Genomic DNA, 144,179 nt, shown 5'->3' with positions numbered 1-144,179 from the left:
CTCTGTACATCCCTTAACCCATGAAGATGTCCCTGGACATCAAAATGGATTAAGGGGTCAAAGAAATCTGTTGGGATAGTATTAGAGGAGCAAATGAACATTAAAGGGCGTGAATACTTTCCTTAAAAATGTTTACATCACCAACCACAGAAGGGTGAGGACTCTTACTGAATGTCTGTGCTCATTTTCAGGATCTAACACTGGAAAATGGCTTTGTCCCATGATCTCTGTTACTCCATTGCGGATATACATCTTATACTGGAATACCGTGACTCTTACTCATCTGTCCTTCGATACTTCAATTTTGTGATGTCCATCGTGATCTGCCTGGTGGGATTGGTGGGAAACGCAGTTGTCATCTGGTTTTTCGGTTTTATCATGAAGAAACACAAGTCTAGATACTGGTTTCTGAATTTGGCCATTGCTGACTTCTTGTCTCTCTTGATCTTACCCTTTCATGCCATCTCAGATCTTAAAGGCACCTGGACATTTGGGCCGCACACATGTTATCTTTATCTCTTCTCTTTTTGTGTTAGTATGTTCACTAGTATTTATATGCTTATCGCCTTAAATATTGCTAGAGTATTGTCTGTAGCAGCACCAATGTTTCACCTCAAATTCATCTCCCAACGTGTTTCTCTTTGGATCTGTTCTTTAATCTGGTTCGTTACTATACTGTTATGCCTCCCAGTGATCTACTATGGTGGTGAAATGAAAATTGGAGAAAACATACAATGCACCTTTGAAGACACTAATACCTTTGGCATTATACTCAACAAACAGTATAATGTCAGTAGTGGGAACGCTACAGGAGACATCTTATTCTTTGATATCTACACCAAGTTGAGCCCCTTTATTGAACACTGCTCAAATGATACATGTTGTGGTGGGGAGCGGGCTCGGGATTATTGGAACCACTGGATGTATACAACAAAGCAGCATGCGATACCTTTTCTTATCATTGGATATTTTATTCCTCTTGGCATAGTAATCATTTGCAATTTAACTATAGTTGTGAATGTGAGAAAATCGAGGACCATTAATACCCACAGGCTGTATAGACTCGTACTTATCATCATCATTATCTATTTTATAACATGGACTCCAGGAGTCATAATAGAGATTGTGTTCTTCATTGCTATTCTCAATATGAACCTCATAACCGCGTCCCATGTCCTTATATTTGTTCCGCTGCTGTTTAACATCGCCTATACAAACAGCTGCCTGAACCCGCTTATCTATATATTGAGCGGGGGCCAGATGAGAACAAAACTTTCCGATTTTATAAGTAACATCAAAAGTAGCTACAAATAAGTCGAGATTTTGTCATCTGAACCCACTATACTCCTATAGAATGACCCCCAATTATATGTGACTACATCAATATCAACTGTTCTGTATTATACTTGTGTTGTATCCATCTTTTAAATGGTCAACCTAATACACGAAGCCATCAAGTCTAGTTATAACCATGTATTTGACTTGTGTTGTATCCATCATTGTTTTGCTATGTGAAGCTTCATACTGTACTGTATCTCTTCATAGGAATAAATATGGCCATCACCATAGCTGAGGCAAGTCGTGAATGGTGCATATTCTATAGACATGTAGATGAAATAATAAAAAATACCAAATAAACCTGTCAAAGATAGCTCATATATTTTATAATGACTTGTTTCATGGATTTAAAGGGTTTCTGAAGACGTGTAATGGCTGTCACATTGATGAGCATCACACCATTGGAAAATATGTGAGAGTATTTCACATGCAAGGCCATGACACCATTGATATTAATGGGGTACAGAAATTATCAGTTTGCCTGTTTTTATTCCCCCTACCATATAGGGGTTTTACCATTTGGTTTACTATCTATACTTTTTCATTAAAGGGGTACTCCACTAAAAAAAAACATTTACCCATATTTCTTTCCCTTCCCCCAACATATACATTACTCACATAGGGATGTTTCATCTGTTCTGCTGTTTTCAGCTACTTTTCTGCTCTCAGCTGCTGTCCAGAAGTTCTGTAGTTTCTATTTTTTCTATTACTGCCACCATTTTGTGTTAGCCTGTCAGTGTGCAGCCATTTTGTGTCAGCCTGTCAGTGTGCAGCCATTTTGTGTCAGCCTGTCAGTGTGCAGTCACTGCTCTGGGCCGGGGATTCTCTGTCCTGACTTGTAAACCATCCCCTTCCTCATGGCTAATTTGCATCAGCAGTCCTGTCACTTCTGATTTGCCTGTTAGTCACATGGTGCTTGCTGACCAATCACCAGGCAGGCTGGGATACTGATCACATGATCAGTAGCGGTCTTTTGCACCAAGCACCCCAAGCAATCGCTTGGGGCCCCCAACATCCAGGGGGGCCCCCACGCACCGCTCTTTTCTTGCTGCTGTGATCTGAACTGTAACTATGAGCACTCGTAATGAGCGCTCACAGTTACATGTAGCAGCAGCACTGACAGGGCGGGAGCCATTGGCTCCCTTCCTGTCAGTCACTTTTGTGGCCGCAGGAAGTGTTTTCCCTGTGGTCACAAGTGGCCGCTCTGTCCTTGTGGTGCCAGTGCTCCAGTGACATCACTGGAGTATTGGCGCCAATACAAGGGGAGCACGGCCTCTTGTGACCGCAGGGAAAACCCTTGCGGCCACAAGAGTGAAGAGAAGAGGAGACACCCGGACCCAGGTGAGTATAAGTGTTTGTTTTATTGTGTTATATACTATATGGGAGGGGGAGCACACAGGGGCCTGTGTAACTGGGGGTGCACACAGCGGGGGTCTATATAAATGGGGGGAGCATACAGTGGGGCTATATAATGGTGAAGACACAGGGGGGCTATATATAACTGGGGGAGCACACAGGGGGGCTATAGGCTACTGGGGCTTTACAGAGGGGTCTATATACTACTTGGGTTAGCACACAGGGGATCTATATACTACTTGGGGCAGCAGAATGGGGTCTATATACAACTGGGGGAGCACACAGGAGGTCTATATCCAAGTGGGGGAGCACACAGGGGGGCTATATACTACTGGGGGAACACACAGGGGGGCTATATACTACTGGGGTAGCACACAGGGGGTCTATATACTACTGGGGTAGCACACAGGGGTCTATATACTACTGGTGGGGCACACAGGGGGTCTATATACTACTGGGGGAACATACAGGGGTCTATATACTACTGGTGGGGCACATAGGGGGTCTATATACTGCTGAGGCAGCACACAGGAGGTCTATATATAACGGGGGCATACAGAGGTCTATATACTACTGTAGCAGCACACAGGGGGTCTATATACTGCTGGAGGAGCACACAGTGGTCTATATACTAATGAGGGAGCACACAGGGATCTATATAATACTGGTGGAGCACACAGGGGGTCTTTATACTACTGGGGGAACCACACAGGGGGTTTATATACTACTGGAGGAGCACACAGGGGTCTATATCCAAGTGGGGGAGCACACAGGAGGTCTATATCCAAGTGGGGAGCACATGGGGGGGCTATATACCACTGAGGGAGCACACAGGGGAGCTATATACAAGTGGGGGAGCACACAGGGGTCTATATACTAGTGGGGGAGCACACAGGGGGTATATGCAACTGGGGGCAGCACACAGGGGGTTTATATACAACTGGGACAGCACACAGGGGGTCTATATACTTTTGGGGGAGCACACGGGGGGCTATATATAACTAGGGGAACACACAGGCGTCTATACACTACTGGGGGAAGCACACAAGGGGTATATACTACTGAGGGGAAGCACACAAGGGGTATTTACTAGTGGTGGCTGCGCACAAGGGGTATATACTACTGGGGGCAGCACACAGCGGTCTATTGTTGTGGAGTGCGTGTCGAGAGGGGGGCCCCCAGACATAACTTCGCTTGAAGCCCCAGAAATGCCAAGACCACCCCTGCACATGATCATGTTGTACTAAGGTAATCTCTCATATATGGATCTCAATAATGGCTGTGCACCTTCCCAGCCACAATATATGGCTGTTTCCTCACACAGGCAGCTCCTCTACTTTCCTATGAGACTATGGAATTCCCTAACATATATCTGTCTGTCTATATCTGACTATTGTTTGCACAATAATATATATATATATATATATATATATATATTATGTAAATTATCTCCCATGAGAACGTCTGTATGTTCCCAACAAGAACAGCCTACAAGGGGAGAAGCGTGTGCATGTGTACAGAGACCATAGGGGAGATTTATCATGCTGTCTTACAGTAAGAATGATCTGTGTTGCCCATAGCAACAAATCACAGCTCCGGAGGGAACCAATCACGGATCTGCTTTCATTTTACCAGAGCAATGTAAGAAATAAAAGCTGAGCTGTGATAAGTTGCTATGGGCAACAAAGATCAAATTTAAGACAGCGAAATAAATCTCCCCCTATGTAAGTGAAAGGATGACATGCACAATAGTACACCCTATTGTATAGAGACATTGGGGGAGATTTATTAAAGGGTGTAAAATATACACTTGTGTTAACTGCCCACAGGAACCAATCACAGCTCAGCTTTCAGCTCAGGTAAAATGAAAGCTGAGCTGTGATTGGTTGCTGTGGGCAGTTTAAACCAGTGTATATTTTTCACCCTTTGATAAATCTGGGTCATTGTGTCATTTCATTTCAGGTAATTGGAGGTCAGAGTCCGTTTTGAAGTCCTTTTTTTCCTTTAGGTTACAAACCCACTTGCCGGATCTGCAGCGAGTCTCCTTGCTGCGTTTTTGCAGGGAGACTCGCTGCAGATCCTGGGCCTATACTTTCAATAGCAGAGAAACTCGCAGCAGGGATGTACATCCCTGCTGCGATTTTGTCTGCAGCCCGCCCCATTAACCCCCCGGCCGCCGGACATTATACATTACCCGGTCCCCGACCCTGCTCGCTTCGGGGCTCCCGGTGTCTTCACGGCCCGCCCGGCCAATCAGTGCTCTGCGGCAGGGCAGCGCACTGATTGGCCAGGCGGAACGTGCCGGGAGCCGCTGAAGCAAGCAGGAGCCGGGATCAGGTAATGTATATCGCCCCCAGCCCCCGGCCGCACGATTGCCCCCAGCCCTGCAGCCCCCGGCCGCATGATCGCCCCCAGCCCCGCAGCCCCCGGCCGCACGATCGCCCCCAGCCCCGCAGCCCCCGGCCGCACGATCGCCCCCAGCCCCCGGCCGCACGATCGCCCGCAGCCCCCGGCCGCACGATCGCCCCCAGCCCCGCAGCCCCCGGCCGCACGATCGCCCCGCAGCCCCCGGCCGCACGATCGCCTGCAGCCCTGCAGCCCCCAACCGCACGATCGCCCCCAGCGGGCGATCGTGCAGCTGGGGGCTGCGGGCGATCATGCGGCCGGGGGCTGGGGGCGATCGTGCGGCCGGGGGCTGCGGGGCTGGGGGGCTGGGGGCGATCGTGCGGCCGGGGGCTGCGGGGCTGGGGGCGATCGTGCGGCCGGGGGCTGGGGGCGATCGTGCGGCCGGGGGCTGCGGGGCTGGGGGGCGATCGTGCGGCCGGGGGCGATCGGGGCTGCAGGGGGGCGGGCAGGATATACATTACCTGATCCCGGCTCCTGCTTGCTTCAGCAGCTCCCGATTGGCCGGGCGGGCCGTGAAGACACCGGGAGCCCCGAAGCAAGCAGGAACGGGGACCGGGTAATGTATAATGTCCGGCGGCCGGGGGGTTAATGGGGCGGGCTGCAGACAAAATCGCAGCAGGGATGTATATCCCTGCTGCGAGTTTCTCTGCGATTAAAAGTATAGGGCCGGGATCTGCAGCGAGTCTCCCTGCAAAAACGCAGCAAGGAGACTCGCTGCAGATCCGGCAAGTGGGTTTGTAACCTTAGGGAATGTTAATTTGGTCCTTATTGCTTTATATTTAGCTTGTGTGAAGCACTATTAGGCCATGTTCACACATGGTATAACACCGGGCGTTCTGTGACCCGCCGATTCACAGAACGGCCGGTGTTACTGAAGATCATCCCGGCTAGTACAGCAGTACTGGCCAGATGATCTTTATTCCTGGTGAATTCGGATGCGGGCGAACCCGTGTGCACCCGCATCCCAACTCACCGCGGCACACAATGGATCATGCAGCTGCCGCAGAAAACTAACACGGGATGGATTCCCAGCCGGAGCGTATACTATGTGTATATGCTCTGGACGAGATTCCTTTTATTCCAATACAACGTATGTTTAGCATAAATCACAGGCATTGTTGCAAATTGCAACCTGCAGTGTGAACAGAGGCATAGAGGTGCTGCCAATTTTTTCCTTTTTTTTTCTCTGTTGAATATGGGGTGTGTGGCTACTTCCTTTTGGCCTGCACTCCACCCATGTACCAAGGGTGCTATAAAAAGAGATCATTTAGATCCTTTCTGCCCAGTTGTAGGCTTGTTCAGCCCAGGTGAGGCCATTGCTAGTGTGAAAATGCTAGAGTAGGGACCGTGTCTCTGAGGACACCTTAACGTGGTGACATAGTACACTCTGTTTGATTAAATAGTTTGCTAAGATCCCTATTTTTCAACATCTACAGAGCAGGTTTTTATCGTCTGTACACTGGGAGGAGTATATACGGTAAGATCTTGCACCTGGGGGTTGCTGTTGCACTTTGTGTATTTTTGTCCTTACTATGCATTACCTGGCTCATAGTGTGTAATATGTAATATCAATGTAACCTGGGTCACTGCTAACCCTCTGAGCCGCTTCCTTTTCCTCCATGTGACCGTCTTATAGTTTGTTGGTGTAATAGCTGTGATAACTAGATACACAGGAATGGTTGGTGTGGACAGAGCGATTACTGCACATGTGGACATTATATATCTCCAGGTGTCCATCATGCATAACTATTCATCTGATACTCAACATGCATGCTACATGATCTATAGCATATATATTCCCTTCCAAATGTTGCAAAACTACAATTCCTATGATGCCTGGACAGCTGAAACTTTAGTAGGCTGTCCAGGCATGATGGGAATTATAGTTTCCATAGATCTGTATCTGCATTGAATAATAATATTAGATGAAGAAATAATAATACCAAATGCATTAGTCATAGAAAATTATATCCAGTCGTCATGACTTTCTGGGTCGGATTGATAAAATGGGAAACGAGAATATCTGTGATGAGAAAAGTCATTAGATGAGTGACTAGATGTAATTGTTGTGTATTCTACCTGGAAGGACATCTGATCAATGCAATTGTCTTCTGTATGGCTTGCAGTGAGATGCCATAGTCTGCACATCTCTTATATAGGTGATCTGACCTCTATATAGTCATTGTACAGCCATGTTCATCCATATGCACCCGCATCCCAATTCCCCACTGCACACAATAGAGCGTGCGGCCAGAGCCGCATGCTCCATTATGTGAACTGACATATTCTCTGCGGCTGCTATTCATGAATAGCTGCCGCAGAAAACTGACTTGTCAGTTTTTCCTGCGGCCGGTTGGAATCCCGTCCGGAGAGTATACTATGTGCATACGCTCCGGCCGGGATTCCATTCATTTCCATACAACGTTGCAAATTGCAACAACGACCGTAATTTGTACAAACCCTACGTTGTGTGAACATGGCCTACAGCTGTATTATTGGTTACACTGGTGTTTGTATAATGGTTTCATACCCTTACCAATGTCTGTTCTTACTGTGTGATTAGATATAAATTAACTGAAAGTGACTTTGTACCCACAATCTGACCCCCCCAAACCACTTGTACCTTCGGATAGCTGCTTTTAATCCAAGATCTGTCCTGGGGTCCGTTCGGCAGGTGATGCAGTTATTGTCCTAAAAAACTACTTTTAAACTTCATCATTAAGAATGCCACTGGAACATTTTCTCCTGTCTGAACAGTGCACAGGTGCCTTAACGATCCAGCCCATGTGCCTTGCTGACACAGGTGGGGAATAGGAGGCGATCTGCCTGGAGCATTGCCAATGATGAAGGGGGCGGGGAGGAGGGACAGAGAGGTTGTGCCAGCCTAATGCATACACAATCTACGCCCCTGCCGTTGGGCACGGGCCTGCCAGTTTAAAAGTTGTTTGTTAGAACAATAACTGCATCCCCTGCCGAACAGACCCCAGGACAGATCTTGGATTAAAAGCAGCTATCCGAAAGTACAAGTGGTTTGTGGGGGGGGGGGTCAGATTGTGGGTACAGAGTTGCTTGAAGGCGGGAAGACGGAATTTGCCAAGGGCACCAAAATATCTTTTTTTGGCCTTGGTCCCAAAAGTCCAACAGAAGAAAACTTCATTAGGAGCCTGCTCTCTGCTCTGTACAGGTAGAGGATGGACCCTCAGAATAATTTCCTCTAAAGGGCAAAAGAATCTTCTGTAGTTTTTCTCCTTAGTGTCCTGCCTTCCACTAAGCAATCTATAGAAGGCAAAGCTACGACTCTAAGATCTTTATCGATATCCCATCCTTTCGTTAGGTACAAAAGAGGCCTCAAACTTGGTCCTCCCCACTAAGCGTTCAAGGCTATTGTTGGGCACCAGCTGAGTGCACAATTGCGTGATATGAAAGGCGACGTGACACGTTACGGCGTCAGTTCCACTTCTATGTCCACTTGGGGAAAATAATAATATGCAGTAAAGTATGGTTTATCAATGTGGACACTACGCAGCAAGATTGTAAAGCAATGGTAGCGATTCCCTTTAGGTTCCCTTTAATGCTGAATTAGTCCTTATTGGTTTAAAGTGAGCTTGTGTGCAGCACGTTTACCATGCATTACCTGGTTCATGGCGTGTAATATGTAATATCATCCTCCTACTTTATCCATTACTGTAACCTGAGCTGCTTCCATTTCCTCCATGTGACTGGCTTATAGTTTGTTGGTGCACTAGCTGTAAATACTAGATACACAGGAATGGTTGGTGTGGACAGAGCCATTACTGCACATGTGGACATTATATATCTCCAAATGTCCATCATAACTATTCATCAGATACTCAGACTGCATGCCGCATGATCTATAGATACACATATGTTCTTGCTAAGTTTGACGTCCTACTGTTTCCGAAGTAAAACCACGATCGATAGATCTTCAGATGATAGATGACTTTAACCTGCTTATATGTCCCTATTGCGCACAGGGCGCTGAGGATGAAGGTAAGTCTTTTCAGTGCTCTGGGGGTGGTAGCCCTGCCCCTGTGCGCAATAGGGAGCAATCAGAAGGTTAGATTCATCTGACTTGCTGATAGTTTCCCTTTAAGCAACCATACCCATTTTGTTTTATAAAGGGACATATCATAATTCTGTCAGTCTCACTGGGACCATGGCATTCTTTGTTAACGCAGTGTATTTGTCTTAATAAATCTGAAGTTACAGATAACGAAGGAACAAGCAAACATTAAAGGGTGTGAATACTTTTCTCACAAATGTTTACATCACCAAAGACAGAAGGTGACGGGCCGTTACTGAATGTCTGTGCTCATTTTCAGGATCTAACACTGGAAACATGGCTTTGTCCCACGATCTCTGTTATTCTGTTATGGATCTACGTCTTCTCCTTGAATACCATGAGTTTTTTTCATCTTTCCTTCGATACTTCAACTTTGTGATGTCCATTGTGATCTGCCTGGTGGGATTGGTGGGAAATGCAGTTGTCATCTGGTTTCTCGGATTCATCATGAAGAATTACAAGGCTAAATACTGGTTTCTGAATTTGGCCATTGCTGATTTCTTACTTCTCCTGACTTTACCCTTTCACACCATCTCACATCTTAAAGGCACCTGGACATTCGGACGGCACATGTGTAAACTTTATTTCTTCTCTTTCTGTACTAATATGTACGCTGGTGTTTATATGCTTATCGCCTTAAATATTGCCAGAGTATTGTCTGTGGCAAAACCAATGTTTCACCGTAAATTCATGTCTAAACGTCTTTCTATTTGGATCTGCACTTTAATCTGGCTTGTTACAATAATGGTATGCATCCCAGTGCACTACTATACTGGTGAACTAAAAATGGGAGAAGCCACACTATGCACCTTTATAGATAGCAATGCCTTTGGTACTGAAGTCAACAAACAGTATAATGTGAGTAGCAGGAACGCTACAAGAGATGTCTTATTCTTTGATATCTACACCAAGTTGAGCCCCTTCATTGACCACTGCACATCTGGCACATGTTGTGGTGGGGAGTGGGCTCGGGATTATTGGAACCACTGGATACTGATAACAAAGCGGCATGTGATACCCTTTCTTGTCATTGGATATTTTATTCCCCTTGTCATTGTAATCATTTGCAATATCACTATAGTTGTGAATGTGAGAAAATCCAAGACCATTAATACCCACAGGATCTATCGACTCGTGCTCATAATCATCATGGTGTATTTTATAACATGGACTCCGATAGTCATAGCGCAGACTGTGTTATTCATTGCTAATCTCAATATGAACCTCATAACCATGTTCAATGTCCTTACATTCATACCGCTCCTAATTAGCATTGCTTATGTGAACAGCTGCCTGAACCCCCTAATCTATATGTTGAGCGGTGGCCAGATGAGAACAAGACTTTCTGATTTTATAAATGACATCAGAAATAGAGACAAATAAATGTACGTTGTGTCATGTGGATCTACTATACTCCCACAGAATGACCCCCCAAATATATATGACCAAATTAATATAAACTGTTGTGTATTTTGCCTGTGTTGTACCTGTTAAACTGTACTGTACCTTTAAATATGCATGGTAATAAACATGGCCATCGCCATAGCTCAGCCAAATGGTGCATATTCTTTATACATAACATGAGTAGACAGAAAAATAATAACACTAAATACACAGGTCATTAAAATACTCAAAAGCTTAAATTTTTATAGTGATCTTTTTCATGGACTTAGGGTAGCTTCACACGTACCGACTCGCAGCTGAACGGCTGAACGACCGCTGCGTGTATGTAATTCTGCCGGACGCCTAACCCCTTCAGCTGCCGCCCGGCTCCCGCTCTGTATACATTACCTGTCCTTGCTGCATGGGGTCCCGGCGTACTGCTCTCCCGCCCGGACAATCAGTGGCTGCGGCAGGGCAACACACTGATTGGCCGGGCGGGAGAGCAGTACGCCGGGACCCTGTGCAGCAAGGACAGGTAATGTATACAGAGTGGAAGCCGGGCGGCAGCTGAAGGGGTTAAGCGGCCGGAAGAATTACATACACGCAGCGGTCGTTCAGACCGATGCGTGTGTGTAGTGAAAGTGATCTGCCAGGACATAGCAGACTTGCAGCGTTATTAACGCTGCGAGTTATTAACGCTGCGAGTCGGTACGTGTGAAGCTACCCTTAAAGGGTTTTTTTGGAAAAACAACTGTCATAACCGTTACATAAATTGGCATCCTACTGTTAGAGCATATGGGAGATTACCAAATATACATGGCGACTTGACCACCCAGTAATGATTGAGACATAAATACATGAAAGCACTAATGGGTTTTTTAAGGGGTTGTTAAAAACTATCAATAAAATACATCAGTAATATTTACTTTGGACCAATTTATCAAAATACTAAGAAAATGAACCACGGCACTCTTGAATAAGTCAAGTGAAAAGAATTTTTTATTGCAAAGTGAATAATTCCTTTGTTTCAATCAGACTGAGAAATCGTATGAGTGTCAGGGCGGGAGGTAGAGACAAGACAAGACAGTGGGCCCTAAGACTTAACCCACCCACTGTCCCTACCTACTTGCCTCAGTCAGGCCCTAGGCGGCTGCGGACAACCATGAAGGCGTGCCCTACACTTAATAAGTGTAACACTGAACAAGACAGACAGACAAACACAACATAGAAGAGTCAACAAGCCAGGTCAGACCCAAACGGACAACGCAGTACAGAGTCAGGGATCAAATGGATAAACAAAAGGTCTAGCGGAAGGTCAGGTAACGAGTCAAGCAAACAGAGGGGTTAGGAACGGGGATCGCAGGAGTAGACACGTGGAGCTGGAATCAGGGTATGAAGCCTAATTGCCAGCGATCAGGAACTGACTGCTGGCACTTTAAATACAGGACCAGGAGCTCGGACCAGAACACAATTGGTCCGGACTCCTGAGTCCTGACCACAAACGCCTGTAACGCTACACGCTGAGTAGCAAACGGAGTCCCTGGTTACCAGGGATGGCGTCGGATATCTGTGACATCACCCTGGAGAAAGCCGGAAGGTGGCGCCACGCTCCGGGAGCTGACAGTGGCGCTGGTTCCCGGTCAGGTAAGTTCTTGACAATAAGACCATAAATCATATTTGGCAATGTTTGGTCCTTTCCTTTTTAAGTAACAAAAGATCCTTTGGTGGATCTGGGCTCTCATATAAGGGATCCAAATAGTGTTGAGTGAGCACTTGAATGCTCAAGGACTCATTACTCGAGTAACAAACTCCATTGAAATCAATGAGAGACTTGACCATTCAACCAGGTGCCCCCTAATCAGCAGAGCGCAGGGTGCTAGGTTAACCTATTACATTTTATTTTTTTGCTCATATTTTTGTGTATTCAGAGCTTTGAAGGTATGAAATATACAGAAATTAGAACAGAAAATGTAATAGGTTTCTACAAGACACATTAGAACTCCGACGGTATGCCGACAGTAGCTGGAATCCTGCTAACCCTAGTAATCGATCAAGCACTATGCTCAATTAAGCATGCTCGTTCAACACTAGCTCCAAATGTCTGATAACTACAATCAAAGCGAAGTCCTAACTGTAATTGAAGGTTGACCATCCTTCCTTCAAAAGAAACCTCAAGTGTCCTGCCTCTCAATAAACTAGACTTTGAGTTTGATGTTAGTGTTATAAGAGACAAAAGCTACAAACCTAAACTTTTTGTCTTGTTCCCCATTTTTATTATTACTAGCGGAATCCCTGACCTCCTCTGACCTTTCTCTATAACGACACAACACACTACAAATCCTGTACCCCAAAAATCCTCCAAAATTTATGTATGACTCTGGCTTAAAGTGACACTGTCACCCCCTTTTTGCATAACAACTTTACTACACAGATGTAAAGGGTAAATTTTGCAGTTTTCATATTTTATTTTATATCATACATCATGGCGCTTGTTCCACTAAAAACTGATCTTTTATAATCTGCGGATTGTGCTACCTGGGCGGGGCTTCACGGTAGCAACGCCACTTAGCCTTGCCCACAATGCCACCATAGGCTACACCCTCTGTTACGTCATCTGTGCATAGGCCCCGCCCCTCATCAGCCATTAGTGTGGGCTCTAGACCTTCAGGTAGGCCCATTCCAATGCCTGTTGAGGGGCAGGGCCTATACGGTGATGATGTCATGAGGGGTGGGGTCTATGACACTTCAGTCAAGAAGCCCCACCCAGGTGACACATGATGAAAGACCCATTTTTACTGGAAAAAGCACCATGATGTATAATATAAAATAAGGTATGAAAAGTTTTTTCATATGCCATGACTTAAATGGTCACTGTCATTTCAAACAATTTCCCTCCACATGAAAGCCCATGTGATTCCTAACATATTTGGAAATCACTTAATTTACCAAAAATGACCCTTTATCCCGGACTTTTTGCAGTCTGCTGTTTACTGCCTGTTGTCAGGGAAAATCTGTCTTTAGTAACCTAAATCAGGACAAATTATAGCAAGCTGGGGCAAGGATCATTACTAGAGATGAGCGAACCTCGAGCATGCTCGAGTCGAGCCAAACCCGAACTTTCGGCATTTCATTAGCAGTGGCTGCTGAACTTGGATAATCATGTGGAAATCATGGATATAGTCATTGGCTGTATCCATGTTTTCCAGACAGCCTTAGAGCTTTATCCAAGTTCAGCAGCCACCGCTAATCAAATACCGAATGTTCGGGTTCGGATCGACTCAAACCCGAACCCGGTTCGCTCATCTCTAATCATTATGTGCAGGAGAGAGGCTGGGAAAGTCTTAACTGTGTATCTGCAAGCTGAGCCAGTCTGCCTCCTGAAGATGGTGCACACTGTTCCTGAAAGGTAAATCAAGGCTTCCCTCATATCACTCACCCCCAAAAATGGTCATAGCAGCTGTCTCTTATGCGTATGTATAGAACCTACTGCTGTATGTTTACAGTGTTGAAATATAAGGGTGGGTTCATACTAAGGAATTCTCGCGGATAATGTCCGCGGAATTCCGCTGTCTGTCCGTGCGCATGGCCGCGCTCCGTTCTGCTGGCTCCATAGACAACATTCTATGAGCCGGCGTATTCCGCTATCCGCCGAAAGAACTGACATGCAGAATTCTGACAGTATCCGCGAGAATTCATCAGTATGAACCCAACCTTAGACGGTAATGTAACGAAGAGTCAGTTTTAATTGACAGCCAGGTGTGGTGGTATTATGGTACTTGGCCAGTGATAATGGTTGTTGTGAGGCCAGAGCTCATCCAGCACATACTGTAGGTGTGATGTTGGTACCTGCTTTGTTTATGGCCCGTTCGTAATGTTTCCCAAATGGTCAGTGACCAGGGTTGTGATGGGTTCCTTGGGCTTTTGTCATGGTAGTCCTGAGTGACAATTGACCCACTCAGACTATGAGTAAAACCAACCACAAAGGGTGAAAATTAATTCAAGGTGTGCGGTGCTGTTATATAGGTGCTGAGGAAAGTCCCAGTGATACTTTTGCAGAAGCAGATAAATCTTTGTACACGTTTTAGTACTTAAACTCAGTTGTGCTGAGAAGATGCTTGAAGGAGTAGAACATAGTAGAGGTAGTTGTAGTGGTGCTTAGAGAGTTTAGAGTAGAGCAGAGCAGCCTAGAGGAGTTTGAAAAGGGAGTCCCAACCCAATGTACTACTGTGCTATGCCGGAACTTGAGAAAAATACTTAAGAGTGAAAGAGATACTTGTACCCGTGTTTAGACATCTTCTGCCCTACAGTGTCGAGGTACTTGTCTTAATAGGGTGATACAAGCCCCAGCCTTGGTTAATAGGGTGAAGCTAAGTGTCCCAGGGTGTCCCGGTTAACTTGCACTGCAAGATAGAATACGTAGACCTTCTGGGAGCTTTGTACTATCCAGGTTTGTGTGGTAGGCTACCTTGCGTGGTATGATACTGCTCTGCACTTTGTAGAGTGGTTCTCGACATGGGCTTAGATTATCCCCAACCTTTCTCCCTCGGGTAGTGTCTAGCAGTGTATAGTAGGTATAATATAAGTACTGAAAAAACATGTGTCTTCACCAACTCACTCAACACACTAAACTAAACTGAACTTGTCCCGGAGAAGGGTCCTGGCAGGGCCAGGCCCTGGCTTGGCTACAACAGGGACATTTGCTCTGTGTATCCTTCTCCCACGAGAATCTAAGTAGAAATAACACTACACTTCCTCCCACTAAGTGACTTCCTACAGGAGATGTGTTATCTACCCTGTGAGTGGTGGAGAAGAATGTATACAAAGAAGAGAAGAAAAGTGATAGGTCAGAAAGAAAGAGCATCCCTTTGTTAGCTTCAGCTGTGCAATACATAAGAGCATACATATAAAATACTGACATCTTGTGGCAAAACTATAAAATACCTTCATCACCACTTAACCTAGAAAAAAAAGGTGTGTGAGAGGAAAACACCCATGGTGGGACACCACACAAGAAGAGACATGCACTGCCACACACTCTCTCTAGCTCTATCTCAGGATTGCAGCAGATCTCAGAAATGAGACCTGGTGAAATCAGTAACTTCTGACATGTCTGAGAAAGAAAGAAACACTTGAAAAAGATTAAAAGCACTTAAAAAACAGAACAAGGAACCATATACCGTATAGAGACACTGTGCCAGTACATAAAGAAAAGATGGAAAATAAAAGATGGAAATATAAATACCCCTACCAAACAAGTAACATATCCCCTGATATAAATGAAAACCAATGTACTTGGCAGTCAGATGTAAACACAGGGAAAATGTGACAAGGGTGGACAGTACAAAACCAAAAAAAATTAATACAGCACCTAAATGGAACAAAACACATGCAACCAGGAGACAGATGGTCAAGGACAGAGGGGGAGAGGCAAGTAACCAATAACTACGGCCCAATAGCGTCCCACGCGTTCCGTCCTGATCACAGGACTTCCTCAGGGATCTGTCTGTTGTCTGTCTGTCTGTCCCTGTATTCCATCCAGCTCCCGGGTTCCCTTACAGGACGCACATGATCCTCCATCTTTAAAACAAGGATAAGGGTTGCTTCATGTCCCATGTAAAACTGTTTTTTCTTCACAATTTCTTGTTGCGGATGCTCTTGCTCAACGCTGAAATCTGCAATATTATTATCACTTCCTATCTTGTCCATCAATGTAACCAGGATCATTTCTAATCCTCTAAGCTGCTTCCATTTCCTGACTTCCTGCATGTGACGGGCTTATTGATTGTTAGTACAAGAGCTGCGATAGCTGGATACACAGTAATGGTATAGACATAGTAGTTAGTACAAATGAGACAATTATTCCTTTCCACATATCATAATGTCATGTCATCATAATTACTCATCAGATACTGGGCCTGCATGCCACATGACCTATAGAAACAGATATGTGCTTGCTATGTCTGACATTGTGTCTCCAGCGTGAGGGTGCCGTTTTGCTCTGCTTTTGTGATGCAGTTTTGAAGCCAGAATCAGGTAGGGATCACAATGAACAAATGCCATTTCAACCTTTTTTTTTTTTTTAATTCATTTAGTTCTTATTGGTATGAAATTAATTGTATTTTGTTGATAATTGTAGCATTCATTGAATCATCTGTTAGCTGTACTGTCATAATGTTAAAGGGGTTATCCACCTCTTCCCGTGACAGTGGCGAGCAGCAGGACAGCACTCGGGACTTTCCCCCGAGTTGATGGACTGGCCACTTAGCCAATCAGTGACTAGAGTGGCATCCCGCCCCAGTCAATGACTTGCTGATTGGTCAGTCCATCACTCGGGTCGTAGTGTGTCAGAACTGGGGGTCCCGAGGGGGTCGGTCCTGCTGACTACTGCGGCCATGGGAAGAAGTACATTCATGCTCCTGATCAAATTCCCCCCTGCTGGCTGCCAGATTTGAAAAATGGCCGGACTTCTCCTTTAAGTATTTATCTTTGTTCTGGTTACCCTATTGCTTATTGTGATGGCTGAACGTATCCAACGCATGGGCGTATAGGGAGTCAGAGATGAGAGGTGGCATAGTGAGAGAAGGGTGGTTAGGAGGTGTGGGACGGACTCAAAATAATTTTTTTTATTTAAAAAAAATCTCTGTCTTTTTATAGTAATTTAAAGGAATGAGGTGGATTGGATGAAAGGAGGATGGATAGGAGGCCGGTTAATAGAAGAAGTTTAAGGAGATTAAGGAGATTAAGTTATAATAAGACAGTTGTAATATAATCTTCAAATATAAAAGAAAGGACCCCCTCACAATTCTTGTTGTTACTGGTAGGGGATATACCCAGAGGATTTCTTCTGCTTGTTTTCAGTGTACTCCTTTTCCAGCAGCTTCTCATCTCTGCTTAGCAGGCTTTGTGAGGGACTGGGCTCCCTCTAATGGCAGCCACATGCCTGTTAACCTGTATTTAAAGACAGCACATAAATTTTAGTAAATTCTAGGCTGATCACCTGAGCGTATTTTTAGCCATCACCTCCAGACCTCTGTGCAGAAAATTTGTGTTGTTCCAGTCAACAAACCATGTCTGTGCTTTCTGGCTTTCTGCCATTTCTCTTGCTTCCTAGAGACATTTTCCTATCTTTTTCTATCCCTGGTTTTTCGGTCTAGTCGACATCAGCTCATAGTACATTGAAGTTTGTCGGTAATTGTGGCTCATCCAGTCCCGGGCTCCAGTACTCCTTCATTCTCTTCAGTCAGCTGGTCACCAGGGACCTTTTCTGAGGGTTGTGACCTGGGAGTTTTCCGCAGCGAAGCCTATCCTGCCGTGGTTAAAAACGGGCGCTCCATAGACTCTGATGCTTGGAGAGGGTATGTCAGCAGTGATTTAAGCGATCCACTTCCTCATACCTGGACCTTCCATTACAATACAAACGAGCCATGCATCCCACAAACGCCACTCACCCTGAGTCGCCTGACATAGCCACAGACGTCACCCATCAAGGTGTTCTCCTGGAACAATTGTTCTAGATGATCCTGAACATTGCAGCCCGCCTTCCGCTAACTGCTCCAGTTGCAGCTCCACTGCCAGCTGTTCCAGGCAGTTCATTCCTTCATCTGCCTCTGCCTCCTCTTTTTAGTGGAGACCTCAAGTTTTGCCACGGATTTTTAAATCAGTGTACGATTTACTTTGCAATCTTGGCTAATCTTGGCCTTAGCCTGGCTTACTGCTCTCTGGTAGTGAGGAGATCCTCTACAAACCAGCCTGCCAGACTTTTTGGCTGCATTCAACAAGGTCTTTGAGCTACCTGGAAGCGCATCTCTTCCATTAGGGTGGTTCCACCGTAGGCCAGTATGCAATTAAATTCCAGACGCTAGCCTCTGAGTTAGCCTGAAATAATGAAGGGTTAGTGGCCGCATTCTGGGGGTGGGGGAGGGCATTAAAAATTAACTTGCCGGATGTGATTTGCCCACCAGCTTGGATAACCCCATTACACTTAGCCCTCATATTGACTTCCGCTTCACTGAACAGCAGCAGATCTATTGGCAGCGACCCTGGTGCCAAGATATTCTCTACACTGGATGTTCTACCTCATCTGTATTTATGAGGGTGATAAATGGAAGACTTCCTTCAACACCTGGAATGGACACTTCTAATATCTGGTGATGCTCTTCGGACTTTTTAATACCTCAGCAGTCTTTCAGGAGTTTGTCAACAATATAGTTCGGGACATGTTATACAAGTGCGCACTAATTTATCTGAATGACATCTTAGTTTTCTCAGCCTCTGAGCCATCCAACATTTTATCATAATCCAAGTAATCAATTGTCCTGACACTAAGAAACCATTCTATCTGGAGGTCAATGCCTCTGCAGTTGGGCTGGAGCAGTTCTGTTCCAGAAAGACAACCAGGGCAATTCTGTTACTTGCAGATTATTCTCTAAGACTGAGGCAGAGAGCTATTAGCTATCAAGCTGGCCTTGGAATATTGAAGACATCTTTTAGAATTGGCTCTCCATTTAGTAACAATCTATACAGATCACAAAAATCTTGTGGAGGGATCAACGTCTGAACCCCCCATCAGGCCCACTTGGTCCCTCTTCGTCTTTTGTTTTAATTTCAGTCTCCATTTCCAACCAACGACCAAGAGCATCATGGCTGACGCACTCTAGAATCAAACTGGATTCCCTATCTTCGCCACTTTGTCTCAACCCGTCAACATCATTGGGTTCCTCTGTTGCCATGGGCCAAGTTCACTTATAATAACCACTCTAGCCAGACTAACCTCTCTGCTGCCTCCCATACACTATACATGCAGTGTCCCAACTACCTCTGACTACCTTTTGTGTTTAAGTCCTGCACCGCACATGAGGCACTCTGAAGCTAGAGCGCGCGGGACCTGTGGAGAAGCGGACCGCAGAAGCAGCCCTGGAACGTGGATAGGTAATGTATGTAGTTTAAACAAGGGCTGCAAGGACATCGGTAATGATCACCTTGCAGCCCTTGTTAAACGATTATCGGGCCGTGTAATAGGCCCAGTAAACGAGCGACGATCTAGCAGATCGCTGCTCGTTTACTGGTATTATCGGACCCCCATCGGCCCGTGTAATAACACCCTTAGCCCCCTGACAAGTGCTGCAGCCTTATCGCAACATCCTAGCTCCTACTAATAACACAGCCCCCGGGGTTACCACATGAAACAGTAAAAACCTCATGCTATCCTACCTCATTGTAGAAAACCTTCAGAAGTTCCCAGGCCAGCACTAAGCAGTCTAACAGATGAATCCAGCTTTCATGGACAGTGCACACACCCATCTTCACTCTGCATCTCTCTGCTCTAGATGGCTTTCCCTTGACAATAAACAGATAAGAATTGAAGGGGGGGGGGGGGCTTGTGAATACAGAAGGAAGCTCCGTTGCTTAATAAAATCTATTACAGACTTTGTTATATTTGTTTCTACTATTGATTTCTGCAAAGTTATTTGAAATGAAATTACACAGCCATATGCTGACGCAACTGGAACAGGCTATCAGCGCCTACCAGGCACTCCAGCCACTGCTGTGATATGCTGCGTTTATTGAGGCCAGACGCACACTGTACCGGGCTTCGGTTCAGTGTTATATCCGGGATCTATCATCCTCCACTGACGAGCCCTCTGTGGATGAAACGCATCGTAGGGAACTGCATGAGGGTAAGCGTAGGGTCTGGGAGTAGGGATAGCATGGGGCAGGAGCCGCCCTTGTAAGAACGTGCACTCCGATGGTTCCCTGAGCGAGCAGGGGTAGATTGCTGCACCATGCGCAGGGCTGTACATCTCATCCTGTTTAGACCTACTTGTTATTTGTTTATTATGCATCTACTATTTCACATTGTTTGCACCTACTATGTTGCATGAGTGATGCATGATGATACTGTGGCTCATCTATATATAGTTTTTGTGGTTTGGTTTTGCTGTGAAGGTGAACACAGGCGTTGTTTTACACATCTGACTATTATTTTATCTATATTTATTAAAAGTTATATTTTAAGGGATACCAATCTGTGAATAATACGTTTACCCCTGGTATACTACAAGCCGCGGTCGGCTACTTTTTGTCTGTATATACAGTATGAGTTACACATTAAAAAATACCTGTCATTGTATCTCCTGATCAAAGCCAGCTTTAGCAATGAGACCAACTGTGATCAATAACTTTCGACGTACCTGACGATATGTCAAAAGTTATTTTTATAGGTACTCTTTAAGGACAATACAGAAAATACATCTGGTTTTGACAGGACACTCTTAAGTCTATGAAGGTTTCTTGATTCTTTTCCAAAAGATGATGTCAGGGGAAAAAAAAGATTGGGTTTGTTGAATTTTAGGTCCAAAATGGTTTGTCTTTCGTGGAGATCAGCTGCTATCAGAGGGGTCTGACTATGGATTTCTCTTTTTTCCCTAATGAAGACGCACTCACGCTTCACTGAAGTCCACGGTAAATAATTTATGAGATCCTGAGAAACAAGTGAATAGGTGTGGATACTTTTTTTTTTGCAAATGTTTTCATCATCACTCTTACTGAATGTCTGTGTTCATTTTCAGGATCTAACACAGGAATAATGGCTTTTCCCCATCACCTCTGTTACTCCATTGCGGATCTACATCTTCTCATTGAAAACCATGACTCTTACTCATCTGTCCTCCAATACTTCGGTTTTGTGATGTCCATTGTGATCTGCTTGTTCGGATTGGTGGGAAACGCAGTTGTCATCTGGTTTCTCGGATTTATCATAAAGAAACACGAGTCTAAATACTGGTTTCTGAATTTGGCCATTGCTGATTTCTTGTCTCTCCTGACTTTACCCTTTCACGCCATCTCAACTCTTAAAGGCGCCTGGACATTCGGGCCGCACATGTGTAAACTTTATTTCTTCTCTTTATTTGCTAATATGTATTCTAGTGTTTACATTCTTATCGCCTTAAATATTGCCAGAGTATTGTCTATAGCAACACCAATGTTTCACCGCCAATATATCTCCCAACGTGTTTCTGTTGTGATCTGCATATTAATCTGGTTTATTATAACATTCCTTAGCCTCCCGATGTTCTTTTTTAGTGGTGAACTGAAAATTGGAGAAACCATACTATGCAACCACTTAGGTGGTAGCACCTTTGACATTGTAGTTGTCAACAATACATATAATGCGACCAATGGGAATGTCACAAAAGACATCTTAGTCTCCGACATCTACACCAGGTTGAGCCCCTATATTGAACACTGCACATATGACACATGTTGCGGTGGTCAGGAGACACTAAAATTGTGGAACCAGTTGATCTTTCAGTCACAATGGATGATGATACCTTTCTTTTTCGTTGGATATTTTATTCCTCTTGGCATTGGAATAATTTGCAATATAACTATACTTGTGCATGTGAGAAAATCCAAGACCATTAATACCCACAGGCTGTGTCGACTCATACTCATCATCTTTATGGTGCATTTTATAACATGGACTCCTGTAATCATAGCAGAATTTGTCTTATTTATCGCTGTTCTCCATATGAACTTCATAGTCATGTACAACGTCCTTACATTTATGCCGCTCTTGTTCAGTATTGCTTATGCCCACAGCTGCCTAAATCCAATTCTGTATGTGTTGACTGGTGGGCGAATGCGAACAGAACTTTATGAACTCATCAATAGTATTAGAAACTGCTACAAATGACTGGAGAATATTATATTGTATCATCTAGATCCACCATGCTCCCATACAAAGGCCACCAACCATATATTACCAAATCAAAGCAAACTGTTATGTGTTGTAATAACCACTGCTTTGACTATCCATGGAAATAACTAGTCTATTTTCCAGCGTATGAGATGACTGGGCATATAAGACGACTCCTGACTTTTAAGAGGATTTTCAGGGGTTTGTCTTATACGCCGGAAAATGTTAACCCCTGCCTGACCACAGCAGGGTTAACCAGCTGGAGCCCTACTGTGGTCAGGCAGAGGTTAACTGAAGCGGGAGGCAGAAACCCCCCCCCCCCCCCCCCACTGCCTGAACCCACTGAAACAAAAAAAAAAGAAATGAGCTCACCTGTCACCCATTCCCAGTAGCTCCTCCCGGCACCCGCGCGTCTCCACTCATGTTCCCTGCACAGGCAACGTGATGCAGAGACACTTCCTGAGCCGAAGGTTCCTGAAGCTCTACCGGGTAGCCGAGCGTCTCATCAAAAAAGCTCGGAGAGCTTCGGGAGAATGGCAGATGCCCCAGAAGCCTATGCCGTTCTCCTGAAGCTCTCCCAGCAGCCACGCGTTTCTGAGCTTCTCCGATGAGACCTTCGGCTGCCCGGGAGAGCTTTAGGAACTTCCAGTGCAGGCAGTGTCTCTGCATCACGTTGCCTGCGCCGGGAATATTAGGGGAGACGCATGGTTGCCAGGAACGGGTGACAGGTGAGTTGAATTGTATTCTTTATAGCGGTTGCTGCATACGGTGGGGATGCTCTTCCACCATATTCTTCCATATACCTTTCCCAGCGTATAAGATGGCCCCCAACTTCTGGGCAGATTTTTGGAAATTACAGTATATGCATTTACATATTCAGCAAGGGTCCAGTGGAAGGCAAGTCCATTCAGGCCTTATTTCTGTTTGGAGTAAATGGACCCTCACAGTCACTAAGCAAAATAAACCTAAGTCCGACCCTTCTACAGTCTTCTCTGTGCATTGTCCATGACCAGTATATAACATATACAAGATAAATCTACAAATCTGAATGCTTTATTTTTTATCTTTTTTGTTATTGTGATCTCCGTCCTTCTCTAGTAATTCTATTGTCATTAATATACATCTATACACCCAATAAAAAGAACACTGAACAATTTCCCTGTCAATTGTTTTAATTCACTGTAGACATCAGTCTGACATTGAAATGCGTTGTTCAGTATTGTACAGTTTTGGCATCAGACTGTCGTCTTCTTCGGGTGCTCCTTCACTTGGGCCACTGTTATGTTACTCTGCATCCTGTGCCGAGGTGATGGGTTGGTTGTTTTGGCCCTGAATCTTATCAGCTGTATCTATAAAAAATTTTCTCTAATAAAAACTTCTGATGAGAACTTCCAGCATACAGTATGTCCACATCAAGAATAAGTTGTAATAGATGTGTCTAATAAGTGTACACTTATTAATAAATTAAGTTATTGTATTTTTTTTGTTGTGGTTTTTCATGCTTTCTTTCTTTTAATGAAAACTGTCTGCTTGGTTGTCTTTGGTTGCCCCACCTCCTGTCTAGTGTACATGCTGTAGCATATTTTCTCATCCTAATTTACACACTAGCTTTGAATTCAGCCAAAAAGAGTTTGCTGAAATCCCAGCTATACTAGACAACAGGAACAGGAAGTCTAGTACAGGATGTACACTAGACAGGAAATGGAGCAATAAATACAACAAAGCAGACAGTTTACATCAGAAGGAAACCAAAAAGACTTTGTAAAAAAGCTCAGAGCAGGTGTAGATTTTTGCCTGGTTTATGCTTGTTTCCAGGCGTGGAAGAAGGCCATGCCTCGCCATGCCCAACCATCTGGAGAGTGGGGAATATGGCTGATGTACACCATGAAGAAGAGATGAATCTGCCCCTTTTTTGTGGCGTACGCCAGGGGTGCATGTTAGTAAATCCCCTTTTTTGTATTAAAAATTCTAATTATTTATGCATTTCAAAGAAACAAGTCAACCTTAAAGGGTGTGAGTACTTTTTGTTGTAACTGTTTAAATTATCAAGGGCAGAAGGTGGTGACGGACTCTTACTGAATGTCTGTGTTCATTTTCAGGTCCTAACACTGGGAAATGGCTTTGTCCCATAAGCTCTGTTACTCCATTGCGGATATACGTTTTCTGCTGGAATACCTTGACTCTTACTCATCTGTCCTCCCATACTTCAGTTTTGTGATGTCCATTGTGATCTTCCTGGTGGGATTGGTGGGAAACGCAGTTGTCATCTGGTTTCTTGGATTTATCATGAAGAAACACAAGTCTAGATACTGGTTTCTGAATTTGGCCATTGCTGATCTCTTGGTTCTCCTGACTTTACCCTTTCATGCCATCTCAACTTTTAAAGGCACTTGGACATTTGGGTCGTACATGTGTAAATTTTATCTCATCTCTTTATGTGCTAATGTGTACGCTGGTGTTTATATTCTTATCGCCTTAACTTTTGCCAGAGTATTGTCTGTAGCAAAACCAATGTTTCACCGAAAATTCATCTCCCAACGTGTTTCTATTTGGGTCTGTTCTTTGATCTGGTTAAGTACAGGTCTCTACAGCCTCCCAACACTCTACTATAGCGGTGAAGTGACAATTGGAGAAGTCACACTATGCACCCACTTAGGTAGTAACACTTTTAGTTCGGTTGTAGTCAGCAATGGGTACAATGTGAGTAGTGGGAACACTACAAGAGACATCTCTGACATCTACACCAAGTTGAGCCCCTTTTTTGAACACTGCTCACCAGACACATGTTGTGGTGGTCAGGAAACTCTTAATTTTTGGAATGATTTGGCATATACATCAAAGCGATTTACGATATCTTTTCTTACCATTGGATACTTTATTCCCCTTGCCATTGTAATATCGTCCAATATTACTATAGTTGTTTATGTGAGGAAATCCAAGACTGTTAACCCTCACAGACTTTATCGAACCGTCCTCATAATCATAATGGTGTATTTTATAACATGGACTCCGTTAGTCATAGGAGAGTTTGTGGCATTGATCGCTGTTCTCAATATGAACCCTATAGCCATGCTCAATATCCTCACATTCTTGCCACTTTTTATAACCATTGCATATACAAACACCTTCTTGAACCCTATTGTGTATGTGATGACTGGTGGACGGATGCGAGAAGAGCTTTCTGAGTTTATAAGTAGCAAGAGAAATAACTACATATAAATTGACATTATTACCCTTTATCATCTGCCCCCACTGGGCTCCCATTGGATGACCACCAACCATGTGTGTCCAAGTCAAACTCAACTATTTTGTATTTAGCTTGTGTTGTAATAACTATTGCTTTGCTTTTGCATAAACTAATATGTGAAATGTAATACATTTGCTTAAACGTAGAAATACACCTAGTCATCTACATATCTAAGCCAAGTCCAGAACAGGTACGGCAGGAGATAACCCTAACCATTGTTATAGAGAGAGAGAGTACACCTTTAAAGTCATTTCTTCCTATAGAAGAAGAAAACTCAGTCTAATGGTCCGTTTACACGGAGCGATAATTCGCTTAATCGATCGTTTATCGATTTTAAACCAACAATTAGATTTTTATAACAATCAGCGTTTAGACGAAGTGAAAAATCATTGGAAAAATAATTATTGTAATCGTTTTGAGATCGCTTAAGCCCATCTCACACATAGGGTGAATCTGTGAAAGACTGTTTAGACAAAGCGATCTGCAAATTTTCAGTGAATGACCAACGACGATTTGAGAACATGTTGAAAGATCACAATGAACAATTTCTCGCTCGTCGCTTGATTGTTCGCTGTGTTTACACAAACCGATTATCAAATGCCATTGTTATCGCGAAAATTCAAATGATAATCCTTCCTTGTAAACGCATCATAACACTTCGCAGTTTATTTGCATTGTCCATAACTATTCTTCTCTGACAGTCCATGACTATCCTACATAACTATCCTACTCTGACAGTCCATGACTATCCTACATAACTATCCTACTCTGAGGGTACTATTACACGGAACGATAATCGGCCGAATTGGCCCGATTCGGCCGATTATCGCTCCGTGTAATAAATGCAACGATCAGCCGATGACAACGATCATCGGCTGATCGTTGATATACTGTAGGTTAGACCCTATTTTTGTCGGGCGCCGACCGCGCACCGCTGCGTGTAATAGCGGTGTGTGGCCAGCGACTAACGATATACATTACCCATCCACGTTCCAGGGCTGCTCCTGCCGTCCGCTTCTCCCGGGGTCCCGCGCGCGCTCTAGCTTCACAGCGGCCTGTCAGCTGATAGGCCACTCAGCCAATCACAGGCCGCGGCGGTCCCGGCCTCTGATTGGCTGAGCGGCCTACCAGCTGACAGGCCGCTGTGAAGCTAGAGAGCGCGCGGGACCCCGGGAGAAGCGGACGGCAGGAGCAGCCCTGGAACGTGGATGGGTAATGTATGCCAGTTTAGCAAGGGCTGCAAGGACATCGGTAACGATGTCCTTTCAGCTCTTGTCAAACGATTATCGGGCCGTGTAATAGGCCCAGTAAACCAGCAACGATCTAGCAGATCGCTGCTCGTTTACAGGTATTATCGGGCCCTGCTCGGCCCGTGTAATACCACCCTGACAGTCCATGACTATCCTACATAACTATCCTACTCTGACAAAACTTCAAACTGAACTCGGTGCAAAACATTTTCATTGCTTTTCATTGTTATAGTATTGTATTCGCTATTGTCATCCATTGTGACCCCTGTCCTTTTCATTCGTTAGTGACTAATATACTGACTTCATAAAGTTATGTATACTTCATGTGCTGCACCCAATAAAAACCTCCTGAATATGTGTATGACTCTTTTAAGGTATTTCTGATACTGACACAACAATTTCTATCTGTCATTCGCTTGAACTCACTATAAGCACAGCGTCAACTAAAGAAATTATTCCATATAAATGATTATCCATTGGGAAAAGTCATGTAGTTGTGTCAAGTGTTCATACACATGTGCTGAATGATAATGCTTGCAATTTAACACTGACTATAAATAATTTTTGGGTCCCCATTGACATTGGTTAATGTGGTATTGGTTCTTATTGGTTTACAGCGAATTGTGTAGAACCATATTATTATGTATTACCTGGCTTAAGGTGTGTAATATCGTCACCTCTTATACCATACATCAATGTAACCTGGGTCACTTCTCACTCTCTAAGGTGCTTCTATTTCTAGTTTTAGTTATATTTTGACTTCTATATCAGTTATAGTTTGACTTCTAGACCTAATTTCAACTGATAGGCCACACAGAATATCACAAGTAGAGATGGGGTCACCTAGGCAATAGTGATCAAAACTAGTGTTGAGCAAGCGTGGTCATCTGAGCATAGTGCTCGATTGAGCATTGAGGTGATCAACCAACCACGTCATGCTGCTCAGTATACAAAAAGCTTGTTAAAAGGCTGCTGAGCAGCCAATCTTACTTAACTCCCTGGGGGCCAGACTGTTACTTTGTAAGACTTTAGGTTACCCAGACTCTGCCAAGCTTGGGGCACCTGGTTAGATGTTCAATAGAGATGACAAGTAGTGAAATATTCAACTTTCAAGAATTTGAATTGAATAGGCACCGAGATTCGACTATTCTAACAAATATTCGATCCCATTATAGTCTATGGGAAAAAAATGTGCGGCACTTGGAAATCAAAATTCGACCACTTGGAGGTCACCAAGTCCCCCAGTCCTGTTATTCACGCGTATCTCGTATCATGCTGTACGAACGTTACTGGAATAGTATGTATGACGTGCCTTTTTCTGGGCTACTGGAACATAATGTATCACGTGCCCTTTACTGGGCTACTGGAACAGTATGTATGACGTGCCTTTTTCTGGGCTACTGGAACAATATGTATATCGTGTCTTTTACTGGGCTACTGGAAAAGTATATATCAGGTGCCCTAAGTGGGCTAAACCAGGGACACTATAAGTCACGTGTACACACAGGGTACTGGAATGAATACACCTGTTGATGCTGCTGCTGTAACATCATCTATTTCTTAGCACTGAGAAGTGCTTTGGATTCAGAGATGACTTTTTCGCTTGATTTTAGCCCTGAAAAGGACTTTTGGGTTCTGTAGTAATCCTGCCTAACCAAAACGCTACTAAAACCTATCTCTCCCTGCTGCAAGATCTTTCCCTGGCTAGGTTGAAAGCGCATCTGTGGTCGAGAGGCGGGAGCCAAGTATTTAAGATTCGAGGTCATGTGGTTCAGCCATCCAATGAGGGTAGACGCCGTTTTCGCAATGTGTGCGTACTCCCAGGGTCCCTCACGGCCTCCCTGCATGGTGATTGGATTAAAAAAAGCACCAACTGCGATGGGACGGCTTTCGAATGTTTCCTGCGTATTCACCACACTACTCGATTGAATTTGAATCTTTCGAATACTGCAATATTCGATCGAATACCTACTCGATCGAATCGTATTCACTCATCTCTAATGTTCAAGTCTGCCATTGTTTTCAATGGGGCACCCAGAACTAATCACATTATAAGTTTTTAATTATCTTTTTATATGATGTACGGGGGCTACAGGGGCCCTAAACTTCAGGGAAGCCACTTTTTAAAACAAAGAGTAGACCTAAGTGGCAAAAATTAGGACAGTTGGCCCAAAACTAAGTATACAATTGAATGGTATATTTTAGAAGCACATTAAAAAGATTCTGTGAACAATATATACTTTATGAGAGTAATTAGAGACAGGAGAAAACCAGTGTGGCTAACTACTGTAAATCTGTACAGGCTGTGTTTTTTTTTATTAAGCAAGCTATTAAACTACTGAAACAAGAAGGTGGGTGGAGGCATTTAAAATTATAAAGAGAAAAATAAATTGTGTAAAAGACAAAAAAAACACACATAAAAACAGAGACAAAATGATTGCCACAAAAAGTAAAAAGAACCTTGAAATACTAAACTTTGATCCCCTCAGAAATAATCTTGGTTTAATGATGGAAGAGGATGAGAAAAAGGCCAATCTATAAAAAAAAAAAAAAAATCCTAGGATAAAACTACTACTAGACTGACACATCTCTACTCCCATTCACTTCAACGTAAGCCAAACTGGAGTATCATATCACGGCCATTACCTGATGTACATAACTGCCTGCTCCAAATCTTTTCTCTGTACATGTAGGTACCATAACTACAGAAGCATTTGGGGAAACTACTAGTTTAGTGGTGGCAAATATAGGTAAATCCTGTCAAAGCTAATGAAATCATGTGATGGAACAAAAGAGGCATAAATGTTCAAGACAACATTATAGTTTCGCCTCTACACAAATCACGAGCTAGACCACATATTGAAGATTGTGTACAGCGTTGTGCCCCTGTATATAAGAAGTATATGTATGAAGGGCAATGAGCGGAGAGTGAGCGAGGCATAAAAAAGGGTTATTTGGAGTTTCGCGATATTAAGAGGAAGGAATTTTTCCCCTCATAAGAGCTTTTTGCCATATGGCCATATTAGACGGAGCGATAATTAGGACCTATCAGGTCCTCGTTCCCCACTCCCTGTCAGTGTTATTAACTGCACCGACAGCAGGTGGGGGGTTCATGGAGAGCTACGTGTGGGGCTGCCCGGACAATCTTTAGAATGTCCCGTTGGCCCATAGAGGAGAGTGGCGGTTAGCCATTAACCCCTTCGGGACCAGGCTAATTTTCGTTTTTGCGTTTTCGTTTTTTCCTCCTTGTGCTTAAAAGGCCATAGCACTTGCATTTTTCCACCTAGAGACCCACATGAGCCCTTATTTTTTGCGTCACTATTTGTACTTTACAATGACAGGCAGAATTTTTGCATAAAGTACACTGCGAAACCAGAAAAAAATTAAAAGTGTGGTGAAATTGAAAAAAAAACGCATTTCTTTTATTTGGGGGAAATGTGTTTTTACGCCATTCGCCCTGGGGTAAAACTGACTTTTTATGCATGTTCCTCAAGTCGTTACAATTAAAACGATATATAACATGTATAACTTATACTGTAAAAAAAATTCAAACCATTGTTAACAAATATACGTTCCTTAAAATCGCTCCATTCCCAGGCTTCCCAGATCAGGAATGTGATAAATTAATAGTTCGGGCGATTACGCACGCGGCGATAGCAAACATGTTTATTTATTTATTTACTTTTATTTATAACCTGGGAAAAGGGGGGTGATTCTGACTTTTATTAGGGGAGGGGGCTTTTTATTGACAACAACACTTTTTTTTAAACTTTTACACTTATACTAGAAGCCGCCCTGGGGTTAGGGTTATTCCCCCCCTGGGGTTAGGGTTATTCCCCCTAGGGGACTTCTAGTATAAGCATAGATATGCTGCAGAGATCCATAAGATAGGCACTCGTTTACTTCCGGCTGCTGCAGCCGGAAGTAAACGAGTGCCGACCCGGGGAGGGCGCCATCTTGGAGCGGTTCCCGGCCGGCAGCACACACGGAGATCGCTCCTCCGGGATAACGTCCCGGGGGAGAGATCTCCGCCACTAGACACCAGGGATAAGCTGAATCCGGTAATTGGATGCAGCTGTCATGTTTGACAGCTGCATCTGATTACTGTATTAGCGGGCACGGCGATCGGACCGTGCCCGCTAATACCGGCAGTCCCGGGCTACAAGCGGCACCCGGGACCACCGCGGTTCAGAGCGGGGTCGCCGCGCGAGGACCTACAGTGACGTCCTCGTGCGGGAAAGGGTTAATTAGGTAACTGTTATTTGTGGGGGAACCAACTCCAAACTGACTAGGAGTCTCCTCCAACCTTGCTAAGGCTATAATATTCACAGCACAGCTTATCTCTGGTACTTTGGTTGCATGCTATCTATAGTTACCTACATTAATTATGTAGCAGGCTGGACTGAGGGGATCTCAGGGAGGATGGAGGAAATATCCTGTCACAGGCCGAGTGGTAATAACTCTCTCCCTCTTCCTGAGGTAAATACTGCCACAGGGGTTATAGAAGGGACTGCACCTAGGTATTTGGTGATGATGGTATTTGTAGTTCCCCCTGGGGCAACAGGGAGTCGGGGCAGTGAGATGCAACAGTGACTGTTACTTGCGTAAGAAATAAATAACTTGAACAGTTTCTTTATGCTTAATATCTCTCTATATGGCCGACTGACAGAGATGGGTCACTAATGTTACAATGGAGATTGTTTGTGTATGTGGAGTCGTCCTTTAGTGAAACACAACCCAGTGGAATGGGAGTCCTTTAAGGGTATCTGGGTCGGGCCGTAAGCCATAATGTTTCAGATCCCAGAAATAACTAAGGGTATGTTGAGAAGTTGCCCTTCAGTGTGAATACCTTGATAAGTAAGTATATCATGCTCACTGTCTTGGTAATTTCATCAATAAAATAAGCTCCTTGGCTTAACAACTCCCATATATCACAGTATCTTCTTTAGTTGTGGAGCTGACTTCAATAACTCTCCTCACAGAAATCTCACAGACTGTAGTCCCCTCAGTGGATATTACTCAACTACTCCATGAATCCCTGTGTCAACTGCCTCTTGAGGGGAGCTCATTAGAATAGCTCCGCCCTCTTTCCGGATCTTTCTCCTAGCTAGTGTGGTACACTTAGGAGGCTGTTGCTGTTGCTATGGTAACTCCCTGAGAGTGGTGTGTGGATGTATAGCTATAATGACCCTTCTCCAGCATAAATCCTCTCTATAATATAATAAAGAATAACCAATATATTAATAAATCTATGTCAATATGATACAGGGTCCATTCTCTGACCAACCTTAGGAAACACCCAACTCCTGCACACTTCAATTTCATACAGAAATATTAGAAATTTATATGAAAATGTGAAAACATAAATGAACAGCCAGACCCATTGACATGCAGTTTTAGGGGAGGCATATCTATGGGGTCGTTCTGTATTTCTCAATAGGGCATTAAAGTTCTCATAAAACCCGTGTTGTTGATCTTTGGGTAACAATTTGTCCCCATGAATAATAGTGGGTGTGAATTCTTTTTCCTGTAAATGTTTACAGTGACAACAATTGACGGCCTCTTACTGAATGTCTGTGCTCATTTTCAGGATCTAACACTGGAATAATGGCTTTGGCCAATGATCTCTGTTATTCCACTGCGGATATACGTCTTCTCCTGGAATACATTGATTATTACTCATCTGTCCTTCGATACTTCAACTTTGTGATGTTCATTGTGATCTTCCTGGTGGGATTGGTGGGAAACGCAGTTGTCATCTGGTTTCTCGGATTTATCATGAAGAAACACAAGTCTAGATACTGGTTTCTGAATTTGGCCATTGCTGATTTCTTGGCTCTCCTGACTTTACCCTTTCATGCCATCTCAATTTTTAAAGGCACCTGGACATTCGGACCGCAAATGTGTAAACTTTTCCTCTTCTCTTTATGTGCTAATACGTATTCTAGTGTTTATATCCTTGTTGCCTTAACTCTTGCCAGAGTATTGTCCGTAGCACAACCAATGTTTCACCGCAAATTCATCTCCCAACGTGTTTCTATTTGGGTCTGTTCTTTGATCTGGTTAAGTACAGGTCTCTACAGTCTTCCGACACTCTACTATAGCGGTGAAGTGACAATTGGAGAAGTCACACAATGCAGCTTCTTAGGTAGTAACACTTTTAGTTCTGTAGATGTCAAGAATTGGTATAATGCGAGTAGTGGGAACACTACAAGAGACATCTCATTCTCTGACATCTACACCAAGTTGAGCCCCTTCATTGATCACTGCTCACCTGACACATGTTGCGGTGGTCAGGAGACTCTTACATTTTGGAACGATTTGACATATACATTAAAGCTATTTACAATACCATTCCTTATCACTGGATATTTTATTCCTCTTGCCATTGTAATATCGTCCAATTTTACTATTGTTTTTCATGTGAGAAAATCCAAGACTATTAACACTCACAGACTTTATCGAACCGTCCTCATAATCATCATGGTGTATTTTATAACATGGACTCCGTTAGTCATAGGACAGTTTGCATTATTCATCGCTATTCTCAACATGAACCTCATAGCCACATTCAATATCCTCACATTCTTGCCACTTTTGATCACCATTGCGTATACAAACACCTGCTTGAACCCTATTGTGTATGTGATGACTGGCGGGCAGATGCGAGAAGGACTTTCTGAGTTTATAAGTAGCATCAGAAATAATTACATATAAATTGACAATATTACCCTATATTATGTGAGCCCACTAGACCACCAACCATGTGTATTCAAGTCAAAGTCAACTATTCTGTATTTAGTTTGAGTTGTAATAACCATTCCTTTGCTTTTGTATAAACCAACTAGTATGTGAAATGTAGAGAAGAGTGCAACTCCAGTATGCCCAAGTTCGATGGTTTGGGATTTGAATACTGGTGGCTGAAGAAGTTGGATGCAGCTCTATAGAGCCCAGGAAAACATGGATACAGCCATAGGCCACAGTCTGTATCCATGTTTCCCTGACAGCCCTAAGGCTGCATCCAACTTCTTCTGCCACTAGGAGTCAAATGACAAGCGCTCAGGTTCGGCCGCACCCGAATGTTCAGCAACTTTGCTCAACACTATTCGTTAGTGACTAATATACTGACTTGTATAAAGATATGTGTACTGCATGTGCTTCACCCAATAAAAACCTCCTGAATATGTGTGTGACTCCCGTAATGTATTTCTGATGTATACACAACTTTTCCTATATGTCATTTGCTAGAACTCATTATAAGCACACCGTCAACTGTATGTAAAAAAAATTATTCCATATAAATAATTATCCATAATTTTCCTTCCACCAAGGTAAAAGTCGTTTAGTTGTATGAAAAATTCATATACATGTACCTGAAAGCATGACATGTTCATAACAGAATAAATTAGGGGGGGAAAAAACCCGAACTATTAACCAACATAAATAATAGAAAATGTAGGTCCCCTCAGAAGTAATCTGGGTTTAATGATTGAGGGAGGATGAGATGAAGGCCAATCTATAAAAAAAATTCCTAGGCTAAAAATACTACTAAACTCATACATGACAACTCCCATTTACTTCAACGTGAGCCAAACTGCAGTAAACTATCATAGCCATTACCTGACGCAATTGGGTTTTAGCGTAGTTTCCAATTTTTAGGTCTCTACGTGTTACATTTTTTCAATCTTATAAACTACTTTTCTCCAGTTGCAGAGATTACCCTCCTATCTAGCTAGCTCCGATGACTTTTGTCAATTCATACTTACACACTGGTCCCACTATACCGACAGTAACATATCCCACATAGATGACTATGCCCTATTCAGGGCAACTTCTAAGGCAGTCATGGGGGTCATATTACCTTCTACCTTATCCACAGACGCAAAGGGGGGCATTTATTAAGTCGAGAGTTTTTAGCGCCGGGCTTAAAAATGTTCCTTTAGCGCCAATGGTTGGCTGATTTATGCAAAGGCGCACGCAGGCTCAGAGATGGTGTAGGTTTCGTTGTCATTTTCCAGTAAGAAAAAATATAAATTCAATTGGCCCAGAGTCCATGTCCCCTGAAGCAGGGAACAGGGAAACAGTCGCCCATAGCAACCAGTCAGATTCTAGGTTTCATTTTTAGAGGCCTTTTTTAAAAATGAAAAAAAGCAGTCTGATTGGTTGCTATGGGCGACTGCTCCCCTGTTCCTCCCATGCTGTCATAATTCTCCCCCTATATTGTTATTATTGTACAGTGTTAGGGCAGTGCTGCTGCTGTGTGTAATATGGAGAGGAGAGAGGAGACGTCACCTCATGTCAGTCACCATTCTATCTATTGCTGAGGTAAATTGTAACAGAATCCTGGCTCATTGAATCCCCACCCACCTGTAGGACGGCTACTGTAGTGTAAATGTAATCCAGGACTACAACTCCTAACATGTACATGTGTGCTGGGGTTTCTAGTCCCACAACGGAAAAAATATTTTGAAAAACTTGTATATTTGGTAATATAAGTAATTGGCAGACACTGAGCCACCGTGCTGCTCAAAAGACACTAGTAGGAAGACATTTCATTGTCAATGGGTAGAGTGGGTGGAGCTAGATTCAGAGCCGAGGGGGTGGAGCTACAGACTTGCAGCGCTGTGATGTCTTTGCTGATCCCCTTTGCTGATCCCCTTTGCTGATCCCCTGACCCCTGTGATCTTTATGTGAACAAACACAAATCACAGAGGCAAAAAAAGGTTAGAGAAATCAACTAAGGGAGTAGGACAGATTATTCCCTTTTCCAATAAGAAAAAAATGTCGGACAACTTCTTTAATAACCTTTTCTGCAGATATATCTGGAAAAACCGTAGACCAAGAATAGGCATCCACATCCTACAACAACATAAATCAAATGGAGGAATCAACTTCCCCAATATACGTAGCCTTGCAAGGGTATTTGCACACTATGGAATTTGGGCGTAAATTTCAAGTGGAGTCTGCCAGAGGTCTCCGCTGGAAGTTCCACCTGTCCCATTGACTCAATGATCTTTTAAAGCTCAGTCCGCCCATGTCAATTCTTTGGGTGGACGGCAGATTGAGCTTCAGAATATGGAACAGGTGGAACCTCAACCGGAGACCGCCGGCCTGACTCCGCTTGAAATTTCCACCCAAATTCTGTAGTGTTCACATACCCCAAGACAGCTGTGGGTGGTGGGTGACAGGATAATCTACTCTTCAGTATACACAGACACAACCCTAGACCAACAGATTACACCAAACTTATCTCTAATTAACCTCTTACATCTCCACCACTCTAAAATACTTCTGGAGGTCAGCCACAACCCCCTCTTACACACCACCTGGAGAATATATTTTTAGGGGTCTGCTATCCGGCAGAGAGGAAGGTGTCTGGCGCACCTGGACACCTCTGTTTTCAACCTTTAGATAGTAGTGTGTATACTATTGTCAGCATAAAACTGTCGCACTAAGACACTGGTTAGACTGTATAATATTGGTACTATACTGTATAGCAGATGATTTTGGGGGGTTTGTTTTCCAGAAAGGGATAACACTATTCAGAAAAACAATTGTTTTCAACTTTTGGTTAGTATGCATATACTTCTGTCAGCAAAAAAATGTAGCACAGTATCCAGCGGTGTATACTCATTCACCAACACTAGACAGTCGCACTACGACACTGGTTAGACTGTATAATACTAGTATTATACTATATGGCAGACACTTCCCCTGTCACACTAATCAGTGTGTCCCGGTGTCCCTCGCTAGTCACTCAGCCAGGTTGTGACATAGCTGCAGAAGAGATCTGCAGATTGTCAGTGAGGTCCAGGAGCGGGTTGTGGCGCTGCCCAGGCACTGGGACAAGTAAATATAACTTCTTTATTATGTTCCCCCCATCCCCAGACAAATGATTTTTTACCCCCACCCCCCTTGTCTGACTTCTTCTTTAAATATTGCCAGAGTATTGTCTATAACACAACCTATGTTTCACCGCAAATTTATCTCCCAACGTGTTTCTGTTGTGATCTGTACATTAATCTGGTTTATTATAACATTACTTAGCCTCCCGGTGTTCTTCCATAGTGGTGAACTGAAAACTAGAGAAACCATACTGTGCAGCCATTTGGGTAGTAAGGCCCTTGACACTGTAGCTGTAAACAATAAGTATAATATGAGTGCTGAGAATGTTACAAGAGACATCTTAGTCTACAACATCTACACCGGGTTGAGCCCCTACATTGAACACTGCACATCATAGACCTGTTGTGGTGGTGCGGAGACACTGAAACTATGGAACAAGTTGATCAGTCGCATTGGATGATGATTATCTTTATCATTGGATGGATTTCTTTATCATTGGATATTTTATTCCTCTTGGCATTGGAATAATTTGCAACATAACTATAGTTGTGCATGTGATAAAGACCAAGACTATAATACCCAAAGGATCTATTATACTCATCATGTTCATGGTGTATTTTATAACATGGACTCCTGTAATCATAGCAGAGTTTGTCTTATTTATCGCTGTTCTCCATATGAACATCATAGTCATGTACAACGTCCTTACATTCATGCGGTTCAGTATTGCCTAGGCCCACAGCTGCCGGAATCCATTTCTGTATGTTTACTTGTGGGCGAACAGAACTTTATGAACTCATCAATAGCATTAGAAACCGATACAAATGACTGAATAATATTACATTTTATCATGTAGATCCACTATCCTCCCATAGAATGGCCACCAACCAAATCAAAGTCAGTTGTTCTTTATTAGACTTGTGTCGTAACAACCATTGCTTTGGACCAACTCTGACTATTCATGGAAATAACCATAGCCATACATCGGCCGTGACTAACAGAATGTCAAAAAAAGAAAAAATAGAAAAAGATACAGCTCACCAATGAATCTAGAAGCAGCAGCGACAGGTAGGGTGCAGGGTTGGGTGCTCGAACTCCAGGGCGTTGGCCAGGCGCCGTAGGCTTGGTTTTCAGCAATAGGAGAAGGGGGAGTTTTGAAGTCGGCACTCCTGGACGTAGCAGATTAAAATATAACTTTTATTCGTGCATTAAAATCCCATGGTGGGCATAACAGGACCTACGCGTTTCGCGCTACTGCGCTTAATCATGGTCTGACAGAATGTCATACAGCGTGTAAACCCGGCTATAAAGGGTTTGAGTACTGTGTGTTCTAACTGCTTACATTACGGCATGTGACGGCCTCTTACTGAATGTTTGTGCTCATTTTCAGGATCTAACACTGGGAAATGGCTTTGTCCAATGATCTCTGTTATACCACTGCGGATATACGTCTTCTCCTTGAATACCTTGACTCTTACTCATCTGTCCTTCAGTACTTCAATTTTGTGATGTCCATTGTGATCTTCCTGGTGGGATTGGTGGGAAACGCAGTTGTCATCTGGTTTCTTGGATTTATTATGAAGAAACACAAGTCTAGATACTGGTTTCTGAATTTGGCCATTGCTGATTTCTTGGCTCTCCTGACTTTACCCTTTCACGCCATCTCAACTCTTAAAGGCACCTGGACATTCGGACCGCACATGTGTAAACTTTATCTCTTCTCCTTAGGTACTAATATGTACGCTAGCATTTATATGCTTATCGTTTTAACTATTGCCAGAGTATTGTCCGTAGCAAAACCAATGTTTCACCGTAAATTCATCTCCCAACGTGTTTCTATTTGGGTCTGTTCTTTGATCTGGTTAATTACAGGTCTCTACAGTCTCCCAACATTTTACTACAGCGGTGAAGTGACAATTGGAGAAGTCACACTATGCAGCTACTTAGGTAGTTACACTTTTAGTTCTGTGGATGTCAAGAATGGGTATAACGTGAGTAGTGGGAACACTACAAGAGACATGTCCTTCTCTGACATCTACACCAAGTTGAACCCTTTCTTTGAACACTGCACATCTGATACATGTTGCGGTGGTCAGGGGGCTGTCAATATTTGGAACCATTTGACATATACATCAAAGCTGTTTGCGATACCTTTCCTTATCGTCGCATACTTCATACCCCTTGGCATTGTAATATTGTCCAATTTTACTATAGTTGTTCATGTGAGAAAATCCAAGACTATTAACACTCACAGGCTGTATCGAACCGTCCTCATAATCATCATGGTGTATTTTATAACATGGACTCCAATAGTCATAGGACAGTTTGCATTATTCATCGCTATTTTCAATATGAACCTTATCATCACATTCAATATCCTCACATTTTTGCCACTTTTGATCACCATTGCGTACACAAACACCTGCTTGAACCCTATTGTGTATGTGACGACTGGCGGGCAGATGCGAGAAGGACTTTCTGAGTTTATAAGTAGCATCAGAAATAATTACATATAAATTGACAATATTACCCTATATTATGTGACCCCACTAGGCTCCCATAGGGTGACCACCAACCGTGTGTGTCCAAAACAAAGTCAACTGTTCTGTATTTAGCTTGTGTTGTAATAACCATTGCTTTGCTTTTGCATAAACTAATATGTGCAATGTAATACCTTTAACTAAACATACCCCATCCAGGGTTATAGAGGGAGGGTAGGCCTTTACAGTCATTGCATCCATTGGAGGAAGAAAACTCAGTCCAACACTTCACAGTTTATTTGCATTGTCCGTACCTATTCTACTCTGACAGTCCATGACTATCCTACATAACTATCCTACTCTGACAAGAAAAAAAAAAAAACTTGATACTGAGCTTGGTGCAAAATATAAGGGGAGACAAAGCTTTTCATTGTTATAGTATTGTATTCGCTATTGTCATTGTGACCCCTGTCCTTTCCACTTCTATAAAGTTATGTGTACTGCATGTGCTGCACCCAATAAAAACCTCCTGAATATGTTTGTGACTTTCGTAATGTATTTCTGATGCAGACACAACTATTCCTATCTGCCAATAGAGCTCCATATACATTAATTATTCATAGGTAGTTGTGTCGAACGTTGATATACATGTACTGAAAGTAAAAAGAACCCAAAAATATTAATCAACATGATAGTAAACTTAAAGCGGCACTATCAGCAGGTTCGGGCCTGTGAACCTGCTGATATGCGCCAGCCGCTAATTGCCATAGGACCTCAGTGTCGGTCTTCATACTCCTGTGGCGTCCGGTACTGGCCAGATTTTTGATCATTTCTAATATGCTAATTAGCGGTTTCCAAGCATTTGGGGCGTTCCCCGTCTGCCTGGAGCAGCAGCTCGGCCCGCTTAGCCTGCCCTCCCGGCCCACTCACTAGGCATATTCATATATGCATAGTTAGGCTGCTTTTTTACAGGCTGCTCCCTGCACATGCGCAGTAACAAGCGGCCTAACTATGCATATATGAATATGTATAATGGGCGGGCCGGGACGGCAGGCTAGGCAGGCCGAGCAGGTGCTCCGGGCAGACAGGGAACGCCCCAAATGATCGGAAACCGCTACTTAGCATATTGGGAATATTCAAAACTCTGCCCAGTACAGGACCCCACAGGAGTATGAAGAGCGACACTGAGGTCCTACCGTAATTAGCGGCTGGTGCATATCAGCAGGTTCACTGGCCTGAACAGTCCTGTACGGTCTGCACTATGGAGGAGGAATACTTAAGCTACTGGTATGTGGAAAAGGGACAGGAAGGACAATCAGTGGAGAGAGGGATGGAGGGTGACCACTCTGGAGTAGGGGCATGAGAATACAGGGTGTCCAGTCTGGGATATGGGGAAAGGGGGATACAGGGTGACCAGTCTGGGGTGGGGGCAGGAGGATACAGGGTGACCAGTCTGGGTGGGGGCAGGAGGATACAGGGTGAATAGTCTGGGGTGGGGGCAGGAGAATACATGGTGACCAGTAGGGGTGGGGGCAGGGTGATACAGGGTGACCAGTCTGGAGGGGGGGGGGCAGGAGGATACAGGGTGACCAGTCTGGAGGGGGGGGGGCAGGAGGATACAGGGTGACCAGTAGGGGTGGGGGCAGGGTGATACAGGGTGACCAGTCTGGGGTGGGGGTAGAGACACAAGAGAACAGGGTCATGGGAGCAGTGTGTGTGAGAAAGGGGGGTATTTTAGTGTAATTTAGGGTCTGATTTAATTTTGGGGTCCAGTGTCTGTAGGGGTGTGGTTGAAGTCTGAAATAATGTTGTGAATTGGATTGGGAGGGAGGGGGTAGTACATTATTTTATACTTTAACCCCTTGAGAGATGGATCAGAAAGCTCGTTATTAGAAAATGAAAAGTAAGCACAGTCACAGCACAGCGCAGCACAGCACACTGTCTTATTTACAGTGGGGTGGGGGGTACTGGCTGGGCCTATGGTACAGTTAATCCACCCCTGGGCTAACGCATCTCAACTCCCATTCACTTCAACGTGAGCCCAACTGCAGTATCCCATCATGGCCATTATACGATGTATGAAGTGTCGGCTCCAACTCTTTACTCTGTATATGCAAGTGACATGGCTACAGAGGGATTTGGGGAACCTTCAAGCCTAGTAATGGCAAATGAAGTTTAACATAAATAAAAGTAAGGTTGTGCAGTTAGAAAGTAAAAAAAAAAATACAATCAGGCAGTGTATATTAAAACAATGCAGTTTGAAGTAAAACAATGCATTGAATTAGTTTATACTGTGACTCGGGAGGAGACCAACCAGCCTTTCCGACAATGAGAATCCTCCATAAAATTCATTGCACAATTTATTTGCATGTTATCTCCAGTCACTTATAATAGTCAAATATAGAAGCATTAGGAATGTATCAGAAAATGGAAAACCAGACCTATTGGCATGTATTTTTAGGGGAGTCATATCTATGGGGTAGTTCTGTATCTCTCATTGGAACATTCCAGTTCCTGTTTCTGACCTCACAAATTGTTGTTTGTTGATCTGTGATCGGTAATAAATCCAATGTTAACAGATGAAATATTTCTGAGCAACATGTGAACATTATGGGTATGAATACTTTTTCCTGTAAATGTTTACAGTGACAAGACATGACGGACTCTTACTGAATGTCTGTGCTCATTTTCAGGATCTGACAACGGAAAAAATGGCTTTGTCCCATGATCTCTGTTATTCCACTGCGGATATACGTGTTCTCCTGGAATACCTTGACTCTTACTCATCTGTCCTTCAGTACTTCAATTTTGTGATGTCCATTGTGATCTGCCTGGTGGGATTGGCGGGAAATGCAGTTGTCATCTATTTTCTTGGATTCGCGATGAAGAAATATAAGTCTAGATACTGGTTTCTGAATTTGGCCATTGCTGATTTCTCCTTTCTCCTGACTTTACCCTTTCATGCCATCTCAGAACTTAAAGGCACCTGGACATTTGGGCCGCACATGTGTAAAGTGTTTATCTTCTCTTTAATTACTAATATGTATTCTAGTATTTACATTCTTATCGCCTTAAATATTGCCAGAGTTTTGTCCGTAGCAAAACCAATGTTCCACCTCAAATTCATGTCCCAACGGGTTTCTCTTCGGATTTGTTCTTTAATCTGGTCTATTACAATACTTTTAACTGCCCCGGTCTTCTACTATAGCGGTGAACTGAACATTGGAGAAGTCAGACTATGCAGCTACTTAAGTAATAAGGCCTTTGGTAGTACAGAACTGAACAATGGGTATAATGTGAGTGGTGTGAACGCAACAAGTGACATCTTTTTCTCGGACAGCTACACCAAGTTAAACCCCTTTATTAAACAGTGTGCACGTAACTCGTGTTGTGGTGGTGAGGGGGCACATCATTTGTTAGACGAATTTCTCTTTATTTCAAAGTGGTTTGTGATACCTCTACTTGTTATTGGATATTTTATTCCCCTTGGCATTGTAATAATTTGCAATATAACTATAGCTCTTCATGTCAGAAAATCCAAGACTGTTAATCCCCACCGACTGTATCGAGTCATTCTCAGGGTCATCTTGGTGTACTTCATAGCATGGACTCCATTAGTCATAGCAGAGTTTATATTATTCATAGCCAGTCTCAGTCGGAACCTCGTAGTCATGTTCAAGGTTCTTACGTTCAAGACGCTCGTTTTGAACATGGCTTTTATAAACAGCTGCCTGAACCCTATTGTGTATGTGTTGAGTGGTGGAGAGATGCGAACAAGACTTCATAGGAAGCTTCACTTCATAAGAAGCAGAAATATCGACAACTGAATGGAAAATTTTACATTGCCATAAAATGATCGCCAATCGTGTGTGACCAAGTACTGTTTTTGCTTTCCTTTTGCCCACCATTGCTTTGCTTCTAAATGAAAGACCTAATACTATATGTAAAGCTTTACGCCTTTGACTATGCATAGAAATAAACACTGCTATAACTGTTTGCCTTCTCTGTTCTTAGGAAAGAGGTCAAACAAGGGACTATAGAGTAATGGAGAACACAGAGTATATATATTTAATCCCTATTAAGGCCTACCCCACCTGCATTAGTGTCTGAATGTAATGAGTTGCGCTCCGCCGCTCTCCGCTCAAAGAATTGATATGTCCATTTTTTAAGTTGCCTCTCTAGTTGCAACATTCACACACAGAAATCTACTTAAATATATACATAAAGTATAAATAAAATAAACAACCGTACCCATGGACATGTATTCTTTAATACTGTTAGTTCAAGTGTGGAAGTTATGTAGCCTTCAGGGGGTCACCATAGGTCAATTCTATTCGACTTCACAGAATACTTTTTGTTGATTACCAGTTAAGACCAACAAAGTTATAAATTTGTGATGAACAAATAAAAATTACGATAGACTTGTTTGTTACTGTTTATGTACCAATGATGGGACATAATGGACTCTTACTGAATGTCTGTGCTCAATTTCAGGATCTGACACTGGGAAAAATGGCTTTGTCCAATGACCACTGTTATTCCATTGCGGATATACATCTTCTCCTTGAATACTATGCCTCTTACTCATCTGTCATTTGGTACTCCGGTTGCGTGTTGTCCATTGTGACCTTCCTGGTGGGATTGGTGGGAAACGCAGTTGTCATCTGGTTTTTTGGATTCGTCATGAAGAAACACAAGGCTAAATACTGGTTTCTGAATTTGGCCATTGCTGATTTCTTGGCTCTCCTGAACCTACCACTTCACGCCATCTCAACTCTTAAAGGCACCTGGATATTTGGGCCGCACATGTGCAAGCTTTTTATCCTTTGTTTATGTGCTAATATGTATTCGAGTATTTATATTCTTATTGCCCTTAATATTGCCAGAGTATTGTCTGTAGCAAAACCAATGTTTCACCGTAAATTCATCTCCCAGCGTGTTTCTGTTTGGATTTGTTCTGTTATCTGGTTTATTGTGATATTGTTAACCCTCCCGATGCTCTACTACATTGATGAATTGAAAATTGGAGACCTTACACTATGCAGCATTTTAGGTAGTCAGACCTTTAGCTCCATACTAGTAAAACCTGAATATAATGTGAGTAGTGAGAACGCTACACGGGGCATGTCAGTCTCGGACATCTACACCAACTTGAGGCCTTTCATCGGACACTGCTTATCTGACCCATGTTGTGGTGATCAGGAGACTCTTGATCTTTGGAACGATTTGATGTTTATTACAAAGCGTTTTGTGCCATCTTTCCTTATCACTGGATATTTTATTCCTCTTGTCACTGTAATAATTTGCAATTTGAGTATAGTTGTGCATGTGAGAAAATCCAAGACCATTAATACCCACAGGCTGTTTCGAACCCTACTCACAATCATCGTGGTGTATTTCATAACCTGGACTCCACTAGTCATAGCACAGATTATGATACTTATTGCTGTTCACAATATGAACTTCATCGTCTTGGTCAAGGTCACTACATTTATGCCGCTCTTGACCAATGCTGCTTATGCAAACAGCTGCCTGAACCCTATTGTGTATGTGATCAGCAGCAGGCGGATGCGAGCAGGACTTTCTGATTTTATAAGTAGGATCAGAAAAATCTAGACATAAATGATTCATTTTACACTGTGTCATCTAGATCCATTAGGCTCCCATAGGATGACCACCAATCATATGTGTCCAAATTAAAGATAACTGTCTTGTATTTTTCCTATGTTGTGTCTGTTATAAGGACAACTTAAAGTGCCTCTGTCATTATAACTTTCAAAATCTAAATCAACAGGAGATGTAAAATAAAGCAAGTTTTCAATTTACATTCATTATTTTTTTTAATTTATTTTTATACTTACTTGTATACAGGTCCAGTATTCAGACGGCAGCTATATAACAGGTATATTTACCTGTATCCAGGTCCAGTCTCCTGAAGCTTTTTAATCTTGTGCTAGTTGAAAAAAAAAGAGACATGAAGTTTTGCCAGTACAGAGAGTCACAGCTCAATGTGTCCATAAAATCATATCACACTGCCTTCTATCTGTGAGTGCTCAGATGACACTGGGCAACACTGGACTTCCTCTGTTTAGACTCTTTGAAAAAAAAAATTAGTCAGAACACAGGAAGTGCCGTGTTTTCCATGATAACTAAAAAAAAACAAAAAAAAAACAATGAATGTAAATTGCAAACTTGCTTTATATCGCATGTGCCGTTGGTTTAGATTTTAAAAGTTATAATGACAGGGACACTTTAAGCCTCTTAACTTTTGACTCCAGTATGCATAAGAATAAAGATACATATTCACATTACTGTTTGATACATATTCTTTGGACATGACATCACATGTAATTATTTTATGCGTAGAGATTATTTTATGCGTAGCAGGTTTAGGGTCCTATTACATGGAGCGATTTTTAACAATTAACGACTAAAGATAAAGGATCGCAAACGAGATTGTTTATCGTTAACCTGAAATTGTTCACCATTTTACACAGATCGATAATTGTTAGTTACAATCGTTACTATGATCGTTTATTGTTATTATTACATTTATCCTGTGTAATATAGAGGAGGAGGAGAAGACAAGTAGTGTAGCAGTAACCTCTGTCCTCGGTGTGGTGTTATCACTGTGTGTGACCCCTCTCTATATCACTATGTGTGACCCCTCTCTATATCACTATGTGTGACCCCTCTCTATATCACTAAGTGTGACCCCCTCTATATCAATATGGCTGACCTCTATATTACAGGTATCTGGCATTGTTAGCAGTGTTTCTTTAAGTATGGTGAATATTTAGTTAGAAACATAGAAGATTGTCAGCAGTAAAAGACCATCTGCTCCATCTAGTCTAGTTGTGAGTAGTTCAGGACATGGAGGCTGGAGACTGGCTGCATCCACTGCACACACAGGAGAATCCGCTTTATATGTTTCCTTATTCCCTCAGAAGTCGCCCCAGGATCATGTAGGACATTAGGGAGAAGCTGCTGAGCCAGTGTGATAAATAACTCCCCTGGTATATGACCGGCCATTTATGAAGGAGCAGGAGTCGGAGTTGGTCCTGATAAAATTCAGGAGTCGGAGTCGGAGTCGGAGTTGAAGTCGGAGCTGGGGCTTACCGACTCCACAGCCCTGGTTTAAATTCGAGCGATATAATGATTTTTCACACGCTAATCGTCCCGTGTAATAGGGCCCTTAATCAGAACCTCATATTCATGTTCAAGGTCCTTACATTTAAGACACTAGTTTTCAACACTGCTTTTATAAAAAGCTGCCTGAACCCTAAAAAAAGTCCAAAATAACTACAATTGAATGGACAATTTTACATTGTATCATTTGGGTCCACTATTCTCTCAAAGATTGATCCCCAACCATGTGTGACCAAATCAATTCAACTGTATTGTTATTTACTTTTTTTCCCGCCCACCATTGCTTTGCTTCTGAATGGAAAACCCATTGGCTCTACCAAATTTTACTCATAATCATCGTTGTGTATTTCATAACCTGGATACTACTAGTCATAGCACAGATTGTGATACTAGATGCTGTTCACAATATAACCTTCATAGTCTTGGTCAAGGTCACTACATTTATGCCGCTCTTGACCAATGCTGCTTACGCGAACAGCTGCCTGAACCCTATTGTGTATGTGATCTGCAGCAGGCAGATGCGAGCAGGACTTTCTGTTTTTTTGAGTAGGATCACAAAAATTTAGACATGAATGAATCATGTGTCATCTAGATCCACTAGGCTCCCATAGGATGACCTCCAATCATGTGTCCAAATTACAGTTACCTGTCTTGTATTTTCCCTACGTCGTGTCTGTTATTTGGACAACTTAGACTTCTCACCTTTTGACTACCATATGCATGGGAATAAGGATGGATGGTCACGCACTGAACAAAGTGATTAATGCTAGATACATATTCTTTGCACATGACGAGTAGATAGAGCAGGGGCGGATTAACTTTACCATAGGCCCCGGGCTGTTCACCAAGCCTGGCCCCCCCCACCCCACTGTAACTATGGCGGCACTAGCCTGGCGTTCATAGTACAGGACAGATAATGTCATGATGTCCTGATTTGTGCAAAATTGCCATTAAAAAAACTGTGATTTTTTTGCAAATCATGGCGGAAGTGTAGCCAGGAGACAGTACACCACTGAAAGTATAAGTCTTTTTGGGTGGTCATGGGCCCCCCAGGAGCTCAGGGCCCCGGGCTGCCGCCCGAAACGCCCCTATTATAATCCACTACTGAGATAGAGCAATGATACCAACTAACTCAGCTGCATTTAAAATGCCATATTAAAGGGATCTAGACTACAAGTACAAGAAATTAACATAAGTAAAAGAAAGCAAAGGCCAGTATAGGTTACAAGAGATGTAAGGACTTGAGTGGTGGAAAAATGCGAACAAGACTAAATATCGACAACTGAATTGAAAATTTTGCATTGTATCTTTTCTGCCATAAAATGATCGCCAATCATGTGTCACCAAGTACTGTTATTTGCTTTTCCTTTTCGCGCCATTGCTTTGCTCCTAAATGAAAGACCTAATACTATATGTAAAGCTTTACGCCTTTGACTATGCATGGAAATAAACACTGCCATAACTGTTTCGCCTTCTCTGTTCTTAAGAAAGAGGTTAAAAAAAAGAGACTATGGGGTAATGGAGATGACAGAGTATATATTTTAATCCCTATTAAGGGGAGTAAAACAGGCGGAAATTCCAAGGGGAACCCCCCCGTCATGCACTCAAAATCCCACCTGCCTCAGTGTCACAATGTAATGAGTTGCACGCCTCCGCTCTCGGCTTAAAGAATTGACATGTCAATTCTTTGAGCGGAGAGTAGTGGAGAGCAGAGACGCGCAACACATTACATTGAGACACTAAGGCAGGTGGGATTCCAAACGGTTTTACTCAACATACCCTGAGGGTAACTGTTATTAGAATAGGAACTCTAGGAAACCTTCTGCCCCAAAGCACTCACTAAGGCCTCATTCCCATTTTTTTTAAAGAGGGTGATTTTGTCTGCTCGGTGCAAAACACTGAACGTCTGTATTGCATCCATTTGGATGCGCTGAGTTGGAAGCGGGGGAGATGGGAGCTGGTGACAGGAGCGGGGATATGGGAGCCAGGAATGGGGGAGATGGGAGCTGGGAATGGGTGACAGGAGCAGGAGATGGGAGCCAGGAATGGGGGAGATGGGAGCTGGGAATGGGTGACAGGAGCAGGAGATGGGAGATGGGAGCCAGGAGCGGGTGACAGGAGCAGGGGAGAAGGAAGCCGGCAGTGGGGTGACAGGAGTGGGGGAGATGGGAGCTGGGAGCGGGTAACAGGAGTAGGGGTCATGAGAGCCGGTAGTAGTGACAGGAGCAGGGATTATGGGAGGCAGAAGGGGGTGAAAGGAGCGGGGGAGATGGGAGCTGGTAGCAGGTGACAGGAGTGGGGAGAGGCATCCATGCCGCCATCCACACTATGACCTGTCCTATTTTTTTGCAGCAAGGATCACGGCACAGATGACGGCACGGATGGTGTGAATGCACACATAGGATTTCATGGGCCCTAAAATTGTCCGTGGTCACAGATCAGTGGACAATTTTACAGGACATGTGAATAAGGCCTAACCTTGCTTCAGACATGAAATTCATACCACAACGCCTGTAGCTTCTTGCCTCTAATTGCCTCTCACAGTCACACACAGAAATCTACCTAAATATATACATAAAGTATAAAAAAATAAACAACTGTACCCATGGACAAGTATTCTTAAATACTGTTTTTTCAAGTGTAAAGCTACGTAGCCTTCAGGGAGTCACCATAGGTCATGTTTATTTGACCTCGCAGAATACTGTGAATCACCAACAAGGTTATAAATTCCTAATAAACAAATAAAAACTTACGATAGACTTGTTTGTAAATGTTTATGTACCAATGACGGAACATAACGGACTCTTACTGAATGTCTGTGCTCAATTTCAGGATCTGACACTGGGAAAATGGCTTTGTCCAATGACCACTGTTATTCCATTGCGGATATACATCTTCTCAACGAATACTTTGCCTCGTACTCATCTGTCATTTGGTACTCCGGTTTCGTGTTGTCTATCGTGACCTTCCTGGTGGGATTGGTGGGAAACGCAGTTGTCATCTGGTTTTTTGGATTCATCATGAAGAAACACAAGGCTAAATACTGGTTTCTGAATTTGGCCATTGCTGATTTCTTGGCTCTCCTGAAACTACCATTTCACGCCATCTCAATTCTTAAAGGCACCTGGATATTTGGGCCACACATGTGCAAGCTTTTTATCCTCAGTTTATGTGCTAATATGTATTCTAGTATTTACATTCTTATTGCCCTTAATATTGCTAGAGTATTGTCTGTAGCAAAACCAATGTTTCACCAAAAATTCATCTCCCAACGTGTTTCTGTTTGGATTTGTACTTTTATCTGGGTTACTGTTATATTGTTAACCCTCCCGATGCTCTACTACATCGATAATTTGAAAATTGGAGACCTCACACTATGCAGCATTTTAAGTAGGCAGACCTTTAGCTCCATACTAGTAAAACCTGAATATAATGTGAGTAGTGAGAACGCTACACGGGGCATGTCAGTCTCGGACATCTATACCAAGTTGAACCCTTTCATCGGACACTGCTTATCTGACCCATGTTGTGGTGGTAAGGAGACTCTTGATCTCTGGAAGGATTTAATGTTTATTACAAAGCGTTTTGTGCCATCTTTTCTTATCACTGGATATTTTATTCCTCTTGTCATTGTAATAATTTGCAATTTGAGTATAGGAGTGCATGTGCGAAAATCTAAGTCGATTAATACCCACAGGCTGTATAGAACCCTACTCATAATCATCGTGGTGTATTTCATAACCTGGGCGCCTCTAGTCATAGCACAGATTATGATACTTATTGCTGTTCACAATATGAACTTCATCGTCTTGGTCAAGGTCACTACATTTATGCCGCTCTTCACCAATGCTGCTTATGCAAACAGCTGCCTGAACCCTATTGTGTATGTGATCAGCAGCAGGCGGATGCGAGCAGGACTTATAAGTAGGATCAGAAAAATCTAGACATGAATGATTCATTTTACACTGTGTCATCTAGATTGATTAGGTTCCCATAGGATGACCACTAGAGATGAGCAAACCTGGAGCATGCTGGAGTCCATCCGAACCCGAACTTTCGGCATTTGATTAGCGGTGGCTGCTGAACTTGGATAAAGCGCTAAGGCTATGTGGAATACATGGATATAGTCATTGGCTGTATCCTTGTTTTCCAGACAACCTTAGAGCTTTATCCAAGTTTAGCAGCCTCTGCTAATCAAATATCGAACGTTCGGGTTCGAATCGACTCGAACCCGAACCCGGTTCGCTCATCTCTAATGACCACCAATCATATGTGTCCAAATTAAAGATAACTGTCTTGTATTTTCCCTATGTTGTGTCTGTTATATGGACAACTTAAAGTGTCTCTGTCATTATAACTTGCAAAATCTAAATCAACAGGGGATGTAAAATAAAGCAAGTTTTCAATTTTTTTTCATATATATAGTAATCATGCTTTAAAACAAAGCTTTACTTTCATGTATTCTATACTTACTTGTATCCAGGTCCAGTCTTCACACAGCAACTATATAACAGCTGTACTTACCTGTATCCAGGTCCAGTCTTCTGCTATTTAATAGCTATACTTACCTGTGTTCAAGTCTAGTCCCCTGAAGCTTTTTAGTCTTGTGCTGGTTGAAAAAAGAGACCAAACACATGAAGTTTGGCCAGTACAGTGTGTCACGGCTCAATGTGTCCATCAATCACATGACTGCCTTCTCTGTGAGTGCTCAGATGACCTGGGAAACATGGGACTTCCTGTGTTTAGACTCTTTGAAGGAAAAAATGAGTCAAAGAGTGCTGTGTTTTCCATGATAACTAAAAAAAAGAACATGAATGTAAATTGCAAACTTGCTTTATATCACTTCTGCTGTTGGTTTAGATTTTGAAAGTTATAATGAGAGGTACACTAAAGCTTCTTAACTTTTGACTACCGTATGCATGAGAATAAAGATATTCACATATGTGAGCAAAGTGATTACTGTTCGATACATATTTTTTGGACACAACATATGTACTTCATAACATGGAATCCATTAGCCATAGTAGAGATTGTGTTATGCATCGCCAGTCTTAATCAGAACCTCAGTCATGTTCATGTTCATGAATGAATCATGTGTCATCTAGATCCACTAAGCTCCTGTACGATAACCTCCAATCATATGTCCAAATTACAGTTACCTGTCCTGTATTTTGTGTTGTGTCTGGTATTTGGACAACTTAGACTTCTCACCTTTCGACTACCATATGCATGGGAATAAAGATGGATGTTCACATATCTGAGCAAGGTGATTAATGTTAGAAACATATTCTTTGCACATGAGGAGTAGCTAGAGCAATTATACCAACAACTAATGGTGCGTTTACACAGAAAGATTTATCTTGAAGCCAAAGCCAGGAATGAATTTGAAAAGAGGAGAAATCTACTATGAAGCTGTATTCAAAACAAAGGAGCCAGGGGCCGATCTGGAGATTGCCAAGGAGCACGTAGGTGGGACCTTTGCAATCTCTTTCTTGTCCCCTATCCTGTGGATAGGGGACAAGTAATTTTTAACTGGAGAACCCCTTTAAGGAGGGGAATAAAACCTTCTTCATAGGGGACAGGTAAGTTTTAATTGGAGAACCCCTTTAAGGAGGGGAATAAAACCTTTTTCAAAGGGGACAGGTACGTTTTAATTGGAGAACCCCTTTAAGGAGGGGAATAAAACCTTCTTCAAAGGGGACAGGTAAGTTTTAATTGGAGAACCCCTTTAAGGAGGAGAATAAAACCTTCTTCAAATACATTGGTGACAGGAAAAAGAAGAAAAACTTCAGAATTACAAATATAAGAAGAATATCTATAGAATACCTATTGATGGAGGTAAGGAGGTCGCTGACCATCTGAATAGCAACTTCTGCTTAGGTTGGTTGGACATAGCATGCAGATCATGTAGGACTAATCTAATCAATTTCATTAAAGTGTACCTGTCATGATGTCGACCACATCTGAAATACTCTGTCCAGTTCTGGAGACCTCACCTACAAAAAAATATTATTAAACTAGAATGGGTGCAGAGACAATGAAAAAAATGGTGGAAAAACGTAAGGTTCTAAATCCGTATATGAGGTAAGTGTTTTGAATAAGGAACTGACATAAGAGGATCAATGTTGAGGATTCAAGCCGGCCCACCTAAAAAACGGAAGAGCCCATCTGGGCCCAGGTTTTTATACAATGATAGTTTCCAAACGCCCAGCAAAATAAATGCACTCATTGCCAAATGTTCAGGAAAAAATGATGACTGTAGTTCCTAGAATGATTTTAAAACGGTACCAATAACGAGTACAACTTTTCCTGCAAAAAAAATGAGCCTTCATATGGCTATGTCGATGGACATAGAGGTCCAGATTGCAATGGCGGAGGAAGGGGTTAAGAGGTAAAAGGGGCAGGGGGAAAGAGACAGGGTGATCATTATATGGTACATACCTGCTGATCCTTCCTGTTTCTACCTTCCTGACATGTCTGCAGCCAAATGAAGTGTAGTAAAGGGGCCTGCTCCTGTCTCATTATTCAGTGAGGCAATATTAAAAGGGTTGTCCAGCGAAATCAACTGGTGTCAGAAAGTCATATGGATTTGTAATTTACTTCTATTTCAAAATCTCAAGTCTTCCCATACTTATAAGCTGCTGTATGTCCTACAGGAAGTGCTGTTTTATTTGCATTCAGACACAGTGCTCTCTGCTGACATCCCTGGCCGAGACAGGAACTGTCCTGAGCAGGAGAGGTTTTCTATGGGGATTTGCTACTGCTCTGGACAGTTCCTGACATGGACAGAGATGTCAGCAGAGAATGCTGTTTCTGAATGTAAATAAAACAACACTTCCTGCAGGACATACAGCAGCTTATAAGTATGGGAAGACTTGAGATTTTTTAAATAGAAGTAAATTACAAATCTATAAACCTTTTTGACACTAGTTAATTGGAAAGAAAACGCTCACTTTTCCCTCTGGCCGGACAGACCAGAAAGTGATTTCCATGGCAAGAGTAAAAAAAATCATTAAAATGAAAACATATATATATACACTACAGTTCAAAAGTTTGGAGTCACAAACAATTTTGTGTTTTCCATGAAAAGTCACACTTCTTCACCACCATACATTGTGAAATGAATAGAAAATAGAGCCAAGACATTGACAAGGTTAGAAATAATGATTTGTATATGAAATAACATTGTTCTTACATCACACTTTGCTTTCGTCACAGAATCCTACTGTTGCAGCAATTCCAGCATTGCACACCTTTGGCATTCTAGCTATTAATCTGTTGGGGTAAGCTGGAGAAATTGCCCCCCAAGCTTCTAGATGCAGCTCCCACAAGTTGGATTAGTTGGATGGGCACTTCTGGCGTACCATACGGTCAAGCTGCTCCCACAACAGCTCAATGAGGTTCAGATCTGGTGACTGCACTGGCCACTCCATTACCGATGATAGAATACCAGCTGCTGCTTCTGCTGTAAATAGTTCTTGCACAATTTGGAGGTGTGTTTAGGGTCATTGTCCTGTTGTAGGATGAAATTGGCTCCAAACAAGCGCTGTCCACTGGGTATGGCATGGCGGTGCAGAGTGATAGCCTTCCTTATTCAGAATCCCTTTTACCCTGTACAAATCTCCCACCTTACCAGCACCAACCCCAGACCATCACATTACCTCCACCTTAACAGATGGCGTCAGGCATTCTTCCAGCATCTTTTCATTTGTTCTGCGTCTCACAAACGTTCTTCTTTGTGATCCAAACATCTCAAACTTAGATTCATCCGTCCACAACACTTTTTTCCAGTCTTCTTCTGTCCAATGTCTTTGTTCTTTTGCCCATCTTAATCTTTTTCTTTTATTGGCCAGTCTCAGATATGGCTTTTTCTTTGCCACTCTGCCCTGAAGCCCAAAATCCCGCAGCCGCCTCTTCACTGTAGATGTTGACACTGGTGTTTTGCGGGTACTATTTAATGAAGATGCCAGTTGGGGACCTGTGAGGCGTCTGTTTCTCAAACTAGAGACTCTAATGTGCTTATCTTCTTGCTTAGTTGTGCAACGCGGCACTTCTTTTTCTACTCTGGTTAGAGCCTGTTTGTGCTGTCCTCTAAAGGGAGTAGTACACACTGTTGTAGGAAATCTTCAATTTCTTAGCAATTTCTCGCATGGAATAGCCTTCATTTCTAAGAACAAGAATAGACTGTCGAGTTTCAGATGAAAGTTCTCTTTTTCTGGCCATTTTGAGCGTTTAATTGACCCCACAAATGTGATGCTCCAGAAACACAATCTGCTTAAAGGAACGCTGTAACGAGCTAGACTGTTTTCAGATGTGTGAACATGATTGCACAAGGGTTTTCTAATCATCAATTAGCCTTCTGAGCCAATGTACAGATTGTACCATTAGAACACTGGAGTGATAGTTGCTGGAAATGGGCCTCTATACACCTATGTAGATATTGCACCAAAAACCAGACATTTGCAGCTAGAATAGTCATTTACCACATTAGCAATGTATAGAGTGTATTTGTTTAAAGTTAGGACTAGTTTAAAGTTATCTTCATTGAAAAGTACAGTGCTTTTTCTTCAAAAATAAAAACATTTCAATGTGACCCCAAACTTTTGAACGGTAGTGTATATATGTATGTATATATATATATATATATATATATATATATAACAACCCCTAATGGAGCTTCCAGTGTAATGAGGGGGGTTTCAGTTTGTTTCACCCTCTAAGTGCAGTACCTTGACAAGAGCTTGCGTGGTATGCATGAGGTCTTCATTTTTCTGCCAGGGGCTGACTCAGGAAACCCCCACCTAGCTCGGTACACACTCAATACACTATAAGTGATCTACTCACAGAGAAAAGTAACATGGAACCATGAACCAATTTACTGCTTGGTAAAAATCAACACTGGGTCAATATGCTTGACAATAGGGTATGAAGAAACAAGTATTAGATATGGCATAAACATAAATGTGGCAACACAGAACTCTCCCCCAGAAAGTGGAACACTTCAGCAGTCATGTGAACAGAACAGATTCCAACAAGGTCTAAGCTGTAATTCTTTATTTGTCACTGTCCAGCCACAGCTTAACCAGCCAGGATACAAGGGGTTACTCACTCCTTTGCTGCTGACCTACACCCCAGGCTTAGTCCAGGTCTCCTCTCCTCAGACCATGCTGCCCCCCTTGCTCTGTCTCTCTCTGGCTTTCTTCCGCTTTCTCCCAGTGCAGCATCACTTCCTGTTTGCCTCAGCTCACTGTCCCAGGGAGAGATGGGAGATGTAGTTTGGATGCCTCATGTCTCATAACCTGTACCTACTGTTCTCCCTAAATCCTCTCCAGGGGTTACATATATAATCACAAATCGCTTCCTCATATGTTAAAAATAAAAATTTGATTATAGTGTCCCTTAAAGAACAGGTACATGGGTATATTTTATCATGTTTCCAGTCCCTATGTAAGGCTCACAAGTCATCTCTTCATTCTAGGCTACAACCTACAATAATTCTGCTCCACAATGTGACTGGCTGCACTTTACAGTCTGTCACTCCCCTTACCTCATAGATTGTAAGCCCCGGCGGGCAGGGTCCTCTCTCCCCATGTACCAGTCTGCCATTTATCTTATTCATGTAATGCTACAATTCACCTAACACCAATTTGGATACCTATACAGACAATTTATAAAGCTGAGTGTGCCTGACACACCATACAGACTTGGGACCCACTACAGTGAGATACAGGGCCCAGGACACAGAAAACATCAGTATATCCACACTACTCCGTGATGAACCCTTGCACACTACCTGGAAAAAACATGTTAAAATAAACTATCCTCTATACACAGGATAGGGAATAAGTGGCAGACTGCAGGGGGTCCAACCATTGGGATCGCCAAGTAAGTCACAGTTGTGTTTGGCCACTAAATTTATTCTGTATGGGAGCTGCAGAACATAGATGAGTGATGCTGAACAAAGGAGCGGTGCTGCTTCTTTCTTAACAAACACATGGGGCTTCATTCTGAAAATCCGTCCGACCCTTTGGGATCTGACATTTATCCTCCATCCTTAGTTGTATCAAGTTGAAACACCCTTTGAGGGTGCCTTCACAAACCGGATCTGCAGCGGATTTCACCATGTGAATTCGCCTCAAAATCCGCTGTGGATCCAGTGCCAATCATCCGTATGAGAATACATACGTTACATACGAATACATAGTTAACCTCCCGGCGGCCAGAGCATACATCACCACCTTCCTGCTCAGGCTTGCTTCAGGGGTTCCCGGCATCTGCTCGCCCCACTCAGCCAATTAGTGCGTTGCCCCACCGCAGTCACTGATTGGCTGAGCGAGACGTCCAGTTAAGAACCCCCAAAGCAAGCCGGAGCGGGGAACAGGTGATGTATGGCGCCGGGGGGACAACTTACATACTCGCAGAGGGATGTCAATCCCTCTGTGAGTATGTATTCTCATACGGATGAATGGCACTGGATCCGCAGCGTATTTTGCTGCGAATTCGCAGCGTGAAATCCGCTGCGGATCCGGTTTGTGTGAAGGCACCCTTAAGGTATGAGTTTTTATAAAGACCGGACACATTGAAGATTCTGTTCTTTTCTCAATTTATTTAGGTTATGTATAGCCTTTTTTAGACCATAATAAGTAACAGAAAAATATACCACTAAAGAGATTTCCCATTTAAAAAATGGGAAAAAATAAAGTTAGGGTAATGTGAAAAATAAAAAATAATAATAAAATAAAGCATACCCAACTACCCACTGCTGCTGTTCTGATGGTGTCTGGACCCTTTAGCACTCTACCTTCTCTGACCAGTGGCTTTGGCTGTGGTGGATTTCCTCTCCAGTCACTGATAGGCTGAGCAGGAATTTCCTGTGTGTCGGCAATGTCAAAGGAAGTGGTAAGTTGGGACTTAGAATCAGGCAGACGTTATTTTACAATTCTTTTTCTCTAATGGGAAAACCCAATAAATTATTGATATGTACAATAAGAGGTACCATGAGTTGATCCAGAAACAGATCCTTTCTTGTGTATGTGAGAAATGTAATTGACCACATCACATAACTAGACGTCATGATGAGTTCACTCAAGTTTTTCTCCTGCTATTGGTGTAACAGAAAAATTTTGATTGCTCTTTATACATTTTTTTTGTGATATATAATTTAATAAAATCAGCAATCCTGTAGCATTTTTTTTTGTTTTCGTTTACACCGTTCACCGTGCGGAAACAATAATTCTGCACGCTACGATATGTAATATTTTTATTTATTTATTTATATTTTTTATATTGGGCAAGGGGGGATTTTAAACTTTTATTGGGAGGGGGGTTATAAGGGGTTTTTTAATACTTTTAAAAACTTTTTTATTACACTTTTTTTAACACTTTTATTTACTGTAAAACATGCAATCATTAGATTGCATATACTGATCTATGCTATGCCATAGCATAGCATAGATCAGTGTTATCAGCGATATATGTATAGAGCCTGCCTGAGAGCAGACTCTACACATAGATTACGGATCTGACAGGGCAGAGGTAAGAAGCTTACGGGACGATCGGGACGATCATGCGATCACTCAGTGACAGATGCTTGATCTGTCACTGAGCACCTTAAATGCAGCGATCGCTGTAGATCGCAGCTTTAAAGAGGTTAATGAGAGTCGGCTGCGGGATCACAGCTGACTCTCATTACCTGCGGCCCCGGAGACTGATGTGAGCGGGATCGCACTCTCTGCAGCGGTCCCGCTCACATCAATAACCCCATCAGTACAGGAAACGTATATATACATTCCTACTGCACGGGGTATGTGCAGTAGGAACGTATATATATATATACACATATTACTGACACAAAGGGGTTAAGTAGAGCAAAACAAAGCAATTTGCCACAGTGACTTCTCTAAAAACATACACAATAATCCTCAAGAAAATGTGTGAATGTGTGAAAATATATAGAATCTATATATGAATGGAGTGACACACTGTATCCATAGAAGTCATTCCCTATAATTAATTTTCCATGAGAACGTCCAGCACAAGTTCCCAACAAGAAAAGTTGTAAGGATCTCCTGCTACCCCTTTAAAAATTGCTGTTTATTTTCTAGCAGCCCACCTTGGTGCATACTGTAAGTCGTGGTGGTCCTACCTCTTGGTTGACTTCCTCTCTTCTGTATGAGGCTACAAACAGTTGAGGTATAAAGCATTCAGGACATACCATTGTGGCCTGCGTCTGTGTTTTTACTTTTATAAAAACACCCTTTTTCAGCCTCTGAAAAATGTCCAGGGGGCGGGGCCTAGGGTTCCCTTGGCCATAGCACTGCTATGCTTCATTGTGCTGTATTCCCATCCTTTTGCATAATCGGTGATGCAAAGGTCTTAAGTGACATCAGACAACAGGAACAAAGCTGTGACCTGAATGCCTTTGTTGATATCTATCCAGTAGTACAACCAGCAGGTAGATGATCAAGAAGTGACAGTCAGTGGCTGGGACCATTAGTGTACCAACCCTATGAATATTTATCCGTCACAGCCAGAGTAACATCACTGCGGAGCCAGATGAATATTCATGCAGAGTGGGCAGGGCAGACTGGTTCACCAAGCGCTTTAGGACGGCCCCCAGTGCACCAAACTGCCACTTTAGGACAGCCCCCAGTGCACTAAACTACCTAATTAACATATTAATAAAACAGGCGTTGAGGCTGAAGGTAAGAAAATGACTTTCTTCCTCTGCGCTCACGGCCCTCTGGGAAAATAACAGGAGGTTAGAGTCTTATAACCTGCTGTTAGTTTCCCTGGCAATTGTTTTTAACATGAACCTATAGATAATATTTATGGTTATTTGTAGAAAAACATTCTATGTTAAACTCATTATCGGAAGGTTCTTTGAATTGAATATAAGGAACTCTCCCCCAATCATGCATGGGATATATGGCAACCAGAATACCTATACATTTACGCCATGCTATAATTTTCTAAAATATTGGGAAATTTCATTCCTTACTTGTTTTCCCACCAGCACATACACCACAGGATTTAAGAATGTGTTAGTGGCGGCTATGCTAGATAAAAAAGGCAAAAATACAATAACTTCATACATGAGATGGAACTGCCGAGTATAAGGAGCCACCAAGTAAATAATCTGGGCTAAAACTAATGGCACCCTGGTACAGAAGAAGACCAGGATTGCGGCTATCACCACTTTGTACAGTCTAGATGATTCCGTCTTCTCTGAATTTGTCACATGAACAGCAATGGCGATATTGGAGGCCAGGATAACACACAAAGGAATAATGCAACCAATGACCGCAAGGGGAATGACAAGAGCCATTGTGGTGGATAGAACATCTGCCCATTCTGTAAACTCTCCGAAACCTTCATAGCTTCGATTGCAGTCCTCGCGTGATAATTCCCTCCATTCCCGACTTGCGTTTTGATCAATGTTTGAATAGGCAAGACCAGAGAGATCATTAGAAAAGAGGAAGCATTGAGGTACATCGCTGTAATAATAGAGGTTGCTGTAGACGGCGGCTGGAATGCTACATATGATCGATAACGCCCAGATAAAGGCACATATACTTAGACCGAGTTTCCGAGAAATGAACTTCAGGTGCCATATTGGTTTAGCTACAGACAAGGCCCGATCAATATTTAGCGCTGTGAGGATGTAGATGCCGGCGTACATATTAACAAAGGTGTAGAAGTTGTAGAGTTTGCATGTAACGACCCCATATGGCCATCTTGCCATTAACACGGACACAGCGTGAAAGGGGAGAAGCAGAAGAAAGATGAAATCTGCTACGGCCAGATTCAGGAACCAGACATGAGATTTGTTCTTCTTCTTTAAGAATCCGGTGATGAAGATGACGATAATGTTGCCGATGTATCCGATGATACAAGTCAATATGGACAGCACGAAGCTGGAGTACTGGATGGCCGAGGGGTGCGTTGTGCTCGGAGATAAGGCCAGTAGTTCCGGGGCGTTGTGGATGTCCCAGAACAAATAACATAATTTTTTATTTACTTCATTGTCGGCGTGCGCTTCATCCTTCATAGTTATAATCTACAGGACAGAGACAAAGCACAGACACTATCATCACGGAGTGATCATAAAATGACCTCATACCATGACGCATGACGCAGTTGGTGAAATCAGATGTGGACCATATACATATATGTACAAGAGTATAAATGTATAGTAACTTACATCTCTGTACTGTTTATCTCCAAGCAAAAAAGCAAATGATCCAGCACTCGGACAACACCAACGTGCAGCTCCACTCCCCAGCATCTAGACACGTTTTGGTGCATGCTCACCCTTTGTCACAGATGCTTCACCTTTCACCATCACTTCTTTAAAGTGTAACTGTCTTGTATGTCATTATGTAACCATACTCTGTTTGTATGGGTGTCAATAAAACAGGAATATACATAAGGTGTAACTGTCAATTAAATGTCATCAGGAATCAACAAATATCAATAGTACAAGCGATAAGAAACCCTGTAATAGGTTTTATTAGGCAAAAGAGTTTCCTTCTGTACTCAAAAAGCCATTTTCATACCTTCCCTCTCACTTCAGAAGAAGCAGGATTTCTGTGTATGTTTTGCTCTATGGGGAGGGGAGGGGTCAAGGGGGGTGAGCACAGAGAGGGGAAAAGCAGGGCTGTACAAAGCATCATCCTGCAATCTTCTCTCACCAAGCTCCCAGAAAAGTACTGACCTTTCTGACCTGTGAATCCAGTGTTTTATGTGTCCAGACAGTCTCCAAACTGTACAGCTGCTTGTCTCCTCTTCCTGCTCACTCATCCCCCTCGGCCCCTCCCCCCTCCATAGGTTATAAGGACTCAGCAAACTCGTCTTCACGTTGTTTCTCAGTAATGAAGATGGCTTTGCCTGATAATACACAGAAAAGAAGTGGGAGTGGGAGTGGGGGGGCTGGGAAACAGCTTTTTGAGAACAGAAAGAGGCTTTCTCACCTAATAAAACCTAATACAGAGTTTCTTAAAATCGCTTGTACTATTGATTGATTTCAATTCTATTGATTTCTGCAAAAATATTTTAAATGACAATTACACTTTAAATAGATCAGATCACAGGTGTGTAATATATGTCACAAATCACAAACATTTGCGCTATGCACTGGAGGTGGGCTCCATACTGCTAGACCGGACTGTAAGCAGCTCATTGCAGGATAGGTAAGTGACAGATTCCCTTTATGTTTTGTTACAGCCTTTTCAGATAGGAGGTAAAGGGGACACTTGTATTTCTCCATAGTCAGAATCTGGATACAAAATGTGCAGGGAGGGGATATGAAATGTGTCCACCAAGGGATTAATACTACTCTCTACTGTTCTCTACAAATGCTTAATGTATACTCTTGTTTTATCAGTTACTATGTACTATATAAAAAGCAGTATTATAAAGAGGATTATAAAGAAGATATCATTTATATGGTTAAAGTAAAATCCCCCCATATACTTAGTTCTTCACTTACCTGGGATATCACGTTCTTTAGTAATAAATCTGTGCAGATCTTCAGTCTTCAGTGCAGATTTCCCTATAACAAAGACCAACGATATCATCATAATAATAATGGTAATAATAGTAATCAAACCCAGCATGTAAATATGGGCAGCGGATCACACTAACCATTCATGCTGCACCACAAACAGCTCCATATGGTGTCACTTAGATAACACTCTGTCCCAGAGTATACTGGGATCAAAGAGCATTCAGCATCTAAGGAAAACTGCATACATACAGTATATACATCCCTTCTTACAGTCACTATTCAGTATTAGGTTTCTGTTCTCACAGCAGGATTTTATTAGGAAACAGCGGCCATCTCTGGATAATGACGGCTGCAAATAACTATAATGGTTATTATAAATAGACGGACGCCTTTTCCCAATAAAACCCTGTTGTGGGAACATAAGCCAAACAGATGTCACTCTACAACCAGTAGCTCAGGTCACAACACTGCATGTCTATCTATCTATTATCTATCTATCCATCTATCTATCTATCTATCTATCTCCTATCTATCTATCTATCTATCTATCTATCTATCTATTATCTATCTCCTATCTATCTATCTATCTATCTATCTATCTATCTATCTATCTATCTATCTATCTCCTATCTATCTCCTATCTATCTATCTATCTATTATCTATCTATCTATCTATCTATCTATTATCTATCTATCTATCTATTATCTATCTATCTATCTATCTAATCTCCTACTCTATCTATCTATCTATCTCCTATCTATCTATCTATCTCCTATCTATCTCCTATCTATCTATCTATCTATCTATTATCTATCTATCTATCTATCTATCTATCTATTATCTATCTATCTATCTATCTATCTATTATCTATCTATCTATCTATCTATCTAATCTCCTACTCTATCTATCTATCTATCTCCTATCTATCTATCTATCTATCTATCTATCTATCTATCTATCTATCTAATCTCCTATCTATCTATCTCCTATCTATCTCCTATCTATCTATCTATCTATCTATCTCCTATCTATCTATCTATCTATCTATCTATCTCCTATCTACCTATCTATCTATCTCCTATCTATCTATCTATCTATCTATCTATCTATCTATCTATCTATCTCCTATCTATCTAGAGCAACAAGAGTCCGCAGGATACAACCATCTATCTATCTATCTATCTATCTATCTATCTATCTATCTATCTATCTATCTATCTATCTATCTATCTATCTATCTCCTATCTCCTATCTATCTCCTATCTATCTATCTATCTATCTATCTATCTCCTATCTATATCCTATCTATCTATCTATCTATCTATCTATCTCCTATCTATCTATCTATCTATCTATCTATCTATCTATCTATCTATCTCTTGTCTATCTATCTTCTATCTATCTCATATCTATGTATCAATTGCATATCTATCTACAGTATATACTATATCTTGTGCATATTTATCTATGTATCTAATACTTAGCTTTTATTTTCCTATATATATCATGCTGCATGTCCTTAAATGCCTAAAAGGGGTATGCATGGTATTTATATATATCTATGTATACATCATATTACAGGTCTACACAGCTCTAAAGAAATACACACAGAGATATGACGTCTGTACAGCGGCAGCACTGGTGGGCACTGGTTCCCTTCAACCTCCAAGTCTAAGTCATTGGTGGTTCTTCTCCGGACTCTCTGAGATATCTTGGCACATAGAGCTGGCTGGGTCCAAAGTGGAATGCGAGACTGAAGAGTGAGAATTCCCTATATTTCATGCATTTCCCGTCCTCTCACTACAAGTCCCTCCCCAGAGTCTTTTCACCCTCTCCTATGAATACACAGATACATATAAAAATTGCAATTACTGATGTTGGGCGTCCTACAAATGTGAGATACATTAGACACAAATGTGTATTAGACACTTTTTTAGCCTGTTTTGTGCCTTGCTCGATAAAGGGATGCGGCAGATCATAAAGTGAGTTTGGCTTTGTTAAATTGGACAATGCTTAGATGAGAAGCTGTGCGCCAAAAGTGCACTATATTTTGTGGACAACAATAGCATATTAGAGGTTTCGATAAAAATTTCACGTCTAAACTTTTGGTTGTCTTTGAGCTGAGCTGTGAAGGAGGCGGGATCCGAGCGGACTTCAAACGGATCCCGCCTCCTTCACTGAGTGGCTGAGCGGACCTGAGACATCACATCTCGGGCCCGCATCAGACACACGGAAGCAGCCGGGAACCGGGCACCGGAGCGCAGTGATGCGGGACCCGCCGCTGGAACCGGGGAGGTAAGTGGACGTTTTTTATTTCAGCCACCTCCTCCCCGGTCCCCCCAAAAAAGTGCCCCCACGCTGGAGCACCCCTTTAAAGGGGTATTCCCATCTCAACTAACATAGTTAGGGCCCTACTACACAGAGCCATAATCAGCCGAATCGGCCGCTCCATGTAATAGAGACAACGATCAGCTGATAACAATAATCATCGGCTAATTGTTGGTTTAGGTTTGAGCCTAGAATCGTCAGGAGCCAACAGCGCATGACTACGTGGAATTGCGATGCACCTCTCTCCGTTCCTGGTCTTCTCTCCTGTGCTCTGCAGCTTCCTGGTGGCTGCAGCATCTGTGCAGCCTGTAAGATGACTTCATCATCTCTCAAAGAGAGATTATCTCTCTTTTCTTCTTCTAATGCACTCTTCACCCACTCACAGCGCACCTTAGATACGTTGGAGATAGGAAGTCACATGGGTAGAGGAAGTGTATGAGTCTTTTGTGTTGGACGTTGTAGGGCAAGGACGCAAGCTAGAAAGCTCCCTACAGTGATCCTTTTGGGCCCTGGCCCTCTGCCAGGTCCCCATACCCTAAAGAGTCAGTCTTAGTCAGGGTCCTGAACTGATCCGGATAGAGCAAAGTTGCTAAGAGCCTAGGAACTCTATCTCGCAGCGTGGTTGTTAGCAGGCAAACCTCAGCATTCCGCTCATCCCAGGTAACAAGGTCTGGTGCTTTGTGTCACTTTCTAGGACGGGTCCCCCAACACTGGTAGGGCATTAGGTGGTGCGAAGACCCAAAGGTCAAAACACGGGCACAAGTATTCTCTTCTTCCAAGTATTCTTCTACCTCATCCTCCAACATCCTGGCAGAGCACAGTACTACTTGGGTTGGGACTTTCACGACATCCTCCTCTCTGCTCTTTTGATTCTTTGTGTCTCTCAGCACGCAACTCAGTCAGCACGACTGTACTCTGCACTGTATCCGTATCACAGACCTGGTTGCTGTATTGTCAAGTGTATTATCAAGTGTTTTATCAAGAGATCTATCAAGTGTATTACTGTACTCTGTCAAAGGAAAGCACACAAGTACTTTCAAAGTAAAACAAGATTATTTAAAAGAAAGAGACTCTGTGATTGTTCACCCCACACCAACACTGTGTATACCACATCCTTGGCACATTTCCCCTTTCTGTGGGTGGCAGTGCCAATAGTCCGGGAGGGTCACTAAACCACTCTGGCCCACCATTATATCAACCCAAGGGACCCTGTAGCAGCCCGGCAGGACACTGTCCACAGGGGAAAAAGGTATAACCGGCCCTTTAAACTAAAAGCAGGTGTGCCACCATACCTGTGTGCCCAACAGGCACTGGCGTCACGGCATAACTTCACTGGGCCCGGCTGTATCTTAGCCAACCACCATAGAACTGGTGTCACGCTTTACCATCTGGCAAGTGACCAGCCGTACCTCCACATCGGGGTCACCGCAGTATTACTCATCAAGTTAAATATTTTTGCAAACTTGCCTCCTACTTCTGATATGCCTCTTTTTCCTCCCATGGTTGACAGCTCATTGTCTAGGTTATCGACCACCACTCTGCTCTAAAAGCAGTAATTTGCCTGTTGTGTATATATAGCTTGTAACATCACCAGATGATACTCACCAGCAGCTGCGATGTCCAGGTTCTGCACCTGCTCACCACTGACGTCCTGTCTGCTCCACTCCTGTCCTCCATGCCCTTCCTACTCGTGTCTTTCGCCATCTTTCTTCTGCTGCAATGACACCTCTGGTCACTAGGGTATGCATGCGGCAGCCTCCTCTAGATTTATAGGGGCAGCTTGTCTTCACCCGCTACTGCTGTCTGCCAATCCAGAGCCACTGCACCTATTTAAACTAGCTCCACCTGCTCCACCATGCCTAAGTGTTGTTGGATTCCAGTACACATAGCAAAGGTGTCTGTTTGCTGTTTCTGCTGAATTCCTATGTATCCTGACCTATGCCTGTTCTTCGGATTACGATTTCTGCCTGACCCCTGTCTATACCATGTGCCTGTCCTGTTGCTGGCTTGATTTGCCTGACCCCTAGCGGTGGTGGCTGCCGGTGGACACGTTACTCCACTATTACCTTGGTAATATACCTTTATTATTCTGATTTGCCACATTGATATTTATCACTGTGACTCAATATACAGGTGTATTTGTCTTTCTGATTTCAGTAGATAGGGTATTGTTTTCACCTCCATTTACATTACACCTTCCGTGGTCCACCTGCATTACCCCCTGCTTGTATGTTTGTTATCGTTGTTGTTGTTTCTTTTGATATCTTCTCCAGTAGTGGTTCATTGCTTTTTTCCTGCTCCTTGTGTCTATACGTGTATTTTTAAGCAATAAAGATTTTTCATGTTGATACAAGCTTGAGGTTCAGTTGCTTTTTTGTCGGTTTGTATAGCTATATGTACACCAGCTGGACCACTGCTTTTAGAGCAGAGTGGTGGGTGGTAACTTTGCCAGTGAGCTGTGAACACGAGGAGGTAAAGAGCAGCCATATCAAAAGTAGGATTTGTCAAATGAATCTATATCTAAAAATATTTAACCTGAATAGCTCTACAAAGTATAACTAAAGTATTAGTTGAGATGGGAATACCCCTTTAAAGTGAACCCATCACCATAGAAATTCTACCTCAGCTATCAGCATCTAATTATAGAGCAGGAAGAACTGAGCTGATTGATATATATTTTTATGGGAAAAGATTCAGTATCACTTGTAATTTATTGATTGAAATCTCTGATGTTTTCATGCTAAAGAGTCCAGCCCATTGAGTGACTCCGCCCACTGGACTCCTTATCACAAAATGATCAGGGTTTTCAATCAACATGATACAAGTTATACTAAAATGAAGTACCTGACACATTTTACTGCCATATACAGAAGTATGAGCATACAGCATAGACTATAAGACAGAACAGCAAGAAGCCGCCTCCATTATTACAGACATAAACAGCAATGAGATACTTAACAGTCCGTCACACAGGAGAACTCATGTCAGGAGAAACTACTGGTAAGAAGGACATAACAGCAGATAGAAGCAGTAAGTGTGGGATATACTCACATCGCACAGACAGGGAGTTATGAATGCAGGGGAACGCTACATGGGAAGTATGGATTATAAAGTCTCATCTTGTGGTTAACCATTTCCCAGAAAACAAACTAAATTATGCAATTATTGTGCAACTCGGAGAATCTTTCCATTTAGTAACTCGGCTATAAAAGGTATTGTGCAGTATCCTTGTCTACCTGCTGCAGGCTGTAATGCGGCAGCGGAGTCACCTCTGTTAGTATAATCCTGAGTGGGAGCTACGACCGACAACTAGAAATCCAGGGTTACCGTTAACAACTTATATTTATTGCAAAAAGCATTAAAAATGATCAAAAAGTTACATATATAGAAAAGTAATCACAGCCCACCACTCCAGTCGGGAACCACCTGTGCTCATGCCCGCTGCTTGGCCAGGGCAGCCCTGAACAACATTAAAGGGGTTGTCCAGTTAAAATCTTTTTTTTTCAAATCAACTGATATCAGAAAGTTATATAGATTTGTAATTTACTTCTATTAAAAAATTTCAAGTCTTCCCATACTTATCATCTGCTGTATGTTCGGCAGGAAATATTGTTTTATTTTCAGTTGGACACAGTGCTCTCTGCTGACATCTCTGGCCGAGACAGGAACTCTATGAATCCCCATAGAAAACCTTTCCTGTTCAGGACAGTTCCTGTCTTAGCCATAGATGTCAGCAGAGAGCAGTGTTTCAGACTGAAAATAAAACATTTCCTGCAGGACATATAGTAGCTAGTAAGTACTGGAAGACTTTAGAATTTTTGATAGAAGTTAATTACAAATCTATATAACTTTCTGACACCAGTTAATTTAAAAGAAAAAGATTTCCGCTGGACATCTCTTTTAAGAAGATAAAGATGTCCACCATCTTGGGCGTATTCCAATCAAGCACGTCTTTATTGGTAAGTAAAAACACACCCCTTATAGGCCCAAGTTAATCCAACGCGTTTTAGGCACACAGGCCCTTAATCATGGCAAGGGCCTGAAACACGTTGGCTTAACTTGCAGACTATGGAGTGTGTTTATATATACCAAAAGAGACGTGTTTGAGGTGGAATACCACCAAGATGGTGGACATTTTTCTCAACCGCCTTATGTATCAGAAAAAAGACTGGAAGGTGGTGCAATTTTGGGGTTCACCAAGCCCTTAATCATTACACCATGTAGGAGAGCTGGATGTTTTTTCTCTGCTACTGCAGTGGGTGCTATTAACCCAAACATGGACTGTTTTACTTTATACTGCTTAAAGGGGTACTCCAGCAAAAAAAAAAAATATTTTCAAATCAACTGGTGTCAGAAAGTTGCAAATTACTTTTATTTAAAAATCTAAAGTCTTCCGGAACTTATCAGCTGCTGTATGTCCTGCAGGAAGTGGTGTATTCTTTCCAGTCTGACACAGCGCTCTCTGCTGCCACCCCATGTCAGAAACTGTCCAGAGCAGTAGCAAACCTTATAGAAAACCTCTCCCCCTCTCTGGGGTGGAGCGCTAGGGAGCGTAGCAGCGCTGAAAGGCCAGTGGCATGATGAGACGATCGCTGGCTGAACGAAGTGCTTTGCTTTGTTTAGATGAATGATTCGTTCATCTCTAGTTGGTAACCCCCAACTTATCATACTGATTAATTCACCATACCATGTGTTATTATTTATGACATTATCCTCTTTGGACCTTATATTATCTGTGACCCTCCCCTTCCTTTATGTATCCCTCCCCCCTCATGACTTAAATTTCAATATAGACAATGTTTAAAAAAAATGTATGTTGTATAAGTATTGTACACTTACTGCTCCATATTCATGCTGTAATGGCTCCGTATTCACGTCATAAAAGCTCCATCTAGTGGCCATTTGCATACACTGAAGTCTGCATGAAAACCCCTGTTTGTCCCACCTCAGCTCCCTTATCTGTACCCTATGACCCTGATGACATCATCAGCAGCCATTAATCTCAGAATGAACTGTAGAGCCAGCTTCATCCTCAGTCATCCTCCTCATCTAAGCTTACCATAGCATTGCTGGCACCTCCATGCTATTATCCAGCGTTGTATAGCTGCAGCTTAGTGTATATTGATGTGTTTTTCATGTTTCCTGCTGTTATTTTACAGTCTATAGGTATTAGGTAGAGACCATGCTTGTTAGATGGCTGGTATAGCATGGTATCTGTGTATATCCCTGATGTCTGTCACATGGCCGGTATAACATGGTATCTGTGTATATCCCTGTCTGTCTGTCACATGGCTGGTATAGCATGGTATCTGTGTATATCCCTGATGTCTGTCACATGGCTGGTACAGCATGGTATCTGTGTATATCCCTGATGTCTGTCACATGGCTGGTATAGCATGGTATCTGTGTATATCCCTGATGCCTGTCACATGGCTGATATAGCATGGTATCTGTGTATATCCCTGATGCTTGTCACATGGCTAGTATAGCATGGTATCTGTGTATATCCCTGATGCTTGACACATGGCTGGTATAGCATGGTATCTGTGTATATCCCTGATGCCTATCACATGGCTGGTACAGCATGGTATCTGTGTATATCCCTGATGTCTGTCACATGGCTGATATAGCATGGTATCTGTGTATATCCCTGATGTCTGTCACATGGCTGGTATAGCATGGTATCTGTGTATATGCCTGATGTCTGTCACATGGCTGGTATAGCATGGTATCTGTGTATATCCCTGATGCTTGTCACATGGCTGGTATAGCATGGTATCTGTGTATATCCCTGATGCCATGGCTGGTATAGCATGGTATCTGTGTATATCCCTGATGACTGTCACATGGTTGGTATATCATGGTATCTGTGTAAATCCCTCATGCCTGTCACATGGCTGGTATAGCATGGTATCTGTGTACATTAGACATTAGTGCAGCTCTACATCTGGGGTGGAAGGCGAAGGGCCTCTTGAAGCCTTGCCTGCATATTAAAGTGATGGCTGAGGAAGGGAACATCGGGGTGGGCAGCAGGTGATGGTCTACATGTCCTGCATGCAGCTGCTCTGCAATGGACAGTGAATGTAAAAGACAACGGCAGCGAGGTACAGAAAATGACATGTGCATGCCCTGGTGTTCTGTTTGGCCGGCATGCTTCCAAACAAAAAATTTTCTAGGTCGTATTTCTGGGGGAGGCCTTATATTTAGCAAGTCCGCAAAACCTCTACTAGGTCTTATTTTCAGAGGAAGTCTTATTTATATATCTAATGACGTGTCAATAGTTTCTTTTTATAATGACAGGTACACTTGAACCCCTTCGTGTTGCAGCTAGTTTAGGCCTTAACCCCTTAGCGACCCATGACATATCTGATACGTCATGGTGCCGCGGGGGGTGTTCAGAGCGGCGCTGATCCCGGCTGACATGTGCAGCCGGGCAGTGCCTCTATTAGCCGACATGGGTCCCATTGCCGCGCCGGCTAATTAAACCTCTAAGTGCAGCTGTCAAACCTGACAGCTGCACTTAGAGGCTTCAGACCTCACGTCCCTGGTGTCTAGTAGGACGGATCTCCGGAGATCCGTTCTTCTGCCCGTGCCGGGCCTTAGCGTCGGAATGACGCTGATCCCGGCTCGGCAATAGATTGCTATGGCCTGCAGCACGCCATAGCAATCTATGACCGATCTCATCGATCTTTGCTGTGTATATACACAGCATTGATCTCTATGAGAGTTCAGTGCGGTCTATATACAAGTCCCCCAGGGGGACTATCAGTTACAGTAAAAATAAAAGTAAAAATGTTACTTTTTTATTAAAAGTCCAAATCACCCCCCTTTTCCCATTTTAGAAATAAATAAATAAACATGTTTGGTATCGCCGCTCACGTAATCGCCCAAACTATTAATTAATCACATTCCTGATCTCGCACGGTAAACTGCGTCAGCGCAAAAAAATTCCAAAGTGCAAAATTGCGCATTTTTGGTCGCAAATCCAGAAAAAATTTTATAAAAAGTGATCAAAAAGTCATATATACGCAATCAAGGTACCGATAGAAAGAACATGTCATGGCGCAAAAAATGACACCTCAAACAGCCCCATAGACCAAAGGATAAAAGCGCTATAAGCCTGGGAATGGAGCGATTTTAAGGAATATATATTTGTTAACAATGGTTTGAATTTTTTACAGGCCATCAGATAATATAAAAGTTATACATGTTATATATCGTTGTAATCGTACCGACTTGAGGAACATATATAACAAGTCAGTTTTACCATAGGGCGAACGGCGTCAATGCAAAACTCCCCGAAATCAAAACAAATTCCTTTTTTTTTTTCAGTATGACAGCGCCAATGATTTTGTTCCCGGTTTCGCAGCATATGTTATGGAAAAATAATGCCCGTCATTGCAAAGTACAATTCGCAAAAAATAAGCGCTCGTATATGTCTCTAGGTGAAAAAATGCAAGCGCTATGGCCTTTTAAACATAAAGTGGAAAAAGCAAAAGTGCAAAAACGAAAATTAAAGACCAAGCTAATTTTTCAAAATCTGACCCATCTCATTTTATGCGGTTGTAGCTCTGCAATGCATTAATGTATGCTAGAGATCCTGAGTGTTTTTTCATGACATTGTTAGTGGCAAAATTCGTTCACTATCTTTTGTGAAAAACCTCAAAATTTGAAAAAAATAATTTATTCTTTTTTTAATTACACTATTCAGCACATGGTAAAAATAATATAACCTTATTGTCTGGGTCACTACCATTACAGCGATACCAAATATGTGTATGTTTTTTAAACTATTACCACTTTGGCGCAATAGAAACTATCTTCCAGAAAAAACTTTGAAACCAGTCACCACATTGCAAGATCCATAGCATTCTTATCTTTTGTGTGATGGAGTTGGCTTTGGGCTCATCTTTTGAGGGAAGATGTATCGTTTTTATTGATACCAAGTTTTACATATGGCTTTTTGATCTCTTTTACAATGTTTTTTTCTGAGGCGGATTGACATTATACAGCAATTCTGGTGCTGTTTTTTTTTTCATTTCTTTACAGCGTGCATCTTGCAGTATAAATAATGATATCATTTTATAACTTGGGTCCTTACGGAAGTGGCGATACCAAACGTATAGTTTTTTTATGTAACCATTTATTTTGTATGGGGAATGCAATATAATTTTATTATTTGGGGGTATTTTATTATGTTTTATTGCACACTTTTTTCTTTTACGCTAATGTACATTAGCCAGGCATGATGGATAATTGTAGTTTTGCAACAGCTGGCGGGCCAAAGATTCCCCATCCCTGGTCTAAAGCCTGAGCCAGATTCTCTTTCTGGGACTGGCCTAAGAATGGGTCACCAATTTTAATAAGAATTTATTTGAATCACGGGAACATTAGATGGAGTATTGTTGACATTGGTGATTTAACACAGCAGAGCTGGTTTGAGACTTCCAGTTCCTCCATGGACAGAATATCATCCACCGATAGGCAGAACTTTCCCCCTTTTCTCTCTTGACCCATCCCCCTTCTCCTGTGAAACTGGTTGACTTTTCATTATCTTAATGAAATCTCAGACCTGAAAATATAATGCTGGATGCAGATGGCCACATCTGTATTATTGACATTGGGCTGTCCCAAGACAGGGTCACTGATTCCAATAAGATCAATAGAATCAATGGAACATTCTACTACATGGCCCCAAAGGTTCTTCTCAGGAAAGACTATGACACAGCAGAGGATAGGTGGAGCCTGGGCATTGTGATGTCCCGATGGTATCAGAAAGCACCCCCTTCTACAATGGCCCCGTCAGGCAAATGGGATACAAAGCAATGGCCACTGAGAAGCCCAAATTTCCACGTAGGCCTGATGCTGATGTGAAACTGTTGCATGAGGATCATGAGAGGCACCTGGATGTGTGCAGGAACACCAAAGAGCATCCTCCTCTGGGTTTAACTCCAATCAGATGGAGTCACTATTCTTGTCCTCTATCTTTGCCAATGACTATGTCTCTGCTTCTCTTTAGGTGGAATAAATAGATCGAGAGTATCAAGACTGTGTCGGAATCCACTATCATATGGTGGGTAGCCTCTAGTTTTGCCAGGTTTTATCAAATTCAGGTAAGGTAAGGTTCAGGTAAGTATTTAAAAAAGGCTACAAATTAGGATACAACACAATTTTATTTGAAATAGTATAATAGTAAAAAACAATCTGATTATAAGACCTGTTGTAACATTAGTAAAATAAATTATAGGTAATAGGCTATGTTCACACAACATTTTTTTGGCTATTTCGGTTTCATTTTGGCACCAAAAAGTGGGCCGTATTGTGCAAATGATAGAAGGTCATGAAACAAAATGGATTCCATTGTATAGACTTTAAATAGTCAAAAATTTGTCCTAACATTACACCTCTACACACAACACCCATCATCATGTCTGTGCATTATATGTGATGTTACATTGCTGAATGCTTCTCTATATGTTTCTGACAGGTCTTCCTCTTCTGACCTGCAGAATGAGCATGTGTCTACTGCCCAGAACCTCTAGCCTCTTTACCCTTACCATATGTCTCTGCTGCCCAGGGACATCATCTCTCTTTGCCATCAAAAGGCCACACTTTGCCAACATGGTACTGCCCCAGAACATTGGCATCCTCCAATACCGGGCTGGCATCGGACATCACTGCAGCTCGAAGACCCTCTATGCCCCCAGGAGTGGCCTGTGCTGAGTTTCTATTTGGTTTAATAGCGGCATGTTGTATCTCCGGGGAGCTAAGTACATTAAATGCGCTGGAGCGGCCATTATGCCTGAACTCACTGCAGCAAAAGCCAGGTAAGTACTGCACACACACACTACATGATAGGTATAGATACTTACACATAGTATAGGGGACATGGATCTCGGTTCAATCCAGGGATTAATTCTGATCGCTATATTTGGGGTCGGGAACAATTCCCCCCCATGACTCTGCCACCTCTTTGTCGCACATCAGTCTCTGGAGCACGCATACTTCATCATAGAGTATCTGGTCAATGGCAGTCTGTGGATCTTGATTAGGATGTGGGGATGAACATCAGCAATGTGAGGTGAGACGGGGGTGATATGAAGGATGGAGCATTGTTGACATTGAGATGTCTTCCCATCAGATTCTACATAGCAGAGCTAATTTGAGACCTCCAGTTCCTCTATAGACAGAACATCGTCCACTGGTAAGTAGAACTTTCACTCTTCCCTCTCTTGACCCCTTTTCCTGTGCCACTGGACTATCTTGTCACTCTCTTGTCTTACAAAGATCTAAAGCCTGAGAATGCAGGTGGCCACATCTGTATTATTGACCTGGGGCTGACTCAAGATGGGGTCACTTATTTCAATAAGATCAATAGAACCATTCTACTACATGGCCCCGGTGATGCTTCTTGGGAAAGAGTATAGCACAGCAGCGGACTGGTGAAGCCTGGGGATTGTGGTATTCCAGATGGCATCAGGACCCTCCCTCTATTACAATGGCCATGTCAAGCAAACGGCGCACAAAACCATGACCACCAAAAAGCCCAAATTTCGACCTAGGTTTAATGCTGTCATAAAACATCTAATAAAAAAAAAAACTGCTACACAAGGGAACAGCCATTCTTTACCACCATTGGCTGAGAGGAAATGGGGCGGAGAGTACATGCTCACCTCAGCTGCCCAAGAACATCACCTATCTTTACCACCTTAAGGCCATACTTTGTCGATATGTTATTGCCCCAGAACATTGGCATCCTCCAATCCCGGGCTGGCACCTGACATCACTACAGCAAGAAGATCCTCTACACTCCCAGGAGAGGTTTCCAACTGGTGAGTTAAGGAACAATAGCAGCATGTTGTACCCCACTGTGCTGAGTACAGTGAATGCCCTGGAGCACCCATCATGGACATTATATCTCGGCTTGTTTCAGGGATTTATTCTAATCACCATATTTGGCGCCAGGAAAGAAATTTTTCCCCTGATGAGACAACTGGCCCATTTCTCACAAGGGGTTACGCCTTTCTATGGATCAACACAGCCACAAATAGGTTTATGTTTAACACAAAAAAATAACAAAAAGATGTTTACAAAAAAGAAAAAAAAAAAACTTTACCTGAAAAAACAGACCCAAACATAAAGATTATACTAGATCACATGTATAAAAAAATAAATGTATTTAAATGTATTTTCTGTTATTTTGCTTCCATGTCACAACTCAGACCAGATTTTATTAATAATTAATGCAGAAATCTAGTGAATTCCAAAAGGTTCACTTGCTCTTTATAACATTTTGATAAATTAATAGTCGAATATTCCTTTAACCATTTCATGGAGCACCCAATATCAGAAACTGTATTATGCCAGTAGCGGACATTTTTTGTTATCTATAGGTTCCTGAACACTCCCCCACATACTGACCACCCAATCCACCAGTGAACAGCCAGACTTCCCCAACCCGTACAATAAACATCTTCTAATGAACATTCTCTGCTTGTTCTCAGATGGTCTTCGCATCAAACCCCCCAAAAAACATCTTTATGGCGGTCAAGATGATTGACAAAGATGGGAACAATGAGGAATTCAGATGTCCAATCCTTGGCCAGTTAGCCTCCAAAAGGTATCGCCTGATTTCTTCTCTATTCTACTAATTTCTATGGCTAACACGGTACAACAATACTCTACTAGCAACTTATGTACCGCACAAGAATGGAACTGAAAAATCGCTTTAAGAAACTTGCATAACTCAACAGCGACATCTTCTCACAAAATGCAAAAAGGAAAGACTTATCCCAAGAGGCTTCATGCTACGTAACCCAAGCCGGCACACCTACAACAGCAGATACGCACAACAGCTATGCATCCAGACATCTGAAAAACTATGCAACAATATGATAAAAATCTCATATAACAACAAGAGAATAACAATGGTGGAGATACAAACTCTAAAAGCATTAATGGAGAATGACACAGAGGAGATGAAGGCCAAACTTAAAAGATACTACTTAGAACTTCAGGACATGCTGATCCATAACAAAAACAGCCAAAATAGCCCCATTACTAAGGCCACAATCCCCAGCTCGGTTCATCAGAACTGTGTGGTGAACCTCTCCTTCTACAAGCCAAACAAACATGAAATGTCAGTTCTCTCCAGAGGTCTATCCTTTTGCCCCTCAAGAAACATTGACAGCATCAAACTCTGCAATGACATGGAGGAGCTCTTCAGAAAAAATAAGACTGAGGGAATACTTCCATGACAAAGACCCTCCCTGCAACACAGATCCTGGGATAGAAAAGCTTACAAGGAAACCCACTAAGAATTCTACATGGACACCACGGCCTGGAACCAATTCAACACTTGATAAATATATTGACTGCTTCAGAAACAAAGTAAAATCTGAAATCCTGAAGAAAAGAAAAACAAGTACATAACCTTACCCTGCAATAACAGAAGGCTATCAAATCACTTAAAGGGAATCAGGACATAATAATAAAACCTGCTGACAAAGGGGGCACAGAAGTCACCATGACCACTGACTATATCCAGGAAGCAAACCGACAACTATCCAACCCCGTCCACTACTCTAAACTTGAAAGTGATCCAACAGAGGCCTACAAAAACAACTCAAGGACATGATCAAGATGTTTCCTATTACCATCTAGGAACAAATTAAACTGCTCATTCCAGAAGATCCCAGGCCAGGCTGCTTCTACATGCTCCCCAAGATCCACAAAGAAGGCAACCTGGGGAGACCCATAATTACAGGCATTGGGACATTGGTTGGGTAGAAAATATCCTAAAACCCCTGATCAGAGACAATCCCAGCTACATACAGGACACTACTGACCTTCTAAACAAACTAAAAGCCTTAGGCCCACTACCTGACGACACCATATTGGCCACCATGGATGTGGAATCCTTGTACACTAACATCCCCCACAAGAATGGAATTGCAGCATGTTGAAAACACCTGGAGAAACAAGACCTCCCAATAAAACCAATCACACAACTAATACAATTCCTGCTAACCCATAACTATTTTGCCTTTGGATATGACATGTACCTCCAGCGAATGGGGACATCAATGGGTTCAAGAGGATTTTTTATGGCAGAACTAAAAGGAGCATACCTATCCACATGCACCATCAAACCTATGACTTACCTTCGATACATTGACGATATCCTGATTATCTGGACTGCAGGTGAGGAGGCCTTGCTTAAATTTCATGAAGACTTTAACAACTTTCACCCCACCATAAACCTCAAACTAAGCCATTCCCGAAGTGAAATCAATTTTTTGGACACAACTATATGCGTTAAAGACCACCGGATACTTACATCAATATACCGCAAACCGACAGACCGGACTGCTTACCTGAGAAGCGACAGCTTCCATCCTAAACATACAAAACAATCTATTATATACAGCCAAGCTATTCGGTACAATCGTATCTGCTCAGAAAAAGCAGACCTGGACCAGCCCCTCCTTAAAGGGGTATTCCACCCAATGCAGTTTAAAAAAAAAGAATTGCAAAAGCAGCCCTGTTGTACTCACTGTGTCCCCCTGAGCGTTTTGACACTATTCTTGTATTTCTGCATGCTTCTGTTCTCCATATCAAAGTTTTTCAAATTCTGTCAGGCTTTTCAATATGGCGCTGGCCAGAAGACTCCAACTCCCAGCATGCACAACACCTCCTATGTCTCCCTCCCCCTCCTCCATCCTGTCATAATTTCTCCCTCTCTTCCTGATCCATTGCTGTTTACTCCCCTGCGTTCACGTCTCTCTCCCTCCTTCCCTCCCTCATGCATTGCCGTTTCCTCCCTGCATTCACCTCTCTCCCTCCCACCCTCATCCATCTGTGCGCAGGGGCTGCTGTGCTGGGGTAATGTATGTCCTGTCACCTCTCATACAGGAGACATGCCTATACTGTCCTGTGTCTCTGCAGTGGGCTGGATAAGCAGCAGTAAATATTTACACAACCCAGCCCAAAACAGAGACAGAGGACATGTGACCTTGTCTTGTAAACAAGACAGAGAAGTCTCAGTGTAACAGCATTTGTGTGCTGACATGGGTGAGACACCTAAAAAAGATCAAAAATGGTGCAGAGGCCATAATGACATCCAATTGCATATATATTTAACTTTTTAGGTACTATTAAATATTGCAAAGAATTTTTTCAGTAGAATACCCCTTTAATCTTAGGACTGAATTCCTCCAATTGGGCTACAAACCAAACACGACGTACAAACAGATCAGCCAAGCAGCAGCCATCAACAGGGACACTCTCCTCACATACAAGGAGGCCCATGATGAAACCCGAGTGCCCCTAGTTGTCACCTCCAATCCACAGCTGGAGATCCTACGAAAGATTTCTAGGGAACTACAATCTGTGCTACACAAGGATAGCAGACTAAAAGAAATATTCCCAGTCCCCCCACTGCTTTCATTTCGGCAACCACCAAACCTGTGACAAATCATTGTCCGCAGTGCTCTGAATGCCCCAACAGATAATGGCACCTCACACAGCCTACAAAACCGGTGCAAAACCTGCACACACATCCATATGTCTGACAGTGTACCAGTCCCACAGTCACAGGAGGTACACAGAATCAAGGGAACATTTTCTTGCAGATCTTCCAATGTGGTGTATCCGATCATGTGTGTGCGATGCCCCACTACAGGCCTCTATGTGGGGGAAACAGGGCAGAGACTCAGTCAACGTATAAACACACACCGATTTAGTATTAACAACGGCCGTACAGATCTCCCCATGGCTGCACATTTCTCTGGAGAGGGACACACGGGTGAAGACCTGCGGGTTACAGTCTTAATGGTCTTAACAGACAGCAGCCGGAGCTTACCATCCTCTTGTCACGCCTCACGAGCTTTAGTGTATTGACCTGTTGTAAAATAGCAGACCCTGTGTATATTGCATTTTGTTATTTCTAAAATCCTTTGATGATCTCTGTCTAGTGTGTATATAAGTCTGTGATTTTTTTTCAGTTTTGTATAACATCATGTCTGACGAAGGAAGCTAGACTCTCGAAAGCTTACAATCAAATATACTCAGCCTCCAAAAGGTATCGCCTGATTTCTTCTCTATTCTACTGATTTCTATGGCTAACACGGTACGGTACAAGAATACTCTACTAGCAATCCTTGGACCACACATCAGTTTCTAGAGCATGTATACATTACAGAGTATCTGGCCAATGGCAGCCTGTGGAATTCGATCAGGATATGCAGCTACCTGAACATCAGCAATGTGAGGTGAGAGGGAATGTATCAGAAAAGCTGAGACGGGGGATGGATATGGAGCATTGTTGTAATTGAGATGACTGTGTTCTCCCCATCAGATTCTACACAGCAGAGCTGGTTTAAGACCTCCAGTTCCTCCATGGACAGAACATCTTGCCTTTCGACCCCCTCCCCTTCTGCTGTGGCAGTGGACTGGCTTATCATATTGTCTTACAGAGATCTAAAACCTGAAAATATAATGCTGAATGCAGATTGCAACATCCATATTACTCAAAGATGGGGTCTCTGATTCCAATAAGATTGATGGAATTGATGGGAACATTCTACTGACGGGACGGGAATTGATGGAATTGACGGGAACATTTTACTACATTGCTCTTGAGGAGCCTCTTGGAAAAGACTATAGCACAGCAGTGGACTAGTAGAGCCTGATGATTATGGTTCCCTAGACGGCATCAGAACACTCCCCCTTTTACAATGGCCCCATCAAACAATTGACCACCGAGAAGCACAAATTTCCAACTAGGCTTGATGCTGATCTAAAACATCTGAATAAGAATCTCCTGCGCAAGGATCCTGAGAAGCGTCTGGGTGGGTGCAGGAACACCAGAGAACCTCACCTTTTTTTTTTTTTACCACGAGGTGGGAGGAAGAAGAGTAAAGCTAGAGAGTAAGCCATATGAAATGGTTGTGTAAATTTACCATTTGCAGCAGCCGGAGGACAGAGAAACCCCATCACCCCATGTCAGGATTTAATTACAAAGCTACCTGGACTTTGGCAATGTTATGGTGCGTTTACACAGAGAGATTTATCTAACAGATTTTTGAAGCCAAAGCCAGGAACAGACTATAAACAGGGTGCAGGTCATAAAGGAAAGGCTGAGATTCCCTGTCTTTTCAAGTCCATTCCTGACTTTGGCTTCCAAAATTGGTCAGATAAATCTGCCTGTGTAAACGCACCATTAGTTGAGAGGTGAAATATCTCAGAAATAATTAGATGGGGGCAGGGTTGTTGCCCATGATTAAGGAATGCTGTAATTCCAAGCTTTTTTTAATTGTTTGCACATGCTTTTAAAGGATATGCAATAAAGGTTCTACAATTTTTTACTGCATGGAGCTGTGGACCCCACCTTCTTGCTGAACTTGAGGCAACTGTGTTCTCCAGTTCCTCCACGGACAAAAAAACATGCACCAGTAAGAACTTTCCCTTCTCCCTCTCTTGTCCCATCTGACTTGCCAGTCTCTTGTCTTACAGAGATCTAAACCTGAATCCAAGATGGGGGTCACTGATTCCAATAAAATTGATGGAATGATGGGAACAATCTACTACATTCGTAGCATAGCAGTGGACTGGTGGAGTCTGGGGGTTTTGTAATCCCCCATTTATAATGGTGCAATTAAGCAAATGGCATACAAAGCCATAACCATTGAAAAGCTTAAATTTCCACCTGGGTTTGATGCGGATGTGAAACATCTGATTAAAAAAACTGCTGCGAAAGGATCCCAAAATGCACCTGGGTGTGAGCGAGAACATCAGACAGCATCTATTCTTTACCATCATCGTCTGGGATGAAGAGGAGAGTACAACCACCATATACAGTCAGCTGTGTCTCTTCATCAGTTTCTACACAGCAGAACTGATAGGTGGCCTCCAGTTTCTCCATGGACAGAAAATCGTCCACTAGTAAGTAGGAATTTCCGTCTTTCCTATCTTGTACCATCCCCCTTTTCCTGCGTCACTGGACTGACTTTTTCTCTTGTCATATATAGCGATCTAAACCTAGAGAATATAATTCTGGATGCAGAAGCCATCTATATTTCTGACCTAAGGGCTGACCCAAGATGGGGTCACTTATTACAATAGGATTGATAGAATGATAGGAGCATTCTACTTCATGGCCCGGAGACGCTTCTCAGGAAAGACTATGGCACAGCGGTGGACTGGTGGAGCCTGGGGATTGTGGCATCCCAGATGGCATTACGACGCTCCCCAATAAGCAAATGGCATACAAAGCCATGCCAACTAAGAAGCCCAAATTTCCACCTCGGCTTGATGTTGACATGAAACCTCTGATCAAGAAACTGCTCTGCAAGGATCCTGAGAGGCGCCAGGGTGTGAATGGAAACATCAAAGAGCACCCCTTCTGGGAGGAAGTAGAGGAGAGTTCAGCCACAACTTAAGCCATAGGAAATAGTTCAGCAAAATCACCATCTGCAGTGGCAAGAGGATTATGTCAGGGCTTAATTACATGTCACCAAGCTTGGCATGGTAAGATCCTCATCTGGGGGTAATTCTCATCAAATGTGAATTACAGCTTGGGGGGGCACTATCCTTTTCATTCTTTTCTATCTCCACCAATGACTATGTCTCTGTTTCTCTATAGATGAATGAGATCAGGACTTTCTCAGAATCCATGATAATCTGGTGAGTGGCCCCTATACACACACACCACCAATTATGTCAATGAATTATGTGATATCACACAGCTGGATAGTTCACTATATGTTTCTGACATGTCCTCTAATTTCCTGCAGGATGAGCCCATGCCTACCGACCCATACCATACATTTCTGCTATAGGTTACTTTGGCTAACCTCAGAATATCATGTCTGGTTACCATGTTCATGCCATACTTTGCCACCATATTACTACCCAAGGACCTTGGCATTCTCCAATCCCGGGCTTGCATCTGACATCAAGCAGCCCAAGGATCCTCTACACTCCCAGGAGCAGCCTGTGCTTATTTCCAGTGAATGCACTGGAGCAGCCATTATGTCTGAACCCACCTCAGCAAAAGCCAGGTAAGTACTGCACAGACACACGTACGACAGGTGCAGGTACTCACATATAGTATAGGAAATTAGATTTAGGCCCGGTCCAGGGATTTCATCTGATCGCCATATTTGGGGTCCGGAAGGGATTTTCCCCCTGGCCAATTTCTCAAAGGGTTTTGCCTTCCTCTGCATCAACACAGCCCTAAATAGGTTTAGTTAAACAAAAACAACAAAAATATTCTTAGCTTGAAAAAAAAAAAGTCTTTGATCCAGGGATTTATTCTGATTACCATAGATTAACAACCCACTCCCCCCCAACATGAAAGCTCATGTATCCATAACCACGTCATATTCACCAATAGCCGCTTGGTGTTTCTGGGATTATTGTGTTTTACAGTATATGCTGTATATAGGAGTATGACATATATATAAGTCAGAGATAAAGCCTGCATGTAGTGTGAACAGAGCCTGAAGCTCTTTTCTGTCCCTTGTCGTGAAAGGGGTTCCTGGTGGTAACCTGATCACACTGTATGTTGCTGTAGGAGTGTTAATTTTCCTTACGACACCTCTAAATGGGAAATGTCTATGTAAAGTGTGGAAGTGTTGGGTCCTCCGGAGCAAGAGAATCTGCTAGTAGCTCCTTTCCTTTAGGCCTAATAGAGGATCCTGAATGGGGACCCCCCCCCATAACCTCAGACTACAAAGCAACTATGGCCCAAAGATAATATCACATTTAAAGGTATAATAGAGACAGCGGGACGCTTCTTCACCATACAGTGGTCATTCAACTTACAATGGCCTCAGGTTACAATATTTTCAACATACAATGTTCCTTTCTAGACCATCGTAACTTGAGACCAGACTCAACATGCAATGCTATGGACAGTCTGGATTTGCGGAACATGTGAATAGCTAGATAATCAGTGCATGCAGCGATTGGCTGTCTGGTTTCTCCTCTCTACAGTATAGTGTGATGCTACATGTCCTGTGCTGCTCTTTACCTGCGCCAGGACAAGTTGCTCCTTTGGGCACCAGGTGGGGGTTGGCGTCATTTTATATTTCTGGGACCCTGTGTGATCTGTACAGGACCCTGAAAATGCTCCCGTCCTCTACATAGAAAGTAATAGAAATAATTTACAGCTTCCAGTCGCTCTTTCTGGCTGTTGTAGGTAAGGACTTGCTTTACCCATATTAGTTATCTGCTCAGTTTCCACTAAAACTTTCTCATTTTGTGATATTTTAGGGGTTTTAGAACCAATTACTAGTTTTTCATAGAGCTTTTGGTCTCAAGATACAGTATTTTCAACATACAATGGTCATCCTGGAAGTAATATAGTAACTTGAGGGACCACTTTACGTGCCCTTCTAGAACACCATACACTGCCTCATGACATACATAAAGAGCCTTCTTTGCCTCCTATACACACAGAACCTGGCCTCCCACGCATGGCCGCTTTGAGCCTATACAGACTTGTTTGTGTATGGAATCCTTTCTGAAATCTATCCTTACATTCTGCCATTGCCAATTCCTGTGGAAGTCGGTTCCATAACTCTCCCTCTCCGTTGAAGGGTCAGCCAGTAATATGACAAGGCCTAGCACTCCCCTGCTGCCAACTTCCAACATTATTTACACCGGTAGTGGACATTATTCAGAGTCTTCAGTCTCCAGCAATGTAAAAATAGAGCAGACCCCTGGCATTGTCCATAGGAAATAGGAAATGGTGACAGGATCTCTATACTACCTAATGTCTTCTATTTTGCTGTGACACATTGGTCTCCATTATCCTCCTGGCTTGGACACAGGAAAACCTGTTAATCCCTTGAAGCTGCTGACATTCACCATCTTTTTGAAGGGTTTAGTACCTCCTTTAGTACTTGGTGGACCAGGAAGAGAATCCAGGTATCTGCAGTGATGCAAGAGTTGTATTGATCCCCAGGCAGATGATAGAGTCAGCAGGTCTGTAACTTTCTTTCTGGATCCTGATAAGAGATGTGTCTTCCTCTGTACCTGCAGTATTGTCCACCTCCCAACTTGCCTTTTAGCTCCTCTAGATGAGTGTTTCCCTGCCTGCAGCAGGTGTACCCCTAGGTGCACTATTCTTAGATTGACTTTGGAAATCATAGTATTGTCTAAAAAAATTTATATGCAAAAACTGCAGTAAAGAAAACTTTTTCTGCCACAATCATAGAGACATAACCCTTATGTAATGGGAAGACAAAAAAAAAATCTCTATAAAAAAAAATAGTTCACTAGTACAAAATAATTTAGTTCACATAAACAGATGGAATTAAGGAAGGAAATGTATGTTTTCACAGTAAAAGGCCGGTCCTGTTCTCATCCTTAACCAGGTGAGCCCCAGGATGGGAGACCAATACTCAGTAGCCGCTATGGTGCAGATAGGACAGTAAACTCTGGAATTACACCTTCCAAAATCCAACAACACTCCAATCCCACATGCAGCATTATTGGAAGTAATCTTTAGCCAGCTATAGCGTGGATACTGTAGAATGGTGACATATGTAGACGTACAGATACAGCAACAGACCCAGTATTACATTTCAAGATGTCAGCACAGAGGGTCAGTGGTCGGGGGCTGAAGGTTACTCCGTAACTTCTCCATCAGCAGCAGGGCATTCATGGCAAGGCGACGGCAATTTTCATCTGTATCTGTCTCAGTCACATCTGAAAAGGAGACTTGGGTCAATTCTCTGTCCAGATTTATAGATTTTGGTATGCCTATATTACAGTCACTAATTTGAGGAGAATAACAAGCTCTGTTTCAGGACTGTCCTCCATTCACACAGCCCAAGAAAGAGCCTGCTGCATACAGTTATTATAATCGCATACGATAAACATGGAATATTCCATAATACATAGCCATGTCTCCTTTATACCTCACCTGCCAGCCAGCATTTCATTTCCAGCACCTCTTCGGACATGTCCGTCATGAGTCGCTCCCAGGGAACACTTAGCAGGATGGTGGACACACAGAACAGGAGACCCTGTCTCACAAACCTATAGACAGAACGTGCTCTTAAGTCCCTGACAATAATTATTCACTCACATGTATATATTACATATAGATGATTGACAGGAAACACATCAACCCCACAGAAATACTTATCGTTCTAAAGGGATCTACCCTGTCCATGTGCTGGATTAGGGCCCATGGATGTAATATAGCACAGATCCCCTTAGGACCCCCGTTTATAGGCCACAGTGACCCTTACTGCAGTGGACTATGTATGATGTTATATATGTCCAGTGCAAGAGCACATACCTTATTATCACCATGGTGTGACTACAGTCCACCCAAAGATGGTATATTATGTGTCACTTATACTTACGGGTCAGTATGAAAGCGAAGAACCCACACAAACTCCAGCAATGCTTTTCCCATCTGAGAAGCAACCTAGAAGGAAACAAGAGCGGATGTCCATCTTAACTGTAAGTCTGTCTGTAACTGCACATGGAACACAAAGAGGAGGCAATAAGATATATATATATATATATATATATATATATATATGTCATCTGTCTGTCCATTTCTGTACAGGGGATTGATCTATCGATCAACCTTGGTGGCCTGTGACCAGTGTGTGACGTAAGCCTAAGACTCCAGACCTATACAGCACTCCAGGGGACCAAAAAAGAAAGTGCAGTGTGCTGTGCATGTGATGAAGCAAAGATGAAAATGGATGTACATCAAGACTAGTTTCATTCCTGTTTTAGATTAGAATTATGTTTCTATGTATCCTGTGTACATCTTGGGGGAGATTATAAAACATGGTGTAAAGTGAAACTGGCTCAGTTGCCCCTAGCAACCAATCAGATTCCACCTTTCATTTTCCAAAGGGTCTGTGAGGTATGTAAGGTGGAATCTGATTGGCTGCTAGGGGCAACTGAGCCAGTTTCACTTTACACTATGGTTGATAAATTTCCCCCCTTGTCTTTAAATGTGATGGATCTGTACATTGATGGACTCTCCAACTGTAGTGGGGTGTTATGTAAAACTATCAGCAGGTCAAAAGCATCTAAGCAGCTGGTTACTCCCTATAGTACATGGGACACTGAGGTTGAAGGTAATTTTCTTAGGCTGGGTTCGCACTACGTTTTTGCAATCCGTTTTTTGCAAAAAAAAAACAACAGATAGAAGAAACAGATGCATGTGTGTGCATCCGTTTTTCCATTGACTTCCATTATAAAAAAAAAAAAAAAAAACGGATCAAAATGGATCAGTTTTTTTAAACGTACACGTGGTCGACATCATTTTTGAGTCTGCTAAAAAAAATGGATCCGTTTTGACCCTTTTTTTTTTTTTTTTTTTTTATAAAGTCAATGGAAAAACAGATGAAAATGGATGCACACACATGCATCTGTTTTTTTTCTATCCGTTTTTTTCAAAAAACGGATTGCAAAAACGTAGTGTGACCCCAGCCTTACAGTGATCCTCAGCGCCATTTTCAGGATATTTGTAGTTTATTTTATAAGCTCATAAGGCACATTTTTTCTATTACACTATATAGAAACATACAATGACACACCAAACACTCATCAGTCTACACCTAACCCCTCTCTACAGATATATACATATATACTCTACCGTGGAATTTAAGGCTAGATGCATCAGGATGCCCAGTGTGTGAACTAGTCTTCCAAGAATCAGGCGATCTTCCCCCAGGAGGTCAAATGTCACAACAGGCCTTGATAGAGAGATCATTAAAAATCATTACATTGATATTCCCCCACTGACACTTAGTATATGCCATAAATGTCCGACAGATACAGGTCTGACCTCCACGGCCTGCATATATCTCAAGCACAAAAGACGCTTAGCCCACTTCGCCCTGATTGAGGAGTTATGTAAAATGCCTAATACATTTCCAGTAAGCTATAGAGGGTAGAGGGTGCCTCATTCTCAAGACAGGTGCGAGTGATGGAGATTGGACACACAGCTATCAGACCTTTATGGCGTATCATGTGGTTTTACGGCTGTAAATCTGACCTACATACTGAATTGTAAATCCTCAGCAATCTGCAATACAAGTGGATGGAGATGACACAACTCCATCCACATGTACCAAAGTTCTGCACAGTCATCACGGCATGCTGCAGATCTCCATATTCCGCCGATATCATTATGGGTCTCCAAGGTCAACGACCATATGTACATGGAGGACCTCACTTCTTCCCTGTATGATACCCGAAAAAATTTTTGCGATACCTGGTTTGCTTGGATGTCTTTTAAGGATACTCCGGAGTATGCTGCTCTGGTGCGTGACCCATCACCAGGTTGACTTCTATGCCCTTGGGACCCATGGGATATCGTCGGTGACTCTTTTCCGACCTTGAATGCTCGGGTGGCACACCCTAGACTCAAGCATCTACCGCTTGGGGTTTACATGTTCCCCTTCCCACTCCTTTTTTGTTGGTGTATATGTGTACGTGTTTGTTTGTAAGTCGATCCCCTCCCGCCTTCTCCCCATCCCTTTTGCCCTGTTTTACCCTGTCCCTCCTCTTTTTACCTCCCCCCCGCTATTCCTCTTCTTCTTTACCCTTTTCCTCTCATCTACGCCGGATTTACTTCTTCTGAGAGTAGATTCTTTCTGTGCTAATAAAACGGTCTGAGGGTCGGAGTTGGGCTCGGCCCCCTAGGACCACCGGCCTTGGTTCATTATTTGTGCCTTCCTGTTTTCAGGTTATATTGACCTGCTCATTTCCCATGCTTGACTGCTGTGATTGTGCACTTTAGTATGTCTTTTGATGTCATGCTGGGGTCTGGCAGACGTGTTGCCGTGCCTTTCCCATGTACTCAGTAAATAAAGAGTAAAAAAAATTAAAAAAGATCCCCATATTCAGTTGCAGAAATACTTTGGATTGTCACTTTATCCTTCATGCTTTGTAATGTAAAAGGTGAATCCATTACATGTAATAAATGTGGATTTTGTCACATATTCAAGATATGTTGTGTATCTGGACCAGGCCCTAGGCAGGTAACAAATTTAGCAATTTAGACTAACTTGTCATAGTTCTGTATCAGTGGGAAGAAGAAGTGTCCTGCGGCTGCATGGAACCTGTTCGGTGTGGAGGCCGGGGTGGTGCTTCTCTGACCCTACAATAAGAATAGAGAACACAATGATAGGTTACGCACATATATTTAAACAATGTTATACAACACACATGTATGTCTTATATACAAGATACTTCGAGGTGGTGCACCTTCTATAGAGGGAGACTATGTGACTTCTATACTGTTCCACCATTATAACATAGCCCTCGTCTGTCAGGGAATGAGAGAAGTTGTAGTCACATGATAACCCCCTATAACATTACTGTTGTGGCCGATACCTTGGCAAAGCGCCTGGTTTTGTTTGCAATCCTCTCCTCCACAATTTTCCGCCAGTCAATAGATCCATCACTTTTCATGTCCCCATATGTGCTACTTGGGGACTGGAGATCATGTGTCATCTTGGGGGCCTCAGCTTTTTTGGGGTTCACAGTCTCTGACAGCTCTTGGGCTGCCGCAGCTAAAACCTGATAGAGAAATAGAGGCAAGAATCAACTGTACAAATAGCCTATCATTCTGAACATACAGCTTCTATGCAGACCTGTGTCTCTATGGTAAATGCAAAGAAAACCTGTGAAGTCTGATCATCCAGTCATGTTGCCCGTGTGTACAACTGTAGGATCAGACAACACAGGGTTTGTTTGTAGTCTGTTACCATGGAGACTGACATGCCCGCATATTATCTGTAGACATAAAAGTGGTAGGACACATAATCTAGACTATAGAGATCTTTAAACGAGAATACTCCTTTACATAACACATACATACATCTAATATATCCATCCGCTGTCGTAGGCTGTAGTTCAAGGTGTAGAATTCTCCAGTAAGATACCGAGACACCTGAAAAAGAAAGTACGTAATAGTTTAAGGGGTATTCAGGTGAAAATCTTTTTCTTTCAAATCAACTTGTTTCAGAAAGTTATGCAAATTTGTAAATTACTTCTATTTAAAAATCTCCAGTCTTCCAGTACTTTTCAGCTGCTTTATGTCCTGCAGGAAGTGGTGTTTTCCTTTCAGTCTGACACAGCACTCTCTGCTGCCACCTCTGTCAGAGACAGGAACCATACAGGTTTCCTATGGGGATTTCCCTACTGCTCTGGACAGTTCCTGTCTCAAACAGAGGTTGCAGCAGAGAGCACGGTCATGAATCTTCCCTATAAACAAGTCAGACAGCACAGTCCAATATAACCATGGAAGTTATATAGCTATAAACGGATCTGGTAAAGTCATCAGTGATGGTACCTACCGGTACAGGATCGGTAACAGTGGCAGAAACCATGGCTGCATATCTCAGCTGTGTGAAGTTCTCCACGCCAGGGCGCTCATCAAGGTGTAGGAGGATTTTGACAAGTTCAGTGCTGACCTATTAGAGAAGGGAATATTTATTATTGGCTATGTAACATACATCAATGGCTGGGCTTCTTGTGGGTTTCTTATCCCGTTTTACCTCTTTCGTGGCGGAAGGGTTTGAGCGAATCACGCTGGATAATGAAGTCATGGTCACCTCCAGTTTTTCTACATCATCTGACAGCAACACTAGGGAAACAGGACAGAAATCTTAAGAACGACATCAGATCTTCTGGATTTATATAATGTTTAAGGGCTGCATAAATGAAGAGTTCTGCAACTTCGTATATACTCCGTTTCAGCTTCTGATCATTTTTATAGAATTTTTTGCTGTCAATGAATCAGACGCTCTTCCCATTCACAGACTCTACACGGCTAAAGTCTCATTCACGTCTCTACAGTTAGGGCCAGAAATATTTGGACAGTGACACAATTTTCGCGAGTTGGGCTCTGCATGCCCCCACATTGGATTTGAAATGAAACCTCTAAAACAGAATTCAAGTGCAGATTGTAACGTTTAATTTGAAGGGTTGAACAAAAATATCTGATAGAAAATGTAGGAATTGTGCACATTTCTTTACAAACACTCCACATTTTAGGAGCTCAAAAGTAATTGGACAAATAAACATAACCCAAACAAAATATATATTTTTTCAATATTTTGTTGCGAATCCTTTGGAGGCAATCACTGCCTTAAGTCTTGAACCCACGGACATCACCAAACGCTGGGTTTCCTCCTTAATGCTTTGCCAGGCCTTTACAGCCGCAGCCTTCAGATCTTGCTTGTTTGTGGGTCTTTCCGTCTTAAGTCTGGGTTCACACTATGTATATTTGAGGCTGTATTTGGTCCTCATAGCAACCAAAACCAGGAGTGGATTGAAAACACAGAAAGGCTCTGTCCACACAATGTTGAAATTGAGTGGATGGCCGCCATATAACGGTAAATAACTGCCATTATTTTAATACAACAGCCGTTGTTTTAAGATAACAGCAAATATTTGCCATTAAATGACGGCCATCCACTCAATTACAACATTATGTGAACAGAGCCTTTCTGTGTTTTCAATCCACTCCTTGTTTTGGTTGCTATACAGCCTCAAACATACAGCCTCAAATATACGTAGTGTGAACATAGCCTAAGTCTGGATTTGAGCAAGTGAAATGCATGCTCAATTGGGTTAAGATCTGGTGATTGACTTGGCCATTGCAGAATGTTCCACTTTTCTGCACTCATGAACTCCTGGGTAGCTTTGGCTGTATGCTTGGGGTCATTGTCCATCTGTACTATGAAGCGCCGTCCGATCAACTTTGCAGCATTTGGCTGAATCTGGGCTGAAAGTATATCCCGGTACACTTCAGAATTCATCCGGCTACTCTTGTCTGCTGTTATGTCATCAATAAACACAAGTGACCCAGTGCCATTGAAAGCCATGCATGCCCATGCCATCACGTTGCCTCCACCATGTTTTACAGAGGATGTGGTGTGCCTTGGATCGTGTGCCGTTCCCTTTCTTCTCCAAACTTTTTTCTTCCCATCATTCTGGTACAGGTTGATCTTTGTCTCATCTGTCCATAGAATACTTTTCCAGAACTGAGCTGGCTTCTTGAGGTGTTTTTCAGCAAATTTAACTCTGGACTGTCTATTTTTGGAATTGATGAATGGTTTGCATCTAGATGTGAACCCTTTGTATTTACTTTCATGGAGTCTTCTCTTTACTGTTGACTTAGAGACAGATACACCTACTTCCCTGAGAGTCTTCTGGACTTCAGTTATGTTGTGAACAGGTTCTTCTTCACCAAAGAAAGTATGCGGCGATCATCCACCACTGTTGTCTTCCGTGGACGCCCAGGCCTTTTTGAGTTCCCAAGCTCAGTCCATTCCTTTTTTCTCAGAATGTACCAGACTGTTGATTTTGCTACTCCAAGCATGTCTGCTATCTCTCTGATGGATTTTTTCTTTTTTCTCAGCCTCAGGATGTTCTGCTTCACCTCAATTCAGAGTTCCTTTGACCGCATGTTGTCTGGTCACAGCAACAGCTTCCAAATGCAAAACCACACACCTGGAATCAACCCCTTTTAACTACTTCATTGATTACAGGTTAACGAGGGAGACGCCTTCAGAGTTAATTGCAGCCCTTACAATCCATTGTCCAATTACTTTTGGTCCCTTGAAAAAGAGGAGGCTATGCATTACAGAGCTATTCCTAAACAGAGATTCCTAAACCCTTTCTCCGATTTGGATGTGGAAACACTCATATTGCAGCTGGGAGTGTGCACTTTCAGCCCATATTATTTATATTTATATATATATATATATATATATATATATATATATATATATATATATATATTTCTGAACATGTTTTTGTAAACAGCTAAAATAACAAAACTTGTGTCACTGTCCAAATATTTCTGGCCCTAACTATTTTGGTCGTCTTCTTCATCAATAAAGTCACGCCGGATATGCTGCAACCCGATAGACAGCACTCACTAATAGAGGTATGTCAGGTTCCTGCACAACGTCCAGCAATATACCAGACAAGATAGCGCTGCATGCAGTGTTGTATTGTCTGAGATTTTAGCTGGAATTTAGCTGGAATCGGTGATACTTCTAACAGAAGCTTCAATGAACATATGAACACGGGCCTTATGCTGAAAAGTGGATACATATGTATCTCATCTAGGCAATGCTCTGTGAGCTAGAACTAGACTTGTATCCACTTCTCAGCTAAACTTCCTATATGTTTAGATTAGTTTAAAAAAAATAAAATAAAAAGATCCCAAAGATCACAGCATCCCACCTTCTATGCAATCCCGGATATATGCTGGAACTTTACTTTTCTTCAGCTCGATATCGGCACTCATGTCATATGGTGTCAGGTCATCATCACTGTTTACGGGGTTTAGGGAGACAATATATATAACATTAAATAAAAACTACCCTCCAAAACATTAAGAAGAAGAAAAAAAAAAAAGGAGATTACAGACTAAGGATATCCCTGTGTCCTACATTGAGGACATATTGGACAGATATTCCATTACACCATGATTATTGAGGGTCCGACATCAGTTACCCCCACTGAGCATGGGTATAAAGGTGACACAACAGGTGTTGCACTGCTCCCCATAGTAAGTATTTTCCTGTATATCGGCCCTTAGCCTCCCGACTCTGCAGGGGAACAGCAAAGAAGAGGCCACACTGTACACCAGTGCTGTGTACCTGCGTTCCCTCACCTCTGGGACACCCATGATCAGGCTGATATAGGCTAACCATACACAATCATTGTATGATAGAGGAATAACCCAAACATATACAAATATAATACTGCCGTATACTGCTCAAAGATTCCTTTAAAGGCTTCCTCATAATACTATGGCCATATACTGCTGTACAATAGTGGTGAGTGGTTCAGTTCTGCTCCTAGGTTTGCCATGCTTTGGGGCCCCTTAAAAAGCTGGACTCCTGGGTAACTGCCCTCTCTGCCACCCACTAAAACCTGATGTCACATTATATACAAATAATACTGGAAATATAGCGTATATGTAATACTACTCACCTATCCACTTCTGAGTCCGATCCTGTGCCGGCTTTCGTCTCTCTCTCCGGTTTGTCAGTCTTGGGAGGCTGAATTCTGGACTGAGAGCTGTGACACAAAAATAGATGGAAACGACCATGGGATGATCGGGTTTTACCAACCAACAAGATGGCCGCCATGGCTTTCATTTACCTCTCAGATGGAACCTTTGCACTCTCTGTAGGATTTATAGCACAAATGGCTGGATGTGTCAGCAGGGACTTGAGGTCTTTGATTTCCTCATCTTCTTGATACTACAAGATGAAGATTTTATGTTTCTATAATTAATAGTTTATTGGTTTACCAGATGAATGGTACAATACAGAATTAAACAAAAGTAGTAGATAAAACTAACTCTTCCACTGCTTAAAAAGAGCTCACCCAATCTGTAATGGATATGAGTGCAGCTCCGGGGTATAATACAGGATGTAACTCAGGATCAGTACAGGATAAGCAATGTATGTAAACAGTGACCCCACCAGCAGAATAGTGAGTACAGCTCTGGAGAATAATACAGGATGTAACTCAGGATCAGTACAGGATAAGTAATGTATGTACACAGTGACCCCACCAGCAGAATAGTGACTGCAGCTCTGCAGTATAATACAGAATATAACTCAGGATCAGTATAGATCAGTAATGTAATGTATGTACACAGTGACCCCACCAGCAGAATAATGAGTGCAGCTCTGGAGTATAATACAGCATGTAACTCAGGATCAGTACAGGATAAGTAATGTAATGTATATACACAGTGACCCCACCAGCAGAATAGTGAGTTCAGCTCTGGAGTAGTGGCTTGCACACAGCAACCTAATACGATTAGGGCACAGAAAAAATAGGACCTCCAATTTCCTATCTTTTAGTGCTAAGAACTAAGCCTGTCTTTTTATACTTTTTATTTATCTCAGTAATAAAACTTCATGAGAAATCTTACTTGGAAAGAAAGAGTGGGACTTCCAGGCTCCATAAAGCGGCTCAGACATTCAGCGACCACCATCCCCAAGCATCTGACTGGAGGAAGGGAACTGTCCAGATACAGGCGAGTCCCAGAGGTCAGGGCGAAGAGTAACTCTGTAGTTGGAACAAGGAGGCAAGTTATCACTGAAATATGAAGAACAATCAGGACATGGGAAGTACAGCCATATCTACCATCTCTTACCTTGTTTGCAGCCTTCAGTTTCCTCTTTGTTCAAGAGATTCAAGCAAATAAAAATGGAGCGACTCAGGTGAAGGAGCTGGGGATACGGAGAGTGTTTGACTGCACTGCCAGATGACCACACTTCCAGAAGCTTCTTCAGGACCTGGTCAATACATACATAATAGTATACAGCAGGATGTTACATAGATTCACAGTTCAACCAGATAAATTCATACCTCCCAAACGTCCCGGATTTCGGGGGACAGTCCCGTTTTCGGGGTGCTGTCCCGCGGTCCCGGAACGGCCCCCCATGTCCCGCATTATATGTGGCCCCAGCGAAAAAACAATAAGCCAGTAACTCACCTGTCCTCCGGTCCCAGCAGCTCCTCTCCCGGCAGAGCGCGCACTCCCATCATCCTCCGGGGCGGGCAGCGGGGTACAGAGACACTGACTGTGCCGGAAGTGACCTGCAGCCTCTATCAGGAATCACTTCCGGTACAGTCAGTGACTCTGTACCCCGCTGCCCGCCCCGGAGGATGACGGGAGTGCGCGCTCTGCCGGGAGAGGAGCTGCTGGGACCGGAGGACAGGTGAGTTACTGGGTTATTGTTTTTTTCCGCTGGGGCCACACTAATGGGGGGTATTGGCTACTCTGTGGGGCGCTATATGGGGTATTGGCTACTATGTGGGGGGATTGGCCACTATGTGGGGCACTATATGGGGGATTGGCTACTATGTGGGGCACTATATGGGGGATTGGCTACTATGTGGGGCACTATATGGGGGATTGGCTACTATGTGGGGCACTATATGGGGGCATTGGCTACTATGTGGGGCATATATGGGGGATTGGCTACTATGTGGGCACTATATGGGGGCATTGGCTACTATGTGGGGCATATATGGGGGATTGGCTACTATGTGGGGCATAATATGGGGGCATTGGCTACTATGTGGGGCATATATGGGGGCATTGGCTACTATGTGGGCACTCTATGGGGGATTGGCTACTATGTGGGGCATATATGGGGGCATTGGCTACTATGTGGGCACTATATGGGGGCATTGGCTACTATGTGGGGCATATATGGGGGATTGGCTACTATGTGGGGCATAAATGGGGCATTGGCTACTATGTGGGCACTCTATGGGGGATTGGCTACTATGTGGGGCACTATATGGGGATTGGCTACTATGTGGGGCACTATATGGGGGCAAAGGCTAGTATGTGGGGCACTATATGGGGGCATTGGATACTATGTGGGGGATTGGATTCTATGTGGGGCACTATATGGGGGCATTGGCTACTATGTGGGGCACTATATGGGGGCATTGGATACTATGTGGGGCACTATGTGGGGGATTGGATTCTATGTGGGGCACTATGTGGGGGATTGGACACTATGTGGGGCACTATATGGGGGCATTGGATACTATGTGGGGCACTATAATGGGGGATTGGATACTATATAGGGCATTTTTGGCGGGATTGGATACTGTATAAGGCACTATTCAGTCAGCAGCATGTGGTGACTAGGGGAGTGGCTATGGAGGGTTGCTATGGGGGCGTGGCTATGGAGGGTTGCTATGGGGGCGTGGCTATGGAGGGTCGCTATGAGGGCGTGGCTATGGGGACCACGGCGCACATGTCCCTCTTTGCAAAAGTTGGGAGGTATGTAAATTATATAAATATTTATATAATTTCCCGTACGCTTTCATGGTACATGGCCTTATACATATATCAGAGCTATATACCTGTGTGCACATCACAATCTGCAATGAAAACAATGGGTGAGATTTATCAAACATGGTGTAAAGTGAAACTGTCTCAGTTGTCCCTAGCAACCAATCAGATTCCACCTTTCATTCCTCACAGACGCTTTGGAAAATGAAAGGTGGAATCTGATTGGTTACTAGGGGCAACTGAGCCAGTTTCACTTTACACCATGTTTGATAAATCTCCCTAAGGCTGTGTTCACACGTAACGGATCCGCAACGGGTTTCTCACTGTGAATTCGCAGAGAGACCCGCTGCGGATCTCATCCCTGTACACATATGGGCAGACAAACTCGCAGCAGGATGTATATCCCTGTCCGCAGCCTGTCCCATCAACCCCCCGGCCGCCGGAGCGTATACATCACCTGTTCCCCCCCTCCGACTTGCTTCAGGGCTCCCGGTGTGTTCATGTCCCGCTCGGCCAATCAGTGCGCTGCGGCAGGGCACTGATGGGACGTGCCAGGGACCCCCGAAGCAAGCCGGAGCGGGGACCAGGTGATGTTTACGCTCCAGAAGCTGGGGGGTTAACAGGACGGGCTGCGGACATACTTGCTGCGGGATATACATCCTGCTGCGAGTTTGTCTGCCCATATGTGTACAGGGCAGGGATCCGCAGCTGGTGTTGCTGTGAATTCGCATTACGTGTGAACACAGCCTTAATATCCATACATCACTAGCATCCATCACCCATGTAGTTTTAGACTCCTTTATCTACCATCAGCCTTCTACTTCCCTACAGGAATCACTCAGGTCTTTACCTTAACCAATAATGGCCGGCGACTGCTTTCCAGAGACAAATATCCCAGAATGCTCTGCAACGTCTCTTTCTGAAAAGGAAATAAAGCATTCTAATAAACCCTTGTTCATGTTACTGGACTACCAACGAGGATACGTTCCTAGTATGAGGATTACCTTGAGACCATACTGCAGGAACAGCATCTTCTGAGTGAGAAGGAACTGAGTCTTTTTATTCTTTACAACCAGATCTCCCAGTAACTTAGAGAGAGAGGCTGGCCTGAGGATGACAGGGAAGTATGGACACAAGCTTGGCATATTGCTTTCTCACTTTATGTAGGCATCACTTAGACAATATATACTTATAGGAGAATTATTTTTTTTAGCATGTTACCATTACAATAGACATAACACTTGGGAAAGCTGCCTGTGTCACTAGCGCAGCGGTCGCATCACTGAGCAGAGCAAGCAGTATTTGAGTTATCCTCACTCACCCTAGCACCCTATGCAGATGTAGCACTGCTGACACAGACAGCTTCCCCAAGAGTATTGTTTATTCTACTGCCAACATGTATTAGGAGAGGCTCAGTATCTGCATGCAGCAGTGCTAGAGATACCCAAGGGCCCTATTACACGGGGCGATTATTGTGCGAAAAATGGTTATATAGTTCGAATTTAAACGATAATCTTTCTGTGTAATTGCAGGCAACGATCGAAAAATCGTTTGTGTGTCGTTGATTGTTGATTTAGATCTGAACCTAAAATTATCGTTAATTGTTCGCTGTAATTCCACATTCGTTCGCTAAAGTTTCGTGTTTTTACTAATCGTTCAGTGTAATTGCACATTGTTCATTGTTTTGCTGGGATCATAGTAGCGATCGCAATAACGATCATAGTAATGTTCGTAACTAACGACTATCGTTCTGTGTAATATGATGAACGATTTCAGGTTAACGATAAACAATCTCGTTTGCAATCGGTTGTCGTTAGTCGTTAGAAATCGATCCGTGTAATAGGACCCTATAGGGCCCTGCAGCTCCCGATTCAGCCATTGGCAGCAGCAGTAGTGCAGTGTCTCCTCTTACTGCTGCCACTATGTAAAAAAAATAAATGAATACACCACAAAATTTTATAACATTAAAGAAAAGTAAAATATAGTAAAAAATAAAAAAATCTTTTTACTGAAATAACCCTTTAAGGGTCCTTCACAGTGGATGATTATCACATTAACTGGTCAATTACTACCCCAGCTAATAAACAAGCATTCTCACATAGGTCCGCTGATCGCAGGGATCCTGTGGCTGTGAAAATCATATGCCCAGGTTGCCTGTATAAGAGGGTGGGTCCTTGGGACTGCACACATTAAGGAAGACCCCTGCTTTTAGTAACACTTCTGTCAGTATAGGGGTCTTTGAATGCAGCCATTCATACAAGATGTTGGCTTTAGTCACACTGGCCCTCTTACGGGTGATTACAATGCATTTTTAGAAACACTGGCTTCTGTATGAAATCCATCAGAAGGTGCACCAAAGAGGACCTAAAAAAAAAAAAAAATCTTCCAAATATTTTGACGAACACGAAAGGCCAAGAGACGTCCCACTTACCCATCAGCCGTCTGAACAAGCCCAATGACAACCGGCTCCATCCACCTGTCAGGAACAGCCGCAATCAGCCGCCAACAGATCCTCTGCCAGATGCAGTCTGACTGGACCAGAGTGGTCAGGCGAGGGACCAGCACAGAAAACAGCTCCCCTATACATAGATATGATACACCTTAGACTCTATTCCCATCTGCATAACCCATCCATCTGTCATATTTGACTGGAAGAATAACAGCATTCAGTGCTATTCTTCCTACTAAAATGTTAAATGCCACACCTGACAGAACGCGAATGACCATTGTCAATATGGTCTATCCCATGTGGGAATAGAGTATGTGGTGTGAACTCAGCTTTAAAGGGACTGGTGCCAGAAAGTGCCAGAGATTTGTAATTTACTTCTATTAAAAAATCTCCAGTCTTCCAGTACTTATCAGCTGCTGTATGACCTGCAGGAAGTGGTGTATTCTTTCCAGTCTGACACCGTGCTCTCTGCTGCCACCCCTGTCCATGTCAGGAACTGTCCAGAGCAGCAGCAAATCCTCATAGAAAACCTCTCCTGCTCTTCAGACTGGAAAGAATACACCACTTCCTGCAGGACATACAGGAGCTGATAAGTATTGGAAGACTTGAGATGTTTTAATAGAAGTAAATTACAACTCTATATAACTTTCTGGTACCAGTTAACTTAAAGAGAAAAAAAATTCCTTTACGGGGTTAGAAAACTACTTTGTCAAGAACCAGGACACTCACTTTGACGTCCCTGCATACAGACTTTTCCCAGGAGCTGTGACACAAAAGAAATGGAGCAACCTTTCCCATCTAAGGAAGAAGAAAACCATTGGTAAAGTATGAGCAGACAATGCAATTTCTCATTTCTGACCCCAATGTGCCATACAGTTGTCACCATCAGTCTATATAGTGTTCCATCTACTCTAAAATTATGGGGTGGACCAAACAATCAGTGCAAAGTATAGCTGTCTCTGATGTCCACAACAACCAATCAGATGTCAGCTCTTATTTCTCAGAGTCTGTCCCCAAAACAAAAGCAGCAGACCAATTGGCTGCACAGGGGGGGGTGCTCCACTCTTGCACTAGTTTTGGTCCCTCTCTCCATACATCCACAGACATGTATTTGCACTTGGTCTCCACGTACCTCTTAAAGACATAGAAACCATCTGTAGTACACGTATTATGGTGTTCCCCACGCGGGGGTAATAGTTTTTAGGGAAGAAAACTTCTTTATTGTGTTTTTGGAGACAATTTGCCACGTGATCGGGCAGACTGCAGATCTTGGTCAGGATGGCTTCATGTAATATCGGAGTTGGCGTCCCCTCCAGCTGCTGCTGGCAAACTTCCCAGATGACATCGACCAGAGCTCCTCTCTGCAGGAACTTCTCCAGGACAAGAACGCAGCGATCAAGGCGGATACAGGGTCTGTAATAAGAGGAAGGCGGGTTATAGCCATGCAATGCACATGACCTGCTGTGTGATGAACACTGACCAAAGCCTAAGGGGTTATTCCCATCTCAGCATTTTATCCCCAAACCACAGAATAGGAAATCACAGGCCGATCAGAGGGGGCCCAACTACTGGGACCCTCGCCAATTCATAGAATAGAGGTAAAATGTCCCCCAGATTGAGGGAGAACTGGACGGCGCCACCATGATCTATGCCTCACTGTTCATGACAGCCCGCAACGATTGTGCTGCCGCCCGTCATTAACCCCCTCAATGTTGTCAAATGGGGCATTTAACTGCATTCCTGTCCTGTCGGTTAGGGACCCCCTGCAGTTCCAATCATTTTACCCTGAGCACTCACTTATTTCCATGCAGTCAGCTTGGCGATCTTCACATTAAATCTGCCACAGGTAAAAAAATCATTACAGGCAGGGGGTTGGGGGAAAATAAAAAAGACAATGGGGGAGATTTATCAAAGGGTGTAAAATTTAGACTGGTGCAAACTACCCACAGCAACCAATCACAGCTCAGCTTTAGGCAGAGCTGAAAGGAAAGAGGAGCTGTGATTGGTTGCTGTGGGCAGTTTGCACCAGTCTAAATTTTACACCCTTTGATAAATTTCCCTCAATATGCTTACCGCTCCCGGAGCCCACACTGCGCTGCATTACGAGCTCCCAGACCCCACCAGCTGTCATGTTCTACCGGGTATGTCACAAACCAACGTCACAGGTGGGTGGGATTTAGCCTGCTCAGCCAATCAGTGACTGCAGCGGGGCATCAGTTAGCTGGGTCGTGACCTAGCCAGCGGAGAGCTCGGAAGACAGCCGGCAGGGTCCAGGAGCGGGACGCGGCTCTACGCATTTTGATCGGACTGGATATGGGTGTTCACATCTGTACTGATCGGGAGAACGAGCCGGGAGAGGACACTTTCAGACCCAGACCGATCAAAATTTTTGACATATCTCTATGACATGTCAAAATTTTTCTATGACGACAGTGACATTTTAAGGAGTTAAAGGGGTAGTGCGGCAATAAGCCGCGGGCACAGACCGGACGGCGGTATCGGTGTCACAAGGCTTCGGGAGTGCGGTGGAGTAATGGTAGACCATATCAGCACATTTACAAGTGTTTTTATTATTTTAGTTAGTGCCGCACAACCCCTTTAAGTCAGTGATGGTGACCGTCCATTTTACCTTTATGCAAATAAATATGGCTTCTGTGTATACTCACCCTGTTCTCACCAAGCTGTCCATCAGGACTAGAAATGCCTGGTCTGCCGGACCATCTAAGAAAAAACGGTCCCATAGGTCCATACGGTCAGATGTCAAAAAGTCGTACCACTGAGGTCCCATTTGGGCCACCAAAAACCTCAGGAAAGGGGTGTAATGTGTCCTGTTGAATTCGGCAATCTCCTGTGTCAGGGCCGGGTCCCCTCCTCCTCCCAGGTACCGTGTGGCATCAGACAGCACCTCCACCAGTCTCTCTCCATCGCGGACCTTAGATAACTCACTGATGATATCCTGGATCCCACAACGCACGGACACAACGTTCTCATCCATTTACTAAGAGGCCGTAACCCTACAAAAAGGAACAACAATCTGATTAATGTGCAGCCTTACAAGAAATGATGGGCAAGAACAGATCTATGGTTACACAGTACAAAGAAAGTCTATATGGTCTGACCCTGCGGTCATCAACAAATCAGGCACAGAATTGGGGGGGGGGGGGTCACACTATAAAGGGTTTGTTTGTAGTCTGTAACCATGGAGACACATAAGCCTGCATAGGAGCGGAAGATGATTAAATTGATTGTATCGTAATGCAGCTGTATTTAAAGGGGTACTCCGGGCAAAATTTATTTTTAATATGTTATTACATAAGAAAAGTTATACAAATCCCGAATATACACTAATTATGGGAAATGCACATATGGTGCTATTTTCCCCTTAATTTAGTAGATCAGGCAGGCTCACTTCCTCGTGACGTCATGTCTCAAGTGCCGGGTCCAGCGGGGGGGCATGTATGCATCTATATAGATGTATCAGTGCCTTTTCCCTCTCTGTGCTGGCTGACACTCACCCCGCTGTAGAGGCCCCTCCCCCATACTAGCTCTAAGCCCACCCAGCCGCCCCGTCCTGTCCAGGAGCGCTCACCCACCGCTCACTCCCGGCGGGGTGAGCACTCCTGTACCTCCCCATCTACCAGCCCGGTCCCTTGCAATAGCGCTCACCCGTCATTTGCTCCCGGCGGGGTGAGCGGTCGCGCTTCTGGGAGCGTTCTTGCACCTTCTCTATATTCATCAACCATTCCCCTTTTAGATACCCACAGTGCAGGAGCAGGACCGGGCGTCGGGATGAGCGCTGAGGCGAAGCAAGGACAGCCTCTGTGCCCCACTGTGCCTCAGCGCTCACCCTGACTACCGGTCCTGCTCCTGCGCTGTGGGTATCTAAAAGGGGATGGGTTGATGCATATGGAGAAGGTGCAGGAACGCTCCCAGAGCTAGTTGGGGGGAGGGGCCTCTACAGCAGGGTGAGTGTCAGCCAGCACAGAGAGGGAGAAGGCACTGATACATCTATATAGATGCATACATGCACCCCCTGCTGGACCCGGCACTTGAGACATGACATCACTTTTTTAGAGGAAGTGAGCCTGCCTGATCTACTAAATTAAGGGAAAATAGCACCATATCTGCATTTCCCATAATTAGTGTATATTCAGGATTTGTATAACTTTTCTTATTTAATAACATATTAAAAATAAATTTAAGCTGGAATACCCCTTAAGGGTACAAACCCACTTGCCGGATCTGCAGCAAGTCCCCTCGCTGCGTTTTTGCAGCGCGACTGGCTGCAGATCCCAGCTCTATACTTTCAATAGCAGAGAAACTCGCAGCATCCCTGCTGCCCCGATCATATCCTCAGCAGCACTGATCGCCCCCCGCAGCCCCCGGCCGCACGATCGCCCCACCCCCCAACCGCGATCGTGCGGCCGGGGGCTGCGGGGGGCGATCAGCGCTGCTGAGGATATGATCGGGGCAGCAGGGGGGCGGCCAGGCTATACATTACCGGGTCCCCGCTCCTGCCCCGAAGCAAGCAGGAGCGGGGACCCGGTAATAGGGCTGGGCGATAATGGCCTAAATGAATATCGCGATTTATCGTACATGTAGCCGCGGTAACGATAAATTGAACGATAATTATGACACGCCCCTTTTAAAAGCCACACCCCTTTTGAAAACCCCATTTTCCGATGGTAATACAAACGTGGATTTATTCCATATAACTAAGCAAACTTCACAAGTAGTACACAACGTTTTGGCGTCTCCTACACCATTTTCAAGTGCCACTTGAAAATGGCGTAGGAGACGGCGAAACATCGTATATTACTTGTAAAGTTTGCTGCACATTGTTATATGTAATAAATTCACGTTTGTATTACCATCAGAGTGTATCTATATCATCTATCTCCTATCTATCTATCTATCTCCTATCTACGTATATCATCTATCTATCTATCTCCTATCTATCTGTCTATACATACACACACACACATATATGTGTGTGTGTGGTGTGTGGTGGGTGGTGGGTGTGTGTGTGTGTGTGCGTGTATGTATAGACAGATAGATAGGAGATAGATAGATAGATAGATAGATAGATAGATAGATAGATAGATAGATGATATAGATAGGAGATAGATAGATAGATGATATAGATAGGAGATAGATAGATAGGATATAGATAGATAGGAGATAGATAGATAGATGATATAGATAGGAGATAGATAGATATAGATAGATAGATGATATAGATAGGAGATAGATAGATAGATGATATAGATAGGAGATAGATAGATAGATAGATAGATGATATAGATAGGAGATAGATAGATAGATAGATGATATAGATAGGAGATAGATGATATAGATAGATAGGAGATAGATAGATAGGAGATAGATAGATAGATAGATAGATGATATAGATACATAGATAGGAGATAGATAGATAGATAGATAGGAGATAGATAGATAGATAGGAGATAGATAGATAGATAGATAGATAGATAGATAGATATAGGAGATAGATAGATATAGGAGATAGATAGATAGACAGATAATAGATAGATATTGAAGAGGAGATGTTAACCCATTCTCTGTTGCTGGCACTCCCATTATCATTACTGTGAATGCACTAAATTGTGATAGATAGATAGATAGATAGATAGATAATAGTAGATAGATAGATAGATAGATGATTGATTGACAGATAGGAGATAGATAGGAGATAGATAGGAGATAGATAGGAGATAGATAGGAGATAGATAGGAGATAGATAGGAGATAGATAGGAGATAGATAGGAGATAGATAGGAGATAGATAGGAGATAGATAGGAGATAGATAGGAGATAGATAGGAGATAGATAGGAGATAGATAGGAGATAGATAGGAGATAGATAGGAGATAGATCGTGATAGATAGATAGATAGGAGATAGATAGATAGGAGATAGATACATGATAGATAGATAGATAGATAGATAGATAGGAGATAGATAGATAGATAGATAGGAGATAGATAGATAGATAGGAGATAGATAGATAGATAGATAGATAGATAGATATCTATCTATATCATCTATCTATATCATATCATCTATCTATCTTCTATCTATCCATCCATCCATCCCCAGTCACTCAGTGGCTGCAGGGGGTCAGGTATAGGTCGGCACCTCCATGTTCCCCCGGGCACCGCTCTCTCTCTCCCGCACAGGAATTCTCGGCCCCTGTCACGCAGTGATGTAGCACATATATCTGTGTTCCGGACTGAGCGTCATACATGGCCGCTTCCAGCACTGACAAAACATAACGGGGCTCCGAGAATTCCTGTGCGGGACAGAGTGCGGTGGCCAGTGGAGCATGGAGGTGCCGACCGATACCTGACCCCAACTGTATGTGCGGGGGAGGGGGGGCAGGGCTCACCGTGCAGCTTCCAGAGAAGCTAGAAGTGAGCCCCCGGCAGCAGCAGCGCTGCGCACACACTGGAGGGGACGCTGCCGTCTGTGTGCAGCCTGTCACATCTCCAGCCATCCTCTTCAGCCCCAGCAGCAGGATCTTCCATCCCTTCCCCTGCAGCAGTATATGTGCGTCCTGGCTCGGGAGGTAAATCGGATCATCAGCTGTCCAGCCTTCACCTCTTCACGCGGGACCCCTCTCTCTCCCTGCACCAGAGCACGCGGCCGCCGGGTGGGGGGGGAAATACCGCAGATACCGTCCTGGCAGAGTTGAGGTCGGTTAACCGACGCCAGTGACGGTATCGGTATTTTTGCGGTATACCGCCCAGCCCTACCCGGTAATATATAATCTCCTGCGGCTGGGCGGTTAATGGGGAGGGCTGCAGACAAAATCGCGGCAGGGATGTACATCCCTGCTGCGAGTTTCTCTGCTATTGAAAGTATAGAGCCGGGATCCGCAGCGAGGGGACTCGCTGCAGATCCAGCAAGTGGGTTTGTACCCTCAAAGTGACTGTACCACCAGGCCCAGGCTGAAGCACTGGAGGCGGCCGACCCATCCTTAGTGGAAAGAAACCCCAGCCCCTCCATGACGTGACTCCATTAGAATCAATGGAACCCTATTATGGAGGGGCTGGGGTTTCTTCCCACTAAGGGTTGGTCGGCCGCCTCCAGTGCTTCAGCCTGGGCCTGGTGGTACAGTCACTTTAAGAATTGGACATATGCGTAACTTACACATGAGGTCTAAAATGTATGTATACATATACACATATGTCAGTTACCTTGCAACACCAGGTGCTTGCACTATATATATATATATATATATATATATATATATATATATATATATATATATATATATATATGACCCTCCTACACAATGGAACTACAAATCCCAGAACAGACTCACAAATGCACAACAAGTGCTGACCCCTGACCCTTTCACCAAAGCTCCATACACATAAGAGGATGACACCTACCATACCATAGTGATAAGAGGATGACACCTACCATACCATAGTGATAAGAGGATGCCGTTTCATATATTACCTTCTCTGTTCCAAAATGACAGTCGGACGCAGTTTTTGCGACACTGGCGCTTATCAGTCATCCAGCAAGGATGTAAACTCTGAGCGCAGCCACCTTGCTCTTCTCACCGGAAGTTATACGCCGCCATCTTTGTACACCCACCGCTAAACATACTACAGTGCTGATTAATGCCGGCCCCGGTCACGTGGCCCCGCAGTGGTGCTCTTGCACCCTCTAGTGGCCGCTTTGCATCAATGCAACATTAAAACAGCAGTAATCCTATTGCCACAGCGCCCCCTCCTCACGTGGTTCTCCGTTTATTTATGTGTATGCAGTTGCACTCAGCATGCACTTGAACTCACCGGCTGTCAGGGCATGCTTAGAGTTGTAGTTTCAGCTGGAGAGGCACAAAAAGGAAATGCAAAAAGTGTGGCTTCATATAGGACTCCTACTACTCAGTCAGGGCATGTAGAAAGCTGTATCCAGACATACTGTGACAAACAGTGACTTTTTTTTAATGCTTTCCAAGGCTCTATATTACCTTCTCTGTCAGGTCCTATTCCTACAGAGGGGGCCTAAAACTATGAAAGGTGCGCCTACTACTATATGGGGTCTGCAGAGAATCGCCTCAAATCATATAGGGGCTGCACAGAGGGGCCTAATGCTATATGAGGGCACAGAGGTCTCCTAATACTATATGAGGGCACAGAGGTTGCCTAATACTATATGAGGGCACAAAGGGGGCTATCTACTATATGGGGGGGCTGCACAGCAGGGCCCAATACTATATGGTGGTTGCATAGAAGGTGCCTAATACTATATGCAGGCTGCACAGAGGGGGTGTATTGCTATATATGAGAGGCAGAGACGTTGGCCTTATACTGTAGAAGAGAACAGATGGGACCTAATACTATCTAGGGGCACAGAGGAAACCTAACATGATAGGGGGAGCACCTAACTGCTGTATGAGGGCAGGCACAACTCTCTACTCTGTGTGAGCACAGACGGTGCCTAAATACTGTATGGGGCTGAAAGCAAATCCCGGCACTCACGAGTTAAAGTATGCTTTTTTTTATTTAAGTAGATAAAGCAGGTACATAAGAGGACGCGTTTCGGCCTATGGCCTTCATCAGCTGACACAAAGGTGATCCTAATGCCATATGGGGCCATAGAGGGTCGTAATACGTTAGGGAAAGAGAGACCTAATGCTATATCAGGGCACAGATGGGATGTTTGTATAAAAGTGAGGACAATGGCCTCTAAATTACATTATTATATTTCCTCCTTTCAGGATCGTCAGTCATCCCTGTTGTTACCATTTCTTGGTATCATATATCCTCATGATGAATTTCTCATGACCTCTGTTAGATTTTTTACTGTATTCCTATGATCTCCCAGCACCTCAGGATTGGTCGCTCATCTCACATCTCGCTCATCTCTTCCTTCGAGACCCCTTTCAGTAATATCTACAGTATTCTGCCTTCTGGATCATTCCCAGAATAAATATATACTTCTGCTAAGTGAGTCTCTTCAAGCATTGCCATATCTGTTTCCAATCTCCCCAAGTGATACGCTACCATCAACAGATTATGCTAAATCCTGATTCCTTTAAAGGGAATATCCAGGATTAGAAAAAAAGCTACATTTTTGAAAAAAAAAAAAAAAAAAAAAAGCGCTACCCCTGTCCTGTGTGGGGTATTACAATTCACCTTCATTCATTGGAATAATACAAGGCTGCAAAACCGACGCTCAAACTGAGGACAAAAGTGGTGCTGTTTCTGAAAGAAAGCCATGTTTTTCTAACTCTGGACAACCCTTTAAAGCAGTGTCGGATTGGGATGCTGAGGGCCCACCAGTTATATTGTTTCTAGGGGTCCACCTCACAGTACATGAAAATATTACCTGATAACTTCTAGGTCTCATACACATTCAAGCATGCTCTAACCATCATTGAAAGACTACAGTAACCATGGGATCACCACTAAAGTTTGGCCTCTGGACTTCTAGTTTCCCTGAATGGACAGGAGTTCCTCCTCTAGTACAGAAAGAAGAATTCAGCGTCCTTTCGAGTACAAAACCCATTCAAGGCTTTATTAAAGCACCCAAGGGGTGTAGGGAAAGTAACATCTTTGTGTTTCAGGCCCAGGAGGTATTAATGACATCACCCCTGCTCCTGTACATACACCAACAGAGCAACAGAGAGAGGACAGAGAACGCCATCAGCGCAGTCAGTGTTCATACTTCTGTCTTCCCTGTCCATTTTGTCCCTGTTTACCTTCCTCGTATAAGCAGCCCTTGCCACACGATTCTCATACAATATAATAGGCACTAGCAGATCGCTCATAATTGTGGGGCCATGTAATACCACCTTTAGACTGTTGTCGGCTGTAGCCGCCGCTTAAGGAAGGTTTGGCCGTCAATCTGAGGTGTATGGGGCTGGCCAGAACAACCACCAACAGATGATGTTGGCTGTGACAGGGGTCGGCCGTGATAGCCATGCTATACATCCCTGTGTATGGAGAGGATGGGCAGCGGGCAGGAGACCTAACTGATGGCTCAACAATAGTTATTGAAGGTGTATGGCCACCTTTAGTGTCAAAATGCAGTCACCCCCATGATCTAACACTTAGGGTAGCTTCACACGTACCGTATCCGCAGCGGATTCCAGGATTTCACTGTGGATATGTAACCCGGCCCCTTTAACCCCCTGTTGCCCGCAGCCCCTGACCCGGAGCATATATTACCCGCTCGGCGCCACGGCTGTGTCTGAGGCTCCCGTCGCTCCCAATCAGCCAGTCAAAGCACGGCAGCACTGATTGGCTGATGGGGACCGACGAGAGCCTCACACACAGCCGCGGTGCCGAGTAGGTAATGTATGCTCCGGGCCGGGGGCTGTGAGCGGCGAGGGGTTTAAAGGGGCCGGGTTACATATCCGCAGTGGAATGAAAATTCCGCTGCGGATATGTAACCCCATAGACCTTCACACTACCAAGATTCGTGGCGGAGAAATCCGCTGCGGATCTGTTACGTGTGAAGCTACCCTCCGTTTTATTGAACATTTTTAGTTCCACTTTAGGACCATGCCAATACTATATTGCTTCCTTAATACATGTATTATGCCGGTATCAGGGACACTGACAGGCAGCTTATTAGGCTTTGCCTCTGGCAGGGCCTCATAGGCTGAACATGTATCTATGTTTTCCTGGCAGCCCTAGGGTTGCATTTAAGTAATCAGCGGGAGTCAAATGCTGAACGCTCAGGCCCGGACGAACCAAGCGTGCTTGAGGTTCACCCATCTCTAGTGTTCACTTATTTTTGCTAACATAGTGTAATACATATTGTCTAAAATGGCTGTGGTATATATTTATGATACAGGTTGCACTTTATATTGTGTTACTTTGCTGCTGCCGCATCTTTCATGTGACCGGACCAAACAGGAAATATTAGGGAATCGAAAGTAAAATATGGTAAACATATTTTCTAGAAAGATAAATCATGGTGGTTTGTTACGTTGATCTAATAGATGATGTCCCCAGAGTAAGCGAGACACAGAGAAACAACACTGGGCTGGGTTATATATAACCACCTTCACCTTCTATGCTGTCATCAGAGCTTCTCTGCAGGTTGCACAATGGCGTTACCAAATGACGAGCTGATCTGCTCCATCTGTCTGAGCATCTTTAAGGATCCTGTGATGCTGAATTGTGGGCACAACTACTGCCGGGGGTGCATCAATCTAGCTCTGAACACCTGCAATGGATCTAGACCTTACAGCTGCCCGGAGTGCAGATGTCAGTTCCTGCAACGTCCTGTACTGCTGGGAAACAGAAAGCTGTCTAACATCATACAGTATCTGCAGGAGCATTCTCAGAAGAAACTGCAAAATTCTCTTCTGGATCTTACCAGAAAGAGAGAAGCCACCAAAAAGAGGGCGGAGAGTCTCAACAAACAAAAAAGTAAAATTCAAGAAACCTCAGATCTTCTAGAGAAGACAATGGACATGTTCTTTAAGATGATCATAAAAGACATCAAGAACTTCCGAAAGACTGCTCTACGAGAGATCTCCAGAAAGAGGGAGCATGCCCTGATGCAGGTCTCCAGATCCATCCAGGACCTGGAGATACGGAAGAATGAGCTGTCCAGGAAGATACAGGAGACCCAGGAGATGCTCAACATGGCTGATACCACAACCTTCTTACAGCAGGAGCCTGACACAGAGGACGGGTATCTCCAAGGTGTCAGTGCTGAGATTCACTTAGATGAAAAGCCCATCAATCTAATTGTGAGGAGATGTCTGTCCAGTGTGAACGCTACCCTCTCTGAAGTCATGACGTCAAACCCTGGGCCGAAGGCTTCCGATATACTGCTGGATGTAAAAACCGCCTGTAACTACATACGTGTATCACCTGACTGCAGGTCGGCTTCTTACGTCTCCGTGGATCAGGGGAATCCAGAAAGATCGGGGCGATTTAACGTCTGTCAGGTTTTGAGCACTTGTAGCTCCTCGGCACAGCAATATTGGGAAGTGGATGTCAGTAAAGCCAAGGAATGGATTGTTGGAGTGGCTTACCATAGCATAGACAGGAAAACACTGGATGAAGACGCCTACATTGGTTTTAATGAGAAGTCGTGGTGTCTGGAAAATCGCAATGGTCTTTCTGCTCTTCACAATAAAGTGAGGGATAACGTGACTGTGAAATCTCCGGTAGAGCTGCTCGGAGTATATGTGGACTATGATTCTGGCATCATATCCTTCTATCAGCTGAATGACTATATCAGACACTTATATAGCTTTTCTGCCACCTTCACCGAGGGCCTTCACGCTGCCTTCTATGTGTTCCCTGACAGCTGCTTTACAATCCAAAAAAGGGAGCCTCGGGCAAAGGCCGGATTTCCAAAGAGGCTTTCTCTAGTGTGGTGACGTCCATGTGGAGAAATTATACTGCCTGCACCAACTTTCGATATGTCCTACATCACACATATCACATACGGTAGTTTGGGGTTAGTGGTAGTATTCCTGTAATACTTCCGGTAATCTATAGTAATTCATCACTGGATTAGGTGTCCCATATGTACAGCCTGTAACATTGTCACTGTATAAAAGCTTTCTTCTGCCTATCTACCTATTACTTTTTATTAATTCATAAGTGCTTCTGGAATGTCAGAAAGGCTTAAAGGGGTATGGCGGTGAAAATTTTTACTTTAAAACCAACTGGTTTCAGAGCAGTAGAAGTTTTCTATGGGGATTGCTGTTCTGGACAGTTCCTGACATGGAGAGAGGTGGCAGCAGAGAGCACTGTGTCAGGCTCAAAAGAAAACACCATTTCCTGCAGTACATACAGAGCGTGAGCCTAAAGTGGAACACTGGACCCAAGAAGGCTCTGGCACAACAAACGGGCGCAGGTATCATTGTCTCCAAGAAGGAAGTCATCATTATTACTTGGAAAAGGCCTCCTAGGATGTGGAGGGCCGAAACGCGTTGTTTACAATAAATTTCTTCTATTCAACCTGCGGAGTACTGGTGGTCTATTGTGACCACCTACCGATGACTACCTTTCTGGAGATATAGATACCTGCGCCCATTTGTTGTGCCGGAGCCTTCTTGGGTCCAGTGTTCCACTTTTGGCTCACGCTCTGCATCTCATAAATAGTATTACACACATAGAGAGTAATGGTAGCCTGGTTTTTGCTGTCTATTTACTATTATACCATTTTACCAAGGTACCATTATACTGTATGTGCATATTACTATGGTATGTATGTGTGGGGGGGGTTCCTTTGAACAATGTCAATATATATGCTGTTTTCATGTTGGAAACCTAATAAAAACAAATTAAAAAAAGAAAAAATCTCTGGCACGTTAATTTGAAAGATTTTTTTTTATTTTTTTGCTGAATTACCTCTTTAAATATTGATACTAGAAAAAACTACAATGATAGAATTATTCTGGTACATACATTTTTACATATAGTCAGGCAAAGGTCTTTAAACAAAGTAACACAAATATCACCTGTAATGATTATAACTAGAGATGAGCGAACCTGGAGCATGCTCGAGTCCATCCGAACCCGATTGTTTGGCATTTGATTAGCGGTGGCTGCTGAAGTTGGATAAAGCCCTAAGGCTATGTGGAGAACATGGATATAGTCATTGGCTGTATACATGTTTTCCAGACAACCTTAGAGCTTTATCTAACTTCACCAGCCCCAGCTAATGAAATGCCGATTGTTCGGGTTCGGATGGACTCGAGCCTGCTCCAGGTTCGCTCATCTCTAATTATAACCCAAAGTAAAAGTAAAAGAACGCTTTAAAGGGGTTATCCAGCGCTACATAAACATGGCCACTTTCTTCCAGAGACAGCACCGCTCTTGTCTCCAGCCAGTATCTTTGAGATATATTTATATGTAGATGAAATATGATGCTTATATATAATTTTTATATGTACAGTATAGATGGGTAAATTTATCCTTATCCCACAGCAATACACAGCTAGGTCACCAAAGATGGGATGCTAAATCACAGCTAATGACTCTACATTGCACTGTATCAGGGTAAACAGTTTGTTGCATGCCCTGCTGTACACTACAATATCCAGTAGAGGGCGGCCTTGGCTGTAACATAGCCAAACAGTTTAAATTAGAAACACTAAACAATTCTTATTCAGAGGTGCGGACAGTGAATATACTCAAAAGTAAAATTAAAAAGAAAAACTCTCGCAAAACTAAATTCTGCATCACGAAATATAATACGATGCGATATGAGACAAATTTTAATCTGTGTCACAACAAATATAATAATATTTCATTTTATGTCACTGTGTAGTAGTGTTCCCCAACCTGTGGCCCTCCCACTGTTACAACACTACTACTCCCATCATCACCCTAACAGTGGGAGAGTCACAGGTTGGGCAATATAGCATTCTCAGTCATACAATTTTCTTACAGCAAGGTTTCTATTCTTGTCAATAGGGGGCAGTAGTTGTGAAGGAAATTATGAGTGCAGAGGAAAGAGCCTTCATACAATACCATGAAAGTACAACAATAAAATCTAACAAGCAAGTCTACATTTAGATAAGGAAGCATCCCATTGGACTGAAATATGCTAAAAAGCAATTCCTTTAATCCAGCATTTGCTAATCCAGAAAGGCCCTGTAATCTAGCAAAGTGACATGTCTTCTATTGACGTCAATGGGAGACATTTTTGTTTATTATGGAGAGGGGTCAGACGGTTTGGTGCACCAAGAGCTGTAGTACTAAGAAGGCTGCATTGTAAGGCTATGTTCACACTACAACGGCCGTACTTTATGCCTCTGTGAACATTGCCTGTTTCTTAATGGGATCCCGGCCGGAGCGTACACACATCGTAAACGCTCCGGCCGGGATCCGTGCGGCGCCGCAAATAACTGACATGTCAGTTTTCTGCGCCCACAATTTAATGAATTGCGGCCGTAATTCTATGAATTGCGGCCGTAGGAATCCCTGTCAGTTCACACAGTGAAGCGAGCTGCTCCGGCCGCTCGCTTCATTGTGCGCTATGGGAAGCTCTGATGCGGGCACACGCTGATGCGCCCGCATCAGAGCTCTGTGGCCGGAAAGATCATCCGGCCGGTACTTAAGTCTAGGCAGAGAGCTGAGGAGTGAAGCGCATAACTGTGCGCTTCTCCCAGCTTGTTTGGATTAAACACTGATCACAACTTTTGACGCCTCTGTGACAATTTAAACGTTTAAACATATTGTTTAAACGCAGTCATAAATCCGCTACTTCTATCTCTATCTGGCAAAGCTGGGTGACAGCAAATATATCAGGCATCAGAGATTCCCCCTAACTTTCCCAGACTATAAGCGTGCATTAAAATCCGGCTCTCATCCTGCCGTATGATAAAGCTGCTTTGCCATTCGGGGCACTTGGAAAGCTGGGTGGTATCTTTAGCCCTCTTTATTATCCATGAGGAGCAGGAAATGTTTGCAGATGCTGAATACAAGGGCTTCTGACTGTTCTCATGAAACTAAGAAGACAAAACGTGAGGGGAGGGGGAAGAAACTGAGCACAAAGCAGGATGGCGGGAAATGCGGCGGCAACATAAAAGCCAGGACAATGCCACAATGCAATAAATAACAAGACGGCAATAAACTGCCCCCTATGGGCTGTAAAATGTCAGTGTACAAGCACAGAATAGAGGAGGTTGTCTAGTTGGCCTCACTACTCATGTCTGTGTTTTCTAAGTCCTCTAATTATACATGGTCAGATCATGGCGGACCCCCCTCTATTAGCCAGAATGGAGGGTCACCCCCTCTATTAGCCAGAATGGAGGGTCACTGCCAGGAGTGGTTGTTATGAAGGATGACATTGTGCAATAGTATATAAGGCTCTGTTCACACTGGTGCCTTATGTGAAAATCTGACGTAAAAGAGATACAAGCGGACCCCACTGACTCAAAATAAGGTCTATTATGGTTACTTCGGACTTTTATTGCTTTCACAATGGAGGCTGCAGGTGTGGACGCAGCCTGACATGGTCACCCACTGACTACAAGGGAAGTGCCATTGCTCTGGCAATTTCCACCAAGGATAATAGATGATCAATAAGGGTCCAGAGGCCGGACCACCATGTTTACCGGGTTGTATGATAGAGTAAACAATTTCTTTAGGTTATCTTCACACCTGGCAGATATGCTGCAGATTTTGCACAGTGGATTTGTGAGCAAAAAATTATATGAATTGTTCACATGTAATTTTTTTTTAACCTGGAAAAACCATAGTGGTTTTTTTTTTTAAATTTTGGGGTGGGGGGGAATGTATAATAGGGTATTATTACATGAAGCGATTATCGGCCATACTTGGCCATTCGGACGATAATCGTTTAGTGTAATAGGTCATGCTTTAAATCAAGGATCAGCCGACATGTACAATGTCAGCTGATTGTTGATTTCAAACATGACCGAAAATCCCAATAACAATAGCGATGGGGTGCTGGTTGCCGCTCTGTGCAATAGGAGCAGAGGATACAGACAGCTGCTCCCTCCTATGGGCCACCTGGATGATCTAAGGATTGTCCGGGCAGCCCCCCTTCCCCGCAGTTCCCCATGGCCCCCCCACTCTCCCCGCTCACTGTTGGTGCGTGTAATAGCAAGCAAACGGTGACCTGACAGGTCGGCGCTCGCTTTCTCTGAAGTTCAATACGGCCCTGACAGTATTAGGGCCAGTACACACGGAGTAAAAGAGGCGGAATCCCACCAGCCGCTGTGTCATACAGGCTGTCTAAGGGAGGGCTTGCCCGGCTCCGCTCTCTGCGCCTCTCCATACAAAAAATTGACTTGTCAACTCTTTGAGCGGAGAGGCGCGGAGAGAGGAGGCACGCAAGCTCTCCCATAGACAGCCTGTATGACGCAGAGGCCTTTAATGGCCTCTGTTGCTCATAGCAACCAATCACAGCTCAGCTTTCATTTTACCAGAGCTCATGAATATTCAAAAGCTGAGCTGTGATTGGTTGCTATGAGCAACAGAATAAATTAATACGGTAAAACTGTGCGATAAATCCCCCCTCTGTACCGTACTGAGACGTGTGGATTTTGAGCAAGGCTTTCATAGAGATGTTGCTGTGGATTTGAAGTGGATTCTCAATCTCCAGTGGGAAGAGTCTGCAGATTTCCTGTTGATAAATAATGACAGGCATACTCCATGCAGACTGTTCGTAGCGTCCACATCAGAAGACTCTATATACAGTCCCTGCAATGTGAAAAATTATTGTTATAATTTGATTATTCTTTTTACTCCACATCATCTCAGTTTAGGCCGGGGCTGCACAACTACTTTAATCGCACGACACCAAGTCCCATCCAAGTCGTTTTGTTTCAGTTGCGTCGTGGCTATTAACAAAATAGGCATGTCGCAGGGAAGTCGCAGTCACATGCAACTTGCAATGAGGTCTACGGAAGCAAAGTTGTGTGTGAGCCGAGACCAAACATCCAATAAGTATGGATTTTTTTTTTGCAACTATCGCGTTGCAGTTGTGCAATAATGCATTCACAATGCTGCACCATTCACTACATTGTGCGATCTTTGTGTCGCGTGATTAACGTCACCAAGTAGCCCTGGCCGCATTTGTTTGCAGTCTTCCCAATGGAATTGTATATATATATATATATATATATATATATATATATATACACAAAGTTTCATCACACAAGTCACACTCCACCCGCAGTAGACACACACGGCTGCTCTCCAGCTCCAGCCACAGAGGAGGGGTTTGCAGACAATACCTTTAAACGGTTGAGAATCTGCACAATCTCATTGGACAATGGGGTCACAGGGAACTTGGCAACCACCAGCCAATGAGATGTCAGAGTTCTGTTTAAAGGGCTGAGCTCCCTGGGGAGGTAAGGTGGCAGAGTCTGCAGTTCACCGTACAGTGGGATCATTTATCAGAGAACATAAACCCCAACCTGCTAATCCCTCCGTGAGGTAAGAGCATCTCCTACTTTATATGACTTTTATAACTTTATGGTCGCATCATAATTTACATAGACCCAATGCATATAGTGCAATTCAGCTTGGGGTGGAACTACAGGTCTCAGCATATATAGGACATACTAGGCATTACATCTACTTATGGCGAGATACAGAGATGGAGGCGATCCATTGCAGAATGAGATGTGTCCTGTATATGATGCTACGCACAGATCCTATCAAATTAATTGTTATCCTGATATGCAAATAATGCAACAAATCCAGCTCTGCTACATAAGTGCATAGGTATTATATGCTTGTTATACGGTCAGGTAGTATATGCAGTAAAATGGAATATACACGTCCTAGTTCCAGGGGGTCCAGGACACCTGTTTACCACTATGAAAGCCTCTGCATCCTGATCATATTGCCAGGTGATCCGATCTGTCACATACATCCCAGGGGAGCGTCATCTCCTGCATGTCACCTGCTGCAGGGGAGACCAGACAACCCCCACCACTGCAGGACATTGGCCCATACACCCCTGGCTGCGTATAATCTTCATTGATCCTCATGTCAGGTTACATAATCCCCAATTCTCCACAATTTGCATGGCCAAGGTACCACCTACCGCTGTATTATTAGCTGTCGTTTTCTGTCGAGTTTATCTAGTCATTTGGTCCAGATTATTGTGTTATTGAGATGTATTCGGGGGTAATGTATACATCATACCATGTCCTCAGAAAGTTATCACAATGCATTGACAAGGTAGCCCCGGTCATTTCAATGACACGCTCAGCTCTGCTACATATGTACCATAAATGTATTTCATACTATCACACAATACACTATACTACGCTCATATCACATACATTGTATCACACAATACCATTATTTTACATCTTAATATTAGATTATCCTACTATCAAGTTTGCGTATTATATTAGCTTTTCGTAAAATCATACTATAACACTATCATATTACACTAGCTTTGTATCATCGTAGGGATACACATTATTTTAGCAGCATCCTCTCATCCTATGATGGAGGGGAGTATCAGAGCGGAGGTAGACTGGGCCCCTGTACTATAAATCCATGGATGTCAGTACATTGAGATTTTTTTATGCACCACACAGGACAAAAGACAACCTGCTCCATCCCTGCTATCATGTCGGACTGTAATATAGTGCTATTATATCACACTGGTCCACTATCTTAGTGGCATATTATATCACACTACCATGTACAACAGTGCTTCTCAGCCTATGAGATGGGCCTTTTAGTGAGGGTCCAGACAGTTGTTGGTTAGGCATAGCTAGGGGGCAAATGTTAGTATATATCCCCCTAGTTGTTAGTGAGGCACAGCTAGGAGGCAAATATTAGTAGGGTGCCCCCTAGTTGTTAGTGAGACACAGAAAGGGGGCAAATATTAGTAGGGTGCCCCCTAGTTGTTGGTTAGGCGCAGCTAGGGGGAAAATATTAGTAGCGCCCCCTAGTTGTTAATGAGACACAGATAGGGGGAAAATATTAGTAAGGCGCCCCCTAGTTGTTAGTGAGACACAGAAAGGGGGCAAATATTAGTAAGGTGCCCCCTAGTTGTTGGTTAGGCACATCTAGGGGGCAAATATTAGTTAGGCGACTCTAGTTGTTAGTGAGACACAGATAGGGGGAAAATATTAGTAAGGCGCCCCCTAGTTGTTAGTGAGACACAGAAAGGGGGCAAATATTAGTAAGGTGCCCCCTAGTTGTTGGTTAGGCACATCTAGGGGGCAAATATTAGTAAGGCGACTCTAGTTGTTAGTGAGACACCGCTAGGGGGAAAATATTAGTAAGGCGCCCCCTAGTTGTTAGTGAGGCACAGTTAGGAGGCAAATATTAGTAGGGCGCCCCCTAGTTGTTAGTGAGACACAGATAATGGGCAGATATTAGTAAGGCGCCCCTAGTTGTTAGTTAGACACAGATAGGGGGCAAATATTAGTAAGGTGACCCCTAGTTGTTAGTGAGACACAGGTGGCAAATATTAGTAAGGTGCCCCAAATAGGGGGCAAATATTAGTAAGGCGCCCCCCTAGTTGTTAGTGAGACACAGATAGGGGGCAAATATTAGTAAGGTGCCCCCTAGTTGTTAGTGAGGCACAGATAGGGGGCAAATATTAGTAAGGCGCCCTTTAGCTGTTAGTGAGGCACAGTTAGGGGGTAAATGTTAGTAGGGCGCCCCCTAGTTGTTAGTCAGACACAGATAGGGGGCAAATATTAGTAAGGCGCCCCCTAGTTGTTAGTGAGACACAGAAAGGGGGCAAATATTAGTAAGGTGCCCCCTAGTTATGAGTGAGGCACAGTTAGGGGGCAAATATTAGTAAGGAGCCCCCTAGTTATGAGTGAGGCACAGTAAGGGGGCAAATATTAGTAAGGAGCCCCCTAGTTTTGAGTGAGGCACAGTTAGGGGGTAAATATTAGTAGGGCGCCCCCTATTGGTTAGTGAGGCACAGCTAGGGATCCTACAAGTTGTAGTATTTGCTAGTAACCATGATGGTCACCCTTTTCTCGCTGATGAATATTAAGAGGACATGATTTGTAATATCATACCTGCCAAAATCAGGACTTTTGAGCCTGCACTCGGAGAATCGCCCCAAAAAAGCCTCTTTTGGGCAGAGTTTGCAGCAACCATGCCTATTTTGCAGATAGGATATGGAACTGTGGTATATGTAGAATATGCAGTGTGGATAGTATAAGTGGTATATGTGCTGTATGTAGTATATGTATAGTATACACAGTATTTGCATGTAGTATAATGCATGAGTATAGTGGTATGTATGAAGTATATGTGGTCTATGTATGTGGTATGTATAATATATGTATAGACAGCATATGTATTTAGTATATGTGGTATGTATGAAGTGTATGTATTTTATGTGGTCTGTAAGTGGTATGTATAGTATAAGCAGGATATATATGTAGTGTATATAAAGTATAAGGGCTATGTATAGTATATGTAGATGGTATATGTGCTATATGCAGTAAATGTAGTATAAGTGGTATGTATGTGATGCATATGTTATGTATGTAGTATATGATATTGATTGATTGATTGATTGATTGATTGATGTTGAGTTATTTTTTTATTATAACACAATAGATATAATATGATTTTGAAAATGAAAGAAGACTCAAATCCTTGCAAGACATGGTAGGCCCAGATGAGGCCTGTATGGACGCTATACCATGGCTCTGACTATAGGTTACAATAGGTTATGCCTTCCCTATGATTTAGTGTAAGGTGATTCCTCATTGCAGGCCATGAAAGGGTTGCTGCGGTGTGACTATGTAACGGCACTCCCTCGGTGACCCAGGCACACGCACAGGTTGCAGGAACAAGCGCTATTTGTTCTGAACACGTTTGAACAAACAGTCTCTGGGGTGAGGTCTTGGGGGAGGTGGCGCTGCTGTGACTGTGCCCACTGCGGGAAATTATCCGACTATATTTACTGTCATTAGGGAAGAGGCAGCTAAATGGAGAGCAAACGGCAAACAAGAGGTGGCCAAGGCTCAGGAGAGGTGTACCTGGCATCATATAGTGGTGTCCCTAAATGAAATAGATTGGGGCATGGACAGAAAGCAAAATTTTAAATTTTGGTTCTAGACAAAGGCATACAAAATTTTGCATACCCCCACATACCATGTACCATTGATAATACCAGTGTTTTCCTATCTAGCAGATGGTTCCAGGGCGTGTTTACAACCGCTACCTCTGCGCCCCCAATAGCTAAGCCTCTACAGCTTCTAGTGACATATGATCTGGTTGAATTAATCAGTATTGTTTCTATGCTAGAATGACCCCAACCATCATCTGTAGCTTTAGTTGATAACAAACAGTGTTGACAACTCATGTTAATTCCTTAAAGGGGTTGTTCATCTTCTGGTTAGGAAGATCACCCAAAACATGAGATGTTCGTAGGACATACAATGATTCATCCATCACCATCTATGCTATAAAGTTAAGTCTAACGTCTATAATTTAAGAAATGTTCTCATGAGGAACATTTGGAAGCATCCAAGCATATGGACTGCAGTCCTGGGGTCTAGCTGGCGGAGCATCCATGCAAAGAATTGTCATTAATCATGTTTGGGTTTGTTATAGCAGTAATAATGATGGGAGTTGGTGTAGGTCAGTGTTCCCTAACCTAGGGCTCCCCAGCAGTTGCCAAACAACAACTCCCACCATGATGGTACTTGTAGCTGTAGACCCACCTGTTGGGGACCACTCCTGTAGATATGATAGTTACCCAGACAGAGCCGCAAGGAAAAACAAGGATCATAGACAGTAGTGGATTATAATAGGTCCGTTTCGGGCGGTAGCCCCGGGGCCTTAAGGTCCTGGGGGCCCATGGCCACCCAAACAGATTTAAACTTTCAGTGGTGTATTGTCTCCTGGCTACAGTTCTGCCATGATTTGCAAAAAAATGCTGTTCTTTTTACCACAATTTTTCAAAAATCAAGGAAACATGAAATTTTCTATCTTGTACTATGAGCACAACGCTAGTGCTGCCATTGTTACAGTGGAGTGGGGGGCCCAGGCTTGGTGAACAGCCCGGGGCCTATGGTAAAGTTAATCCGCCCCTGATCATAGATGGACCTAGATCGCCATTTAGCATCAGATACATCTTATTAACCGAATAACTGTTGACTTTTTTTCAGATCTGCCACTGGCCTTTTCCAGGGGACCATGCCTGTCCTTTCTTCCAATCTCCAGGCTTGTCACATGGAGAAGGACAATATCCGAGAAGACGACAGCTTAACCAACCTACAATGGCTTCAAGACTTTTCCATTTGGAGTTCAGACTTGTCTTCTTTTGCTATATCTTGTCCTCCAGCAACTAACAAGACCCAAGGTCCATGCAGTCCCCCAGCTGGAGATACAGCCTCCTGCCAGGCTGCTCGTGGAGGAAAACAGAGATCCACCATGGGATCCAATGCCTGGCCTTCGTTACCTTCATCTGTACCAAATCCTATCCAAGAAGTGGATTATAGAACAAATCCTAATGTTAAACCGCCATATTCCTATGCCACCCTTATATGCATGGCTATGGAGGCCAGTCAGCAGAGGAAACTCACCCTGTCCGCCATATACAACTGGATCACGCAGAACTTCTGTTACTATAGGCACGCTGACCCAAGCTGGCAGGTAAGATCTGTTCAGTGCCAACTGGGACATGAAGCAAAGGGGAAGAACACCAGTTTAAAAAACATATTTAAATTTAACCCCTGTGCAAAATCTATGGTAACGTGGGCCTACAACCAGGACCTAAGCTTGCTTCCCCTGAACCCCCTATGGCTACACCTCGGGCTCAAGTGGAGCTGTTACAATAATTTAATTAGAAATTGCCTAAATTGTGTCCATCAATAGTGGAGTAACACAAGACAGCTGGGATCCAGGGCTAGTGCCATTGTTGGAGGTTGCCAATAGTCTTAGTTATGGTCCATTCATTCTACCAACTCAAGCTTCAAGGCCCACTTAAGTGTATGAGCGGGTCTTCTGTAGTTGGGCGATACGTCACTGTGGGCATGTAGCAAAGGACCAGAAATAGCCAGGAAGGTGACTCATAATGGTGTCCCTATCTGCTGCATTCAGTCTCCTGTGATCATATAGTCCATTAACAGTGGTTTCCACCAGCCCCCATGGTACATAGCTTTAGAGAGTTAACGTAGACTCATGAGGTTATGGTTTATATCAGTGTTTCTCAATCCTGAATCTCGGGTTCCACTAATAGGTCCTTTGAGAACTTTCTAGACATGACCTGTTAGGTGAACAAGAGGAGTGGCACAAAGAAGCATCTATATATGTATATGGGAGGACAAATTTAAGGTGTCTACCGTATGAGATAGTGGTGGTTGTCACCAACAGGTGAATATAAGTGGCCTTTACGTAGATCTAGGATATTGGTGGCTTAAAGTATTTACCTACAGGAGGCAATAGCTGTAAGGTGGAAGCAACTGGGCACCAGTGACTTGCAATTTAAAGGCTATAGGCCACTTCATGATCTTGAGGCATACAGTGCTCCTATAACCCCCTAACAGGGTAATGCTAACTGGATATGCCCTTAATTGAATTGCTTCCTTCGTAGATGTGCCCCCTGGCCATAAAACAACCACTACACCTGCCCTTTCCTGGTTCTAGGCTATTCTGCAGCTGTCTATCTAATCTTACATCACGACAGGACATGAAAGGACCTCAGTGTTCAGGACATAAGAGGAGATTTGTATGAGGAGGGCATCCGCGACCTGCACATGTGGAGGTGGGAATCCTCCTGTGACTATGACACACTGCATTATTCATGACCAGCCTCATCTTTGGTGAGGTCCGTGCCAGGTGTCTGTCTATAGTCATGTGGAGGCTGCCTGCCTATTGTGAGACAGCTGCATAATGGGACACTTTGTCCTGGCTGTAAGGGACACCTGAGCAGGTAAAGGGTGGGGGGAGGGCAAAGATGATGGGGTCATTCATCTACTTTTCAGCAGTCATACTCCATTAACCAGACCTGAGGTAGGCAACGTGCAGCAGCTATGGGGGAGCCACACATTTCGCTAGGGGATCATGGATATATTTCTTCTTCTTCTTCAGCTTCTTGGATGTATTAATTTATTTGTCATTATTATTTTCCATTGTAGAATTCCATCCGCCATAACCTCTCTCTGAATAAATGCTTCATGAAAGTCCCCAGAGGCAAAGATGAACCTGGGAAGGGCGGATTTTGGCAGATGGATCCTCGCTACGCTGATATGTTTGTGAACGGAGTACTGAGAAGAAGAAGAATGCCAGCTTCTCATCTTGACCCTCCAAGATGCAACAACGTAGCAGTTCACCATCCCTACCAGTCATCCGTACGACCAAATAATCGCCAAACTCCACGTTCTTCTTGCAGCTACAAGCAGCTTAGGAGGCAAGAGAAGCCCAGTCCTGTTTTGCCAGCCCTGAGGGCACAGGAACGACATGGGGACAACCTCTTTTCTTCTGAAAATGATCATCTGAATGGAAGCAACTTTGATGACCTGGATCTGCAGACAGCCTTAATATCGATGTGGTGGGAAGGAGACTTGGGACCTTCTGGGGTCAACGCCTCAGTTGTGAACACCTCCAATTTGGAAGTAGCCCAACAGGAACCTGCCATAATGGATAGCCAATGGTTCCTGCCTCCTGACCACCACCCAACTTGGCAAGAGTTAAAAGAGGAACCTGTAACAAATCAGTGGTACATAGACAATGGTTACGTTGAGGATGTTTTGTACGAATGCCCACCATGGGAACGGGCAGAGACATTATGACCTGTTGATGGAACATAAGCCTAAAAGCAAACAACAGTTAGATTTCGATTGTAAGGAGCGATAAGAAAACCGAAACTGGAACTGAGATGATTCTCGTCTTGTCACCTTTCATGGTCGGAGAGTTACGTTGAAGGTGGTCTCAGGGTCTAAACAGAACTCAGGCCGGATGGATCACCTATGTCTCAAAAATGGAGGGACCTTAGCCATAAAAGAGGACACGCAGGCCTCTACTTGATCTGCATTTTATATTTCAGACCTGGGCTTTATGACTTGGGCTTTCCCATCACCCTGCGCTCTGGGGAACTCTAAGGCCTGCGCTCTGGGGAACTCTAAGGCCTGCGCTCTGGGGAACTCTAAGGTCTGCGCTCTGGGGAACTCTAAGGCCTGCGCTCTGGGGAACTCTAAGGCCTGCGCTCTGGGGAACTCTAAGGCCTGCGCTCTGGGGAACTCTAAGATCACAGCCATTTTATTTACAACAAGCAGAATTATATTTTTTACAAATCCTTTAAACGAATAGGTTATATATGAAGAATTTGATGATACAGAGGTCTATGATGAGATAAGATATCAATGCACCTAATAGACATTATGTGGACACTACGTGGATTTTATATGTGAAGGATATTCAGATCTAGATATGAGGCCTATGAAGCAGGTCTGTCTGATATATGCAAAATAAATGAAGAAAAATAAATCAGTGTCCTTTTTGTTTATTTCTTAAGTGTTTACCTCCTGTTATTATTGCTATTTTCTAAACATAAATCTAGAACAGTAAAAAGCAGTGGCCCCATTACATAAGGCCACAGTGCAAAGCATGGGCACCAATGTGTATGAAAGACTAAAGGTCATACACCTTCAATAGCAGCCACGGGTTATATCTCCCATCCTCCCCATACACAACAACGTTTAGAATGGTCGATCCTGTGTTCTGTATGGGAAGGATAAGCTGCAGCTAGACAGTTCTGGTTGCGGCTTATCTCTCCCAGAACAAATCTTCACCAACATTATCTGTCAATTGGGAGAGCCCCATGTTCTTATATGGTACGGCCGACAAATGTATAAGGTGTATAGAGACCTTTCGAGCCCTACTAGATAGCCTGGCGTGCGCAATAAATGAGCACCGATTTCATAGATTGTACGGTCAGGATCATCAGTGTGTCCCTTTGCTACCATAATCCATAGGCAACACATGCCCTATCCATGCAGTCCAATAGTCACCCCCTTGGAAACTGCACCACACTTACCCATAGGCTGTGTGTGGTATTGCAGCTCAGTGAATTCAAATGACTACTGTAATTATTACCAATAACAACGCATTGATAAGAACAGTGCTCTATAGAAACAACAATAAAATAGCATTTCTGATTGTCAGTAGAGGTGAGCACTGGAGCATGCTCGAGTCCAATTGTTCGGCATTTGAATATCAGTGGCCGGAGAAGTTGGATGCAGTCCTAAGGCTGCCTGGAAAATATGGACACAGCCATAGGCCATAGGTTGTGTCTACTGTATGTTTTCCCTTACTCCTTAGGGCTGCATCCAACTTCTTCAGCCATGGGGAATCAAATGCTGAACGACTGGACTCAAGTTGTGCTCATGTCATTAAAGGGGAATTCCGGATAATAAAAACTTGTTTTCTATTAAGAGTACATTAAAAGTTAAATATATGTGTCTATACAATGTATTACTGTATCTGTACTGTTCTGCCACACTGGTAGCTAATAGAAATCCAGGAAGTGAAAAAAAATGGCCCCTGTGCAAATCCCCATTGTCTCCTGCTCCTTCTGCTCTCCCCCCTTAGGAGACAAATCTTCCATGCCTCTGTTTAACATAGTGTGTTTTTGCTGAGATCAGGCTGATGTTGCAGACAGGGGACAGGGCGTGATGTCACAGGAGGCTTGGCTGGATCCCCCAATGCCCTGAGTGATTCACCATCTCTGACTGGCCAGAAGCAGGTGTTGCACTGATTTCTCTAATTGTGCAGAAGTGTGCAGTGAAATTAGGGCTGTGTTCACACATGTTGGAGTGTCATTGCAGTACTGCAGCTTTTTCACAAAAATGATGCTGTAAAACAAGTAAATGATGCTAAACGGCAGAGAGGATCAGAGCCTTATTGTGGGGCTCAACTTCAAAGATAACAGATGCTTGATCATAATATGTGCGTGGAAATGAAAAGATAAAAAAAATTCAAAAAGTTCTTTACTTTATTCCAATATCTGCGTTACAGGTACAGAATACAGCGTGCTGTGTGGTGTTACAGGTAGAGAATACAGCGTGCTGTGTGGTGTTACAGGTAGAGAATACAGCGTGCTGTGTGGTGTTACAGGTAGAGAATACAGCGTGCTGTGTGGTGTTACAGGTAGAGAATACAGTGTGGTGTGTGGTGTTACAGGTAGACAATACAGCGTGCTGTGTGGTGTTACAGGTAGAGAATACAGTGTGGTGTGTGGTGTTACAGGTAGACAATACAGTGCTGTGTGGTGTTACAGGTAGAGAATACAGTGTGCTGTGTGGTGTTACAGGTAGAGAATACAGCATGCTGTGTGGTGTTACAGGTAGAGAATACAGTGTGCTGTGTGGTGTTACAGGTAGAGAATACAGTGTGCTGTGTGGTGTTACAGGTAGAGAATACAGAGTGCTGTGTGGTGTTACAGGTAGAGAATACAGCGTGCTGTGTGGTGTTACAGGTAGAGAATACAGTGTGCTGTGTGGTGTTACAGGTAGAGAATACAGGGTGCTGTGTGGTGTTACAGGTAGAGAATACAGTGCTGTGTGGTGTTACAGGTAGAGAATACAGTGTGCTGTGTGGTGTTACAGGTAGAGAATACAGCGTGCTGTGTGGTGTTACAGGTAGAGAATACAGCGTCTGTGTGGTGTTACAGGTAGAGAATACAGCGTGCTGTGTGGTGTTACAGGTAGAGAATACAGTGTGCTGTGTGGTGTTACAGGTAGAGAATACAGTGCGCTGTGTGGTGTTACAGGTAGAGAATACAGCGTGCTGTGTGGTGTTACAGGTAGAGAATACAGTGTGCTGTGTGGTGTTACAGGTAGAGAATATAGTGCTGTGTGGTGTTACAGGTAGAGAATACAGCGTGCTGTGTGGTGTTAAAGGTAGAGAATACAGTGCTGTGTGGTGTTACAGGTAGAGAATACAGTGTGCTGTGTGGTGTTACAGGTAGAGAATACAGTGCGCTGTGTGGTGTTACAGGTAGAGAATACAGTGCTGTGTGGTGTTACAGGTAGAGAATGGAGCGCGCTGTGTGGGTGGGACCACAATGAAATCATAAATTACTGCAAATAATTCAGTAACACAATGAAACTGCAATGTGTGAACACAGCCTAGATGTTCTGCAATAGATTTGGCCGGGGAATAGGCAAGGTGGATGACTGATGAACAGCTGAGGGGAAGCATTGCATTCTGGAACCTGTAGTACTGTGTACAACTGATAAACCAGGAAGTGCAGAAACACAAAACAGAACAAAACCCCCCAAAACAAATGGATTTTTGAAATTGATAGGTAAGTAATGCTTTATGCTTCTGCAGAAGTTTAATTTTTTTTCATCTCTACCTGGAGTTCCCCTTTAAACAACTCACATTGTGTCCAGATTCTATCCATTTTTTTTATTACTATTCAAAATTTTATTATAAAAAAAGGATCAAAACACATCCAATTTTTTTTAACGTACACAAAAAAGTACTTGACCTTATTTTTGTGTTTGTTAAAAAAAACAGATGTGTTTTGATCAATTTTATTTTAATAATAGAAGTCAATGGAAAAACGGATCAAAATGGATTGGTCCTAATCTGTGACAGGACCCACCCTCCACCATGTGACCATTTATATGGATGATTATTAGTAGAGTGACCATTGGGGCCTTTCAGGCTCTGGGCCCAGGGTGCACTGCTACCTCTGCACCCCTTAAAGCAGGGAAGGGGGAACCATCAGCCACCCAGCCATTGCAAAACTGCCATTCCCATCATACCTGAACAGCCGAAGCCAAAGGTTCCCCATCCCTGCCCTATAGCTACAATCCTGGATGATGATTATGGTTGTTTCTAGTATATAGAATGACTGCCACATTGGATAGTATCCTATATATCAACACTCCAAGACATCTTGCCACTTTAAAACCACACTCCATCAGGATGCCTGCTTAGCCCTATCTGTTTGTACTACTGATTAAACAAGTATATATATTGCTATAGGGCAGCGTTCCCCAATCTCTTGCAAAACTATTACATGATGGGAGTTGTAGTTTTGGAACAGTTGAAGGAACAGGAAGGGGATAAGCAACTTCCGGATGTCTTTGTCTCTGCTTATCTAATCTCTTTTTCCAGAAACAGCGCCACTCTTGGCCAGTGGTTGTGTTTGGTATTGCAATATTCACTACCGGATAAAAGTGGCGCTGTTTCTGGACTCCCCTGTTATTTAACCCTTTAAGGACGGGGCCAATTTTCGTTTTTGCGTTTTCGGTTTTTCCTCCTTGTGTTTAAAAGGCCATAGCACTTGCATTTTTCCACCTAGAAACCCACATGAGCCCTTATTTTTTGCGTCACTAATTGTACTTTGCAATGACAGGCTGAATTTTGCATAAAGTACACTGCGAAACCAGAAAAAAATTCAAAGTGTGGTGAAATTGAACAAAAAAAACGCATTTCTATTCTATTTTATTTATTTATTTTATTTTATTTAAAACCTGGGAAAAGGGGGGTGATTCAAAATTTTATTAGGGGAGGGGGCTTTTTACTTATAACAATACTTTTTTTTTTCTTACACATATACTAGAAGCCCCCCTAGGGTTAGGGTTATTCCCCCTGGGGTTAGGGTTATTCCCCCTGGGGGACTTCTAGTATATACACTTTGATCTCTCATTGAAATCTTTGCTGTATACAGTTATACAGCAAAAATCAATGAGATCGGCACTCGTTTGCTTTCGGCTGCTGCAGCCGAAAACAAACGAGTGCCGAGCCGGGGACGGCGCCATCTTGGAGCGGTCCCTGGCCAGCAGCAGTAACGGAGTTTGCTCCTCCAAGATGACGCCGTCCCCGACTCGGCACTCGTTTGTTTTCGGCTGCAGCAGCCGAAAGCAAATGAGTGCCGATCTCATTGATTTTTGCTGTATAACTGTATACAGCAAAGATCTCAATGAGAGATCAAAGTGTATATACTAGAAGTCCCCCAGGGGGAATAACCCTAACCCCAGGGGGGCTTCTAGAATATGTGTAAAAAAAAAAAAAAGTATTGTTATAAGTAAAAAGCCCCCTCCCCTAATAAAAGTCTGAATCACCCCCCTTTTCCCAGGTTTTAAATAAAATCTTCCTCACTAGACACCAGGGAAGTGCTGCATCCGGTAATCGGACAGCTGTCATGTTTGACAGCTGCATCTGATTACTGTATTAGCGGGCACGGCAATCGGACCGTGCCCGCTAATACCTGCGGTCCCGGGCTATAAGGGGCACCCGGAACCGCGGCGGTTCAGAGCGGGGTCGCCGCGCGGCCCCGCTCTGAACACCTCTTACGGGCGCATGACGTACGGGTACGTCATGCGTCCTTAAGAGGTTAAAGGGGAAGTGCGGCAAAATTTTTATTTTTGTACTCCCCAAAAGTTATACAAATCACCAATATACACTTATTATGGGAAATGTTTATAAAGTGCTTTTTTTCCTGTACTTACTACTCCATCAAGGCTTCACTTACTGGATAACATGGTGATGTCACTTCCTGGATAACATGGTGATGTCACGCCCCGACTCCCAGAGCTATGCGGGCTGTGGCTGCTAGAGAGGATGATGGCAGAGGGATGCTCAGTGTCCCTCCAGTGCCCTGTGTCCCTCAGTGTCCCCCTGCCATCATCCTCTCCAGCAGCCACAGCCCGCACAGCTCTGGGAGTCGGGTCGTGACATCACCATGTTATCCAGGAAGTGAAGCCTTGATGCAGTAGTAAGTGCAGGGAAAAAAGCACTTTATAAGCATTTCCCGTAATAAGTGTATATTGGTGATTTGTATAACATTTGGGGGGGCAATACAATACTTTAATAAAAAATTTTCACTGAACTTCTCCTTTAACAAGATTAAATATATCGCTGGTAAAATAATACATCTTCCTATGGATTTAATAGACCAATGGCTGAAAACAAAATCTTTACTTTTATCTTGGACCCCTCACTTTCATCTAGAAACTACCAACAGCTTTAGTGCCCTAGGTTCTGCGGTTTTATATTGGGAATATTATCAGATTATCTGGATTAGGAATTGCCAGATTAAAGGAATTTCAATGGGAGCTTCAGGGCAGACCCTATTTTTGGATGCATTCACCATTGTGGGTAGCTAATAATTGGCCCACATATAATGGGAACCTCCCCGGCCAGCAGAGTGGCTGCCATTTTATCAGGTTCCCAGTGTAACCCTAGATGTGTGTGCGAGCGGCTCTTCTCTCAGCAGATGACAGCTCATTATTTCCAGCAGGGGCTCAGTTTTCCGTGGTATAATTACACAGGAGGGGGGTACGGAGGTGTAGGAGCTGGAGCTGGATATAAGGCACCATCTGACCCCCGCGACCTCACATCTAATGAAACTATGTGGGAGTCAGATAAGCTTGGCAGACCCCAAGTATGCAAGTCACCGAGCCCATAGGTTATCTGCAGTCTTCATCAGCGTCTCAGTCAATGCACATATATATATAGAGAGCTCCTTCAAAGACTCTTCATGGTGAGAAAATCATCTCAGATGGGGGAAGAAATATGGGCGTGCACACTTCACTTCCTCTATTAGATAATCATGTTATTTGCAGGTCAATACACTGTCCTGAATTAGGTTTATGTATAGTAATAGGTGTATGTATATAGTGGGTAGTATGTATTTTAATTCACTTAAAGGGATTTTTTCTATTCACAATGATATCCCTTATGGAAAGAATAAAGGGGATAACAAGCTGACTGTGGGGGATATAGGGGGTAACAAGCTGACTGTGGGGGATATAGGGGGTAACAAGCTGACTGTGGGGGATATAGGGGGTAACAAGCTGACTGTGGGGGATATAGGGGATACCAAGCTGACTGTGGGGGATATAGGGGATAACAAGCTGACTGTGGGGGATATAGGGGATAATAAGCTGACTGTGGGGGATATAGGGGATAACAAGCTGACTGTGGGGGATATAGGGGATAACAAGCTGACTGTGGGGGATATAGGGGATAACAAGCTGACTGTGGGATATAGGGGATACCAAGCTGACTGTGGGGGATATAGGGGATAACAAGCTGACTGTGGGGGATATAGGGGATAACAAGCTGACTGGGGGGATATAGGGGATAACAAGCTGACTGTTGGGGATATAGGGGATAACAAGCTGACTGGGGGGATATAGGGGATAACAAGCTGACTGTGGGATATAGGGGATACCAAGCTGACTGTTGGGGATATAGGGGATAACAAGCTGACTGTGGGGGATATAGGGGATAACAAGCTGACTGTGGGGGATATAGGGGATAATAAGCTGACTGTGGGGGATATAGGGGATAACAAGCTGACTGTGGGGGATATAGGGGATAACAAGCTGACTGTGGGATATAGGGGATACCAAGCTGACTGTGGGGGATATAGGGGATAACAAGCTGACTGTGGGGGATATAGGGGATAACAAGCTGACTGTGGGGGATATAGGGGGTAACAAGCTGACTGTGGGGGATATAGGGGGTAACAAGCTGACTGTGGGGGATATAGGAGATAAAAAGCTGACTGTGGGGGATATAGGGGATAACAAGCTGACTGGGGGGGATATAGGGGATAACAAGCTGACTGGGGGGGATATAGGGGATAACAAGCTGACTGTGGGGGATATAGGGGATAACAAGCTGACTGGGGGGGATATAGGGGATAACAAGCTGACTGTGGGGGATAACAAGCTGACTGTGGAGGATATAGGGGATAATAATCTGACTCCAACCACTGGGACCCTAAGCAGTCACAAGAACAGAGGTTAATTGTCTCCTGAGTAAATGGATTGGTAGTGTGCGTGCTCCATTCATTCTCTATGGGACTTCTAAGTGATGTGCTTCTCAATGTCCAGAAGCCCCATAGAGAAGGAATGGAGAGCTCACTGTACAGGGACAGTTTTGCTCCTTTCTCATGATCAGCGGTTGGACCCCATGATCAGCTTGTTACCCCCATGATCACTGGCCGCAGTATTGAGTTACTGTCTCAGACACAATAACGTTTTTTTGGGGCTTTTTTATTTTAGCAAAATCGGGTCTTTGATAGCGATTCTCCCATATTATAATGCATCTACATGCAATATTCATGTGAAAACCCAGGCCATGTGTAAAATGGTCATATGATGTGTAAAATAAGTACATGTGACTTTTTTATGGCTGTCAAACCTTCGTCCCTCCAGCTGTTACAAAACTACAATTCCCATCATGCCTGGACAGCCAAAGCTAAAAATAATCAGCCGAATCAGGCCAATTTGGCCGACTATTACTCTTTGTAATAGTGAAAACGATCTGCCAATGAAACGATCATCTGAAAATTGTTGGGCGTGCATTGCTCCGTGAAATAGCTGACTGACTGACAGGCCGCAACCAGTGATTGGCTGTCAGTGCATAGACCGGAATAGAAGGCAGAGCTGCATACACCAGGGAAGGCCTTTGAGGACACCCAGGAATGTGGTAAGGTGAGTTAATACTTTATAATTTTACACTAAAGGCAAGGGCTGCACAGACATCCCTAATAATGTCCGTGCTGCCCAATAGTCGGCCCGCGTAATTTCTCATTAAACGAGCATCGATCTGCAAATTATGATCGGGCCGTGTAATAGGACCTGTAGGCCTCTATGGGCAGGGAATATTTAAGGTGGGGCTCCACAGCAATTCAGGAAAAATTAAAATGTTGATGTGTTCGACTTTAAGGTAGATAAAAAGTACTGCAATCTTACTGTCACATGCAACCCGCAAGTCACTGCGAAGCCCTCCATTCATTTGAAAAAAAAAAAAGTTATGGAGTTTTTACCACAAAATACCATCTTATTCCAAAACTCCGTTGACTTCTATGTATTCCAGTGTTGCAATCTCCTTGCAGCCGTGCCCATACCAGCTGCCCCATGCTCCCCTGCCGCTCTGTAAGTTAGTGGTTCCCAATGTAAGCCATTCTGATGTAAGCAGGCAGCTCTGGTGGATGTCTACCCTGGTGAAATGGATCTGCCGGGCATGTGTGGCACCGCTCCCTCACTAACACACAAGCTGTGAGCGAACACAAGCGCAATAAATATTCCAAGACTGAGTAATTTATTAATGGCTTCCCGTCACCTGTCAGAGACCTGTCACGCACCTGTCGGCCCCACACTCGTCCTCCCCAATGATATGGCGGCCAGCGTAATAGATCCTACTGTCATTCGCTGTGCGTAGATTATATTTATAGCATAGTAGCCAAGGTGACATCGGGTTTGGTAGCGAGGCCTTCCTTCACCCGGGGCCAGGATTCAATTTGCTGCCCAGGCCTGGTTTATAAATATCTTTGCCAATGGTTATCGGTGCCCCCATTGCACTCAGCACCCTGGGCACATGCCCCGCCAGGTAACTAGTCAGACATAACAAAGGGGGCCAATGGCCGTACAATGTTACTGTAACTATGTTCTACATCAGGAATGGGGAACCTTCGGCCCTCCAGCTGTTGCAAAACTACAATTACCATCATGCCTGGACAGCCAAAGCTTTAGCTTTGGCTGTCCAGGCATGATGGGAATTGTAGTTTTGTAATAGCTGGAGGGCCGAAGGTTCCCCATCGTGCATGTACACCTTACACCGTGCCGTCAATGATCGCACATGATCTACCAGCCGCTGATGATAAAGTAATGGTGTCATATTATTAGCCACCTTTATGATGGTGGATGTCAGTTCATCTAGTAAACATAATAATAGGATATACAATCTCTAAGGCGTATTACAGGTGGAGCAGCGTGTATTGATACTGGAAGAGAGCAGGAGCACCACGTATATCGCTAGAGTTTAGTCAGACAGTAACGTGCGGCCTGATCATGTGACAGTAATTTCCTGTTCTCTTCCTTGTGTTACATGTAAAGAATAAAACCAACGTAACCTCATCTTTTAGTCGTGTGCAGATCAGGTGTCCGCAGCTTTAACCCTTTCACGCTTGAGCTGGCTGCAGCGTTTAGTCCTTCGGTATATAGTTGCACGCGTTTCCTGCTGCTGTTTGTAGTTCCACTATTGTCTATATACTCCTCTTCTATAGAATAGTGAATACATTATGTAGGCCTACATTTTTTTTTATTTTTGAATAGAATTCTAGAATGACAGTAAAGACTGACACTGAAGTGACTGGGCAAGTAAATGCAACTTTGTATAGCAATGCAGATTTACATGCCGTTCAGGGTGTGTGAAAAGCAAGATGACCTCTGAGACCAGTGTAATGGTCGCAATAAGAGAGCGAACTGCGACTTTACTTGTGACCATGATCCCATTAACCAGCTCCATCCTGATCGCCGGCATTCCACCATACTGGTAATCCAGCGGGCCGCACAGGGCTCGGCCAATCTGAACAGGTCCATCGAGTTTTTTAACCCTTTGTTCCACCAGCTAGGAATGTCCAGCATGATCAGGCCTGCCCGGGGACTTCACTGGTTGACAGCCCCCCCCCCCTTCTTTATACCTCCCAGGGCATTGTGACTGGCAGGGACACAAAGTGCACTATCACCCGGGCCTGCCGAAACATGTCCGCTTGTGTCACCACACGCATTCCTCCACACACGAGCTTAACTGTTTGATGGCTGAGGATCAAGGCCTTTTCTTAGAGATATTCCCAACCTGATTGCTGCAGAGGAACCCTGTAAAAAGAGGAACCCCTAATTCCATTCACGCCTCAAAGCTTGGGGTAGAGGCGGGAAAAGCCTTCTACAATGCTTGTCCAGGGCCGTTTACAGCTTTACCTCACTGCCTTCTCTGAAGTGATGGATGGTGTGTTCCTGGGGCACACTGTTGGGCCTATTAGACCTAGGGGAGAATTTCCGGGCCTACATGTTGAAAATTATAATAACACAATTCCAGATGTGATAGCAGAAAAACCTAATTACTCATGTTCGCTTGGTGTACAGTCATCTCTCCCAAACTCCCCATACACATGAATGATGGGCAGGACCGAACTTTCATGTGCAGGCTACAGGGAAGGGTAAGCCGCAGCCAGACAGCTCTGGCAACTGCATATACCTCCCACATGAACGGGTTTGGGCAGTGAATATCCGACATGCCCGAAGCTTCTCTCCACCAATATCTGTCGGTGAAGAATCAGGAGGCTGCTATATACCTAGACAGTCAGCCAAACCTGCTGAAGGTGTATGGGCACCCTAAGAGCTCTGCTGGTCTGTATCACAGAGATGTTGGCACTCTTGGTACCTCAATGGGGCACTGCATTGCTCCATAGTTGCAGGACATACTATAACATCTCTGTATTACAGCATGTCAAGGATTTTTACACTCAAGACATATCATGGTAGAGTATAAGGAAATAAGAGTTTAGGGGCATTGTGTCACAGACCTGGACAACATAGATACCGAAGCCTTAAAGGGATTGTCCTCTGGACTTTTGGATAATTCTGAAGTAATTGTGGGCAGGGGACCTCTGGTCATGATCCACATCTAATAGCTAGTGTTTATAAAGAACGTCTCTATACACACACTGTAATGGCTTTTTTTGTCATATGTATTTTCTGCTGTTTTTTTCTTTTGAGTTTAATTTTGGCTGTTTTGTAGGCCTTCTTTTAAGCTGTGGGACTGTAGCAAAAGCTACACAAAAAAACATCTACTGCCTTGTAGGCCATAAACGGTCCAAAGATTGGGGTCTGACACATAAAGGGGAACTCTAGCGGAAAAATTATTTTCTTCAAATCAACAGATACCAAAAAGTTGTATAGATTTGTAAATTACTTCTATTTAAAAATCTCAAGTCTTCCAGTACTTATCACCTGCTGTATGTCCTGCAAGAAGTGGTGTATTCTTTCCAGTCTGACACACTGCTCTCTGCTGCCACCTCCGTCCATGTCAGGAACTGTCCAGAGCAGTAGCAAATCCCCATAGAAAACCTCTACTACTCTGCACAGTTATTGTCATGGACAGAACTGGAAGCAGGGAGCAGTGTCAGACTGGAAAGAATACACCACTTCCTGCAGGACATAAAGCAGATGATACCAACTGATTTAAAAAAAAAAATAATAATAATCATAGTTCCCCTTTAATTTTTCAACTGTAAAATTAATGTTTGAACAGATAACCATTTTTTATTCAAGCTCAATAGTGTACAAAAAAATCAAAAGTTGTGTATTGAGTCGTAAAATTTAACCCCAAAATAAAGACTAAGGGTACAAACAAACACACCGTATACGCAGCAGGTCTGCAGTAGATTTGATGCTGTGTTCAGTTATTTAGATCTAATCTACTGCGTATCTGTTGCGTATTTGCTGCGTATCGCAGCAGTAAATACGCTGCGCATATGTCGTGTGTGTTTGTACCCTTACACTGAATGCAATAGGAAAGCGCTGTACAGGTCACACTTTTTTTTTTTTATTTTACACAAGCAAGTGGCTGTCCAGGCATGATGGTAATTGTAGTTTTTAGCTGGAGGGCTTCAGGTTTGTCATCACTGGCCTATGAATTTCCCAGTGTCTTGTAGGCCGCAGCTGAAGCCTAGGATCCCTCTGACAACTCTGCAGCTCTGTCGGGAGCCCCTGGGAGTTTGTATACCAAATGGCTGCAACCTCTAAGACACCAGGGTCCTTTGCACTGGTGCCATTCAGGTACATGACACCCCAAGGCAATGTACACCAATGGTCTTCTTCCCATGCATTGCTTTATAGGGAGCTTCCATGTCTTCATTCTCCCCCAGACCCAAAAAACACACAGGACAGCCATGGATCTAGTATATTTTATTATTTTACAACACTTTAGTCATAAATAGAAAACATCCAAAGGGTTTCACAATGATGGGTGCCGTGATGGAGCGAACCAAAACATTGTGTCGGCACACTCGCTTCCACATACACACATACTGTATAGCCTAACATCCAAGACACGTATTCATGTACAACAAGGTGGGGGCAGGGTGTGGCTATATGCTAGAGAACGGTCTATACTTCCCATATACAGAATGACACCGGTGTGATTGATGTATATATGTGTAAGTGTGCAATAAGTATACTACACAGATACACACAGAAAATCATAGAACGGATAATGTCAGCGCAGTCCATACCTCCTGGTGGATTCACAACTGATTGACAGGCCAAGGTGCTGACTACCTTACTTAAAGTGTCCCTGTCACTAAGAAACTGGGGGTCTATACCACCACTGATCGTCATTAGCTCCATTTATTTACTATGGAGAATGTCCCCCCAGGCCAAAAAGTGACAGGGAGACACTTTAAAGGAATTGTCCACTTTATGTCCTCTCTGTGCTGTGAAGCTCCTCCCCTTAGTAGGTCCTGCTGTTTGTCAGCAGGGAAGGGGACCCCCTATATATAGTGAATGCAGTAGATGACTTTAAAGGGGCTTATTCATAATTAGAAAAAACATGGCTGCTTTCTTCCCAAAACAGAACTACTGTAGTCCTTAGTTTGTGTGGTATTGCAGCTCAGTTCCAGTTAAGTGAATGGAGTTGTAATGCCACACACAACCTGAGGACAGGAGTGGCGCTTTTTTTGGAAGTAAAGTAGCTCTATTTTTCTAACCCCTTAAATAAGAGAGCCTTCCCCATCTGTTGTCCCTGCTGCTGCTGAGATGGACTGAGATGGAAGCTGAACGGGGTTAGATCGAGGAGAGGTCTCCAGGTCATGGCAAAAGCTGCCAAGCTTGTATTCAATATTAAAAAAATAAAACACAGCAATTTCCTATTACTGTAAAGGCAGTTTTGAAGAAGTCGTCATATAAAATACAGCCTGGGGTGAAGTCAGGAGCCCACCATACACATAAGGCTGGGGTCCTATCTGCTTTGAGCATCAGGAAAACAAATATGCCATTGATTTCAAGGGGTTAGATCTTCTTAAAGTGACTCTGTACCCACAATCTGCCCATCCCAAACCACTTGTACCTTCAGCTGCTTTTAAACCAAGATCTGTCCTGGGGTCCGATCGGCAGGTGATGCAGTTATTGTGCTAAAGATTTACTTTTAAACTGGCAGCCCTGTGCCCAACGGGAGTGGCCTGGATTGTGTATGCATTAGGCTGGCACAAGCTCTCTGTCCCTCCTCATCATTAGGAATGCCCCAGGCAGATTGTCTCCTATTCATCACCTGTGTCAGCACGGCACATGGGCTGGATCGTTAAGGACCTGTGCAATGTTCAGCATGTAGAGAATGTTCCAGTTGCATTCCTAATGATGAAGAGGGCGGGGAGGAGGGACGGAGGGGGTGGTGCAAAGTTAGGGCACAGATACTCCCAAAGGGCACTAGGTTGTAATTTTAACAGTTGTTTTTTAGGACAACAACTGCATCGCCTGCCAAACGGACCCCAGGACAGATCTTGGATTAAAAGCAGCTATCCGAAGGTACAAGTGGTTTGGGGGGGGTCAGATGGTGGGTACAGAGTCACTTTAAATTCTGGTTGCAAGCACTTTTTTTTTCATTTTCCATTAAAAAAAAATCTTGTAAACAAGCGTACATACAGTGTTACGCTGAAGCATAAGGTAACGGATGTAAGAAGATGAGTGACCCATTTGCATCAGTTTTGCTCAGGCGGCCATACAACTTCAATAGCCGACAATCGTTCGGCTATCAGTTATCTTTCCAGATCTGCCCCCCATTCTCCCCATACACAAGAACGTCAAATGATCCTCTGTTCTATTTAGAGGGAAGCAAGCTGAGAAAGCTCTGGCTGCGGCTTAGCTCTGCCTGAATCCATCATGTGATTTTTTTTCATGCACGACCCCCTATCTCCACCGACATCATCAGTCAGTGGATGGTCAGGAAAAAACCATGCACCTTATACCAGTGGTGGGTACGGCAGTCTAAAGACTAGGCTGAGCCCAACCTTGCATTATCAGCTGATCCTGCTACGATCAGCAGCATCTAATGTGTATGCCCAGTATTGGCAAGTCCTGGTTCACATCCAAAGCTAATAAAGGCGTATAGGTGCCCTTAGAAGAGACCTTACCTATATATGTTAACCCTTTCCATTATCGACTGTCCTCAGCTTTGTAGTTTTCACTTAAAAGCTACATAATGGTAGGGGTTAAAATTGGGGAATTTGCTATCATTTGGCCTACAAAGCTTTTTTGGCAAAAGGTACACTGGTGAGCAGAGGACATACAGAGGAGAGAGAGAGGAACCCAGAGCTAAGAGATCAAAGTGGGTTTCCTATAATGGTGCCATGTTTTGGCCCTCAGGAGAGAAGGGGACCCTGGTCTGCTCACTGCCTATGACCCCCGAGGACCAGGCAGGGCAGGAGCCCTGACATGAGATAATACCAGGAGCATGATTTAGTGTAACAGACACTGTATTGATCCTACACATAGTATATGTATATATGAGCAATGTATGTACATAGACAAGTGCAAATTCAGTCCTAGCGTAAAAGGAAAAAAAAAAAAATTTGTGAAAAAGCAAAAAAAAAAAAAAAAAAAGTCACAAAATGCTGGAACTATGACGGCTGACATATGGTAGGAAATGTAATCCTATGGATTACACAGAAACCGAGGCTTCTCTGATTAACAGCACAGGCCGGGCCGGGGACTGGCATGATATGACTACTGCCATCTGCCTTATACTGTGCCCTGCCAGCTTTAAACTGAACAGCTGTGTCATATCTGGTTGCTATGGACACCGTGCCTAACAACAGTCGTCGAGCAGTGTGTCCTTAGCAACTAGTCTGTCTTAGGTGTTCGTCCCAAATAACTGAACGGAGGGCAAGAAAGTTGGGCAGCAACCAGACCATGGACAGGAGGAGGATTCATAGCCATTGGCTATGGAAAAACAACGGCTTCTATCTTTACCAACGCTTCAGTAGCTTGGCATCGGATTCCAACTTCACTCATATGACACATGTTAACGGAAACCACCTTGCTCCGCGTCGTGCAGATAGGAACCCAATTAAACACGGGCCACCCCAGAATCGGGCACCGGCGCTGTACCGGAACCTGTATGATAACGTCAGTATGGGTCACACCGTGCGCTCCTTGTGCCACACACACACACAACACATAAGGAAGACGTGAATGGGAAAGGAAAGGCGATTCTGTCCTCTACATAGCAGAGGCCTTATAAACCGCTGCATAGTTCTGCGTGGCCTTCGCCGCCTCCTTCGCCCACCGCCATAAAGGTCAAACTCTGCACCATGTAGACACCAACAACGCAAAAGGAAAGTATTTAAAAAAAAAAATAATTAAACATGCAGCTCCAAAAAGAGGGCAGAACGTGGGCTGCTTCCTGTGTCGCCGGAGAGAACGGGATCTGGTTTGCGAGTTTCTTAGGAAACCATTGGGGTTATAGCAGCAGCCGGAACTTACGAAGAGATCCCATGGTAAGCTCCTGTAAATAAGAGTTGTGTGCAGGTGCCGGGTGGATCCTGGCGGGCTGAGAGAGCGGGAGCTGTAGCAGACCCTGTATCCTGTGATGGAAGCTGTTGGATGGCGTCGCTCCTCTAGCGGCCGGCGTGCAGACATGGAGAGGTGCCGCCATGTTGTGGCTTAAAACTGCTAAGAAAATGGAAAAATCATTAAGCATCGAGACAGCGATCGTGCACATTCAGCTCGCTCGGCTGTTTCCATTACTCTCACAGAGCTGCACATGTTGTTCCACAATGTCGAATGGATAAAGTTAAAGGGATTTTCCAGTAAGAGTGGCTGTTTCCATAGCTCTCAGTCTCCCCAGGAATAGAGGCAGGGTGCCTATGATGTCAGGAGGGGTAAAGGTCCATGTGCTCAGAGGTTTATGAAGTATCTAATGCAATAACACATTAACGCTTAAGTGTCCCTGTCATTAAAAAAAAAAAAAAAGCAAAAAACTTTGGATGTGTCGCCTGGACAGGTCACAAGTTTGAATTTCAATCTCTGCTTGCTGCACTAGATGAGCGCTATAAACTTAATGGAGAATATCATGCAGCAAGAAAGAAAAAGCAGGGAGACGCAATCAGCTAAATGCTTCTCCCAGCTCTATCTAGACATCAGTGGGGATCTGAACACTCACTCACACCCTGACCAGTGAAAACTTCTCACTAGTCTAACATACTGACAGCCCCCAAAGGGGGCTGAGAATGAAGGTATGTCTCTTAGGCTGGGTTCACACTGCGTTTTTACAATCTGTTTTTTCTAAAAACGGATGCATTTGTGTGCATCCGTTTTGATCTGTTTTTTCCATTGACTTCCATTGAAAAAAAAAAAAAATGGATCAAAAAGGATCCGTTTTTTTTAACGGACACAAAAAGTAGTGTCAGCTACGTTTTTGTGTCCGTAAAAAAAAAAACTGATCCGTTTTTTTTACACTGGAAGTCAATGGAAAAACGGATGCACACAAATGCATCCGTTTTTTTCATCCGTTTTTTGCAAAAAAAAAAAACGGATTGCAAAACCGCAGTGTGAACCCAGCCTTACCTTCCTCCTCGCTGTAACCCTCAGTCCAGAGCACTGCCCCGCCCCCTGAGCGCGAGCCAGCCAATTCCTTGTAATGATAATCAGCAGAGTAATGGAGCAGATGGGCTTGGTGCTATGGGGGCGGGGCAGTGCTCCAGAGCGAAGATTATACTGCTAACAGCACAGGAACGGCAGCGAGAAGGAAGGTAAGAGACATACCTTCCTCATCGATGCCCTGTGCACAATAGGGGGCTATCAGGTGGTTAGATTTGTTTAACCTACTAATAGGAATTAAACTATCAGCCTAGGGTTGTATCCATGTTTTCCAGACTGCAGGAGTAAAATGGTGATAGTTCAAGTAAATGTGTATCCGAACCTACTGTAGGTTTGCTCATTACTAGTCGGGATCCAACTCCCTGCACCCCTACTAACCAGTTATCCTTACATAATCACTACTTGGTGCAGTATGGCAACTGCAAATGGGTGCTGCATGAATGCCATGGCCCCTTTAAACAGCTGACCTGCAGGGGTGCTGGGAGTCACAGCCCACAATCTATAGGTATGTGCACACTGAGGAATTCAGACAGAACCTCAGTCGCGGAATTCCCAGCTTGCGCCCGCTCGAGGACTGCAGCGGGCGCGCGCGTCTCTGCCCGTGTCATAGACTCCATTCTATGCACGGGAAGATTCCTTCCTCCGTCCAAAGAATGAACTTGAGGGCGGAATCTATGACACGGGTGGAGACACGCTCGCCCGTTTGCGGAGGGACGGATTACACGACGGACTTTCCATCTAGATTACTCAGTGTGCACATACCCTAAGATTAATGAGCTATCCTGAGGATCAGTCAGCAATAGAGATGAGCGCTTACTAAAATGCTCGGGTGCTCAAGACAAATATTTCCCGATACTCCACGAACTCCATTAAAGTCAATGGGAAACTCGAGCATTTTTGCAGGGGACCAAAGCTCTGCACAGGGAAGGTTGCCTGAAAACCTGAAAACCTCAGAAAATGATGAAAACACCACAGAAATAGACAGGAAACAGCAGGAGCAGTACCACATGCACAGGACACCACACACTGAGGATAGGTAGAGCTGAACTACAGATCCCAGCCAGCCAAGAGAATGTCAGCAACAGGACAAATTGACTACTGTCAGCTGCACTACAAGTCCAAGCCAGCAGTCTAAAGAAGCAAAAAAAATATATAAGTTTTAAAAATTTTAAGCCCTTAGAAGGACTGTTGGGTTCTTTGTGGCAGATTCCTGCCTAACCGCAAACTAACTCCCTGCCTAACACTCTCCCTGACAGACAGCAGCTCTCTCCCTAATCTCTTCCAGACTGCGTCTGACGCGAGCACCGCAGGACCTGATTCTTCTATGCCCAGGTCATCTGATCTGGCCAGTCCAATCGCTGCTATCGACATGTAGGGTTCCCACGTGATGCTACGAGCTCCCAAAGCCTCTCCTGCATGATGATTGGCTGAGAAATTGCCCAAACTTACAGGAAAAGGAAGATGCCATTGTCTCATGTATTGCGAGAAGCTCGTCCGAGTAACGAGTACCCTAATACTTGAACGAGTACCAAGCTCGCTCATCTCTAGTCAGCAATCTTAAAGGCTGGATAACTCCTTTAACTAAATCATTTTCTGCCCTCGTGATACTTGCAACAACTTGACCTTTGCTCAAAGTGAAGACAAAGCACTAAAATGAAGCGGAAATGATACAAAACAGAAAATCAGAAAAGAGAAGTTCAATGAACACACCAATAACCAAGCATCACACAACACTGTAGCCGGGTCACGTTCTCCTGCAATACCAGACACGACCTCCAGGCAGGGTTGTCACGATTTCTGGAAGAAAGCGGCTTTTTCTAATCTAGTCTAAAAACCTTCAACATGTCTTGAATGACACTAAAAAAAAAAAAAAAAAAACCTTCAAGAATGAAAGAAGCCAACACAATGATGGCCACCATTTATAGATGGTAAAACCAGTCCGTGTCTCCCAGCCACAGCAATTCATTAAGCCGAGTAATGTCAACTATGCTTGTCGGCGTGACGTACCTGGTGTCACATGGTGCGACTGTACTCAATGCCGCTCTTTGCAGAGATGCCGGACCAGGGAAGTAAACTACGCAGCAGAGTGTGAGCCTGGCGATAGATCCTCTGTGGAAGAGTACACGGGCTGAGACCAGCCAGAGCCGAACCCAGGTGCTGAAGATAGTCCGTAAAGAAACGTTAAGGAAGATAGAGAGAGAGAGAGAGAGAGAGAAAATATGGCCGACTGTGGTTAAATGTTATGTTGCCTGTCCCCCTAGTTGGTAGACAAGATATGCTAATATAATTCAATGTCTATCACCCATATACAAGGGCAGAATATGCCTTCACTTTAGGATTGGTGAGCGTCTGACCTCCAGGACCCCTGTCTATCCTAATAACGAAATAGCCGTGGCAGTGACATTTCCCCTGCAGAGGTCCCATTCACTTGAATGGAACAGTGTTGCAATATGAGGTGGGTCCATCCCCCCTTTAAAGTGTCGCTATTATTTACACACGTCAAAAGTTTTGATTGGTTGGGGTCCGAGTGCTCACATCCCCATTGACTGTTAGAATGAGTGAGGAGAAGCACTGCATAGAATTTCTGCAATTAGGGGACGGCAGAAAGAAGTGCTTACCTGAGCACTTCTCCCTGCTTGTTATAGGGGGTCTCAGCACCCAGACCCTGACCGATTAAAACTTTTGACACCTCTATGATATGCCAAAAGTCGTTTAAATTTTATTTGTAGAAATCAATAGTACAGGCGATTTTAAGAAACTTTGTAATTGGGTTTATTAGGTAAATATGCCATTATCTGCATTCAAAAAGACTTTCCCCAGGTCCCCCCTCCTCTCTCTCATTCACTGCTCATTATCAGGAAATCACGTCTTGTTTACATCAGACGTGTCCCTGTCTGTTCTATGGAGAGGAAGGGGGAGGGGGGAGATTAGTCGCCAGCGAACAAAGGATTACACAATGGGA

At 43.6% G+C, this 144,179-nt stretch overlaps 6 protein-coding genes across 13 annotated transcripts in view; 3 read left to right on the top strand and 3 right to left on the bottom strand.

Annotated features, from left to right (window-relative positions):
- The first annotated feature begins 6,555 nt into the window (after nucleotides 1–6,555).
- LOC138800445 (chemerin-like receptor 1) lies at nucleotides 6,556–10,729 on the top strand. The gene is made up of 2 exons (XM_069982118.1): nucleotides 6,556–6,577; nucleotides 9,444–10,729. Exon 2 carries the CDS (start codon nucleotides 9,461–9,463, stop codon nucleotides 10,565–10,567), a length of 1,107 nt encoding a protein of 368 aa, XP_069838219.1. The 5' UTR covers nucleotides 6,556–6,577; nucleotides 9,444–9,460; the 3' UTR covers nucleotides 10,568–10,729.
- A 46,106-nt stretch (nucleotides 10,730–56,835) lies between these two features.
- On the bottom strand, nucleotides 56,836–67,167 carry LOC138801379 (chemerin-like receptor 1). Of its 3 annotated transcripts, none has more exons than XM_069984143.1 (3): nucleotides 67,127–67,167; nucleotides 61,728–61,790; nucleotides 56,836–60,296 (listed from the first exon to the last, which is right to left on the bottom strand). In XM_069984143.1, the coding sequence occupies exon 3, from the start codon at nucleotides 60,285–60,287 to the stop codon at nucleotides 59,199–59,201; it is 1,089 nt and encodes a 362-aa protein (XP_069840244.1). In that variant the 5' UTR covers nucleotides 60,288–60,296; nucleotides 61,728–61,790; nucleotides 67,127–67,167; the 3' UTR covers nucleotides 56,836–59,198. The 3 variants fall into 3 exon arrangements, with proteins under 3 accessions (XP_069840244.1, XP_069840245.1, XP_069840243.1); XM_069984144.1 differs by lacking the exon at nucleotides 67,127–67,167 and adding an exon at nucleotides 65,681–65,734; XM_069984142.1 differs by lacking the exon at nucleotides 67,127–67,167 and adding an exon at nucleotides 63,357–63,550.
- Nucleotides 67,168–80,249: 13,082 nt separating this feature from the next.
- Nucleotides 80,250–105,965, bottom strand: TELO2 (telomere maintenance 2). Of its 3 annotated transcripts, none has more exons than XM_069984139.1 (21): nucleotides 105,820–105,965; nucleotides 101,040–101,387; nucleotides 99,506–99,786; nucleotides 99,103–99,171; nucleotides 98,356–98,503; nucleotides 96,929–97,031; nucleotides 96,775–96,843; nucleotides 94,263–94,404; nucleotides 94,038–94,174; nucleotides 93,254–93,354; nucleotides 93,083–93,169; nucleotides 92,327–92,415; nucleotides 89,626–89,714; nucleotides 89,425–89,541; nucleotides 88,947–89,018; nucleotides 88,460–88,645; nucleotides 88,132–88,223; nucleotides 86,715–86,814; nucleotides 85,459–85,523; nucleotides 85,011–85,126; nucleotides 80,250–84,793 (listed from the first exon to the last, which is right to left on the bottom strand). In XM_069984139.1, exons 2-21 carry the CDS (start codon nucleotides 101,366–101,368, stop codon nucleotides 84,678–84,680), a joined length of 2,508 nt encoding a protein of 835 aa, XP_069840240.1. In that variant the 5' UTR covers nucleotides 101,369–101,387; nucleotides 105,820–105,965; the 3' UTR covers nucleotides 80,250–84,677. The 3 variants fall into 3 exon arrangements, with proteins under 3 accessions (XP_069840240.1, XP_069840239.1, XP_069840241.1); XM_069984138.1 differs by having other exon boundaries at nucleotides 105,859–105,965; XM_069984140.1 differs by lacking the exon at nucleotides 105,820–105,965 and adding an exon at nucleotides 105,789–105,808.
- A 3,503-nt stretch (nucleotides 105,966–109,468) lies between these two features.
- LOC138801833 (nuclear factor 7, brain-like) lies at nucleotides 109,469–110,758 on the top strand. The gene has a single exon (XM_069984932.1). The coding sequence runs from the start codon at nucleotides 109,469–109,471 to the stop codon at nucleotides 110,756–110,758; it is 1,290 nt and encodes a 429-aa protein (XP_069841033.1).
- Nucleotides 110,759–116,170: 5,412 nt separating this feature from the next.
- LOC138800444 (forkhead box protein J1.2-like) lies at nucleotides 116,171–124,218 on the top strand. The gene is made up of 3 exons (XM_069982117.1): nucleotides 116,171–116,300; nucleotides 120,980–121,466; nucleotides 122,951–124,218. The coding sequence occupies exons 2-3, from the start codon at nucleotides 121,008–121,010 to the stop codon at nucleotides 123,602–123,604; spliced, it is 1,113 nt and encodes a 370-aa protein (XP_069838218.1). The 5' UTR covers nucleotides 116,171–116,300; nucleotides 120,980–121,007; the 3' UTR covers nucleotides 123,605–124,218.
- Nucleotides 124,219–136,518: 12,300 nt separating this feature from the next.
- Nucleotides 136,519–144,179, bottom strand: part of NAA60 (N-alpha-acetyltransferase 60, NatF catalytic subunit) — a 14,448-nt gene continuing 6,787 nt past the window's right edge. For 2 of the 4 annotated variants that reach the window (XM_069984135.1, XM_069984137.1), the window contains exons 7-8: nucleotides 143,225–143,387; nucleotides 136,519–140,290 (exon numbers count right to left, since the gene is read on the bottom strand). In XM_069984135.1, the coding sequence (XP_069840236.1) occupies nucleotides 143,231–143,387 (157 nt within the window). In that variant the 3' untranslated portion in view covers nucleotides 136,519–140,290; nucleotides 143,225–143,230. Of the gene's footprint in view, nucleotides 140,291–142,927; nucleotides 143,075–143,224; nucleotides 143,388–144,179 lie in introns of all 4 variants that reach the window. The other 2 variants (XR_011364607.1, XM_069984136.1) reach the window with 2 other exon arrangements.

This window comes from Dendropsophus ebraccatus, chromosome 9 (assembly GCF_027789765.1).
Source record: "Dendropsophus ebraccatus isolate aDenEbr1 chromosome 9, aDenEbr1.pat, whole genome shotgun sequence".
NCBI lineage: Eukaryota > Metazoa > Chordata > Amphibia > Anura > Hylidae > Dendropsophus > Dendropsophus ebraccatus.
This window is presented reverse-complemented; position numbering and strand designations above follow the sequence as displayed.

What these genes read in the sequence shown, in the direction of transcription:
- LOC138800445 (XM_069982118.1), top strand. Translation starts at nt 9,461, where the DNA reads ATGGCTTTGTCCCACGATCTCTGTTATTCTGTTATGGATCTACGTCTT.
- LOC138801379 (XM_069984143.1), bottom strand. Translation starts at nt 60,287, where the DNA reads ATGAAGGATGAAGCGCACGCCGACAATGAAGTAAATAAAAAATTATGT.
- TELO2 (XM_069984139.1), bottom strand. Translation starts at nt 101,368, where the DNA reads ATGGATGAGAACGTTGTGTCCGTGCGTTGTGGGATCCAGGATATCATC. An exon ending in AGCGGATGGATATATTAGAT is followed by an intron (nt 88,646 to 88,946) that starts GTATGTATGTGT and finishes TTTCTCTATCAG; the next exon opens with GTTTTAGCTGCGGCAGCCCA. An exon ending in ATCTAGCCTTAAATTCCACG is followed by an intron (nt 85,524 to 86,714) that starts GTAGAGTATATA and finishes GTTTCCTTCTAG; the next exon opens with GTTGCTTCTCAGATGGGAAA.
- LOC138801833 (XM_069984932.1), top strand. Translation starts at nt 109,469, where the DNA reads ATGGCGTTACCAAATGACGAGCTGATCTGCTCCATCTGTCTGAGCATC.
- LOC138800444 (XM_069982117.1), top strand. Translation starts at nt 121,008, where the DNA reads ATGCCTGTCCTTTCTTCCAATCTCCAGGCTTGTCACATGGAGAAGGAC. An exon ending in ACGCTGACCCAAGCTGGCAG is followed by an intron (nt 121,467 to 122,950) that starts GTAAGATCTGTT and finishes TTTCCATTGTAG; the next exon opens with AATTCCATCCGCCATAACCT.